Consider the following 102,561-nt stretch of genomic DNA (forward strand, 5'->3'; position numbering starts at 1 on the left):
CTTTATCAGGACCCCCATCGGGGTTTCAACCCCCTTATCCTTCACTCCCCTCACCCCAGACCTCCTTCCTCAGGCTCCATCTCTAACCTACTGCTGAGCCTTCCAGCAGCCTATTGCAGTGTCTCTGTGCTTACCACCCGGATGTCATTCATTTCCACCCCTACCCGTGGCCCAAATTGTCCTTCTGAGCTGAAGCGCTCTTCTTCTCTGGGGTCTGCTCGCTGGTTCAACAAATATATATTGAGAGAACTCCTATATGCCAGGCATTGTTCTAGATGCTGGAGATAGTGAGCAAGTTTCCCTGCTTGCCTTCAGCATCCTAGGGGGTAACAGGCAATAAACACAATGAGTAAATTATACGGTGTGTTGGAGAGTGGCAAGTTCTGCAGGAGAAAAAGCAGAGCAGGCAGCCGGAGAGCATGGGGTGGAGCCCCGGTTGGAAGGTTTGAGGAGGAAAGGCCTTCAAGGAAGTGGGGGTGGAGGGTACAGACAGAGGCACACCTTTGCATAAGTTGTGAACAGTGAACATCAGGAGACCCGTATGACCAGAGGGGGACAAAGTGGGAGGACGGGGAGATGTAGGATTTTGTGTCCACTTTGGTTTTTACTGAGTAAGATGGAAGGTTTGGAGTGGAGCAGTGACCTGATCTCACCCCTGTCTTTATATAATTTGGGGGGTAGGGGCGCAAATATGGGAGCAGTGAGCCCAGACCAAAGATAACAGTAGTGTGGCCTCGGGTGGTGGAGTGGAGTAGTGACATGCGGTTGGATCTATTCTGAAGGTAAAGCCAGCAGGATTTCCTGAAAATTAGATATAAAGTATGAGAAAAAGAGATTCAAAGACAGCTATAAAAGGTAAAAGCTGGAAGGAATGTTTTTGCCATCACTGAGATGGGGAAGACGGCTGGAGTCCCATTTTGAACGTAAATTCATTTTTATTTTTATTAGAGATCCAAGTAGATACATCAGAAGGTTGGATGTGAATATGGAGTCCAGGGAGGAAGGTGCTGAATGGACATTGGGGAGTCACCAATCAGCACAGAGATGGTCTTGAAAGCCTGGGGATAAGATTGATCTCCTCTGTGGTGAGGGAGGGAAGAAGGGGACCAGCATGGGATTCTGGAGCCCCCAACATAGGAAGGCTGGGGAGAAGAGGATCCAGAAGAGACAGAAGAGGGAAGACCACTGAGGTCGGAGGAGAATGGAGGCACGGGAGCTGAGTAGAGAAAGTGAAACAGGAGGAAGGCATGGTCAGCTGGGGCACACGCTGCCTGGAGGTCACGTAAGATGACAGATGACGATTTAGCAGCATGGAAGCCCCTGGGGGCTTCATTCAGCACTGTCCCTCAGCGATCCCAGCCAGTTTCCTGCTCCCTGTTCTCCAGGCGCCTTGGGCTCTGAATCCACATCTACAGACACTTCTCACAGTCCCCTTTCTGCCAGTTCCCGTTTCCATCCCCTAATCCTAGGTACAACACTGCAGCACGGAGCCTGTCCTTTTTTCTTATTCACTAGTTTCCTGTTTAAATAGATTGTATGGTTTTAAATGAGACGATTTGAGGGCAAAATTAATAACAGTATAGGTGGAAATCATCAGCATTGCACTGCTTGAAGCGACTCACGGTGGGACCCTGTCTCTTCCTTGAATTTTCTCTTCTTCCTCTACCGCATCTCCAGCTGTGGCCAGGCTGGACTTCGTAAAGCACGCATTTGAGATCATGTCACTCTGGTGCATTCAAGATAAAGTTCAAACGCCTTAGCAGGGTGTGTAGGTGAATAGCTCAACCTGCCCTTTCGCTCTTCTGCTCCTTCCGGTGTTGCTCAGTACTGAGAACCATTCCTGCCCCAATTCCCTGCTCCTCCACTTCCCACTTGGCCCACTCCACTCAACCTTCCAGACTCAGCCAGGACTCCCCATTACTCCAGGAGGACCTCCCTGACCTCCTAGGCTGGGTCAAGTGTCCTGTGCACACCCATCGTCCCCCACGCATCACCCCATCACCTTTACCACATTCTGTTTGCACTATGCAATTTTCTGTTTGTGTCCAGCTCCATCATGGTGGGGGCTCTTCATGAGAGGGCAGGGATCGTATCGCTTCCATTTGAATGTCCCCAGCCTCATGCGATACACATAGAAAATATCCAGTAAGTGTTCATTGAATGGGTCTGAGTCTGGACCATGTCTGGGGTTGATCTAAATGGCCTTCCTGTTACAAAGACTAACAGCCTCATGCCTCAGTCCCACTGCCTGATACATGGTAGGCACAAAATAAATACGGGACGAATGAATAAATATCAAATCACAAAACCAAAAACAAGAACAGTAAGGGCCCGGGTTGTTAGACCTCAGATGTATTAATAAAAAACACTGGATCTATTTTGTAAATGTTAATACAGGTTTATTGAGCTTGTCTCTAAGAGGTCTCTAAAATAGAAGTTAAAATCCAGATCTATGAGCAATCCATCTATCTGTTGGCAATACCTTTATTTTTTTAAATTATAAAAATTATACATGGTCATAGTTTTTTTAAAAAGCAAAAAAGAAAGAAAGGGAGAAGTAAAGGAACAACAACCAAAAAAGGAAATAAGGGAAATTTAAGTAACGCAGAGGGTTTAGAGCACAGAGTGCCTCCCTCCTCCCTGCCGTCCCTCTCCCCAGAGATAATCACTGGGAACAGTTTTTGTGTCTCTTCCTAGATAATGCCTATGTTTCTACAAGCATACATATGTTTTATTTTCTTACACAAATGGGATTCACACTGTGCACAGCCCTCCTCAGCCTGCTTGCTTCCATCTTTAACGTCTTAAACATTTCCCATGTGAGTGTATCTACTGCCTTTTTAAAAAAATGGCTACATATTATGTCTTTCTATTGATGTGTGACAATGAGGTCCTATGGGTGAGCAATTATGGCTTTTCTCCCCAGTTTTTCACAATTATAAACGTTCTGCGATAAACATCCCTTTAACTATACACTTTGCACACCAGACTGGGTACGGCTATTGGGTAAATCCTAGAACTGGAGCTTCGGTGAAAAAGGCATGCAAAGTGCAGTTGTTATAGGTCTTACCAAACTGTTTTCCAAAAGGTTGCCCCATCTGGTTCCAACCAACAGGACGTCGGACAACCTGAAGGGCCACACACCCCCAACCACGGGCATTATCAAACTTTGCTCTGCCAGCCGGTTGGATAAAAAAAAAATCCCTCATTGTTTTGATTTGCATTTAAAAAAATTATGAGTGAGGTTTAGCATCTTTTTGTTTGTTTGGCAATAATTCTTTTTAGCTCATGGATGGGGTTGTGTGTTTTGTTTTGTTTTGTTTTGTTTTGTTTTGTTTTGTTTTGTTTAAGAGAAGGAAGATCTTTGAGGCACCTTCTTAAGTCATGGGCTTCCAAGTAGGGAATGTGGCAGTAAGGAGCCCGGGTTGAATAGATCGAGTGGGTTCTAGCCCAGGTTCTTCTGCTTTCTGGGCCTCAGAAAAAGGAAGAGGTTGGACTGGCCATCTGGTCCCTTCCAGCTCCAGTGTCTCACGACTCAAAAGAATGATCGTGAGGAGTAGCTCTGATCTTAGCTATCCACCGTTTACAACCCGAGGTCCAGCCTCCTTAGCCTGGCATTTAAGTTCCTTCCCTATCTGGCCCCTATATACATTTCCGAATTTATGTCCCAGTGAAAAGCCCCCAGTGCTCTGGACGCCCTCACAGTGTTCCCTGAATATGTCCTACAATTTCCAGCCCCTGGTTGCCCCTGCTGTTCCTTTCCTTCTCTCCACCCCACCACCCCCTCCCACCTCTGCCTCCGAGGCCACCTGCAAGGCCATCTCCTGCAGACATCCCTCCCCTCCCATCTGAACGACTCCCGCAGCGCCTCAGCTGTCCTGTTATTAAACCGCTCAGCACAAGCTGCTCTGCTTTTCAGTTCATTCAGCTCTGCCTGAGTTCAGGAAAATGACTTTAAGGCCATCGGATCTGGATTCAAATCTCAGACCTGCCTCCTATTTTTACCTCAAGCAGTCTACCTCACTGCCAGTCCTCAGCTTTCCCTTCTGTAAAATGAGGAAAACAATACTGAGTTTTGTGGAGTCACATAAGATCACATGCTTAAAGAAGCTCCCACAATGCCCGGCACAAAGGCACTTGAGCTGTTGGCCTCCAACTTCCGTAGAGATTAGGTGGTCGGGAGGCCAGCCTGGTTCCTCCCCGTGCCTGTCTGCTGGCCGTGTCACCTCACCATCACCTGACCAGCCAATTGCAGGGCTCGTCACATGCAGGGACCTCACTCTGAAGAAACAGTCCGTATCGGGGAGACATCGCAAGTAGTTGCCATGGTAGGGCCTCCATGCCTGCCACCCGAGAGTCAGTCCCGCCCAGCGTCCCACAGCCATCCTGTCTCTCGCTATTGTGACAGGAAAGTCTTCTGCTCTGGAGATACCGGGTGTGGAAGGGAGAGTGTGGAATCCCCACCCTTGCCTCCCAGCTCTGTGACTTAGGAAAGTTACTTAACCCTGAGCCTCAGTTTCCACAACTAGGGGATATGAGGTACTGATTCCTATCACCAGGGGATTTATCTGTTTTGTTTTGTGAAAAGTGTCTCAAACTATGCCAGGCCTATTGGAATTCAATAAATATGAAGCATTCCTCTTTCCCATTTTTCTTCACTGTATTTATTTTAAGCTGCTTAAGGGACAGAAACTATATCTCATATTTAAAACCCCCTCATCATCTAGCATGGCAATAAGCATTTTCTAGAGTATTGGTAGTTGTTATTCAGTTGTTAATGTGATGACATTAGCCTGCTTTGGGCAGTACTCATTGATCAGAGATCACATACCTCAGCCCCTTTGATCCTTAAAACAAGCCTCTGAGGTAGACAGGGTTATGCCCCACCTTGCAGATGAAGAAACGAGGTCCAAAGAGATCAAAACATGTATTCAGAGTCTCATAGTCAGTAAATTTGGGACTTGAATCAGAGTCTTGTTTCCAAATCCTGCACTTTCCCTTCTGGATAGTGGTACGGTCAATATGAGAGCATTTTGCCTGACATTCTGGGTTTAGCCTGTGGCCCCATTTTAAGGCAGCCTGGACACTTTAAATGTGGCAGAGCCATGGCCGGGGCTTCTAGTGACACCATCTGGTGTAGGGAATGGCGTTTGATTATTCTCCAAATTGATTGTCCAACTTAGAGAACATGGCAACCCGCAGAACTCTCGCTCCATCTTCCGACGTCCTTAAGGGCACTGTCCTGAACGTGCTTTTCCACGGAGGCTTCACCCCTTCCCTACCATGTCTGCCTGTCATGCCAGGATGACTGCAGTCTCAGGTGAGTCTTGTTAAATACCTGGGACTTGATCCAGACTCTCTCCCCATTTCTGAATGGAGGCAGAAGAAGCTATGTCAAGTTGGGTGTCACCCTCTTGCTGGCAACTGGAACCCAGATATCTCACATTCTTTTCTTATGGCTTCACACAGATCGATCATTCCAGCGAAGGCTCAACACTTGCAACACGGCTGCCAGAAAGCCCTTGGCTTAGACACACTGGCCTTACCCTTCAGTAAACCTCTCTTGTCTGTGACTAATACTGAGTGGGGAGGAGCCATCATGCTTTGCGGCCATCTCAAGAAAGCGCTCCAGGCTTGGGAGTGGGAGGCCTTGGCTCTGCTTGCTGGCTCACATTTGCATATTTCACCCTTTGAAGAAAAGGTTACTAGTGATAAAACATCTTCATTATAAAATGGATATTTAAAATTGTAGCATCTCACCACTTTTTAATACGAGAAAGAGATTATCCTGCCTTTAGAGGAAGGAAACAAGGGATCAAGTTGTTTGCCCAAAGTTAACATTTCATTAACTCAATTTTTCTAGTAATTCTTCCCCAGGTGAGTTCCTTTTTACTTGAAATTTGAGTATTTTGTGACTCCCCTTTGGTTATCTTTCCTAAACACCCCAAAACTGTCAGTTCCAATATCTGGAATTTTGAGTTACTCCTGTTGGTGATAATTAGAAAAAGGAAGAACTAGGGGTTGGAAAAAGGAAAAGGAAAAAAACATCAGGAGAATTTCACAACAAGCATCAAGAGAGGGAAACGACGGGAAAGCAGGATTTGGAGTTGCAGGACTGCCTTTCACGAAGGGACAGGGCTGCTGTGTGCTTGGTCTGAAACCACCTCGAGCACCGCGCTGGTTCTCTCGCTTCGGAGTTGAGAGGCAGTGGGGCGTCACTTCTCAGGTATCCTTCCATCCTCTGAGTCAGCGCTCCTCAGGGCATCACAAAACTCCAAGTGACTCTACTCTGGGGCCGTCGTGGGGATCAGCAGATGGGGACAGGAACTCTGAGACAGGAAGTCAGAGGGCTTTTAACACAGAGACAGAGTGGGCAAAGCACAGAAAGTGCTTGTTGGGATGCAAAACAATGTACTGGCATCGCACCGAGAACGCACAGAAGAGAGACCCTACGAAGTTTCTGGTGGGTGGCAAGTAGAAATTAATTGTATGGGGCACCTGGGTGGCTCAGTCGGTGAAGCGTCTGCCTTCAGCTCAGGTCATGATCCCAGGGTCCTGGGATTGAGCCCCGAGTCAGGCTCCTTGCTCAGCAGGGAGTCTACTTCTCACTCTGCTGCTCCCCCTGCGTGTGCTCTCTCTCTCTGCCAAATAAATAAATAATAAAAAATTAAAAAAAATATATTTTCTGCCCTCTCCTCCCTCCCTAAATAAATAAATGCTTGCATTTAAAAAAAAGAAATTAATTGTATGAAGTTCATTATTATAAATCAGGCGTGTGAAATCTCCTAAATGATCTTTGGCATGTTACCTATACTTTTTAAATCTTTGTGAGCTCTATTTTTCATATAAGATCTCAGGTTTCTTAGCCGCCAGATCTACGCGGCCCGTGGGTGTGTGTATCCAGGACTAACTCACGGTCTGGTGCCCAAGTTGCTCGACCTGGAGACCTGGGCACATTCATGCAAATGCTGTAAGTGCCCTAATGGGGATGCGTGTTGAACGCTTAGGGAATGATGGATTCTGCCTGGGGGAGCGGAGGGGGCAAAGAGAGGACATGGCATTTGAGCAGGGTCATAAAGGAAGGAAAAGGGGTCACCTGAGATGAGAGAGGATGTTTCTGATAAGGAATATGGCACGAGCAAAGGCCCTGAGGTGGGAGATGTCATGGTCGTTCAGGATTCCCTTGTCTGTGATGGAGGGAGCCGGGGAGGGGGCAGGTGACTGCAGGGGCTATGTGGGGGCCACACTCTGAGGGACCGCCCAGGCCAAGCCATCAGGTTGTGGGCAGCAAGGAGCCATCAAAGGGTGCTGAGCCTCAGAGTGTCATTAGATCTATTTTGGGGACATAACTGGCGGGGGCAGGACAGGGAGAGATGCTTGGAAATTAGAGTGGTTTTGCACACACCAGGAGGGAAATGGTGAGGGCCTGAGCTGGGCAGTGACTATGTTGTCATAGGATTGGAGACTGGCCAGAGAGGCCGTTGGTGATGAAACTGTCAAGGCTGAGTGACAGAGATGTGGGGTGACAGACTGGGAGGGGTTGGCGATTTATGGTGATGAGGTGAATGGTGCCGTAATTGAGAGCCAGGGAGCATGGAGGACGAACAGGTTCAGGGCGGGGGTTTGGAGGAGGGGCTGGTGAGGAAACATGTCAGTCATAAACGCTAATGTTTTCTCCTTCACGGTAACATTTGGGCTCCTTTGATTCCAAACTGACATCACCAGGGCCGGAGCTGAGAGGCAGGGCTGTAAGCCAAAGGCCACGGATTCAGGATCAGAACTTCTCAGTGTCTTTATTTGTCAAATAACATACTGCATCATGGGATCAGTCAGGGGATGAGAGGGGAGGGATTTGTAAGTGCTGAGACCAGTGTCTGGCACATTCCCAGTGCCGCGGAGACATGTGATCTCTGTGGTATTGTCACAGGTGTACCTCGAGCAAAAGTGAGGCCCCTGTTTCCCCGTTCTGTTTTACAAATACTTCCATTTGATTCAAAACCCACATTTGGAAGGCAGACAACCAGGTTCATTCGTCAGGCAGTGACCCTTGCAGTGCCTAGCTGATAAGAATGTAGGAAGGTTTTCATAATCGTTCCCTTTTTATCCCCATTCCGTCCGTCGGACCCCTTTCTTGAGCGTCTGTGGGATGTGGGGTTTTATACGGAGCATGAGAAATGGCCCCCGGTCTCAAAGCCTTCCCGGGTGGCTGGGACAACAGGACGCGTGCAGAAGTAGGCTCCCTTAAATGCCAAACATAGGCTGTGTTCCTTTTTGAGTGCTGAGGAACGGGAAAGAGCTCTCCCCGATGCTGTGGAAAGACTCGGTGCCCTTTCAGACGGGGAGGATGAGATCAGTCAAGGGACAGAGTGAGTTGGGGACCAGGAGGCGGGGACCAAGTAGTGGAACAGACAGCAGAATTATGGTGCGTGGGGGCTAGGGGTGGCTGGGTGATAAAATGCAGACTCTGGGGCCACCCCACCCACTAGGAGCCCCAGGCCGTGCTGAAGAGGAGGCTGGCAGGGGGGTCAGGAAGGGTCTTAACAAGCACCACCTACATGAGACGCCGATCCCTGGGCTGCACTTGGACAAACTCAGCGGATTGACCGGGAGACGTGGAGAGGGGCTGACGTGCACATGGTGTTTTGGCAGAATGGCCAAGTGGGGAGTGGGAGGAGAGGGCCCAAGCAGGGTGACAAGGGACCCCAGGCAGAGGAGACCTTCCCAGGGAGACTTTTATTCTGGTGTGAATTTCTAAGGAGAGAAAGGTAAAAATAAGTAAACACGTTTATAATATTTTTTTATTCTCCAACATGGTAAGGAACACATCTTTCCTACTTAAAACCTTTGAGTTAAAATCAGAGACCACCTCTTTCATTTTAGGTAATGTTTAACTTAATCACTTAATCTGGATTAATGCAGACAACAATGGTGACAAAAGGTAATTACATTTAAGTGGAATTCTAACTTAAAAATTCTTTTGGCAATATCTGTGAGTCACCCAGTTCAACGCAAACATCCATAAAACATGTACTAATTGTTCCAGAGGAAATAATTGTCGCAGAAGGGCAAAAGGCCAAGTGAGCTGAAATACCAGGTTCTTAATTTATAAAGTCACTAAAAGCACTCTTTTGTAAGTTCTTCTCAAGTCGTAGCCTATTATCAGGTAAGTCTGGCACTAAGATCACTTTATGCTTCAATACTTCACGAGGGCACAAAACAAGGGAACACACACTAAGAGCTTCTTGAAAACATTTTGTGAGAGACTTAATACTATGTGAATTTACTCAGCTTTCAAGAATAGAGAGGTATTTAAAATGAAAAAAAAAAAAAAAGTCACTGGCTCTATGCCCAACATGAAAATACACACTTTTAACTATCTGCAATATATGATGATTTATAGAACTTTGGAAATTCTACTCAGTTTTCCTTAAGACTTGGAAATAATGCTCCTTCTCTCCTAATAGCGCTTTCTGTATAAATACAAGGTTGAATTAATACTGCTTTTTTCCCCCCTCGGCTTTGTGCCAATGGAGGGGAAAAGCAAAAACCAAAAAAGAGAGAACAAAGAACTACAGACACTCTACGGGTAAAGGTGCAACCCTTGCTGCCCCAGCCCTGGGCTCTCCTCTCCTCCTTCCTTTGGGCTACAGAAGGTTCCACTGCTGTGTGGCAATGCAAGCCTGTTGTGGCCCCAGAGAAATGCTACCCTTCGGCTCTTCGCCCTGTTAACCAGCATCGCACTCTCATGATGATGTCCATTTGCCCACTGCAAGAGGAGCCAAGGCTGGCAGGTGGAAGGCCCTCCTTCTCCTTTCAAGTCTAACCCAGAATCTCAAACTGCCTGAAGAAATCCACATTCTCTGAAGGATTGTCCCCCACCAAACACAACCCCCAAACACCCAACACCTATGTTCAGAATTTATGAGGTATCTTTGTAGAGTAACAAAATATTTAGGCTAGTGTTCTGTATTCTTATGGGAAAGGATTCTCATCGTACTTCACTGGTTTAATTTCTTAGTTTTAAAAATGTAGAAGTTTTTATGTTCATTTACTATGATCAAACTTTTAATTGCCACAGATGTGGACACAGTAAATGAAAGATTTCGTGTATGAAAAAATAGATTGGTATGTCTGGTAAATAGTATATAGTGATAGTAGATAGAGTAAAGGAAAAAACACGCACAACGTTTGGTAGGTAGATAGGTGCAGAATAAGTGTGTTCACAACTGTTTTTCACGAGGTTCTGATGATCCAAATTTGATAGACAACTAAGAACATGAAATTTTCTCCACTTCAGCACACATATGCTGTACTTGCATGGCTTTGAGCTTAGACGCATCACTGACAGACACACAATTTAAAGACTTTTTCTAGAAGTACCTATTGCATTCTACTCTCACCCCCGCCCCCCGGAAGTATCTGCTTCACACGATTACAATAGTTTTACAATAAAACTTGGTTTTATTTCCCTTTAGGGTGGTCACCTAATCTGTAAAATTATATTTCGTTGCAGTGGTAGAGAATCTAATGGGGGAAAAAAAGGTAAAATAAGTTTTGTTCGTAAAAGAGATTCCACCCAAATCAACAAATATCACACGTCACTCTAGTAGCAAAATAATTTATTGCTTCCCCTGAAAGGAAAAGAAAAATCTGCTTCCTGCCCCGGGCAGGGGCAGCCTGGGAACTGGGCACCCCTCCCTGGGAGCCGAGCTCCGCCGTGCTGCCCCCGCCCGCTCTGCTCTCCCTTCCTCCTCCCTGCTCCTGCGGCTCCATTTGCACCGCCATCATGGCCCTCAGCCTCCTTCTGCCTTATCTCATCATGGTGCACTTCGTAGTTTAGAAATAGCTGAGGCGAGTATTCAGGCAGAGCTAGTTCTTGAGGAGAACCTACAGGGCGCCCTGTGCCGATCCGGGGGTACCACAGCAAAGGAGAAGCGCTGCCCCCTGTGCTAAGGCATCCCTGAGAGTGGAGGTGATCCAGAAGCACCTTCGTTCTCTTGGTTGGAATATGGGGGGCGCCGGGGGAGCTGAGCCAGCATTCCTTGTGGATGACCCGAGCCAGGGGGAGCGGAGCGGAGCCATCCGCACACACGACCACCTGCGTCAGAGCCTGGCTGGGACACATACAGGGTGGGGGCTCCTCCTGCATCTCACCCTTGAACCCAGAGGCCATCTAGGGAAGGAGATGGATGTGAGCAACGGCCTTAATAGGGACTTCAACTTTCACTTTGTCCAATATTTATTCCAAAGTGGCTGTTTTCACCCTGAAGAGGTGAAGATATCTGTAATTGGTAAGATTAAGGATTCAAAGCAGTATCTTGGCTGCCCACCACCCCCACCCAACAGGATGGAGGCTAGGGAAAATTTACAGATAATAAAACTGAGTGGCATTAATTTTGTATATTGAATGTGGTGAAATGAACTTTGACTCTCCTGGGGCGCCAGGCTGGCTCAGTCAGCGGAGCAGGCGACGCTTGATTTTGGAGTTGCGAGTCTGAGTCCCACATTGGGTGCAGAGATTACTTAAAAACAAAACTCTTAAAAAAAACTTTTTTTTTGACTCTTCAAATATCGTAAGTTCCTTGGGAGCGAAGGCTGATTAAGTCTCAGGAGAGACAGCGTAGTGCAGTTTATTCTGGACTAGCTGTGTGACTTTCGGCGAGTTATGCAACCCCACTGTGGCTCAGGTTCCCCATCCGTAAAATGGAATAATAGTACCTACATCATGCGGTTATTGTGAGGATAAATTAATAACTCATTAATTTAACTCCATTGTTAATATACATGAAAAATATATGAAGCACTGAGAAAAAGGTCTGGCACGTAATAGACATTATGCAAGCATTTATTATTAGGTTATTCCGTAAGACTAGAACAAATCCAGATGCTAATACAAAGTTTCTAACAGGATGCCCTGGTGGCAGACGATCAATAGATGTTAAGAATTGTTTTACCCATAATAGCATAGCATCATATTTTGCACATGAGATGTTGAGACTTTGAACTAGAGAAGAAAGACCACATGTACAGACATTGCTCATTGACTATCAACAAAGAGTCCCCCCGCCTTTCCCTGCTAATAGTACCCTAATTTTGCTCAAATATTAGAGAAAGATCCTTAATCCTGGGGAAGGTAGGAATGCATCATGATAATCTAAAGCAGTCATGGCGATCCTATTCCCCTGGTGCAGTTCTGGCCAATGGAATGTAAAGGAAACTCTACCGGGGGGCTTCTAGAAACGGTTTTCTCACCAAAGAGACCCTCGAGGAAGTGGTTAGTCCTAGTTCCCTCCTTCGACCAGGATTTGTGTGGAATTGTAGTATCCATCTTGTGACCAAGAGGTAGTGAGCTGAAGAAGAGACCAACATGCTGAGAACGGCAGAGCAAAACCAGTCTGAGTCCTTGCTAACACTGTTGGGCCACTGAACCAAATCTGGAATGACTTACCTCCAGAACTTGCGTTATGTAAAAAACCAACCAACCAACCAATCTCTGGTTTAATAATTGGAGGGGATTCTGTTAATTGCAGCCTAAAAGCATTCCTTACTTTCCATTCCATGTCATTTATTTTTGAACTTTACTGATATGTGATGGAACCAACGGTGGTTCTCACACTAGTGTGTGTGCATCAGAATCGCCGGGATGGCTCGCGGAAACATACGTGGCTGGGCTCCATGCTGAGTTTCCAAATTGGCAGGTCAGCGATAGGGCCTGGAATTTTGCATTTCTAATAAGTTTCCAGGGAATTTCAATGTTGTTGGCTCAAGGATCACACTTTGAGAACCACTGTGATAGATCATCAAGACATTTTTATTGGATTATATTTACTGAAATGTCCACAAATCTTCCTTCTAGTAATGGAGAAACAACGTATCTTACAAACACGGATGGAAAAATTCTTCATATTTCAACCAATCAAATTCAACAATACGTGAAAAGGATCATAGATTGTGACCAAGTGGGGTTTATCCTAGGAATGCAAGGCTGGTTTAACATTTGAAACTCAATTGAATTTCACATTAACCATACTGAAAGCCATATTGACTAGCTAAAAAAGAAAAAAAAAATACCACCATCTCATAGATGCAAGAAAAGCATCTAAAAAAAAAAAAAAAAAAAAACCCAGAAACAAATCAACCTTAATTCCTGATTAAAAAAAAAAAAAAAAAACCTCTGCAATCCAGGAGCAGAAGGGAACTTGCTGCAGCACAGACAGCGTCCATGGAGACCGCGTCTGTCTATACAAACTCTAGGAGATCCCATCTGGCCTCACAGTTTTTAAATTGTACTTATATTCTGAGGTTTCCTACATTTACATGACCCCAGACCCCTGAACTATAGACGCCTGCCCCTCCAACTTCAGACTTTGATGTCTCTCCAATGTCTAACAGGCATCTCAAACTCAATATGCCCCAAACAACACTCATTTCCCAATAGCCACTCTTCCGAGTTCCCCTGTGGCATATGGCCTAAAATTTAGGCCTGATACCATGTGCTGCCTTAACATCTGGTGAAACTGGGAGGGCCCCAAGGTGGCCTAACTTTGACTTCCCCTCCCCACTCTGCTCCCAAGGATAGGGTCCCCTAACCAAACATGCCTTATTAAGAGGACCAGAGGAGTTCCTGCCTGCCCATGGGATTCTTCAAATAAGCCAATCATACCCTTGTGCAGGAACCAGGGACCACTCCATCCCTCTGATACGACAAAGCCTGCCTCCCTGTCCCTGGTTGTTCTCTGCTCCCGAGCGTGACCCCATTGGCCCTGCCTAGTGTGCTGCATCCTCTCCCAGGTGCTAAGTATATGTGATTAATTGGCTGCTGTCAATCCCATCTATTCAATCTTGGGTACCCTGTGTTTGGCTATTCCCACAGCTCTATAACCAACCCAGTTAACTTCCCTCACAAACAGGGTAAATAGGGGGAAATTAAAGCAGCCCCATCTTGATAAATGGTACAGGGGGAATAAATCGGGGCATTTTCATTTCTCACACCTACAACCAACCCATCACCAAATCCTTATTTATTTCATATGTAAACTGTATCTGGGATCTAATTCCTTCCTCCCACTTCCATTTCCACTACAATCTCTGTAGTCCAAACCACCACCTCTTGCCCAAACCAGAACAGCAGTCTCTGTTGTGGCCTCTACCTCTGCCCATTTCCCCCTGCAATCTATTCACCACAGAGCAACATGGTCCTTTTATGACATAGATCTGATCACACCACTCTTTTTTTTTTTTTTTTTTAAGATTTTATTTCTTTCTTTGACAGAGAGCGCGAGAGAGCACAAGCAGGGGGAGAAGCAGAGGGATAGGGAGAAGCAGGCTCCCTGCTGAGCAGGAAGTCCAATGTGGGGCTCGATTCCAGGACCCCAGGATCATGACCTGAGGCGAAGGCAAACGTCCGACTGAGCCACCCAGGCGTCCCAGATCACACCATTCTTCTGCTCAGAATTGTCTAATGGCTTCCCATGACGCCCTTGGGATAAAAGCCAAAGTCCTTACTGTGGCCCCGAATGCAAACTCTTCCATTTCACATGCTACTAGTCTCCCTACAACCCTAACACTCCAGCTGCCTGAACAACTTGCTATTCCTTGGCTCCATCAAGCACTCTTGCCTCAGAGCCTTTGCCTGTTTCCTTTGCTCGGAATAACCTTCCCCTGGAGAGCAGCATGGCTTGGCCATACCAGTTGATCTCTGCTCAAGGTCACCTCCCAGAGGCCTTCCTCAAACGCCTTTTATAAAAAGGACCCCCTTCTCACCCTTACCTTGCGTTTCCTTTGTTGCACCTCATTAGCCCGACTGCTGCATATCTGCTTCCTCTCTGCCCCCACCCAATTAGCATAGAAGATCCTTAAAGGCAGGGACCTTGTTTACTGCTATAGCTCCAGTGCCTAGAATATGCCTGGAACACAGCTGGCCAGTGTTTGTTGCATGAATAAACTGCGAACGAGAATGCCTCATTTTCCAATACCCTCACCAGGTATTATAAAGCTTTATATATCTTTGGTAATCTATTTTAATTTGTATCATTTTTTGGGGTTGGCCTTTGTATTTCTTTTTTCCAGAAAGCTATCTTTTCATATTCCTTGCTCAGCTTGTCTTTTTCCTATCGCTTTGCAGGATCTATTGATACATTAAAGAAATTATTCCTTTGTCTGTCCTATGCTGCGAATATATTTTCCTACTTGCTATTTGCCTGTGACTTTGCAGTCACATTACCAATTTTTCCCTTTTGGCTTTTCGTTTTGGGCCATGTTTGGAAAGTCCCTCCCTGTTCCAAGATCATCAAAGCAGCCATACTTATTTTCTTCTAATACTATAATATATGCATATGTAAAAGATTATGATGTTTAGATCTTTGACCCATGTGGGATTTCCTCTCGAGCATAAAAAGTAAGGAAGCGATCTAGTTTAAAAGCAAATTTAGCTTTAAAATACAATGAATACAAGTTTCTGGATACCATTTTATAAAATTTACTGTTTAAATCTTCTCAAAGAATATTCATAATTTAGGGGCGCCTGGGTGGCACAGCGGTTAAGCATCTGCCTTCGGCTCAGGGCCTCCCCCTGCTTCCCTCTCTCGCTCGCTGTCTCTCTCTCTCTGTCAAATAAATAAATAAAATCTTAAAAAAAAAAAAAAAGAATATTGATAATTTAAAAAATAAATTCAAACACAATTCACTTATTTTCCAATACACATTTTTATAAACACATTTGATACATATATATGTATCTATGTATGCGTGGATATATGATAAAATTCTATTTCCCATAATTCTCTGGGATATTATAATTTCACATTATTGTCACTATTAAAATACTTTCCCAATAAAGTTTCTATTTCATTTTTCTCAGTATTTTCTCCCTTTCCTGGATCTTGATTTCTTTTTCGTTTTACCATACTTTCTTTTAAAAAGTATCTTTTCAATTAAGCTCACTTCTTCATGGAGAGAAGAGGTCTTTATTCTCAGGAGGAAGGAGAAGAGATTTATTATGAACTGATAACTCAGTGAAAAATTTGATTCTTCATAGGTTGTCACATGTTTACAATAGCTAGAAAGGGAAGAAAAAGGAAGAAGTTATCTTAAAATGACCATTTAAAATGTATGCATCTATCCCTGAAACATCCCCCAAACTAGCAAATATATATGGGTAGGTTTAAAACAGTACTCAGAGTTGGATGGAAACCTGGAAAAATTTGGCAAAACAACTTAATTTTACAGAGGCAAACACGTTAGCACCATCCATGGGGGCTACCACGCCAGGGTAACAGATGGTACTAGAGCCCGGTTTCACAACTCCTCGCCCAGAAGTCCTTCCATTCCAAATGGGCTGCTTCTTTTTACCATGCTCAAAGCAAACAACAGCACACAGGAAGAGATTCTGGGCATAGTTTTAAAATAAAAGAAAATAAATAATCTCTAATCCCCACCCGAAATAAGACACCAGACTTGAAAATGTAGCCTACAATCTGGTACCTACTATAGAAAGAAGAGTTTACAAAGCTATTTCGCTTATCATAAAAGTAGTAGATCAAGTCTCCAACCACCACCAAATCTCTAATCACGAATCTCTAACTCTGACACTCCATCTCTAACTCTACCAAGGTGTAGGCCATCCAGGGCACAGAGGAACATGTTAAATGGTATCACTGGTTGTAATCAGCAAAATGCAGACTATGGGAAATTGTATAGGACACAAGACCTGGATTATTCAACAAGTAATTTTTTCCCTAAAGCAGAAAAAAAAAATGACATAAAAGGGGAATTTACCAGCCAAAACACTTAAGGGATATCTTAGCTACTTGCAACGAATGGGCCTTATTTGGATTGAATTATATTAAAAATTTCATAGCAATTGGGAAAATCTAAACATTGACGGCATGTTTGATAATATTAAGGAATTACCATTAGGTTTTTAATGTCTGATTGACATTTGTTATGGTTTTGTTTTTAAAAATATTATGACATTTGAGATATGCTTCCAAATAATCTGGGGGCGGGGGTGGAGGAGCAGGTTGGCATGGGCGAAGCAAGTCTAGTCATGTTGACAATTGTTAAGGCTGAATGACAGGTACAGGGGGGTTCATTATGCTATTCTATTTTTGAATATACTTGAAATTTTCCATAGTAAAAAGCTTAAAAAAACAGGTAAAAAACATACAGAAGATATAAGCTTCGATATTGGATTTATATAACACAGATGGTCCCAAGTTCCTGAAAGAAAGTTTATGTGTGCACCACAAAACCCCACCCCCACCAGTTGTGACTATGGATAACTAGCCTTGGTTAGTTGTGACTACGGATAACTAGCCTTGGTTCTCTCACCTGTAAAACAGGAAACAACAACAGTGCCTACCTCGTACGGTGAACAGAAGTATCGAATGAGAAGATATATTAAGCACTTAACCCACTGGTCAGTACACAGTACGGGCTCAAAAATGTTCACCTCCGCTATACTTCTTTTAAATTGATTTTTGTTTTCACTTAAAATCTTAAGACTAATTTAATGATCTATAATAAAGCCAAAACCCTACCATATTCAGTAATAGGACATTTAAAAGCCTCAACTACTCATTGGTTTAACAGAAATCAAGTATAAGCCATGTACAGGAATTCTCACAAACTGGTGGCCTCTTGCTCTTATTTTCTTTTCAATTTCAGCTATTTCAAGAGAGATTCTTCCAGACAAATGGTTACAACAAAAAGGGTAAAAAGTATTGTTTCTCTTACCTAGGGAAGCTCTTTTTCTACATCAGAAAGATAAGAAAAGGTATACAAACTATTTGCTCCCATAATAAGGACTTCTATTTTTAAGCTGAATCACTAACAATACCGTATAAGGATTACATTCTTTATCACAAACTCAGAAAACTATCCTAGAGTTATAAGCCATAAAACCGGATATAACATAATTTGTTACTGCCAAGTATTTTGCTGTGAGTAGAACACGTGCTGACGGATGTTCCTTGAGCTCTGACATGGAAAATGAATGTGTGGCAAACGGATGCTGTAAGAATATGTTTATAGAAACAATTTTATGTGAAGGGATAAGCACAGGTTTACATTTAAAAGGGGGTATAAGGTACATCTGAATTTCCTTATGAGAACTTCCTTGTGAGATTTCAATGTATGCAAAAAGAATGGTCTCTCAAGTCTGCATACATACAAAATTAAATAAACCTGCTAACATAAGCTAAAGTTTTGGTGGTCTGAAAGATGTTCACATTTGGCATATGACACACATATTTGAGTACTGTTTTTTTACTCTAGTTTAAGATATTCGTTAAAATAAAATTTTTAAAATTCAAATCAAATTTTTGTGGGACCAAAAAAAAAATTTGTGTGTGTATGGGGGGCAGGGGGGCACCCAAAACCTCTCCATTTCCTGTGGCTGGCAATGCAGTACCTCGGCTGTTCTTCTTGTAGAAGGAGAGAGGAACCACTGCCCCTCTCAGGGAGGCCAGGGATAGACACTGATTAGCCACTGCCTGCAGCGGGTCTTTAGACCTAGCTAATTGTCAGTAACTGGCCTACCTACAGACGGGTACTTCTATAAATGCGAGGAATATTAAGGGCGTTTAAATTCATGAAGACTGTTCATTCTGCCTCAGAAAAAGAAGCATAAACAGCCTCTCATATCTGAAGTGCTCTTACAGCCTTTCTCTGCCTAGTTCTCAAGGCCTGAGTGTTCTCACAAGTATTTTACTGGACGTTTGTCTCTTGAACCCTCAGACATGAGTCCTTCTGTGTACCAAAATTCTCTATACAGCTGAAGATCTGCTCTCTTAAGCATCAAAATACTTCATTTACACCATTTTGTATGGACATCTTTTAAAACTGAGTTATACGTTATTAGTATAAATTACAAATTTAAAGTATAGTATAAATGAGTATAAAATGAGATTAATATAAAAATATAAAGTATATTATTATAAGTTGCTCATTTTTACTGTAAAAATATTAGAAAATACAGCTAAGAAAAACAAACCCAAAGAGAACGCACACAGCATTCTGGGTTACGCTCTGTGTTAAAGCTGAGACCCCATCAGGCTTACTTTGTTAGGGGAGCAATCTAAACAGTGTGTCACGAGTGAACGTCAGACTGCTGTAACTTGAGTTCTTTTGTCTGCTTCCGATTCTGATGCTGGCTCCTCTCTCGTTTGTCAAGTGGATGTCATTTATGTTTGCTGTCAAGATGCCTATCAGCAGAGCACCTCTCAGTCTCCCTCCTACTCTGTTTCTTTTGATGGTTAGGAGTTTGGAAGTCAGACAGCTGAGCCTGACAGAAACACACCTGCAGGCAGAGCGCGCTGGCTCCGAGTGAGGCGCTAAGGGGCTTTCTGAGAAGAGCGCGTTAGCTCCAGTCATGGGCTTTGCGACATTTTTACTGGCTGGCAAAAGCCTTTTTTGCTTACTCTGTGGTTCTAGGCTAAGGTCTAAATAGGCGAAGTTGACAGAATTTTGGTGCTTAAAGTCATGGTATCACTGATGCTTCATCTATAGGTTATAATTTTTAGCCTTATAGTTCATGCAGAGAAAAAAAAAATCTCAGCTGTTTCATCCCTGACTATACAAGGTCCATTTGTAACTAATTGTCTTACATTATGGTATTTAGTCTGTGAAGATTTAGAAAGATCTAGAAATCCACAGACTGCACCATGGGAAAAGCATAAAGGTATAAGCTCCCCCCAACAAACTCGGGACCGATTCTGCAGGCATTAGAGACAGAAGGGCGCCAGAACACCACTTCCTAACTTACTGGTCTCATGCGGGTGCTCTGCACCGGCCAGGACTGCAACCTTTTCTCTTCCTTTTGATGAAATCTTAACATCGGAAAAAGCCATCGCACTGACCACTGCACAGGAATGTAACACCTCAGATGGGGAGCCGACCCTGGGGTTTGGATTCCAGCCTTTCCCTGTTGCTGCTGCTAGGACAGCGCCACTCTGTAATCATTCCAGACTCAGCTAAACTTTTGTTGAGTAGTAAATTTTCATACAGGTAACTTCATTTTGTTATCTCCTATTGTATTTTCTAGATTTTACTTATCTTTGATTGATACTCAACTCAGGAAGAGAAACTCTTTAATAGAAAATTAGTTTTATTTAAAGTAATGATCAGAATTATCATGTATTGAGATTTACTATGTGACGACACTAAATTCTCATTCTCTACTTTTCATACATTCATTCAACAAATAACTGGTGAGCACCTACTATGTGCTAGGCTCTGCTCTAGCCTCTGGGATTTTTTAAGACAGACTGAGTCCCTGCACTCAAGGACCTTACATTTTTTCTAGTGGGGGGAGGCAGACAAAAAAGCAAAACAAAGCTATAATAATCTAGTCAATACGGACAAGAGCTGTAAGAAAGAAAACACAGGCGGGGGGCGGGTGGTAGAGAGTGATGAGGTGTGCCCGTTAGGGTGAGGGGAGAGCTGCTGCTATTTCAGACAGCATGGTGAAGTGTAATGTGAGCAAAAACCGGACAGGAATGAGTCCGAGTGGGTATGTGGGGGAAGAGCATTCCAGGCTGGAGGCACAACATGCGCCAAGGCCTGTGTGGGGCGTGTGCTCGGCAAGTTCAAGGAACAGCTAGGAGGCGGTGTGAACAGGGGCAGTCAATGTGGAGCAAAGGAGGCGAGCAGGGAAGCTCAGAGAACTGCAGGGGCCTGTAAGCTCCTTAGGGTCTTTTAACTTTATTCTGCGTGAGATGGGAGCCACTGGAGGTTTTGAGAAGAGGAAAAAGATCAGTATTACACGCTGTCTGTGCCATGGGGAAGATATAAACACATAAGCTTCCCCCGAACTCACTTGTACACTGTTTTCACAACTGGGACAACAGAGCTGTAAAGATGGTAAATAACTTGCCCACAGGAGCAAGCAGCAGAGCTGGGGTATGAACAGCCTGATTCATTAGCACGTCCTCCTCACTACTGGGAAACTGCCTTAACAGTTTCTAGGTACAAACAGTGAGATTAGTATAAAATGAAATTGGTATGAAAATATAAAGGCACCATGAAAAAAGTCTTTAAAAATCTAAAACCTTTTCCAGCTTTATTGAGATACTATCAACATCACATATGTTAAGTTTAAAGTGTGCAACGTGTGTTGTGAAATGATTATCACGGTAAGGTTAGTTAACACCTCCATCCCTAAAACTCTTAAACAAGACTCAATGTATAATTCCAATTTTCTTGATTATAAGCCCAGTATCTTCTAATTCCAACAAATAACCTATCTGGTTCTTATCATAGTCAACTGTAATTTTATGTGACTTTTTTAAATTAGAAAAGAATACTACTTCATGCCAAACTAGAGGTTTCATGATGTTTTTTTATCCTTTGATTTCTAAGAGCATCCCGTACCTTCTACAGAATTTCTGTGTACTAAGCCAATATAGTGAATTCTTGGTTGTCAGTGACTGGCCTTTCTTCTTCAGGATCCCCTGGAGGCCATGTCCATGGAAACAGGTTCTAGCAGAGTCTCCTTCAGTCCAGTTGAACTGAAAACTTGAAGGACTTTTTTTTTCAACAGTGGGTGCTGAATCAACCAGTGCGCTAAATTGCTTTTGCAGACTCACCACCATTTCTGGAAACAGAGGGAAAAAGGAAAGGAATAAAATAAAAACTAATGTTAAATCACAGATGAGTTTACTTGTTAGCAATACACTAATGTTGGTTTCTTAGTTTTGATAAATGCACCGCGATAATGCAAGACGTAACAATGGAGGGAGCTGAAACTGGATGAGGGGCATTGGGGAACTACTTAGAAAAGGTTAAAATGCTAAATCTTTTGTATTTTTACCACAATTAGGAAAAAAAAGAATGAACAAGACAACTTACAGGCAATTCTCCACAGAAAGAGTTCTGAAAGTCATGGAAACACAGGATGATTTTAGATTTTGGTGGGAACTTAAGTTCTGTTTTAAAGAATGCAATGTTCCTAAAACAGATTCCTCTGGAGACTTCTTACGAAGGACGATACTTCTTTGGATGGGCACTGGACATGGGGCTCGAAACACAACCCCGAGATCAAGAGCTGCGGGCTCTATAGACTGAGCCAGTCAGGTCCCCCTAGGCACTCACATTTCAAGAAGTCAAGATATTTAGCTTTTCTACCACAGTACAGCTACATGGAGTTAAGAGAAAATGCAACTCACCTCTTCTTTTATACACCACTGCTCTGTCAATGGATGAGTGGTAGAGTGGCTTTTCACTTTTCCACAGATACCTGTACAATGTAGAAAAACATTTGGAGCAGGATGGAGAAGAAATGGACCCAAACCCATTTCAGAGAAGTTTCTCTGAAGCAACATCTGAAATTCTAGATACTCAGTGTAACAGCTGTGCCTTAGAATGACCTACTGACACAGGTCGATAGAGTTACGTCACAGATGTAAGCAAGTAGCACCGAAGGAGACGGCAGGCCAACAGAATGGCGTGCTCATCCCTAAAGCCTCCCAGATGTCATAAGGTCCTGCACAAAAATGTAGAAAAGATTTCCTTCACCACAGAATTCTCTTGCTGTCTGTTCTCAGAAAGTGAAACCACCGCCTAAGAAACAACTGTTCTCTTGCCTTTGCCCAACCGCCCTCCTGCTGAGGATTAAATCAGAGGTACTTCTGGTAACTCACACAAAGTGAACAGTAAGTACCAGTCTTCTGATGTAGAGATGCAATCGACGTTAGTAAGTGACAGTTTTCCTGAAAATTAGTGTGAATGAAATTTTAGTGAACATACCACATTTAAAATATATCAGAGAACTTGTCATTGAGCCCTATGGTAAAGGAGTTTGTGATTCTTTCAAATCTTTTTTGTTATTTGTTTGCTTAAGTAATAAATGTAACAATATACTCAAGGTAAAACATAATAAAGAAGTTCCCTAAATAGTCTAATCCCAATCAGTGGATAAACCCACTACTACAAATCCCTTGCAAACACCTCATTTAGACAGATCTTCATCTATAAAGCCTATACAGGTGGCAATTATGCTATAGTCAAGGAGGCATTACTTCCTTGGGGTCATATGCCCAGAAAATGGGGAAAGCAATCTAAAATAACATTCTGTCTAGATATTCCTTTAAAAACGTACTATACTTTGCTTACCTCTTCCCCAATCTACAAAAGCTACAAAAACAGAGGCACGTCCCCTAATGTTTTCTGCAGGAATCCTGCATGCTTCTCTCCAGTTTTCCCACGTGATTTTGTTTCCTATTAAAAATTAAGGTATAATTTACATACAAACTCACCCTGTCAGGGCACAGTTCTGCTGGCTCTGGCAGACACACACGGTCACGTAATGACCACCATGGTGGATACACAGAGCAGGCCCATCAATCCAAAAGTCTCTCATGCCTCTTCAACAATCAGCCCCTCTTCATACTCCCAGATCCCTGGTCTTAGGCAACTACTGATATGTTTTTCCACCCCTATAAGTTAGCCTTTCCCAGAATGTCATAAAAAGGGAATTACACCATATGTAACCTTTTGAGACTTTCATTCAGCATAATGCATTAAATCATTCATATGGCTGGATGTGTCAGAAGTTTTTTCCTTTCATTGCTGAACAGTATTTCATTATACAGACATACTCCACTTGGTTTATCCATTCACCAGCCGAAGGGCATTTGGGTTATTGCCACTTTTTGGCCATTGTGAATGAAGCCACTATGAACATTTGAATAGAGATTTTTACATGAAGCTGTCATTTCATGGGTAAATATGTGAGCGCAAACTACTAGACAGTGTAATAAATTATGTTCAACTTTATGAGAAACTGTCAAATTTCCAAAATGCACCATTTTAAATCCCCACACTAGGTATGGTCACTTTTTGTTCATTTTGCTTTGTTTTTGGCCATTCTAACTAGTGTATAATGATATCTCATCGTGGTCTTAGTTTGCATTTCCCTATTGACTAATGGTGTTCAGCATCATTTCACACATCTTCTTTAGTGAGGTATTGTTCAAATCTTGTCCATTTAAAAAATTGGGTTTTTGTCTGTGCTTTTATTGTATGAGAATTCTTTATATATTCTGGATACAAATCTTTTATCAGATATGTGTTGTACACATATTTTCTCCCACTGTATGGCTTCTCATTCTCTTCACAGTGTTTTTTTTTTTTTTTTTTTTTAAAGGGGAGTGGGAGAGGAAGAAGCAGGCTCATAGCGGAGGAGCCCGACGTGGGGCTCGATCCCCTAACGCCGGGATCACGCCCTGAGCCAAAGGCAGACGCTCAACCGCTGTGCCACCCAGGCGCCCCTTTTAAAGATTTTATTTATTTATTCGACAGAGGGAGACACAGCCAGCGAGAGAGGGAACACAAGCAGGGGGAGTGGGAGAGGAAGAAGCAGGCTCCCAGCAGAGGAGGGAGCCCAACACGGGGCTCTCGATCCCAATGCCCTGGGGCTGAAGGCAGACGCTTAACGACGGAGCCACCCGGTCGCCCCTTAACAGTGTCTTTTGAAGAGCAGATATTCTTTCTTCTGATGAAGTCCGATTTATAACTTTTTTTCTTTTACAGATCATACTTTTGGTATCATATCTACAAAATTTTGCCTAACCCAAAATTTTATTATACTAAAGGCTAAAAAGATTTTCTGCACATGCTGTTAAATTTTCTTCCATGTTCCTCCCAGCATCTTCCATGACAACTGGAAATCATCAAAGCAGCCTCTTAAGCTGTTATTACGTTTCCAACTACTGTTTATTAATGTTTTTCATAATCTCATACAGAGGGACCCACACTTAGCTACAGAAAATGCTTTAATAACTTTCATCTAACAACATGGAAAATGATGTTCAGAATAACAGGAGAAAAAATTACAAATTTATGTCAACAGTGGGGGTGGGGTAAAGTGAAACAGACAGGTAACAGACCACACACACAGGGGCTCTGTGCGCAAGCACTAGTCAGTAGTGATTTACACATGGTATTTCACGCATTTCACTCAGCTCAAAGCAACTACTCCATACAGAAGGATCTTGACACATCTCCAAAGGCAAGAGAAACAAAAGATAAAATGAACTTGTGGGACTTCATCAAGATAAAAGCTTCTGCACAGCCAAGGAAACAGTCAAAAAAACTAAGAGGCAGCCCATGGAATGGGAGAATATATTTGCAAATGATACTACAGATAAAAGACTGGTATCCAAGATCTACAAAGAACTTCTCAAAGTCAATACGCGAGAAACAAATAAACAAATCATAAAATGGGCAGAAGATATGAACAGACACTTTTCCAATGAAGACATACAAATGGCTAACAGACACATGAAAAAAGGTTCAAAATCATCAGCCATCAGGGAAATTCAAATCAAAACCACACTAAGATACCACGTTACGCCAGTCAGAATGGCAAAAATTGACAAGGCAAGAAACAACAATTGTTGGAGAGGATGTGGAGAAAGGGGATCCCTCCTACATTGTTGGTGGGAATGCAGCTGTGCCAGCCACTCTGGAAAACAGTGTGGAGGTCCCTTAAAAGTTAAAAAATTGAGCTACCCTATGATCCAGCCATTGCACTACTGTATTTACCCCAAAGACATACAGTATGTAGTGAAGAGAGGGCCATATGCACCCCAATGTTCATAGCAGCTTGTCCATTCAATAGCTAAATCGTGGAAGCGGTCGAGATGCCCCTTCACAGATGAATGATTAAGAAGTTGTGGTCCATATATACAATGAATATTACTCAGCTATCAAAAAAATGATTTTCAACATTTGCTGCACCATGGACGGCACTGGAGGAGATAATGCTAAGTGAAATAAGTACAAGCATGAGAAACGACAATTATCATATGGTTTCTCTCTATCTATTGGAAATAAGAACTAGGTGAAGATGGTAGATAGAAAGGATAAAGAAAGGGGGGGTAATCTAGAAGGGGGAATGAAGCATGAGAGATTCTTGGACTCTGAGAAACAAACTTAGGGCTTCAGAGGAAAGGGATGGGGGAATGGGATAGGCTTGGTGTGATGTGGAGGGTAAGGAGGCACGATTGCATGGTGCATGGTAAAGTATATGCAATCAATGTGAAATTATGAACTTACATCGGAAACCAGGGATGTACTGCATGGTGACTAACATAATAAAAAACCATTAAAAAAATAAAATAAAATATTACATCTTCATCTTACAAAATAAAACCAAACATCATGGAAATAAAAAAAAATAAAAATAAAAAAGAAGGATCTTGGTAATGTATCCCCTGGACAATTTCTTCCCTGAGCCCTGGTCTCTCTCTGGAAGATGCCATTTTGGAAATAGACATACTCTCTTTGGTCATTAAATTCTGCCCTAAAGTACCTAAAAGTCAGTCAGTCTAAGATGTGTAACTGAGCGCTAAAATATCAATTTGGGCTCTAATAGTTATGTCTGCAGTGTAAGCTAGTGCCTGGCTTGAGCTAATGAATTCCTAGTTGCCACTGAGATGCCTGAGTGGCATGGTCCTTGAATACCAAGCCTTTCAGTATCAGTCAGGACAACCCGTGCCGGCACCATAAAAAGGAAGGCCCAATAGCTGGTACTCCAAAGATAACCCAAGACAACAGAATGAACTTCTGTTCTTCCTGATACTCTTGTAACCACTGAGATCCAATGACCAAAGAGACACTCCTTCTCGGACAAGGAAGAGGAAGGACCCAGTTTCCTGGGTACCCACAGGCTGTCAGAATAAGTCCACACCCCACCTCTTTTCTTTCATCATTGTGTATCAAACCTGAATAGTGAGAAACTACTACACCTCTCCCCTTTCTGGCAAGGATCCTCTTCCCCACAGTGCTTTATTCATCCCCGTAAGTCTGTTTCTCTATTTAAAAGCTCTCGTAAATGTAGAGGAAAAATAATCCAGTTCTACCTGTGAAAACTGAAATTCAGTTCTTAGAGCACAAAGCAGGCATTATTATCCCTATTTCATTGATGAAGAACCTGGAACTGAATGAATTATTTTAACTAATTTGAGGAGCCTTGATTTTTCTCAAAGTATACAAAATTAGTTGATCAACTATTATTATAAATTTACATAAAATACAGAGACATTAACTTTTTCTTCAAAGTCTTGCAAAGACTCAAAGTTCTAAGAATAAATACAAAACTGTTCAAATCAGAGATCAATAGAAATATACTCTATGTTATGTAAGATATAGAGTCTATGAGAATTTATGAGCAAACTAAATTTCAGTGTGCCGAGGCTAAGAAATCAAGTAACTTGCCCATGGTTACACAACTAGTCCACAATACAATCAGGATTCAAACCCAGCACTGTCTGTCTCGACAGCTATGCTCCTGGTAAGCTACCAGAAAGCAGACGGGAAATGATCAACTTTGAGAAATGAGGAGGAGGAATATTAGATAAATGTAGGTGTGACTCATGCAAATTATAAAAAAATTAATAACTAAATACAATATGGTACTCTGGATTGAATCCTGGATTGGAAAGAGGACATTAATGAAAACACTGGTGAAATCCAAATAAAATCTGGGATTTGGTTAATAGTAATTCCAAAAAAAAAAAAAGTCGATTAGAACATACTTCTAGAAAAAATGTCATAATGCTAAGGAGTCTAACTGCTGAAACTTCAGCTTTCAAATATAAGGTAACAGACTTGGAAATCAAGCAGATAAACCTAAAACCAGAAGAGATAACATACTTTGCCCTGGCTTCCTCCCATTTTTGTTTCTTCTCATCAATAGATTTCTTCATAACTTGGTACCATTTTCTGAAGTCAAACCATGGCTTATCTGAAAGAAATGAAATCCATGATTAGTAACCAAATAAGTCACATTATAACCATATACATTATTCATTGGAGTCTTCATTCATTGGTACAACTAAACATTATGGAGTCAACATTGTGGGAATTATGGAGTCACTGTCTCCATACTTCTTTTTTTTTTAATTTTTTTTTAAAGATTTTATTTATTTATTCGACAGAGATAGAAACAGCCAGCGAGAGAGGGAACACAAGCAGGGGGAGTGGGAGAGGAAGAAGCAGGCTCATAGCGTAAGAGCCTGATGTGGGGCTCGATCCCACAACGCCGGGATCACGCCCTGAGCTGAAGGCAGACGCTTAACCGCTGTGCCACTCAGGAGCCCCACTGTCTCCATACTTTAACACGACTCCTAGCAATCCGTCACTGAGTTCCTATCTGTATTGTGGCCCTTTTTTGAGACAGAGGGAGCATCAGAAGAGACATTAGAAGACACCTTGTTCAACCTTTCCCACTGTGTAGAGGCTGACATAAAGCAATGTGTAGAAAGAAGTATTTTGGATATATTCTGGAAAGAACTCACAAATTGATTTCTACCATTAAATCCAGGCTCTTAAAACTAATGAACATGTATGTGAAATCTTGGGGGAGGGGGGAGTCAAACTCTTAGAAACAGTAGTTTCTACTCTAACAGAGTAGAAAAGTAGTTCCCAGGGGCTGAGAGGGAAGAGACAGGGAGAGGCTGGTAAAAGCGTACAAAGTTAAGGTCTGAGAATCTCACGTAAAACATGGTAACTGTAGTTGATCACACTGTATTATATCAAGGAAGTTTGCTAAGCGAATAGGACTTAACTGTTCACACACACACACACACACACGATTAAAATATGAGGTGATAAATGTATAACCAGATGAGAGAATCCTTTCACAGTGTACACATATATCAAATGATCGCAATATGCACTTTAAATATCTTACATTTTTATGTGTCAATTATAAAGCTGATTTAAAAAAAAAAAACAATGAGCATAAATCTGATTTAAAAAAAAAAAACCAATGAACATAAATCCTAATGAAGGACCTAAGAAACTGGAATTGAATTTAAGATCTCATATACCTACCCAACTTCACTGAATTGTTCTTAGGCCAGACACTACGTCAGGCACTAAAGATCCATTAAAAAATAAAAAAAGAAAGAAAGATATGGTTCCTCCCTCTAGAAGCTCACAATCTACCTTATCAATCTATCATTTATGTTGTGCTTTTATTCTATGTCACCTATTCTTAGCACTTTATAGACACTAGCAATGTAACGGGACAGACACACGTAGTCCACCAGGTCTAATTCGCGTGCTAAATCCCTAACAGATGTTTGGATAGGAGCGGCTGTGGCAGGAGTGATTCGTTCTGATTTGGGAAGTGGCAGGGTCGGGAATGGGTATGAAGAGAAGGTAGAATCTTGAAGAATAAAGGCAGATTTGTCAGGGATTGAGGGAGTTGGGGGGTAAGAAGGAAAACATTTCAGGTAGAAGAACCAGCGTGAGCAAAGGCTGAGGCATCACAACAGGTGGTACAGTCACGGAACTGCCAGGGCGTTCACACTCCAGCACGGCTAGGGAGGAGAAGCCGGGAATAACAAAGCAGGCTGTCTTTACACATCAGAGGAAATCACTGAAGTTTAGCAGCCCAGATGCAGAATTAGATAATTATATGAAGAAATAATTCTGGTATAAGGCACGATTTGTACACAAGTGTTTGTATATGTGTACTTGTATATTTTTCAAAGTCTTCCTTACATTTATTGCATCTTTTAATCCATTACTTACAATCACGTTAAATTTGAATGATAAAAAATTAAGTACCTTCTTTGTTCTTTTCATTATATTTCTCAGCAATATTAGACAAAGTCCTGGAAAAACCAAAAAGCAAGTCCATTTATTTGGAAGTCACTTATTTGAAGACAGCTAAATTTTGAATTCTTCTGAAAGTATAGAACAGTACTTGAAACCGATGCTAGCTTTTAATGGAGAAGCAATCACTATACACGCTGCCATTGTTTATTGGCATTTGGGAGAAGTGATGCTTCAAGTTTCATTTACCTTCCAAAATAATCTTTGAAGTCACATAGAGCCTGAAGCCTAAAGGCATACAGATAAACTGCTACAAGATTCTTTAGGATTTGTGTATGACGATTTAAAGTCGGGAAGCAGTGACGCAATGAGAACATGTGTACCTACTTAGGAATACAACATGAGACAAACAACTTACTAAGGTAGAATTAACTCTCTGACAACTAGCTGAGTCAAAATTCATGTAAGAAGTAATTGCTGCTACTAGTCAGTGTTCTACAACTGAGAGGCTCTATTTGCTCTTGAGATAATATAAGGATTCCTTTACTCCAAATAATTAGGTAAAAACAGTATAATTTTTTCCTCATAAAACTGACATACACTTACCATTCTAAATTGTCATCCAATAAAAAGAGCAGTTTCAATACTACTACAATGACAGCGACAGCTTGTACATCATATTTAACAGTTTTTGCCATTTTAGCTATGGGATCGAACGTCAGAAAATCCACTTCTCCTATTCCAGTCATTTTTACCACTTGGCAGGTTAAATCATTCATTTCATCTGTTGAAGTAAAAAACAGCAAAATGTGAATTAAATTCTCTGCCTCACTAGACCATACTAATGTGTACCTCTCTAAGATAAGCTTTATCATCTTAAAACATGGTACGATGCTAGAACTGAGACACTCATTTTATGAATAAAATTAACCAAAAATGGTATCTGTATAGAAACACTAATGGTAGAATCCTGGCAAGGCCTCTCTTTTCCTATTTGGATTTCCTAAAATATCTGCTATGTATAGGACACATTCTGGTATCTAAACACTGTGTTTCTACAGCAATTTGCACTTGCTGGAAACAAAATCCCCGCGAGACCAAAAGCGAGACCAAAAGACCTTCTCTAGGAACGTACACTAACTTGCTGGCTGGCACCCTGGCTAGCACACTAGAGGCTTCGTGTATATTAAATCTGATGTACTGCTTTCCCAAAGAAATTATATGGTCGGCTTAGCCTCCATCTATTATTCAAGGCTGAATAATGGGGCACTTGGAACCAGAAAGCCTAGCTAGGGCCTATATATTTAGGTTTCCAATCATTAGCTTTGTGACTCTGTGTTAGTCACTTAACCTCAGTTTCTTCACTTGTAAAACGGGTTGTGGGAGGATCAACTGAGATTAAATTAGATAAGTGAATATACTCTGAAAACTCTAAATTACTAAGCAAATTTCTTTACCCACTAATCTAAGTACCCAAGATGTACAATATTCTATTTTAATTAATTTTAAGTGAACAGCTAGTATTTATAAAAGCATAATAAATTGTACTGAATTAAGCGGCATTTCCTACATGCATTCAGTCGCCATGTCCGATGGACTCTATTCCCCTTCTCCATCCAACAGCAAGCACAGAACCAGATGCTTGCCATGAGCCAGCCTGTGTCAGTTCCATTTTGGGAATCCCTTGTGTTCCTTCTATTACCTACTATTACATTTGTGTGTGTGTGTGTGTGTGTGTGTGTGTGTGTGTGTGTATTACTACATATTTATATTTATTTTTACCATTGGAATTACACTATACATACACAGTTCTGTATATTGCTTTCTGCATTAACATATGCATTTTCCTCCCCTATTAAAAATATATCCAATCGCATTTTTTATATTGCTTAAGCAACAGGCTAACCACACCATGTTTGTATTTTCTCTTACGAATGTAAGTCCTGAATTTCTCACATTACTCGTTTTGCAAGAAATTCAGGAATGGGTTCCATTGGCAGATTCCATTGCCTGCATCTTGGTATATTGTGAAGGTCTAGGGAGGCTGTCTTCACATTCTGTCTTTCATTGCCTTAAAGAGTTCACTGTGATCCTACAAATGGTGAAACGCTGCCTTTTTTTCAGAAGGGGGGGCATCCAGCTCATTAACACATATTGAAACCTTTGTTACTTTAATTGCACTTAGCAAACTTACTGTAAAAACCAAGCATATCCCTCACATCAAAACAGAATTCTTTATTTCTGAACAATGTCCTTTTAACCTTTTTAAATAGTCTGGAATATTTTAAGAAAGGATTCTGAAATTAAGCTTCATGTTATGATGGCCCCTGTCAGGTGGCTCTAATTGTCTGTGATTTGAGAGGAATTCTATACTTTGTTCATTGTAATTTTACAATTCTATAAAAGCTCCCTCACCACATATACCACACTTACCAGGAAGATTGACTTCCATCAAGTATTTCATACACAAGATGTTTGGATGAAGATACGAGTCTTCAGTTATATCTGGAAAACGTGGCAAATCTAAGAATTTGGCAATTTCGATCACTTTTTTATAGATATCCTCATAGGTAGGCCAAGACTGAAATAAAAAATAATCAAGGTAGCAACTTGAGCAACATAAATTATTTTAAAAAACATTTTCTGATTTTAAAAGTAATATGCATTTACTGAATGCAATTTGGAATGTGGAGAAAAGCATTAAGGAGAAAACACACATAAATCCCTAATATCCCAACTTAGCAGTTTAAAACAGTAGTAACGCTAAATTAAAAAGCCACTAAAATTCCATTGGCTCATAAAACTCCTCCTGGCCTTCCCCACGATAGAGTGAAATCATTACTTCTTGCCAGTCACAGAAGAACCGGGGGGAAGGGACAAAGCTGTGACCCAACCTGGAGTTCAGAGCCTTCACGACTGCTCCATGGCACGACTGCCCTCTCACACTTCCTCACCTCACCCTTTCATTCACCTGCAAGTTCATGGCTAACAAATTTAGTTCCCTGTTTCACAATATTCACAAGCTTCCATGTGAGAGCTAACACCAGGATTTAAGTCTAATAGTTAAAAATACACAATTCAACTTCATATTCTCCCATATAATCACATATAAAATTTTATAGAATCCAGGAAAATCTATGAGCTACTATTAATAAATTTATTCTGTTCACTTTAAGATCATCCCTTTAGTTTATCTGGTATGCTATTTTCATTTTTGCAATTTATAAACATCCTTGAAATTAACACTGCATATAATTTTTCCTCATTTCCTCATCCATTCACATAAAAATATTAAATTTGGAGTCTACGTTATGCAAAGTACTTTGGGAAATGTAAAGATGAATTAAACAATGCCTTCAAGGAGTTTATAACCTAGAAAGGGAGATAAAATATGTGAAAATATAATATAAAATAGAAAGTTATCAAGTACCTCAAGTAAGATTTTTTTTTTATAAGGCTTATGGAATTTCGGAAAAACCAATATTTCTCATACAACAGGACCCTATTAAAATTGGGCCTGAAGACAGACATTTTGGCCACCTGTTTGGCCGTATTAAGTTGAGCATGTGTACATTCTGTGGCAAAGCAATTCTACCCTAGCTACCTATCCTCAACAGAAATGTGTATGATGTCCATGGAAAGACATATACTAGAATATTCTCAACAACACTATTTGCAAAAGCCCCAAGCTGGAAACTACCCCAATGCCATTACGAAAAGTAAATTTTGATATAGTCTCATAATGAAACACTTTATGGCAAGGAAATAAATGCTCTGCCTGCAACGACATGAATGAATCTTCCAAACATCACTTTAAAAGGAAGAAGCCAGATGCAAAAGAGAATGATTCCAGGTATATAAAGTACAAAGCCCAGCAACTCAGCACCAAGCCTCCAAGCTTCTACAGAGTGAGCACTGACTACTCAGGAGTGGGGGAAGTGATGACGCAGTGAGTACCAGGGCGGAGCTTCAGGGCTAGTAATGTTTCCCGCTAGGGACTGGTTCCAGTTGGAAAATTCATCAAGCTATGTACATTTGTGATATGTTCACTTTTCTGTATGTCGAGTGTACCTCAAAAAGTGGCAAGAAGGATAATACCAGTTAAGTAAACCATTTCGTGTAACAGAAATACTTCATACATCACTTTGTAGGAGAAATAACCTAACTGGCATATTCAGAGTTGGAAACACCCTTAGGAAGTTTGTGGTCCAACTTTACAAAATCCCTAGCAGGCAGATGTCTGGCCCTTCTTACAAATCTCCAGGGACAGGAACTCAATACCTTCCCCAGATGTAGTCTGTCCTATTTGTAATGGGTTTAAGTCATTAGGAAGTTCTGTATTCTAAGTAAAAATTTTCCCAATTCTGAGCTAATAGTCAATTAAGATCCCCCCGGTTGCTTGTGAAAGCATTGCTGTTAAATCATGTCTTGCCCATCTTCTAGGTGTGTGAGTGTGTTTGGGAGCCAACTAAAGGAATGACCATTTCTCTGTTAAATTTTACTTTGGTAAATTCAGCTCAGGTGCAATTGTAAAGCACAAGGAAATGCTTCATTAATGGTACGGGGATATGCTTATAGAAGATAACCATACTGTTAATTTCTAGAAATTATAACTGTGCTTGATTTTACTTTGCCTGAAGCTACAATCTCGTTTGTATTATATTTACTCTGAGTTTTATTACCAAAAAAAGGCCTTTGGTTTATGCTGTATTATTAACATATGATTAACCTGTAGCTGAAGACTACAACGTAAATTTCTGTCGATCCAAAGTAGCAGTGTTGCCTTTTAAGTTTTTTAAAATGTTGAGATAGAGTGATTCTACTTGTACACTAAAGTACTACAAATTGCCTTCTAATCTGTGAATTTAAAAGTGAAAAAAGGAAAATATAAATTCTCAGTGGCCTTTGGGAGGAAGTGGTCTTTTCTTTTTTACAAGGTTAATTCATTTAGAATGCTGGGATGGAGTGCTAAGCAAACAGGCTTCATTTTGCACAAGATTTGAAGCATCTCTTCAAGTTAAGATAATCTTAACATTACTGACAAGATTTATGGCAACTCTAATCCTTTCAAATAATGCAGGTAGGAGATGTAATTAAGCACTTTTATCTGCAAACAAAATAAATACCAGAGCAGTGAATATTTCCCTTAGAAAAATAATCATCTCAAAAAAACCCAATTTAATTTATGATAAATTCATGACTAGTGATTGTAAGGTCCTTAATGAAAAGGAGTCTGATAAACTACAAAGATTTAATATATTTTCAAATGTCCACACTAAAAGCTGGTATGTCAAACTACATATTTGGTGACAAATAGGCTACCATTCTATCACGTATGAACTGAGGATAAAATAATTAATTATCAATAATGCAAGCCTATAGATTTATATTATAGTTTACAACAGATTCTAGATTCACCTAGTCTCAAGTCAGTATGGCAGACTTCACTTTTAAAATTTTCATTTATTTTTAAACAGACTTTTCCTTTTTGAATAACACTGAAACCCCCTTTTTAAAAGGTGACTACAGGGTTTTCAAGATCATTCTACTTATTTTTTACCCATCTTCTATAACTGTTATACATATAAGTTGTTTCCAATTTTTATACTACTATAAATAATTCCAAGAGACTGTATTCTAGCAACACTTAAATTTGATTATAAAAATACATGATCATTACAGAAAATTTACAAAATATAAAATACTATAATAAAGACAATAAAAATTGCTCATAACTTACAGCATGTTGGAGGACTTTTCCCTTAGCCCTTTGGGGCATATCCACATTTATAACATTGGGATTTCAATTCAACAGCCTCCTTGACACCTCCACTGGAATATCTTTCCACTATGTCAAACGTACATGTTCCAAACTGAGTTTTTCATCCCCCATACCCCTGAATTTTATCCCTCCATCAGGGCTCCTCATCCCGTCACAAAAACCATTTAGGAACCATCCTTGGCGGCTCCATTTCCTTGCACACCACGTGCACACAGACTGTCTACCTCAAAGCTGGGTCTGGAATGCTGCTATTTCTCATCACGTCTACAACTACTATCTTCGTCTAAGCCTCCATCACCCCAGACTGGACTGCCAACCAAACAGTATCCCCATATCTGCTTTTGCCGCTTTAAAGCTAGCACCAAGAGTGATATTTCAAAATGCAAATCTGATATGTCACTCCTCTACTAAAATCTAATAGTTTACCTTGCTCTTAGGCTAAGCTCCCATCTGTCCGAGAACCGCTGTGCAAACTGAACTGGATGCACACGGCTTGGTCTCCTGCACTTTCACCTAACATTATATTTTGTGAGTATTTTCTAACATCATGAGATCGCCTTTGAAAACATCATTTTGAGTGACTGGAAAATATTCCCCTCTATGAACCCATCGCTTCCTTATTATCGGACATCTATGTTTGATACACATTACATGCATACATACTAAGCAGCTATTAAAAAGCATATTCATAGGCTGTTCTATGACTTAGGAAAATATTCATAGTACAATTCTGAGTTTAAAAAATCAAGGGAGAAATTTGTATATAGTCTTCAAGCCTAATTTTGCAAATATGTTTATGTACATTAGACAATCAAAAGTACTGAATGTTAAATGTTAATGGCATTCATAAGAAATTGGATTGTGGGTGATTTTTACTTCCTTCTCTATACATTTCATTGTTTTCTACATTTCTTTTAATCACTCTGAATATATTTCTTTCATAAGAAAAAATAAGTATTCAAAAACGTATTACAGTGATCTAAAAAATTACACATAGAATTACCATATGATACAGCAACTGTGCTTCTGTGTAGGTGCCCAAAAGAACTGAAAGAAGGGACTCTAACAGGTATTTGTACACTAATGTTCATAGCGGCATTATTCACTACAGCCAAAGGTAAAAACAACCCAAATGTCCATGGATGAATAAACAAAATGTAGTATATACATACAATGGGATATTTAGCCTTAAAAAGAAATTTTCATTTCTGACACATGCTACAACACGGATAAACCTTAAAGACATTATCCTGTGTGAGATAAGTCTGACATAAAAAGACAAATACTGTATTATTTCACTTGGACGGGGTACTAGAATAGGTTCACAGAGACAGGAAATAGAATGGCAGACCTTAGGGGCTGGGGCGTTAGGAGTCAGGGCGCAGTGGGGAGCTGGGGTTTCTTGGGGACAGTTTCAGTTTGTGAAGATGAAAAAGGTCTGGAGAGGGATGGTGGTGGTGGTGTTTGCACAACATTGTGAATGTACTTAATTCCACTGAACTGCGTACTTACAAATGGTTTAAATGCTAAGTTTTATGTTATGTATATTTTGCCACAATTCTTAAGAAGTATAAAAGAGCAACCTAAATAACATCTAAAGGGAAAAAATCAACAACATATAGAGAGGTCATAATTAGAAGTAATAAAAAAGATGAAGATTATAAAAAATCAATATATAAAATCTACTACAAACATTCGACATCTATTACTACATGCTAATATCCACCTTTATCCTCTGTAAAATACCTTAACAAAAGAACCCTACATAGGGGAGATGGAGTTTATGAAATTATAATTTATTAGATATGTGACACTAAAGTATGGGTCTGCCTTTCCCAGAAGACAAAATATACTGAGCAAAAAGAAAATATAATATCTGCAGACTCTCTTGCTCCAGGTCTCTTTATACGGAAATGACTACTTAATGGTTCTAGCACAGTACCAAAAGGGATTGTCTTCCTAGTACCTCAAATGAGGGAAGAGTCAGAACTGAACGTGACCACTGCATGCCATTCCTATCCCAAAGGACATCATCAAAAGGCCAGAATGCTACCCTCTGCCCCCAACAACACTTGTTCCCCAATTGTCCCTACAGGGCTTGGCTATGGACTAACCTCCCTATGCATCTATCTGCTCCTGTCCCAACTAAGACAGGCCAGTTTGCAGGGCAGCAGAGCACGTAACCTCGGGCAGGAGACTGGGAGCACGTTACACACAGCACTGCTGTACAGAGTAAGACCACAGCGGAACATTTTTGGTTCCTGTCCCGTTGTCCTCAGCCCACAGAGGGGAATCAGGCTCTAATTCTGACAGGATTCTGAAACATGGATAACTACGACATAATAATTATAGTAAACATTTATAGTATAGTCTTACTTTGACTTGGAAAAACGCATTCCTTAGAACACACCCAAGGAAAGGGTCTCACAGAAGCTGCTGGTATTCGTACTGTATTTTCATCTGGTGTGTGGAATCTCTGGTGTATTCAAGTGGAATAAGAGGACTACCAGAATCCTGTTTAAAACTTTGCAGGTGTCAGGGCGCCTGGGTAGCGCAGTCGTTAAGCGTCTGCCTTCGGCTCAGGGCATGATCCCGGCGTTCCGGGATCGAGTCCCACATCGGGGTCCTCGGCTAGGAGCCTGCTTCTTCCTCTCCCACTCCCCCTGCTTGTGTTCCCTCTCTCGCTGGCTGTCTCTCTGTCCCATAAATAAATAAAAAATCTTAAAAAAAAAAACCAAAAACTTTGCAGGTGTCATAAAGTATAATGACATTTTGTTTGATACTGGCTCTTTGGTTATCTGACTAGTCTAATTCTACCTGGAGTCTTTTGTGCAACAAGATGGAATAATAACAAAAGAAAGAAAGAGGCAGAGAGATACAGCTAGTCTGTACTGCCCAAAGCACCACCTTTATCAGAATCATTGCAGGACAGCTGTTAAAAATGCATATTCCTAGATCCCACTCCAGACTTAATGAACCAATCCCTGAAGAATCTGTGCTTTAAACAAGCTCTCCAGGATATTCTTATGCACGCACCCAAAAAATAATTTAAAAAAAAAGCAGTGGCTTCCCATCCTCATTTTTCCTGCAGTCTAGAAGACAGCCTCCGATGGCTTAACTCAAAGCTTGAAGAGGGAAGTGTGCCCACAACTCCCAGTGATGGTTAGGATACTGTGGGAGGAGAGGAACAAAAGAAAACATCAGTTGGTTTCTATTCATGCTGTCTGGCAGTGGTGACTCTGGAAGGAGGGGTGGGAGTGAGGGAAACTGAGAACACCTGTTCTTATTACACTCACCTAAATTTCCCTCGGGTAGATTTAAACTCGCCACATTACTCTAGCACAGGTTGCGTAACAATCCGAAGCACGGCACATGGCCTACAGAGTAAGACGGCGAACAAAGCTAGAGTGAAGTTGGAAGACTCGAAGACCTTCACTTGGAGGTGCTCGAGGAGTGACTGACAGCTCTGGGGCAGTCTTTTTCCTCCTTCAACCGACAGGGACCTAGTTTCACAAAGCGTGTAAGATCGCTCCGAGGCAGGATGAATCATCTTGGCAAAGTGCCACTCAGTGGGGTTGGCTGAACCAGCATTACATCTTTTCTTTTTACTCATTCAGAGAGGAGATCAGAATGTTGCTGATCAACATTCAAAATACTGGAGATGTACTTCAAAACGAATTTCCAGTTTCCTTCTTATCCCTTCTTGCTGAGTCTAGTGAGGGATGACGAAATGCGTAATTCTTGAGAGGATTTAGAAACACTGTCAAGGAGCAGAGCAGAATAACATGTATGTGACATATTCTCTGTGTAGAAACTGGTCTGGTGGTTTAACATGTCTAAAAATAAAGAAAATCAATACTGAAAAGATATATGTACCCTACCGTCTGTAAGTCCTCAGCAGTTCAAGCAGTATCTATAATAGAGACACAAGGGTGTCTAGGCCCAGCTTTGGTTCGAGCTGCAATCTGATCATCTGGGACTCTGCACAGAGATGGTCCTTGAAAGAGACTACATTTTTAGCTTATTCCACAGATGAACTGAAAGATTTTTTTGCTAGAAGTTTAAACGATGCTTTCAATCAGCACCATACTCCAGAAACTTCTGTCAAAAATAAAGCAGCAGAAGAGGCAGAGGCAGAAAAAAGAGGAGGTTATTTTTAAATTAAATAAGTAAACAAAATGAAGAGCCTATCCACCCGGAGTTGGGAATCATAACTCAGAAAGAGGAGATGGTGTGAAACACTAAAACTTAACTCGCACTAAAACTTAACCTCTTCTCCTGAGCTTTGCTCTTCAGGGAGGGTAGTGGCAGGAAGACTCAAGTGTTCACGGCCCGCTTGGAAAAAGAAAACAAACCACAGCAATACTCTGTATTCCATTCCCCTCGGTTTTAAGTGAGTTCTGTCAGATTTGTTGTCATTGGGACAGAAGGGCCCACTTAAACACTAACAGAACAACCTAATGGAAAAAAAAGAGGTCGCCCAGGATAAAGGTTTAAGGGTCTTTAAAGCTCTTTTTGGGAGTGGTGGTTTGTTTTTAAGGTGTGCTCAACTTTCTAGAATAACAAAAACAAAACAAAACCAAACACAGAAGAAAAACAGTCCCCAGCAGCCCACACACAAAACACTCCACCAGCATTATCTTCACCGCCATCTCCTAGAACAATTGCACCTTTTGTCGTTTCTGGTGGAGGTACAGCTGCTGAAGAAGCCAAGACTTACTGGAGAAAGCGAAGACATGGACGGAGGGAAGAAAATGCTTCCTTTGTTAACCAAAAGCCATTTCCATTGAAAAGTTTCAACATACTATGGAACAGTGAATGCACTTTTGTGAGCAAAGGCAAAGCATACAATGAAGAAAAGCTGCCTGTCAATTAAATAAACAGTCATTTGAAGAAATCTCAAACCTTCCCCCCTTTTCTTGAAAAAAGGAGGGGAAAGGAGAGGGAATGTGAACTATTACCAGACATGGCCAAAGATGTGTCTAAAAGGTATAGCAAATATGATACATAGGGCTTCTGGAGTGATACAAATTCATTTAATTACAATAAGAAATCACCAGGTTAATATGTTTTTTAAAAGACCACAAAGCTATAATAAATTCTTGTAGCATGCATTAAAAACGAAGTGCTTGGGAAAGCATTTTATTGAATTTCACAAATATTCCAGCGAGTTTATTTTCCTTCATGAAGCAATGCCTTGAGACAGGTAAGGACAAGCTAGAGTTTCTGTTACACAACAGCAGGCTCTGGTGATAAACCTGATTACAATACCCTGTCAGAGGTGAACTTCCTGCTTAGCTATTAAAAAAAAAAAAAAAGTACAGTGCCTCACCCTTACTTATTCTTATGATTGTTTTGAAGCACAGATTCAGCCGAGAAAAAGCTAATGCTACATGCACCTGTTAGTCCAAATTTAAAACAAGACTTTCTATTACAATGGAAAATTAATAAGAAATAAAAGTAATGTCAGGAGCAATGACAAAGCATGTCAAATATTGTTTATGGAGGAAAGATAAAATGATTTCCACATGTATCATGATTCACAAAACAGTCCACTTTGCGTTTTTAGTTTGCTGGAATTATCTTAATGGTTGCAAATCTACCATGTAGTAACATAAAATACTTTTTTATGTTCAGAGTCTAGTCTGAAAGTTTGTGGTGAACACATTATGTGAAATATAGTCTTGGTCCTGGGGATGAGACTATTTTAGAAATACATTGTCAAATTGCACAAAGACAAACCTCATGAACAAACACAAATTTATGAACTGATAACCAATGAGGGCTTGCCAACTAAATAGGGAATCACAGTTTGTTTTGGGCCCAGGATGAGCGCTGGGAAAAACCTACTGGAGTCCTCCTTCTTAAGATTTGTCTGTTCTCCAAATATTCTCCTGATTGTTGCACACCTATGTTCAAACTTCACATATTTGTACTAACAAAGATTAAATGATATCCAGAAAGCAGATGATTCCCAAGTAATTTCTATTTGATTTTGGAAGGGTTATGTGGTTATTTTTGCTGCAGATTGACCTTTGTCATTACCCAGTTTTCTTTCGGCTAGTGTAAAACCTAGGTCCCATCTCTCTTCTCCTGAGAAGCAAAGGTGGGGGAGACCCGGGCTGAGCATGCTGGGTCCTGGGGGTACTGGCCAAGGATCAAACTAAAGCACAGATAATCCACATGAAATCACCAGTTTCACAAAGCAAATATGAAGTACGATTTTCCCAAAAGAAGTATCCTCAGTGTAGCCTCACACATGTATTTTCTAACCAGAGTAATTTATTATTGGTTTTAGTATACTCATGAACAGTACAAATTAACTGATGAGATTATTTATCTCACACACGGGTTTTCACGAGTGATACTGACACACCATAACTCGCATTTTCAATGTCCTTGCTTATACATCGAAGTTATGTCCCTTTATACACTGATTGCTAAAATATTAGGATGCTTTTTTATTTTTTCCATCAAATGCCACTATTTAATGGCCTCCTATTTTATGTAATAAATACATCTGAAAGTTTCCTACTTAGGTGGAAAAAAAACCCCAACATATCAATTTGAATTCTCCTGAAACTGAATTATTTAAACTTACTGTTTTTTAGCTATTTCAAATCATCTAATTGATAAACACAGACTGAATCCTTACCATGTATACGGAATTATGTTAGGTCTTATGGATAAAAAATAGAAACATTAAATATGGTTCAAAGAGTAGTTGGGGATTCAGGACATAGACAAACAAACCCATGCACCACACACTGCCTTTTATTTCCGTTTTAGAAATTCTATTTGGACCACATCCTCTAGTTGCCTTTAAAATCTTGAAAATACAAAAGAATACATGTAACATACCTGTAATCTTGAAGCATGATAATAAAATGAACACCCATGAATCTCCTACCTGACTTAAGACCTAGAGCACTGCCGACACCGCTGCATCTACCACTACACTCCTTCCCTACCCTTCCCTCTGCCTCTCCTCCCTCTAGAGGTACAACTAGTATCCTGAATTTTGCTCATCACAAACTTACTTTTTAAAAAATACTATCATACACTTAAGCACACCTAAATAAATACAGTTTACCTCTTTTTAGGACTGAATACAAATGGCATCATACTATATGTAGTTTCATGAATCTTGCCTTCTACACTCAATAGAATGTCTTTTAGATGCATTCATGTTGCCTGTGGCTGTAGCTGTTTAATACAACAGCGTCTGACTGTCCCATTTTATCCATTTTCCTGTTGACAGACATTTAGATGTTTCTAGTTTTGTTTCCTTTTTTTTTTCATTAGCTAGCTGCCTTCTTTAGCCTTTTATCGCCAAGTACAAAACTCATCAATAAAGAACTAGTTAAGTAAACTGTGGCATATCATATAGTGTAGTTCTTAGAAAAATGAAGAGTTAACTAAATTGTAGTTCTATAAGAGAATATCTCTATTCTTAGAATATATACACCAAAATATTTAGGGGTAATGGGCCATGATAGTTGTAACTTACTCTCAATGATTCCGAAATAGAATTGCACAGACAGATAGACCAATAGACAGTAAGAACAGCACAAATGATAAAACAAATGGGATAAAATGTTAACAGCAGTTGATCTGGGTTAACGATATATGGGTGTCCTTTGTACTATTTTTATTTTTGTAACTTTTCTGTAAATCTAAAATTATTCCAAAATGAAAAGTTTATTTCAAAAAGATACTCTCCAAGATATAAGCAGAAAAGGCAAAGTGCAATGGTTATTATTACCAAGACATAATCTCATATTATTTTTATGTTTATACTTTCTACCAAAATCTGTAGAAGAAATCACTCCCCAGGGGCGCCTGGGTGGTACAGCGGTTAGGTGTCTGCCTTTGGCTCAGGGCGTGATCCCGGCGTTATGGGATCAAGCCCCACATCAGGCTCCTCCGCTGTGAGCCTGCTTCTTCCTCTCCCACTCCCCCTGCTTGTGTTCCCTCTCTCGCTGGCTGTCTCTCTCTGTCGAATAAATAAATAAAATCTTAAAAAAAAAAAAAAAGAAATCACTCCCCTATCTTACCCTTGTCCCCTCACTCAAGATTAACTTAAAATAGTCAACAAAAGATATCATCACTAGGGGAAGTATTTTGTGTAAACAAAAGCCCATAACCAAGACCTTACAATAATATGGTCTAGCTGGGGGAAAATTTTTAAGCAAAGATCAGACTAGTGATAACATTCATTAACAGCGATTATAATTTTTTTTTTGCATTTCATTCTTCCTTTTTTTTAAAAATATTGTTTTATTATATTATGTTAGTCACCATACAGTACAGTACATCCCTGGTTTTTGATGTGAAGTTCGATGATTCATTAGTTGCGTATAACACCCAGTGCACCATGCAATACGTGCCCTCCTTACTACCCATCACCAGCCTATCCCATTCCCCACCCCTCTCCCCTCTGAAGCCCTCAGTTTGTTTCTCAGAGTCCATAGTCTCTCATGCTTCATTCCCCCTTCTGATTACCCCCCTTTCTTTATCCCTTCCTTCTCCTACAGATCTTCCTAGTTCTTATGTTCCAGAGATGAGAGAAACCTTATGATAATTGCCTTTCTCTGCTTGACTTATTTCACTTAGTGATTATAATTTTTAAAAAAAATCCAAGAATGAATGAGCAGTGAGATACTTTAGGCATTCAAGAAAGAATTTTTTTAGGTAACACTTTCCTAAAAAAAAAAAAATCTGAATATTGAATCTACTTCTAAATGTCTAAAAATTAGTATCTGGCATGCTTCCATTTGTGCCCATCAAGGATTAAATACAATGGAAACTGATTTCCCACCAAAAACACAGACTGGAAAAATCCATGAAATAACAGTTTCAAGCAATGGACAACAGGAAGCATAGGAATACAATGCCTGAAAGAAAAGAAATAAATGGCCCAGTTTAGTTCCTGGAGGCAGTTTCCAAGCTGCAGTGCAGGGAGCCAAGGAGTGAAACAGAGCCCTGTGGACTTGTCGAGTTGAGGAGACAGAGGCTGCAGCTCGTGAAAGCTGAGGTGGCTACACTTTGCAGGCAGAGTAACAGCTAGGATGAAATCATACATAGAGAGAACTCTGGAGAACTGCAAAGGGTCCTCTCAAGTCTTTGGCTGAGTACTGATTCATGCTGTGTGAGGAAAAACCTAAGGCCAAGGGAAAAAAAAAATCACTGGATTCTTTCCCAATGAATCCAAACAATTCCCAGAGCTCATACAAGGCACCAGCTGCAGTGCAAAGGCTGCATAACACTGGGGCACTAGATGGAGTCGTCTGAGGGAACATGCCGTAGTAGCAAGGATAAGTTAGTCCCAGAATAAAGGCCCTGGACAAGCAATGAAAAACTTAAAAACAAGCTTCTACAGGATCAAATATTACCTAATCTCCATATTACCTAATTATACACCAGAACTAAAACCCAGTATTCAACAACATAAAATTCACAATGTCTAAGCATGAAAAGCAGGAAAAATCCGACACATAATCAAGAGATAAACCAATCAACAGAAACATACCCAGCAACAACAGAGACAATAGAATATAGTAGACAAGAACCTTAAAACATCTGTTATAAATATGGTCAATATGCTCAAGGATGTAAAAGAAAACAAATATAATGAGGGAAATGGAAAAAAATAAGATTAAAATGAAACCTCTAAAAATGAAAAGCACAGGATCTAAAATAAGAAACACACTTAACAGCAGATTAGACACTCAAAAAGTAAAAATCAGTGAAACTGAAGACATGACTATAGAAACTGTCCCAAACAAAACACACTGAGGAAGATCTAAAAAACAAACAAATAAAAAACCCTGAAGCCTTAGTGAGCTGTGGGCACTATCAAATGGTCTCATTTGTAACTGGTATCCCAGAAAACAAATCAAGGGGAGGACAGAAAAAAATATTTGAAGAAATAATGAATGAAAAATTTCCAAATTTGATGAAAACTATACGCCCACAGATCTGAGGTCAATGAACCCTAAGCAGAAGAAACATAAAGAAAACCATGCCAAGGCACATCGCAATCCAACTGATGAAAAACAGTGATAAAAAGAAAACTTTAAAAGCAGCTGGAGGAAAAAAAGACACGTTACACAGAGAATAGAAAAGATAAGACTGACAGAATAGAAAAGATAAGAATCAGAAATCAGGCAGGCCTATATCGGACAAGCCCACAGCTAACAGCATACTCAATGATGAAAAGCTAAAAACTTTTCTTCTAAGATCAGGAACAAGACAAGGATGCCTACTCTCACCACTTTTATTCCACATAGTATTAGAAGTCCTAGCTAGAACAATTAGGCAGGAAAAAGAAATAAAACGCATCAAATCAGAAAGGAAGTAAAACTGTCTCTTTGCAGATGACATATTATCTAAAAACCCTAAAGACTCCACCAAAAAACTATTAGAACTAGTAAAGAAATTCAGTAAATTGCAGAATATAAAATCAATACATGAAAATCAGTTGGGTTTCTATACACTAACAGAAAACGGTATCAGAAAGAGAAATTAAGAAAACAATCCCATTTACAATGGCATCAAAAAGAATAAGGGGCACCTGGGTGGCTCAGTTAGTTAAGTGTCTGTCTTCAGCTCAGATTGTGATCCTAGGGTCCTGCTCCATGGGGAACCTCTTTCTCCCTCTCTTTCCTGCTTGTGCTCTCTCTCTCAAATAAATTAATAAAATCTTTTAAAAAAAAAAGAATAAAATACCTAGGAATAAATTTAACCAAGGAGGTAAAAGATCTGTAACTGAAAACTATAAGACACTGATGAAAGAAATTGAAGACACGGGTAAATGGAAAGATATTCTGTGCATGTGGATCAGAAGGATTACCAGTGTTAAAATGTCCATATTATCCAAAGCAATCTACAGATTCAATGCAATTCCTATCAAAATTTCAATAGCATTTCTTCACAGAAATAGAAAAAAAGTCCCTAACATTTGTGTGGACTCACACAAGACTCACACAATAGGCAAAACAATCTTGAGAAAAAAGAACAAAGCTGAGGGCATCACACTTTGATTTCAAGCTATGTAACAAAGCTATAGTAATCAAAACAGTATGGTATCGACATAAAAACAGACACATAGATCAAAGGAACAGAATAAAGAGCCCAGCAATAAACCCATGCATATGTGGTGAATTAATTTACAACAAAGAAGCCAGACTATACATGGGAAAGGATAGTGTCTTCAATAAATGGTGCTGGGAAAACTGGATAGCCACAGGCAAAAGTGGGAAATTGGACCACTATTTAACACACACACAAAAATCAACTCAAAATGGATTAAGGACTTAAATGGATGACCTAAAACCCTCAAACTCCTAGAAGAAAACGTAGGGGGTATGTGCGCTTTGACATCAGTCTTGGCACTGAGTTTTTGGATTTGACACCAAAAGTAAAGACAAGAGCAAAAATAAACAAATTTTTACAGGATTACATCAAATGAAGAAGTTTCTTTTTTTTTTTCATGAGATTCCTTTTTTATGTTTTTATAATAATATTTTTTATTATATTATGTTAGTCACCATACAGTACATCCCTAGTTTTTGATGTAAAGTTCCATGATTCATTACTTGCGTATAACTAAGAAGTTTCTGCACAGCAAAGACAGGCATCAACAAAATGAAAAGGCAACCCATGGAATGGGAAAAAATATTTGCAAATCTTGTATCTGATATATCCAAAAAACATAAAGAATTCATACACCCCTCATAGCATAAATAATCCAATTTAAAAAGTAGCAGAGGAACTAAATAGACATTTTTCCAAAGAAGACATACAAAGAAGACACACCAATGAATACCAGGTACACGAATAGGTGTTCAATATCACTAATCATCAGGGAAATACAAATCAAAACATCGCCTCACACCTGTTAGAATGGTTACCATCAAAAAAACAAGATCACAAGTGTTGGTGAGATTGTGCAGGAAAAGGGAACCCTTGTGCACTGTTAGTGGGAATGTAATTTGGTGCAGCCATTATGAAAAACAGTATGGAGATTCCTCAAAAAATTAAAAATATAATTACCATATGATCCATCAATCCCATTTCTTGGTATACATCTAAAGGAAACAAAAACAGGATCTCAAAAAGATACCACACTTTCATGTTCATTGCAGCATTATTCACAATAGCCAAGATATGGAAATAACCTAAGTGTCCACCCACAGATAAATGGAGAAGGTATGAGATACACACACACACATACACACACACAAAGACACACACAATGTAACATTATTCAGCCCCAAGAAAGAAGGAAATCTTGCCATTTGTGACAACATGGATGGACTTTGAGAGCATTAAGCTAAGATGGATAATCAGAGAAAAGACAACTACTTCATGGTATCACTTATATGGCGAATCTCAAAAAACCAAAAACAATAACAACAAAAAACACCCCATCGAACTTATAGAAACAGTGAGTAGAAAAGTGGTTGCCAGGGCCTGGGGGGTAGGGGGAACAGGAAGACGTCAGTAAAAGGGTACAAACTTTCTGCTATGAGTAAGGTCTGAGGATCCAATGTAAAACATGGTGACTATAGTTGATAACACTGTATTATATAATTGAAATTTGCTAGGAAGGTAGAATTTAAATGACTTCATACACACACAAAAAGACAACTGTGTGAGGGATGGATGTGTTAGTTAACTCATGGGGGAATCCCTTCACGAGCTACATACAGAGCAAATCACCATGACGTACACTTCAAATATCTTACTGTTTTGTCCATTATACTTCAATAAAGCTGGGGGGAAAAAGAAAGAAAGAAACCAGGCAGGCCTGTTGAAAATGAAACTTCTTTGAAATGCTGAAAGAAATTAAGTATAAACCCAGAATTCTGTACTAGTGAAAATGTCTTTTCAAAAATGAGGGCAAGGGGTGCCTGGGTGGCTCAGTAGGTTAAGCATCTGCCTTCGGGTCAGGTCGTGATCTCGAGGTCCTGGAATCGAGCCCCATGTCCAGCTCCCTGCTCAGCGGGGAGTCTGCTTCTCCCTCTCCCTCTGCCCCTCACCCCTGCTCATGTGCACGCTCTCACTCTCTCAAATAAATAAAAAAATCTTTTAAAAAAATGAGGGCAAATAAAGACTTTTTTAGAAGAAGAAATGCCAAAAAATAATTCACTGCCAACAGATCTGTACTTAAAGAAATGTTAAAGGACTTTTTTAGACAAGAAGAGTGTCAGAAACAACAAATATGTAGGTAAATATAAAATCATTTTACCCATTCTAATTTCTTAAAAAGATACGTGAATTTTTAAAGCAAAAATAATCCAATGCATTGTGAAAATTATAACCAATAAAAGTAAAATGTTTGAGGGGCACGTGGGTGGCTCAGTTGATTAAGTGTCCAACTCTTGATTTTGGCTCAGGTCATGGTCTCAGGGTTGTGAGACTAAGCCCGGCATCGGCACCACGTTGAGTGGGGAGTCTGCTTGGGATTCTCCCTCTCTCCCTTTCCCTCTGCCCCTTCCCCCTCAAGCTCTCTCTCTTTCTCTCTCAAATAAAAAATAAACCGTAAAACAAAAATTAATAAATAAAATATCTGACACTAGAAGATGGGAGCAGGGAAATGAAAGTATATTGTTGAAAGGGTCCTACATTATACATGTACTGGTTTACTAGTACTTGAGGTAGACTGTGATAAGTTAAAGACGAATGTTATAAACTCCAGAGCAATCTCACACACACAAAAATCCAGAGGTATAGTTAATACATCGATAATGGAGATAAAATAGAATCATTAAAAAAAAAGTCAATTCAAAAGAAGGTAGAAAAAGAAGAAAAACAGAATAAAGACTAGATGGAAGAAATAACAGCAGGATGGTAGATTTAAACCCAATCATATTTATGTTTAATTAAATGTCAGTTGTCAGACATACAATTCTAAGGCAGAGAATATCAGACTGCATAAGTAAAAAAAATCAAGACAATTACAAACTGTCTACCAGGAAGCCACTTTAAATATAAAGACGCAGATAAGTTAAAAATAAAAGATTTCCAAAAGGTTGATTAGGCGAACATTTTTTTTAATTAACACTGAACAAGATAGATATGAAAACAAATATTATTGGGGGGAAGAAAAGGACATTACATAGTGAGAAGAGCCAGTTCATCAAGAAGACAAAATATCCTAATTATTATGCACCTGAGCTCCAAAATACTTGAAGCAAAAACCGATAGAACATGAAAGAAAAAGCTGTAATCCTAGGATATTGGCAATCTCAACACACCTCTCTCGGTAACTGATAGGATGAGTAAAAATTAGTATCTGAACAGTTTCAGAGCAAAAACAAAACATGCCAGTAAATATAAAATAACTGATTTTGACTCTTAATTTACAAAATTTAAGTCTCAAATTACAAAAATTTCAGAGGGGCAGAGAACAGTCTAGATTTGATACCATAGTGAGAACATAGTATTTCAGGCTGAAACCCCGAATCACCACCAGAAATAAATGTGGCTATAATTGCAGGCACCCTTCCCACAATGCCTATCGGAGGGTGAAGCCAATCTCAGCTAAAGGCTTGAGCGAGGCTTCCGGGAAACATAAGCCACACTGGCTATGACTGCAGCAGTCTCTTGGTTCTACGCATTATACGTCACTCTTGCAGTCATTTCAACATTTGGGAATAATGGGATCTATTACTATCTGAAAGGACCAGGTGTATATTTTTTAAAATAATTATTTTTATAGAGTGAAATTTGAGTGTCTATTTGAGTATAAAGTGAAACCAAATTTCTTAATTCAAAAGGAAATTACTGGTTAGCTACCACTCCCAAGCATATAAACTCAGCCCAGGAAGCAATATGCTTTCCAAGAAGCTGAATTTATGGTAACCAAAATTATAAAACACTGTAACGAAAAGCAAGAGTCATATCCATGAACGTCCTGGCACCTCCTTGTAGCAAACTCAGAAATGGGCATATTCAAAGGTTTTTCGTTTTGTTTATAACAGAGCTTTAAAATGAAAACTTTACACCCCAATGTTCATAGCAGCATTGTCCACAATAGCTAAATTGTGGAAGGAGCCGAGATGCCCTTCAACAGATGACTGGATTAAGAAGATGTGGTCTATATATACAATGGAATATTACTCAGCCATCAGAAAGAACGATTACACAAAATTTGCAGCAACATGGACGGGACTGGAGGAGATTATGCTAAGTGAGATAAGTCAAACAGAGAAAGACAATTATCATATGGTTTCACTCATTTATGGAACATAAGAAATAGGAAGATCGGTAGGAGAAGGAAAGGAAGAATGAAGGGGGGCTAAACAGAAGGGGGAATGAACCATGAAAGACTGTGGACTCTGGGAAACAAACTGAGGGCTTCAGAGGGGTGGGGGGTGGGGGGTGGGGGGTTGGGATAGGCCAGTGAGGGGTATTAAGGAGGGCACATATTGCATGGTTGCACTGGGTGTTATACGCAAATAATGAATCATGGAACACTGCATCAAAAACTGGGGATGTATTGTATGGTGACTAATATAACAAAATAAAAATTATTAAAAAATAAAAAAATAAAATGAAAATTTTAATTTCCAAAAATGATACATTTTTTTCTTCTGAGTAGCTTGAGGATAACTCTTAATCTTTTCCTTAGAGGAAAAGCTTTTCCATCCTGGGACCTAGAAGGAATGTCCATTTCAATGTCTGTGACATACCTGCATTTTGAAGATATTATCTCAAATAATCCTCATGAAAACCCTAATGAAGTAGAGGTTTACCTATTCCCAAATCACTTTTTTTCTTAGGCCTGTTTCCTTACTGAAAAACTAAGAAATGTAGACTAAGTGATATCTAAATTTCCTTCCAGCTTTAATAGTTCATAATTCCATATAAAAGATTCTGGTTTTTATTCCTGAGAGTTGAATACAAGTAAGTAATTTTAGGACCAGCACAAAGTACAAATAACCCAAACTAAGCAAAAATGATCAATATAACTTGAGTAGTAAATGGTTCTGAGAAATCAGGCTAAAGCCCAGTCAGTTAGAATGTAAGATAAAGACTGGACTGGAGGCTAAGGGAGAGGAGAAGGAAGGGGGGAAGGGAGGGGAGGGAAAGAAGGGCAGGGGGAGAGTGAAAGAGGGAAAGAGAGGAAAGAGAGAATTTTTTGTTAGCCAAGACCACACTGGAGAGACTTAAGCAAAAACGATTAACTGAGTTCCACTGGTCCCTCTAGAAACACTGAACTGTAAAGATACACACCAAGAATTACTGAACTAAGTGTCTAGCCATCAACAATTTTTTAGCAGCTAAATCTGAAATTACTAATTAGTGAATTATACAGATTTTCAATAATTTAAAAAAAAAAACCTTCCATGTGACAGTTTTAGGGTAGCATCAGTATTGTCTGAGGCATGCCCAGGAAATCCAGATGCATCTCATTGAACACGGGATGCTATTTAAAGATGAAAAACTAATCAACCTTGAATTCAGGCTAGTTCTGAAACTAAAAACTTGTGCTTTTCTTTTCCTAGAAGCAAACAGGGCTCCTGAGGTGGTAGGGGCACCTTATACTTTGTAAATACCTCCCTGACTTTACTATTCCGCCACATCTCTGAAAAATTAGTTGGAGTCTGGAGTGCTGACTGGAAAACGGGATGTGTCCTCTGTGCCCCTAGTCCTTTAAATAAATTATCGCAACCCTCCAGTTACGGAATGAATAAGTCATTGGAATAAGACGTACAGCATAGGTACTATAGTCAGTGATCCTGTAATATGGTGACAGATGGCAGCCACGCTCGTAGTGAGCATAGCGAAAACACACAAACATGCTGAATCACTCTGTTGTACACCTGAAACTAATCTAACACTGTATGTCAACTGTACTCATATTTAAAATTTTAAAAATAAAATTAAAAATTAATTATCACAACCCTGGCCAAGCTAAGAAAATTTTCATAAAGACCCATCTTTCAGGAAGACTATTCGGGCTACCTAACCTGTGCTTCATGCCAGGACACATGTACCCACACTGTCACTTCTAGCCTGGACCATCCTCCAGCTGGATCCTCTAACCCCTGCCTTCCCGTTCTGGTTGCCATGTCTACCACAGGGCTACCTCTTGGTTTTGGTAATCAGTCCGGAGCCCAATGAGGGGCTCAAACTCACGACCCTGAGATCAAGAGCTGAGCTAAGATCAAGAGTTGGACGCTTAGCTGATGGAGCCACTCAGGAGCACCCCAGTCCGGAGCTTCTTTATTGCCTCGATAACCTACTTCCACTTCTTGCCGCTGCTCTCCCTGCCCCACCCCTCACCCTACCCTCACTGCTTCGTATGGTCCCACTTTTTTTGTCTCCCTCCAAACTAAGGCTGCCTTGGCCATGCTGGACTATGTTCAGAGTGAGGGTACCAGGCAAGTTACCTAATCTGTGTCTCAGTTTCCTCATCTGTAGAATAAGCATAATAATAATAATAATAATAATAATAATAATATGTACTTCATAGGGTTGATACGAATAATAAAAGAGTTTATAAAATATGTAAAACAGGGCTTGGTACAGAATAAGAACTACCACTATTACTATTTCTTCTTTGTTTTTTCTAGGTTAAGTGGTAGCTGCAGCCATACCCGCCTTCCCTGTGCTGCCCGTGGACAAGTGCCGCCGCAAGGGCACGTGGAGCTGTCCCATCACCTCTCCTGGCTGTGAGATAAATGGTGACAACGTGGAAGCAGCCCTGGGGACCCGCCTCCAAACTTGCTTCCTCTCTCTAAATCCACAGGAACTGCTCCTGCATGAGATGTTCTCAAAGTAGAGCCATTTCTGCTTTAAAACTCGAATGTTACCTACAAATCATTCGTAGTGGCCAATACTCTAAATTCAATGCAGATGTAAAACGTTATGGAATGTTGAGAGCTTGTTTATCTGGATTTCCAATCATGCATCACTTCTGGCTCAATGCTTAAAAAATAGTACTTTATATAATTATATTTTCACAGCACCTACGTTAAGTGTTTAGAAGAACTAGTGTAAAAAGGAGGGCAGAGCGGCAGGCAAACAGAGCCAAATATGATACAACGAGTAAAAGGCTACAAGTACTTCAGTTCCAAGTCTGGGACCACCGACCGTATGGCCTTGGCATTCATTCTGTCTTCCCGAGGTGTCTGCTTATATGTACAACTAGGATGACGGTGAACCACACTTAGGCAGGCGTTTCGTAAGGATCACAAACATCTCTTGAATTAAACCATGAACAGCATAAGGCTGTGAAGGTTAGGAGGACCTATAAAAATAATTTCTTAAGTGGACAAACAGGATATTATTTAATGTTAATATTTAGTATACTGAAAACCTGATGAAGAACAAAGAGAAGATAATATTCGAGCACTACACATAGTGATAAAGACTTGTAATTAAAGGACAGAAGCTCTTCCATTGGAGACATCTGAAAACAGATCTAGAAAAAGACCAAGAAGCAAAGGACTTAAAATTGCACCTCTTGAAACAACAGAATAACTTTCTTCTCTTTTCTCAAAAGCAATATAATATGCAAATAACAAAACACATTTTTTAAAAATTTGAAATCACCTAAAGGTCTCTATAGAAACCTTCTAAAATTTAGTCTCAACCTAATACCTATTAACAGTGCACACACCTCACACCATGCCTGTATGTTCAGGACAACCTAAAGGATTAGAAGAGACCACATGAGGAAAGTAAAAAATAATCCCACTCCTCATTAAATCATGACTAATGTTCTACACATGAGCTGAACAAAAACTAGATGCCATTTTTTAAAACTCCCAACTCCAAATAATAAGTCAGGAAAAGAATACAAATCACCATACTATTTTTGCGTCTTATTAGTGATTACAGAGTAAAAAAGAAAGTAACTTGCCTCTATAGCAAAGATTCCTTTGTCACGCCCATATAATTTCATCTCTTCTGGAAAATGCTGAAAAGCATTTATGTAAGGAATATGGCCCTCTTCAACAAATCTGTATTTTCAAAAAGAAAGTGTCAATAAGAGATATGTACTGATTTAGCAAAATGGGACAAAAGAGCTGAAGATGTGTTTCAAAGACCAGGTTAGAAGCAGTTGAGCATGCTGCCATCTCCCACATGTTTTTAAGGAGGATAAATCTGAAAAGATCAGTTATTCTCTGTATTCATGTGTGGAGAAAACATTTAGCCAATTGTCTAATGATATCTTAAGTTTCTGACTAACTAGATGAAATATTCCTATGAAGTATGATTCTCACTTGTCAATTCACCACCGGGCTTGCAGACATGGCATCCTTCTATCCCTAGCTCCCCTCACATGACGCGCATCTACTCTTCTAAATCACCCTCTTGAAGAGATCTTCCTGGGTCCATTTTCCTTGTTAGAATACCTCCCTTGTCTACCCGCCTGTCCTCAGTCCCTATGCTAGTGCCCAGTAGATGCTTGCCCCTAGAGATAATTCAGGGAAGGGACCGTGCCCGTTTGCTTACCATTCCATTCCAACGTCCAGCACACAGCAGCTGATCAAATATTTTGAGTAAATTATTGAGTTTGGAGAAAATAGCACATATATATAAATACATACACATACATATTTATTTACAATTCATTCACTAAGTCAACAGACATCGAGTACTAAAACCCAGCACTACTTCAGGCTGTGGGCATATAGCAATGAACAAAATAGGAAAATATGCTTGTTCCCAAGGAGTTTTATGTTCTCATGAAAAGAGATGACAAACAAATGTATGAAATCTGTAGTATGCTAAGTAGGTAAAGATGGTAAGGAGAAAAATAAAGTAGGGAAGAACACGGAGTGAGGAATGGGGGTATTACAACCTAGGCCATATATACATGTCTATTAGATTTTTTTTTAAATTTATTTATTTATTTGACAGAGAGAGAGCGCGAGCAGGGAGGAGGAGCAGAGGGAGAGGGAGAAGCAGGCTCCTTGCTGAGCAGAGAGTCTGACATGGGGCTCAATCCCAGGACCCCGGGATCACCACCTGAGTTGAAGGCAAGTACCCAACTAAGCCACCCAGGCACCCCTATCTATTAGATTTTTAAAATATGAAAATGGTTAAAGAAAATAAGATAAAGACAGGAATAAGTTAGTTTACAAATGTATTGCATTAAAATCTTTGTTGTTATAGCTAAACTGACACCTAGCTTTCAGTTTTCTGTGTGTGAATGAATAATATTGATTCAACTTTAATTTCGAATTAAAAATGTGATTTAATTTTTTAAGCTACTGAAAGTTGAGAATTAAAGTAAATATTATGTAAAAATGGTGTTTTATGAAGTTTAACGATAAAGCAGGCTTCTTTAGAATAGCACTAGAGGGAAAGCCGTCCTCATCCAGGTTTTCATTCATTTCTTTCATTTACATAAAAGTATGTGTGCATAGTAATCAGTATTCACATTATTTTAGAACTACATTCTTGGTTTAATATTATTTCATATACAGGATGTATTGCATGTTTATCATTTTATAATTACGTAGTATTCCATGGTGTTAATATATTCATAATCTAAGTAGTCATCGCCCCCATGTGATAATACACATATGCCAGCCCTGTGTGAGGGTTAGTTCAGAGTCAATAAAACATGAAAAGCCCCCACCATGGCTCTAGCAGGACAGGCAGACAGCCTATGGATGCGTCGGTAAAGACAGTGCCACAGTGCCGCACAGAGTGCCGTAGGAGCAGAGGAAGGAATGAGAAACCTGACCAGGGAAGCAGAGACATCTACACAGAGAAGGTCTTGGCCATCTGGGGTTTTAACAATTTTCACCATTTATAATAGTGCTGCTCGTAATCTCTTTTCAAGTTTGGTGGGTTTTTAAAAAATTTCCTCTTAGAAAAATATATATTTTTCCAAAAAAATAGCTACTGAATCAAAGCTCTGAATAACTGATTTCGTTTTGTTAAGTATTATCAGATGAGTCTCTGAATCAATCCAGAGAAGCTGGCAGAGGAATTGCCATAGATGAAGAGCATCCCATATGCCCCTCCTGGCCATGTCCCCTGAAAACATAGTCTCTATTTATAATTTTGTAATATTTCTCAAGAGTTTCAACCTGTGATTGATTGGAAATTTGATTGGAAATGGTTCTTCATCACAGATAATTTAAGAAGCACTAGTTAGGTCATGTCTACCTGTAACATACCCAGAGCCCATTCACCCTGCTCCATTTCAACTGCCACCAACCTACTCCAAATCACTATCTCTTGCCGGAAATATAGCAAAAGACTACTTGGTCTCTCTGCTTTCACCCTTGCCTCCCTAGAATCCACTTCCTCATAGCTGCCTGAATGGTCAGAGAATGTCTCCCCTGCTAAAACCTTCTAGGGCCTTACTATCACACTCAAAAGCCAAATTGCTAATGCATATGGGGTTTCCTTCCGGAGTGATGATGATGCTCTGGAAGTAGAGGTGATGGTTGTACAACGTTGTAAATATCCTGAAAACCACTGAATTGCACATTTAAAAGGCTGAATTTTACTGTATATGAATTATACCTCAATTAAAAAAAAATCCAAACTCCTAGCCTGGCTCACAAAGACCTGTACCTGGCCCCTGCTTATTATTTCTCTGTCCTCACCCTCCTACTGCTCCTTCAAATTCTTACTCCTGTCGCAAGAGCCTCCTCTGCTCCTTGATCACACAGACCCTACTCTTGCTTGAGGGCTCGACACTAGCAACCTCCCTCTACTTGGAGTGCTAGTACTGCTGACACTCACCTGCTGGCTCTACTTCCACTCAAAGTGCTTCTCAGTGAGGCCTTCCCTAATGACCAGTCTAAAGTAGCCATCATCTGATTTCAATCTTCTGCACAGCACTTCACTGTTTAATCATTATTTATTTAAATGCTTGTCTGGTTCCTCCTTTAGTCCTGAACTTCATGAGAGCAGGAACTTGTTCTCTATAGCTCACAACTGTGACTCAAGGGTCTAGACTCTAGAACAATACCTGCATCTAGTCAGTATTCAATAAATATTTGTGGAATGAATACACGTTGACTATTTTTATTTATTATTGTTGTTATCACTAGGTAGGCAGGGTTCTTTATTTTTATTCTTTTAAAGATTTATTTATTTGAGGGGCACCTGGGTGGCTCAGTTGGTTAAGCATCTGCCTTCAGCTCAGGTCATGATCCCAGGATCCTGGGATCAAGCCCCACATCGGACTCCCTGCTCAGCAGGGAGTCTGCTTCTCCCTCTCCCTCTGCCTCTCCCCCTGCTTGTGCTCTCTCTTTCAAATAAATAAAATCTTTAAAAAGATATTTATTTGAGAGAGAAAGAGACTGATTGAGCAGGAGGAAGGGCAGAGGGAGAGAGAGAATCCCAAGTAGACTCAGCCTGACACGGGGCTTCATCCCACAACCCTGAGATCATGATGTGAACTGAAATTAAGAGCCGGATGCTCAAACAACTGAGCCACCTAGGCACCCAAACAGGGTCAATTAAAGGCTACTTTAAGAATTATGAATTTATCCTAAGGACTACGGATGTTGCTAAAGGACTTAAACTGGGGAATGACATGCAGGATGAGTATAAAATATAGGGGTATTGGGGCCAGATTAATAATGTATTTCCTTCACATCAATGTTTTTTAAATACTTTTTCCCAGTTTGGCAGTAGTTCTCAAACATTAGCATCCTTAAGAATCCCCTAGATGGCTTATTAAAAGAGAGTTACCAGGCCCTACCTCCAGAGCTTCTGATTCAGGTTAGAATGGGTTAGAATCTGTTTAGAATTTACACACTCTTAAGTTCCTAGGTGATGCTGATGCTGCTGGTCAGGGAAGCACACTTTGAGAACCTGTGACTTAGAGTTCCTTTTCTGAGAAAAACAGAGAAAGAAGATCAGTCGTAACAGTCCCCTTTCCTGTTGCTCCAAGAACTTAGGCTCGGTTCCCAAATTTGTATGTCCCACAGAGCAAAATGAAAGCCCTCCAGCTAATTAGATCCAATCTCCTTGAAGGCACTTCAGAATTCTCCTTTAAGGGAGGGGAGGAAAGAGGGAGGAGGGGAAATGGAGAGGGACAGGGAAAGAGACAAATGTGTAGGATCATACTCCCATCCTTCCAACCACATCTAATAGTCTCCCTAAGAAGAATTACGGGTGAATATTATTTTCTCCATCTTGTTAGGTTTCTAGGAGTCTCGTTACTCCGTTATAGATTGCCCTGGGTAGTTGGACAGCCCCTCTATCCAGCTCCAATGACACTGTTGCTTCTGTAAGACCCCTGGGCTCTGGAAAGGAAAATGGCTAGAAGAGGCACAAGACTGTAGGCACAGGGCCCACTTGGGAGGTTGCTAAGTAATCCAGGTGAAGATATGAAGGGAATGGGGAGAAAAATGGTTTCAAGGGTTGTTTTGGAAGTATAGCTGACAGGACATAATGACTGACTGTAGCTCTGGAGAGAGGAAAAGAGTCAAGGATGAATCTTAAGTTTCTGGATAGGAAGAAACGGAGTGTGTGATATTTACAAGAAGGAGAAGGAGCTGGATTGAGGAGAAAGATGATGAAAGATGAACTTCTTTTCATCATGCTGATTATGAGATACCATAAAGAAACCCAAGTAGTGTCCAACAGGCAGTTGTATGTATGAATATATGAGTCTGACCCTCACTAGACAAGTCTGGGCTGCAGATATAAATTTGGGCGTCGTCACCATCATATAGATGGTAATTAAAGCCTTGGGAGAAGATGAGATCACCCAATGAAGGCATATAGAGCAAGGTGAGGTTTTTAACTTAACAGTAAAATTCACTGAATCATGGACTATCTGCACACAGAATTAAATCACTCTGAGAAAAGCCTTGTTATTTGGTTGATGTGGCCAAATTCAAAGGCACTACCATCATTTACTGGAGGCATTTTATTTAATCAAAGGGCCTGGTACTGATGATGATGATGATGATGATGATGATGAAGAAAACAAAACAATAATAACTAGCATTCTTATTATGTGCTAGGCACTGTCCTGAGTGCTTTTCATGCAGTAGTAATTACTGGAAGTAGTTACAACTCTGTGAAGTAGATGTCATTATCAGCTCCATTTCACCAAGGATGAAACAGAGGCAAAGAGAAATTAAATAAGTTACTCAAGGTCACATATAAGTGTCACAGCTAGGATTCAAACCTAGGAGTCTGGTTCCAAATCTGTGCTCTTAAAATCACTCTACACACTGATTAAACCCAAACGTTATTATTTAGAATACATATAAAACGAGAAATATGAACACACTAATGATTTTGGCACATCTATTTAATGAGAAAGTCTTACACACAATGCCCTAATTAACTCATTAACTATAAGACATTGTAAATCACCTTGAAAAACGTAAATACTAACCATCCACTAACAGGTTTTTCTAATAGTTTTGTCTTCATTTTACCCTATAAATACAGAAAACCTATATTCTAGCTCTTACCAACACCAGTGTAAGCTGCTGTGGAGCTACCAACAATCATTTGCCAATATGAAGGTCATTTGTACATCTTCTCTCTTAGAAATGCAAAATTCTTAATACAACCACTAAGGTACTTAAGTGTCATTTTTCATCTTTAGAACATTAGATAATTAATTTTCCAACACCCTGTGTAAAGTAAATACCATTATTTCACTATGTGAAAAAGGAAACCAGGGAGATGAGTTACCAGCCAGAAGATTTCATTTCAGAACTAGAACTCAGGCTACCCCATCTTTCCTGTCTCTCCTTCAATTTAAGCCTCCCTGTAAAATTCAAGATATCCAAAGGTTGTCCCCTAGTTCACACAGATAATCAGCAAAGACATCATTATACGACAGGTCAAGCTTACCTCAAAAGATCTGAAAGAGTAATTGTCTCTCTCTGCCACAGTAATGACAGATAGCAGAAAGCAAGTGTCCTTGGCATCGTCATCTTCACGATTTCCTTCTCCTTTCGTAGCGAATATTCGACTCCATCGAGAGATCCAGAACAGATGGAAGCTGTTTCTTAGGGGATAAACGGAGATTTTTTTTTTTTTTTAAGTGGAAGTAACTACTTGGACAACTAAAGAAGAAAAACAACAACAAAAAAATCCAAAGAAGCATTTTCAATACCTTAAAATCGAGTTATAACTGATACAATCTTTACAAAGAACAATTTGGCAATAAAAAGCAATGATGGCTTAGAGGAAATTGACCACGAAGGTAATTATTGGTTCTTTATGGGAGTGGGATGGGCTGAGATTCTAAAGAGGGATGTGATCTGCTTGAAATTTTTATAGTGAATAGAAACAATTTTTCAAATAAATACAAGAATAAACCATTGCAAAGCAAAGCAAAATGTATGTAACTGCTTCGATGCAGGCCCCAACCCACATGTCCCTTTAAGGGTCTGAGAGGCTCTCCAAAACCCTAGCGAGGGCAGCACCTCCTCCCACTCCCATCCTCCAGGCTCCCTAACCATAGGATATTACTTGTCCTCGTTCATTCATTCAACATCCATTTATCTCACTTTTGTGCCACCCTTCCAGGTCTGGGGAAATGACAGGGAACAGTGTCTCACATCCCTTAGAACCTACATTCTAGTAACGGGAAACAGTCACTAAACAGGAAAAAAATTACAACTGACAGACTGTGGCAAATGCTACACAGATAAATAGCAATGTAGGGGCATATAAAGTGATGGAAAGAGAAAAGACAGGTGCTACTTTATATGGGTGGTCAGTGAAGCTTCTTGGGGAAGATAGCATCTGAGCAGAGACCTGAATGAGTTCAGAGTAAGTCTTGAGAATCTCAGGAAGAACACCAAGTTCATCAGCAGGAGTGAACTTAAAGGAAAAGCAAGGAAGCGGGGTTGGGGGGGAGGGGTGTGCCTGGTTGGCTCATTCGGTTGAGTGTCTGACTCTTGGTTTCAGCTCAGGTCATGGTCTTATGGGCGTGGACTCCAGCTTGCATAGGGCTACAAGCTCAGTGTGGAGTTTGCTTGAGATTCTGTCTCCCTCTGCTCCTGCCCCTGCTCACACTCTCTCTCTCTAAATAAAATCTTAGGGGCGCCTGGGTGGCTCAGTTGTTGAGCATCTGCCTTTGGCTCAGGGCGTGATCCCAGGGTCCTGGGATCGAGCCCCACATCGGGCTCCTCCGCTGGAAGCCTGCTTCTTCCTCTCCCACTCGTGGCCCTTGCTTGTGTTCCCTCTCTCGCTGGCTGTCTCTCTGTCAAAAAAATAAATAAAATCTTAAAAAAAAAAAAGGAACAGCAAGAAAGTCAGTGTGGTGAGAGCATCATGGATGAAAAGAAAGTGATAGGAAATGATATAAGAAAGAGAGTAAGAGGGCACGTGGGTGGCTGAGTTGGTTAAGCACCTGACTCTTGATTTCAGCTCAGGTCATGATCTCAGAGTTGTGAGATCGAGCCCCATGTGGGCTCTGCGCTGGGTATGGAGTCCGCTTAAGATTCTCTCTCTTCCTCTGCCTCTTTCTGTCTATAAATAAATAAATAAATAAAATAAATAAAATCTTAAAAAAAAAAAAGGAACAGCAAGAAAGTCAGTGTGGTGAGAGCATCATGGATGAAAAGAAAGTGATAGGAAATGATATAAGAAAGAGAGTAAGAGGGCACGTGGGTGGCTGAGTTGGTTAAGCACCTGACTCTTGATTTCAGCTCAGGTCATGATCTCAGAGTTGTGAGATCGAGCCCCATGTGGGCTCTGCGCTGGGTATGGAGTCCGCTTAAGATTCTCTCTCTTCCTCTGCCTCTTTCTGTCTATAAATAAATAAATAAATAAAAAAGATATCGAGAAAGGGGACTTTGTAGATCACGTTTTGTACTTTGGATTTTATTCTGGATATCATAAGAAGTTTCTGGACAGTTTTAAACAGAGGAACAACCTGATTTCATTTGTATCTTTAAAAAGTTCTCTCTGGATGCTGTAGGAAGAATGGAGCTATAGGAGGGCAAGAATGGACATCCAGGGCAGTGACGACAAGCACTTGGAATGGAGTGGCGGCAGTGACGGTGGTGAGAAGTGGCTGGAATCTGGACATATTTTGGAGCCAGGGTCAGAAGAATTTGCTGGTGGACTGAATGTGAAGTATGACAAAAAAAGAGAAGACAAGTGTGATCCTGAGAGTTTGGGCCTGAGCAACCAGGAGAATGAAAATACCATTTACTGAGACAAGGGAGATGGCAAAAGAGCAGGACTGATGAAAGCAATCAGGGTTTTAGAACTGCACGTGTCAAGTGTAAGAACCTATTAACTGTACAAATGGAAATGGTTAAGTAGGCAGTTGAATATAAAAATCTGTAGTTGAGAAGAGCACCTAGAGATAGAAATTTCTGAGTCATCAGGATATAGCTGGTATTTAATGCCAGAAGTAGGGTAAGTAAAAAGCAGGACTAAGAATGACCCCAAGAGACTCCACACTTTCTTGGACAAAACTCTTCAAATTGTTTCTCAAAATTCCTCTTTCCAAATCCTATAAATCCTTTCTTCATAGCATTTATCAGTAACTGAACTTTTTAGTAAATGTGTGCACTTACTGTCCAGTTCCTCCTACGAAGATCTAAGCACCTTGAAGGCAGACAACCTTGTTCATCACTGTGTCCCCAGGGCCCCAAGCAGGCTCTAGCACGAAGGAGGAACCCAATAAATATCTGGTGACAAAGAGGCTAGCAGTTCAAGATTTTCACCAGAGTGAAAACATTTTTAAAATGTGCAAAGAGGGACGACTGGGTGGCTCAGTTGGTTAAGCATCTGCCTTCGGCTCAGGTCATGATCCCGGGGTCCTGCGGCTGGGTTCTTTGCTCATCGGGGAGTCTGCTTCTCCTTCTGCCTGCCACTCCCCCTGCCTATGCTCTCCCTCTCTCTCTGACAAAATAAAATCTTTAAAAATCAATCAATCAATCGTGCAAAGATTCAAGGTCAAGGCGTGTTGTGGCAGTACTGTTTATAATATGAAACAAATTTAAAACAACCAAAGTACAGGAGTAGAAATTTAATTAAATAACTCTACACAGCACTGGAGGAGGTAATGCTAAGTGAAATAAGTCAAGCAGAGAAAGACAACTATCATATGATTTCTCTCATCTATGGAACATAAGAACTAGGATGATCAGTAGGGGAAGAAAGGGATAAAGAAAGGGGGGGTAATCAGAAGGGGGAATGAAACATGAGAGACGATGGACTATGAGAAACAAACTGAGGGCCTCAGAGGGGCGGGGGGTGGGGGAATGGGATAGACCGGTGATGGGTAGTAAGGAGGGCACGTATTGCATGGTGCACTGGGTGTTATACGCAACTAATGAATCATCGAGCCTTACATCGGAAACCGGGGATGTACTGTATGGTGACTAACATAATATAATAAAAAATCATTAAAAAAAAAATAACTCTACACAATGGAATACCACATACCAATTCACTCAGTGCTTAAGTCGGTGGTTCTCAAAGTACAGTCCCTAGACCAGGTGTATTAGCACCACCTGAGAATGTATTAGAGATGCAAATCATTGAGCCTACCAATCTGTGGTCTAACAAGGCTTCCAGGTGATTCTGAGAGATGTTAAAGTTTGAGGATGACTGTTCAAAAAGAATTTATAAAGACACAGATTTCAATAAAGTACTATGTTAAAAAATATATATAAAAGCATATATATACACACACATATATATTAGAGAGGCTCTCCAACATATAGAGGCTTCCAGTTTAGATGGCAGACCGAAAATACATAGTAGCCTCTGATCTGTCCCATTACAACAATTATACAGGAATTTTTAAAAGATAGCTATAAACTCAAGAACAAACAATATGGAGGAGGAGACAACAGCAACAAAATTTTAAAAGCTGGAAAGCATATGTACAGGTGATTACTGCCTCAGCAGTGCTGAGAAAGCTGGATTCAAAGCTGGCAGAAGGGAAAACCATAACCCAATGTAACTTTCCCCTGGAGATTTCTAAAGAAAGCTCCAGAATTGGTTATATCGTGGAAATTGGGTGAAGTAGGTCTAATACCGGACAGATTGCCTGTAGGTTGACTGAGAAGCAGTTCGACGCACACACTCCCGCCCCAACTCTGTGCAGCAAATGCCTGCCCCCACCTTGCTAATCTGGGCAGAAAACTGGAAGTTTTTCCTCTGGAGAGAGTAAAACAAAGGGTCTCTGGAATAGGGCATGTCAATCATATACACAGTTGAGAATAGGGTATATTATTAAACACAGGAGGATTAAGTGAAAGTGTACATATTGGTACTGAGACAGCCCCCAACCCCCACACTCCCCTTAGGCCTTCTACCCACCCAGTTCCTAGAACAGCCAGGATTACACCCTCCAAACAGATGACTCAAAGAGATTTCTCTTGAAAATCCTATCAGCTAAGGGGGAAAAGATTTAAAGATGATAATGCTGGAGGCTTGCTAAGAAAATAATCCAGCTAGGTCACGCACAGCACAAATGACAAAACTCACAGTGGGTACAAGGCTTTCACTCAATTTTTTAATCTCCATTCTTAAGAAGACCAGCCATAGTAGGCTCATAAGCAATTGAAGAAACCCTCTAATACAAAAAGCAGAGAACAAAAGAATCAAGTCAAGGGGAAATATTATCAATATCCTATCAATATCCTCAGTAAAATAAGAAAAGATGCACCACAAAAATGAGGGAGTAAACCAGGAAAAGATGAAACACAGTCAAGGAAATAAGGAATTTAACAAAAGAAGGGTAAGAGAATCTTCAGGATGTTGGTAAAGAGATCCCAAAGACAGCCAGGTCATAGGTTTAGAGACACATCATTGTAGATTCGAGTAGGTCAGAAGTTCCACAAAGACTTCTTCCAGAATATGAAACTGGTAGACTATCTAAGAAATCGAGAGATTTTCAGAACTGGGAGGAGATGTGGAGATACACTAGTAATAAATTATAGATTAGTAATAAAATAAATAGAAAACTAAACAAGTAACAAGGCAATTATCAACTCTGGGAAACAAAAATATCTACAGAAAATGTAATCACAGTAAGCTATATGGCTCACACTAAAAATTGGGCTAGTAAAAAAATTTTAATTATATTGGGAAGATAGAGAAAAAGAAATGCAGAATTGTGTGCTGGTGACTACATGGAGAGAGGGGCAGTGAGGAATGTGTGGAAGAGCCAACACTTCATCTTTTACAGTGGGAATTTAACAGCTAATGTCCAAAAGCAGAAATCAAGATGTAGTACTAGAAGCGTATGATATGGAGCCATGGAAGTTGCAGAAGAGCTGAAAATGAATACCTCTCGGGAACAGCACATTTAGGGGAATAAGGGATTATAATCTTTTCATAACAAGGTTTATAAATCTTTTTTAATTACATGCATGTAGGATTTTGATTAAAACATGTAAAGAAGGAAAAAATAGCACACATTTTTGTAAAAACAAATAATAAAACTCTCCCTTTCTCTCTCTGTATACACGAATAAGAAGCTTTCTGGAATGATCTACCACAGCAAAGTGGTTATTTTTGGATGGCACAATAACTGGCGATTTTGTGTGTGTGTGTGACCATTTGTATTTTGGAGTTTTGAAATAAGGGTTATATTCGTAGTTACTTTATATGTAAAAACTAAAATAAAGCTCTAAGGATCATCATTTACTAAAAAACACACAAACAAAAACAAGTCTTAACATAGGTAAACAATCCCGGTGCTCTAAAAGGCTTGGATGATTTGAGAGTCCTAGTTGTCTGGGACAGTCTAAGTTCAGGCCTGCCCGAAAGCATGGAGCCAGAAACTCCAGAGATTCACTGCTGCCCAATTATTCTACGATCCTAACTTCTTTGCTTCTTGGACACAGAAAGTAACTTATCTGATATCTGTGTCACTGTGCAGTCCAGCAAGTAATGCGGATATACTGATAAAAGGAATTTTTACTCTTTGGAGGGCAAGAGGCATGCAAAGCAGCAGTCCATACAAAAAATGTTTTGTTGAAAATTTTATATAACCACACAATCCATATTTCCACAATCCCTAACACCAGACAGTTTGGAAGCTGTTTTCCAAAGAACCCTGTCAGCACACATCAAGAGTCCAGTAATCTATAATAAGAGCCTGGTCTGTTCTTTGAGGTCTGTTTTCCATCATGTTGTTTAAAAAAAAATGTAGTGTGGAAACAATGAAAATCATGAATAAATGCTTTGAGAAGATCTACAGCTGTTACCTTAAATATACTCCTTATCTATTTTAAATTATGGAATTAAGTCAGAAAGTAAAACTCACGCACATACACATGATATGGCAAGTTTTACTTCAGTCTATGCTTCGAAACTGGACACACCGTCTTTGACGTATCTGACCATGTGGCTAAGATCTACCATCTCTCTATTGCAACTTTTTTTTGAAAAATTCTGAGCCCACGCACATATGATCTTTGTTGAGCTAGCTTCCTTCTCTCTGGATCCACGTACTGTTTAAGTTCCTTTAAAAAATCACACAAAAATTCTCATGTGGAAACAATGTACCTTTTCAAAAATTGCACTAAGATTTCATTTAATTTACCTTTCTCCTAGCCAAATGATTAAGCAAATCATTTTTCTTGCTAGGCCAAGTTCCTTTCCTTGGAATAAGAAAAGATTGGACTAAACTATTTTTAAGGTACATTACCAGCTTTAAAATTCTAGAGAGGCTGATTCTCATTTTTACCTGACTGTGATACTTTGCTGATGGGGAAAGGCTTCGGAGTATGGCCATCAGGCTGAGAGTCTGTTCCACTTTCAACAAAAGAAGGGCAGCTGAAGTCACTCAGCAGGTCAGGCTCACTATCCCAGTCTGAATGACTTGGGTTATCTTCTAATACCTATTTGCAAAATAACATACATGAAATTATTACATTGGAATTTAAAATGCAATTAATTTCTACGAGCTTCCAAGTCCTGCCCATCTGAAACACCGTAACCTACTCTAGAGAACTGCAACCATCTGCTACGTTCCTAAAACCAAAATACTTTTACCTCTACGATGTGTTGCCTGGCTGCTCCTGGAACGCTCCTACAGAAAGGCTACACACAGGGTGAGCAAGGAAACAGGTTGCCAACAGACACATCAGGCTTCCTTCTCCACCTAACTAACATCTCTCTTGTAGCCCAGTAGCTACACCAATAAAAACATCAATAATGACTCCTGCGCAATGTTGGCTTCTCTTCACTGAGCCTACCTGGGAATTTCTGCTTTGTATCTTTGCTAATTCCATTTCTCCTGTCTGGACTATACTTTCTTCTCTTTCTCTCCAATTCGTTACTTACTCTATCATGCTGTCTTTCCAACCAACACTTCTTCAATGAGTTCTCGATTCCAGAACTCCTGTGGCACTTTACTATTTGTAATACTTAACTGACAAGGATATACTACCTGATACCATTGTTTAATTTTTCACACATGTATTGTTGAAATGGTGGTCAGAGTGTTCCTAAGAAAGGTCAGCTGACTGGTTACCTAAGGGCCTCATTAGCTGACATAACCTCAGGGAAACTGATCACAGTTAAAAAGCCACACTATCAGCCACGCAGACCAAGAAACTCAATCTTATCAAGAGGAGGTAAGACTCATGTTAAGGAAACTCACAAGAGAATAAAGAAACAAACAAACAAACAAAAAACCCCAAAAAACATCAGGGATGAGATGCATGTGTCATCTGTCAAGTACTTCCCCTCTCTACAGGTAAGCATATGAGACAAGGTACACCATAAAACTGGCAAACAAGCATGGACTCGTTGAGAAAATTGAAGCCAATCACAGAAGAAAATGTCCACAAGCTTATGCAGGCAACCATCTGCCAGGAACTTGACCACGTACTCTACTTTCTGTCTGATTGTTCTGGTGGACAAAGCTGCCATCTAAAAAGCCAGTTTTGGGGCACCTGGGTAGGTCAGTCAGTTAAGCATCTGCCTTTGGCTCAGGTCATGATCCCAGCATCCTGGGATCAAGATCCGCACTGGGCTCCCTGCTCAGTGGAGAGCCTGCTTCTCCCTCTCCCTTTGCCCCTCCCCACCAGTTGTGTGGGCCTTCTCTCTCTCTCAAATAAATAAATAAAATCTTACAAAGAAAAAAAGCCAGTTTCTCCCTCTGGGCACCCAATCCCACCTTTTCTACTTAAAGATTATCCCTCATTTCTATTTTCCCTCTCTCCATTGAGAATTTCTTCTTTCCTGTATCATTCCTATCAATACACAAATATGCTATCATTTATCCCACTTAAAAAAAAAAAAACCCTCCTTGACTCCAGCTACAATATAATTTCTCTGTACTTCTTTGCAGCGAAATGCCGTGGAGGAGTTATCCAGACTTGCAGTCTCCAATTTCTCTCTTCCCGGTCTATACTATACCTCATTCTAACCAAACTTGCGACTCCACTGCTCCGCTCACCCATTTTTAGCTCTTTTCCTTCCTGACTGGGCAGCAGCATTTCCCAGTTGATCACTCCCCTTTTCTCGAAACATTTTGCTCCTTGGATTAGAGAATGCCCCCTCACTCTCTAGGCTTCCTCCTAATTTACCAGGTGCTCCTCAGACTTCTTTGCAGGCTCTGCTCTTACCCCAGACATCTTCATCCTAGAGTGGCACAGAGCTCAGTCCTTGGTCCCCTTCTCTGTCTTCACTCCTCAGTGATGTCATCTGGTCTTGTGGTTTTAAACACTACCTACCTTGCTGTTTTCAACTCTAAAATGCACTGCCTCTTCCCCATATTTTAGTATCCGTGACATCAGGGTGTATCTTACAACCAATGGTATGTCACGCTTTCATCTGCAGCATTATTTTCTTTCTTGGAGATATTTAAAATAATGGTGCATCTTCCAAACAATGGCATTAAGATTTGATGATTATAATGTACATTAACAACATCCAAATTTTTATCTCTAACATAGTCCTCTCCTGAATTGAAGACCTGTAAATCTGAGTACTTGTAAGCTGCTCTTAGATGTCTAACAGCTGTCTCAAATTTAACATGTCCAAAACCGAACTATAGATCTTCACGTTCTACCTGTTGTATCAGGCCCCAAACTTAAGTCATCCTTGATGACTCCTCTCTTTCTCTCACACCCTACTTCCAAACCATCAGGAAATTCTGATGACCCCATCCAAAGTTCATCTAGAATCCTAGCACTTACCATTTCCATTGCTACCACCTTGTCGCAGCCACCACCATGTCTCATCTGGAAGAGGGCTTCTCAAACTTTAGTGTGCACAGGAAACAGCTAGGAAACTGTGTTAAAATGCAGATTCTGATTCAGTTGGTCTGGGTGAGGCCTGAAATTCTGCATTTCTTCCCCTGGATATCCTTATGGCTTACTGTCACCTAAGATTCCTCATCAGGGAGGGGAGGCCTTCCCTGATCACACCACAAATAGTACCCTTTCCTGCCACCCCATTTTCTATCTCCCTTATCCTACCCTGGTTTATAATCATTGCTTGTTCATTTTTTCTGGAAGTTTTAAGTAATTTATCTCACCCAAGATCACACAAGTCACAGTAGTGGAGCCAGGATTCAGATACAGGCGCTTACTATTCTTGCTGCAGTCACATTCAAAGCATGAAGAAATTACTGAATATTTGAGAAGACTAAGCTTCTTTTTTTAAAAATTCTTTTTAAAAAAACATATATTCAATTAACATATAGTGTATTAGTTTCAAAGGTAGAGTTCAGTGATTCATCAGTCTTACATAATACCCAGCACGCATCACATCACGTGCCCTCTTTAATGTCCATCGCCCAGTTACCCCATCCCCCCAGCCCCCTCCCCTCCAGCAACCCTCAGTTTGTTCCCTATAGTTAAGAGTCTCTTATGGTTTGTCTCCCTTTCTGATTTCATATTGTTTTATTTTTCCCTCCCTTCCCCTATGATCCTCCGTTTTATTTCTTAAATTCCACATGAGATCATATGATTATTCTCTTTCTCTGATTGGTTTATTTCACTTAGCATAATACCCTCTAGTTCCATCCATGTCGTTGCAAATTGCAAGATTTCATTTTTTTTGATGGCTGAGTAAACACTCCATTGTATATCTATACCACATCTTCTTTATCCATTCATCTGTCAATGGACATCTGGGCTCTTTCCATAGTTTGGCTATTGTGGACATTGCTGCTATAAACATTGGGGTGCAGGTACCCCTTCAGATCACTACATTTGTGTCTTTGGGGTAAATCCCTAGTAGTGCAATTGCTGGGTCATAGGGTAGCTCTATTTTCAACTTTTTGAGGAAGCTCCACACTGTTTTCCAGAGTGGCTGTACCAGCTTGGATTCCCACCAACAGTGTAAGAGGGTTCCCCTTTCCCTACATCCTCGCCAACATCTGTTGTTTCCTAACTTGTTACTTTTAGCCATTCTGAACAGTGTAAGGTGGTATCTCATTGTGGTTTTGATCTGAATTTCCCTGATGCCAAGTGATGTTGAGCATTTTTTCATGTGTCTTGGTCATTTGTATGTCTTCTTTGGAGAAATGTCTGTTCATGTCTTCTCCCCATTTTTTGATTGGATTATTTATTTTTTGGGTCTTGAGTTTGATAAGTTCTTTATAGATTTTGGATACTAGCCATTTACCTGATAAGACATTTGCAAGTATCTTCTCCCATCCTGTCGGTTGTCTTTTGGTTTTATCGACTGTTTCCTTTGCTGTGCAAAAGTTTTTTTATCTTGCTGAAGTCCTAATAGATCATTTTTGCCTTTGTTTCCCCTGCCTTTGGAGACATGTCTAGCTAGAAGTTGCTGCAACTGAGGTCACAGAGGTTGCTGTGTTCTCCTCTACGATTTTAATGGATTCCTGTCTCACATTTAGGTCTTTCATCCATTTTGAGTCTATTTTTGTGTATGGTGTAAGAAAATGGTCTAGTTTCATTTTTCTGCATGTGGCTGTCCAATTTTCCCAACACCTGTTGAAGAGACTGTCTTTTTTCCATTGAATGTTCTTTCCTGCTTTGTTGAAGATTAGTCGACCATAGAGTTGAGGGTCCATTTCTGGATTCTCTATTCTGTTCCACTGATGTATGTGTCTCTTTTGGTGCCAACAGCATACTGGAGAAGACAGAGCTTCTTCTTCTTCTTCTTTTTTTTTTTAAGATTTATTTATTTATTTGACAGAAAAAAAGAGAGAGAATGGGAGCACAAGCAGGGAGAGTGGCAGGCAGAGGGAGAGGGAGAAGCAGGCTCCCCGCAGAACAGAGAACCTGATGCAGGTCTCGATCTCAGGACCCTGGTATCATGACCCGAGCCAAAAGCATACGCTTAACCAACTGAGCCATCCAGGCACTCCAAAGACTAAACTTCTGACTTAAAAGTACTTGTTACTTGTTCCTTTTTCCTCTCAAAATAGAGTATATTCAACATAGCTGTACTCTTTAATAAACACTATATTACCAATTTGTACATTAGGTTAAAATTTTCTTACTGCTTATTTATTCATCAAGAAGATTTTAGTGTGATGCTAATGCTACTTTAGACAGGTGTTTATTCAAGTAAACAAAACCTTTTTAAATACCTTAAAATGTTAACCTAAAAATGTTAAAATGTCAGAGAGAATTCCAGGTTCTGATTCAAAATTTCTATGTGCTAGGCAAACCCACAGTGTGCAAATATAACCAACTAATACCTTAGCTAAGTAATTCTAAAGATCAGATTTTTTAAAAAGATTTTATTCATTTATTTGAGAGAGAGAGAGAGTGTGTGTGCATGTGTGTGCAAGGGTGGGGGCAGGGGCAGAGGGAGAAGCAGACTCCCTGCTGAGCAGGGAGCCTGACATAGGGCTTAATCCCAGGACCCCGGGATCATGACCTGAGGCAAAGGCAGATGCTTAACCGAAGCCCCCTAGGTGCCCCAAGATCAGATTCTTATTAGCCTGGATGGCTCTTTTCTGTTCTTTTCTTTACTCTTTCAAAGTGTCACCTTAGAACCACATAGCATCTTTTGTTTTTCTTGAGAAGCACCTGCTGCCTGAATCCAGAGAGGACAATGTTTCATAACTCTATCATTATAAAACTGTCTGTTCTAGTAAATTCAAGTTACTCCTCTTGACTTTATTTAAATCCACTGTCCCAGATTCAAAAAGGAAGTTTCCTACACTAATTGCTTAGGCCAGTCCCCCTTCCATCGTTGCCTCTCACACGGCTTAGCGCCTCTAAACTTCTCGTTCTCAGGACCTATTCCTTTCACTCAGACCTGGGCTTCTCAGTCCTGGATCACTCAACTCTCCATGTGGAACCTAGGCAACCCCAACCAAACAAGGAAACACTGGGCCAAGTCTCCAAGCTCTTAAGAAATGTGTGTCAAACAGATTCAGAATCTCTTCCCAGCCCTGGAGAATAAGTACCACACATCAAACATACCACAGTTTATCAAACTTTCTCAGTGGTGGAATCCTCCTCTACCCCAAATAAAATGTCCCATGGTACATTCTTAAAGCAGGTAAAAGCAAACTAAAAATATAAATGCTCTGGGGGATATGAGAGAGGGTGGTGAGGCATCCAGACTATTTTTCTTCACATAAAGACTGCTGAGTAGAGATAACTGAGCTGAATCATGAAATGCCAGGTAAGGTAAGAGGGTATTCCAAGCAAAAGAAAAAACATGCAAAAAAAAAATTTTTTTTTAAATAATACAATTAATAAAAATTCCTTAAGCTTCTATTTAGAAGTTAACTACAAATTGGTTTCAACTACGTACATAAGAAGTCAAAATTGATTCCAATGTCTAGATCAGTAATCCTGTCTTTCTGGACTACAAGAGAAACCTCTTCACTGGCAATTCTCTGACAAACATCATAAATCCAGGTGAGGTTGAACCTGTCTTCATCTTTACCTCACACTAGAAATGGCTTTTCATCCTGCTTCTCAGACTTGTGACTTACCGTAGCTTTTCTTCCACTGGTATAAATTGGGTTTTTACAATATGCCTGCTTGCTCTTCTGAAGGTAGCGCTTCCAAAAATTATGTAAAACTTCATTCTAAGGTAGAAGGGAAATGAGTATTGATTCAGGTTGTGACTAATACACTCGTATATCTATAAACTTGTACTTTATATATTGCCCTCCATCTAAATGTATTCTTACCTTTCTTACCTACTTTTCTTAAGAATTAGCATCACAAAATCAGGTATATGGGAAACACTGAATAAATTCTTCATAATCTTAGATTTTTAAAGAAGAGACTAATTCCATAGAGATCACCTAGTTGAATCCCTTCCTTTTGCAAGTTTAGTATATTAAGAATGAGAGAAAGAAAGCAACTTATATATGACCACACCTCTAGTTAGAGGCAAAGCTGCTACTGGGTCCAAGTAGAAGTAAAATAAGGTAAGAAAACAAAATAACTTTTCTATTTATTCATCACCTACTAGGTATGAGGCATCCATTAGCTCTAATACAATACTGCAAGATAGCTACTATCTCCATTTTACCACTAAGGAAACTCAGTAAATTGGCCAAAATGATCCAGTCAATAAGCAGAACATCCATGAACAGGATTTGGAGTCAGTTTTTATTCCAGAGGCTGTGTTCTTAGTATAATGCCATTTCTGTGCCATTTAAATGGTCAGGTCTAAACAGTTATGTTCATTGGCTAATTTCAGATAAACTGTTTTCATACCCTGATGAAGTGGGTGGAAAACTATATGGGAGTAAACCCTACCATAGTTATTTGGCATAACCATATGAAACTATAAGTTACAAAGCATTTATAACATAGGATGACTTGAAAGAAACCAGATTCACAAACCCCCAGACTACCACCACGGGTGCCATCTGGTCTCTCATGTTTTTGTATTTTTAATTCCTATAATACTTTTCAGGGTAGGCCCAGAGTCCTCTTAGGCCATGCATCAACCTAGAGGGCATTCTTGCTGGCTTGCCCTTAACACTGGTTTGAACAGCAAAGTCTCCTTTACAAATCTTTCCTTGGTGACTTCAGTCCACATTGATCTTTCTACTTTCTCTTTTTGCCCTTAATGTCACTTATAAGCACATCGTCCTATCATTTCATGTTTACTCCTTCCACATCTGCATAAAACCCTCTCTCCAACTAGGCTGGATCCCTTAGCACCTGGTTTCCAATAACGGGCACAAAGCAGGTGTACGAGAACCACTTGCTGCTAAATAACTGGCTTTTTAAAGAAGTCCTGAAATGGCTTCAACCAGATGAAGAAGGATGAGGTTCACACAACAGCAGGGATACTGCGGTGCTCTGGAGGGGCAGCAAAGTCCAAGTGCGGTCCCTGGACCAGCAGCATCAGTGTCACCTGGGAACTTGTTAGAAATGCCCTACTCCAGACCTCCTGAATTAGAAACTCTAGAATGAGGTTGAGTAACCTGTGTTTTAACCAGCCTTTCAGGTGATTCTGGTACACTTTCAAGGTTGAGAACCACTGGTTTAATGTATCACTCCCCAAAGCACATTCTGGAACTCAAGTCCTGATTAATGCTACATACATATACATGCTAAAGGATTTTGTTCTCAAATTGTGAATACTGCAATACCACATCCCCTTGGAAATCAAACAAGCACGTTAACACATAAGACACCAAAAAGTCTGCAAAGTTATTTGTTTTACTTTATTTAATACAATGTTTCCCAAATAGCTGAAGATTAAAAACCTTTTTTATTTTCTTTTGGTTGTATTGCTTATTCATACCCTGTAGAACACACTCTGGGAATTATCAGTCTACCAAAAGAATTAAAGCAAAAACATCAGAAAAAATGATTCTTCCAGGAGCCCTAGTGTCATCACTGATAACCCTACTTTTCTCCTTAGTTTCACTTCAAATCTTAATGTCCTTCAAACAAAAGGCTACCGTCTAGACACAAATGGACTTACCTTTAATTCTGGGCCTACTCCAAGGGTCTTTAAGGCTTCTGCTTGTTGATAAAGTATCTGCTGAAAACCTTCACACACATACCAATCCCAGCCTTTCTCTAAATGACAAATGACATGGTTCAGACATTTGCACTCCTATTTACTACATGCTACTAGAGAGTTACAACTGTGTTTTACACATTACAGCTGGAATTGTTCTGTATTCCTGTATAGGGTTTCCATCCTCATACTCTCCTGCTTCCAATCCAGCAAATATGTACACAAATGCTAAAGCTAAACCCCATTTTTATAATTTTTCAGATTTCAAATACTTTAAATTATCTACAATTTTTTTCTGAAATATCAATGTAAAGGACAGAAAAGTGAATAGTCACCATGTTAAAAAAGGAAGCAACTTTTAAAAGTTATGTACTGAACAATGAAATCTATTGTACTGGACAATACCCAGCAGAATCCTAAAGGAAAGAATACTCAATACTCAGCCTCTGCTTCTCCCCTCCTTTGTTCCAACTCACAAAGAAAGCGAACACTGAGTATATGGAGAATGAATGAACAAAAGCCAAGATGTGATGGTCCAGGAGTGTAGGAAAGAGAAATTAGAACATTCGGAGAAAATAAACTTGCTCGATGGCATTCTGTTTCTCTGGAAATAGTTCCAGGTTACAGGGAGACATTAGAAGCAAGGCAACTAATACTTACTGAGCTCTGCCTAGGCATCAGGTATGTACAAGGTATTTTAAATAGGTTATTTTCTTTAATCCTCAAAATAACCCTAAGAGATTATGAAGAAATGTGCCACCACCACAGACAGAGCTACGTGTTTAAAGAGAACTAGAAGGTAAAGAAAATATTAAAATCTGCTAAGAGCCTAATGTCTTACTCCTCCCTGCTGGATAAATATTACAACTCTTTGAAAAACATGTTATCAGCACCTTTTACACTTAGCTTATGAAGTCTGTTACTAGGACCCAAGCTCCCCCTCCCCTGCAGAATATCACAGGAGTCCTACTCCTCACCCTGCTGACTGACCTCCATTTCTTGGGTTGTATAGGAGTAAAAGAGAAAGCCTCTAATTCTGATGCACTCTGAAGTTGAGCAAGTTTAAACTCTTCAAACTGTACCGTGTGCACCCTTCTTCCAGAACACTGCTCTTACAAACCGGTAAAGTCTTAATTTTAAATTCGGAGTTTCTATTTTACATAACAAATGGTATTACATTCTCATTTTACAGATGAAGAAACTATGCAGGGTCAAAGAAGTTGAATATAAGACACTTGACAGCTAATTTGAAGCACCTAAATTTCCTGCAGCAATTTAAGTCGAAAGTATACATTTTAGTTACTTAAGTCAAAACCAAATTAATCAAGTTTTACTCCAACAAAATTTAGTTAAACAGTAACCAGCTTCTAGCCTAATAAAGATAGTCACTATTAAGGTTAAACAGAAACACAAGTTGGCATTTAGGCATTCTCTCTGTTATTCACCTAAGAATATCAATGTATTTCATAGAGATATTTCACTAACACTTACGTATCTATATTTCATGTGTGTGCGTCCTTAAAGCTACCTCACCTACAAGAATCCACCGCTATCATTAACCTGGTTTCAAACTGGAGAAACTGGCCCTAGGCAGTCACAGAAATAAAAAACATCAGTTCGACTTTACCTCAGATTCTTCTCAATAATGGTTAGTTATATGTACTCACTGGATTAATGAAGTAGATTACCTTTCAGAGCACACCCATGCTGAGATTATTTTAAGGAAAATAATTTTCCTATTTTAAAAGGAAAATAATTTTCCTATTTTAAAGGAAAATAATTTTCCTATTTTAAAGGAAAATAATTTTCCTATTTTAAAGGAAAATAATTTTCCTATTTTAAAGGAAAATAATTTTCCTATTTTAAAGGAAAATAATTTTCCTATTTTAAAAGGAAAATTTTAAAAGTGTGTGTTCAAAATTCATGAGAAAAATAGATGTCTAAAAGTTGAACATCATGTTGAACTTGCCTAACCTGACAATTCCATATTATCATTTCAGAAAGTAAGCATTTTTCTTCAAAAGCACAGAAAATCATATTCTGAATAGATGACATAGAATGGAGAAACATATGCCAACAGATAAGAAGGAATACACTCCATTATGATTTTTTGCATACTAGTTGCTCCACTGAAAAAGCAACTCACAACCATAAGCAGGATAAAAACAGGATATGCTTAAAGACATTTACTTCCAATTTTACTATCAACAATCATCCACTTTAATTCCACTTTGGATGACCTGTTTACAACTCTGGCAACCTCTCGAGAATCTATTTAAAATTCCATTGCATATCCCTAAGCACATATGAAGAAAGGGCTTACCAAGTTTTCTTTTTCTTTTAAGTCCCCGGTTGATGGCTTGTATTTTAGTATTAGGAATAGCCCCAGTGTTTATGACTTCCTTAGATCTCTGCAGGAGACAGAGAGACCATTAAAAAGATAGTTTTACATCTCCCAAAAGGTATTTCTAAGCACACTCTGGGAAGTACAATGACCCAAACTGTGAGTGCCAGGACCAAGGATAGTAACATTTTGGGAAAATTATATCGACTGTAACATTTTGGTTAACCTTTACGTTGCTTTTTCATTTAAAAATTTTCATTACTCAAAACAGTACCTGGAACACAGTAAATACTAAATAAAAGTCTGGCAAATGAATAAACTTTTATTTTAAGTCACTTTCTAATTTTTTCAAATGAAACTTAATGTTAAAATCTAATTTGTTCCCTTTTTCCTCCATCCAAACACACTCTGGAATTAAAAGAACTGTATTTATTGTAACCAGCAATGACTATGCTGCATACAGATTCATTTCATCCTGCTTTTCTATATATTTGAGTAAGTTTTCATTTCTGAAATTATAAAAGTACTACTTTTTATTTTTAATCAAACCTACACAATTTTAGGATGACAAAATAGTATAATTCATCCCATTATCTTCAACTCCAAGTGCTCTCAAGGGCTGGTCCCTAAGATTCTGCCTCTCTCACAACCAAAATAAAAGAATTAAGTCTTAACGAGGGAAGAGAGGTGAAGATTTTTAACCAACAGATAGCATTTATATATTTCTCTAAACTTAGAGATTGGAATGAAGTTTATCTTCAGCCTTCATTAAGAGTAAAAGAAACATCTTTAACAATAGGATTTGGGGAATGTATTTCCTCTAGTCACAGAAACCACATTTGAAGCCATTCTGGTGGACTGGGTTAGCCACACTGAAAACATAAGACACATCAGAATACATACCAAAGCAGTTACCCTACAAAGACAGGTACAATGTATAAAGAGTAGGCAGGGATAAATAAGGCTTAAAATCTGAACTCCATGAAATGAGAAATAACAAAAAGCTAGAAAAAGCTAAATATCTAAAACTGGATCCATAGTTAATTAAGTTACTGAATGGTTACATTGTGGGATATTTATACAGGCAATAAAACTGTCCACAAATGTTTAGAATAACACAGGAAAATATTTAATCAAGACAGAAGATTCAAAAATGCTCATCCACATCCCCTTTCCCTTCAATACATAGAAAAAAAAAGTGTCTAAAAGGAAGTGATTAAAATGCTGTATATTAAGATAACTGGTGACTTTATCTTTATTATTTTTTTAAAGATTTTATTTATTTGACAGAAAGAGAGAGAAAACACAAGCAGGGAAGTGGCAAAGGGAGAGGGAGAAGGAGACTCCCCACTGAGCAGGGAGCTGGACACAGAACTTGATCCCAGGACCCTGGGCTCATGACCTAAGCCGAAGGCAGACACTTAACCAACTGAGCCACCCAGGCACCCCAAGATTCCTGGTGATTTTAGCTTTCACCTTCATAATTTATAGATTTTCTACAATAAATCTGATGTTATAAAAATCTACTGAACTCATGCAATTTTAGCCTACACCTTTATGAAATACCTACAAGAACATCTATTGTCTAAATGGGCCAGATTTAAGACCTGAAAAAAGTTTTCCTGTTTAAAACACACCAACGTAACATTCTCATTCTTTTACTAATTCAGAAGGCTTTTTTCCAGATTATAGTGAGTATCCACAGCTTCAGAATTACAAATAGGGTAAGAGCTGGAGGGCAATGAGGGTGCAGAAATATAGGGAAAGTTGCACCATGACCTCTACTCTTCATAGCTAGACTACGTCTCATTGGCCATCCTCCACCTACTGGATATCAACCCTGCCACACTACAGCACACACTCCAGGCAGCACGGATCACATCGTATCCTACATGAAGAACATGCCTGAGGTACCATAAAGCCAAGAATAACCACTGAAGTTGTACAATACACAGCTCTGCCTATCATATGGAATGCACCGAGTTAGGTTCTTGGCCTATATGCAGATGCTGCCCATCTTCAGGAACGCCACATTCTTGGGGCACCTGGATAGCATAGTCAGTTAAGCGTCGGAGTCCTGGTTTCAGCTCAGGTCACGATCTCGGGATCGTGAGATCAAGCCCAGCACCAGGCTCTGTGCTCAGCTCAGAGTCTACTGGAAATTATCTTCCTCTGCCCCTCCCCCTGCTCTCATTCTCTCTCTCTCTCAAATAGATACATAAATCTTTAAAAAAGGAAAGAATGCCACATTCTTGACAAGTTACTCTATACAGGTTGTCTTTCAAATGTGGAACTAGGTAGTGTAGTGGTATTAGGATCTTTCAAGTTAAAATGACTGCAGATTTTATCAGACAGAATCAAATAGGAACATTACCAAAGACAGAAATAAAAGAGGCAATTAGTTAATGTAGTTTAATTTCCACAAAAATAGCGTGCTGACTTCATCTACTAATGGCAATTAGTCCAATTAGACACATCATCCTTCGCTGTGTTTACATTTGCACTGCTGCTGCGAAAACAATCCTGGGTAAAACTGCTAGTGCCCCACATGCATCAAAGCAGAGAAGGTCAAACTGCACACGTCTAAAGTGCACACGCTGGGGCACCTGGGTGGCTCAGTCGGTTGGGGTCTGGTTCTTGATTTCGGCTCAGGTCGTGATCTCAGGGTCATGTGATTAAGCCACAAGTCAGATCCACGCTCAGCGAGGAGTCTGCCTGAGATTCTCCCCCTCTGCCCCTCCCTCCACCCATGCTCACACAGGCTCTCTCCCTCTCTCCCTAAAATAAATAAGTAAATATTAAAAAAAAAAAAAAAAGTGTAGGGGCGCCTGGGTGGCTCAGTTGCTTAAGCATTTGCCTTTGGCTCAGGTCATGGTTCCAGGGTCCTGGGATCGAGCATCGGGTTCCCTGCTCAGCAGGGAGTCTGCTTCTGCCTCTCCCTCTGCCCCCCGACCATGCTCTCTCACTCTTACGTGTGTGCATTCTCTCTCTCTCTCAAATAAATAAATAAAATCTTTAAAAAAAAATAAAGTGTATGAGTGTATACATATGCATGTGTGTATCTATACATATATACATACATATACACACATCTTTACGAAACCATCACCATAATCAAGATAATGAAACATCCACCACCCACAAAATTTCACTGAGCTAGCATTTTTTTAATATTCTGTGTGACTTAAGTGGGAGGCAGGCATAAGAACTTCGGCTGCGTCCTGAAGAACAAGGATTGTTTCAAGAAAAGCTCTGTGTGAACAACAAGGTAAATTAGCCACTTTCGTCAAAGGAAAGGTTTTTTTTAGTTGTTTTATATATTTTGCCCAAGTTTTTAGTTGTTTAAGGTAGGAGGGTAAATCTGGTTCCTGTTACTCCATCTTGGCCAAAAGCAGAAGTCTACGTGGTTACTTTCATCTGTCCCAAATTTGCCTTTCTTAAGTCTACATGGTAAATGTAATACTTGTACCTTCCTGGCTTTGCAGACTTTGAGCAAATCTTTTTCCAGAGAGGAGTCCTAGCATGTTCAGCCTGTCCAGTAGCAGACTGTCCACAGCCTTGATTATTTTGGTTATATTGTCCTGAATGTGTGGTAACTGGAATAGAACCTAGCACTCCCCATGTGAACGGGGCCTTATTTACCAAGGGTACACATAAGACAATATAACAAGCTCTAGTGTAAGAGGCAGGTGTGATGGGGTAAAATGACCACAGTAGTCAGAAGACTCAGGTTCACGTTCTGGCTCAACACTTTGTACTTGTGTGACTTTGGCAAGCTCTCTCAACTCGTGAGCCCTACTTGCCCCATTGAGGGATAGGCATAATAGTATATCTCACAATGGTTATGAGGAGAAAATGAAATAATGGATAAGAAAACACTTTGTAATCTCTAAGGTACTATACAAAGATAAAATGATAATGAAGCATATTTCCAATATTCCTAATAGTCCTCAATCTTTATAACATTCCATCTTCCAAACCTCTAAGCTACCACAACATATTAAAAACTCTGACATGAGTATTAACTAATAAAAAGAAATGCATCACCTTCTAAGTACAATTTTAATTATTTTCCCTTATACTACACAGTTTGAATCATGAAAGTATTTACAAATAAGGCCCAACATCATTTAAAAAACCCATCCTAAATCTAATTTATTCATTCCTTAGCTCATGTGTAAGCACTTGAGGACCACTTACATTCTCGGAATTTGGGAATTGCAGGAGTGACAAAAATGGATTATTTGGGAACTATGCCACATATCAGGCTAAAACCGTAATTTTTAAAACATTAGTAGATTCATAAGTGATATGTTACTTACCTCTGTAACGTTGTGGCAAGAAGTGCAATAATATTTGCCTTCATCAGTAAGACCCCAAGAGACAGCAGCACACTGAGTGCATCTTTCTCTGAACTCTTTCTATAGAAGATAGAAAAGGTGTTACTATCAAACCATATTCAATACATTGCACCTAAACCTTGCAGTTCCACCTACAGGGTTCCCTGCAATTTTACCCTACAGATAAAAAAAACCCAAAGAACAAAAAACATAGAAAATAAAAAATGTATCAGAGAGACTATAAACAAAGAGAAGAACAGTTCAGTCTTTTGAACAGTTTGAAATGGAATGATTAAAAAAGTTTCTAAAATATGCTGTGAGGGGGGAAAAAAAAGAAGAAAAAGGTGGTAGGGGTAAAGTGGAAAAAAAGGATGAGTTAATAAAACTGGAAAGTGCCGTGAGGAAGAAAGAGGACAAGATTTAAGTAAAGACAAGACTTTAAAAATAGAAATTGCATACCATTTGGAACTTTCTCAATGACACTAAAAACACATACCACAAAAGAACCAGATTTTTATTGGGGTTGTTCCAAGTTTCGACTTATTCATTCAGCAATATAAGGAGAATCACCTATGTATGCACTAGGCACTTAACCAGGTGCCAGGGATTCAGTGGTGAGCAAAACCGACATGATCCCTACTCAGAGCAAATGCAGGTTAACGGTGAGATATAATTACTAATTTCATTCACCTAGATGTACAGACATTAGCCATCCATCATTCGATAAACATTTATTGAGCATTTATAATGAGCAAGGCCTTCTATCACCGTTATGCTTCGGTATGTACACAGAGGGGACTAAACTATTGGTCCCGAACTCTCTGATCTTTGACCTTATCGTTGACATAATTGCCCAATATTCCCTTAACACGGCCGAAGAGTGCCGCATTTTATGCAGTTTGTCAAAAATGAACGCCGAAATTATTTCATCAAGTCCGTAAAGTTTGCAATGGCCCCGTAGCATTACCCTGGCGTGGCCCAAACCCGAATTTGGAATCCCTCGCCAGAGCGTGGCGACGATGCCCGGTGAGACCGGAGTTGGGGAGGAGGGGAGCTCAGGAGCCAGCCCGTTCCAACCCCGGCCCTCCCACGGCCCCCTCCGCATCAAAGGGAACTCGCGGGTGGCCCGGCCGAGAGGGGATGGGCCATGTGGGTGGCCACCCCATAAAACGCACAACTCCATCCCCCTCCTGAAACACACCCACATGGACTGACGCCCCGCCCTCCCTTCACCCACAACCTCACCCGGCCAGAAACTCCAGCCTCACTCCCCAAAATGTGGGCACAACCGGCCCGCCAGCCCCATCCCTTTCCCCGCCCCGCAGCCTTCCGCCCGCCCTCCTCCGACCAGTGGCCACCCCCAAAGCCAGTCGGCGTCCTGCGGCCCCTTCCCTCAGCCTCACTCCCCTCCCGCCCCGCTGTGGGGCCCGCAGGGCGCCCAGCTGCCTCACCGCCTCCTCCAGGTCCATAACGGCACAGCCACCGCCGCCGCCCCCGCCCCCGCCGGGCCCGTTACCCCGGCAGCGAGCGCAGCTTCCGGGAGCTCAGGGAGGAGCCCGCCGGGCGGAAACCGAGACCGCGGCTTTGGATTCCGGGCGCCTGGGTCCGCGGGTTCATGCCTGCTCGCTTGGGGAAGGAAGCTCCGCAACCCCTGCCGCCCCCTCCCAGACTTCATTCCTTCCCCAGTCGAGGTAACTGGAACCGACCTCGGGAAGAAACGGGGCGCGCCTGCTGCTGAGCTGATTCGTTCCCGCTGGGCTTGTTGCAAGACCGTCCTCGTCCTGCACGCTGCTGGGGAGGCGGTGGCGGCCCACCCTCCGCAGCGTGGGGGAAGACAGCTCTCCGTGCTCCTCGCGGTTCTGGCTTTTACTGGCACGGGAGAGGCGTGGGGTTCCGGAGGAAAGAACACGCTTGTTGAGGTAGACCTGGGTGCAGTCACCGTTTTCCGCTCCCTGTGCCTCAGTTTCCTCCTCTGTAAGAATCAGAGACGAAGTACTAGTACTGGGGGAGGATTTTACTTGGAAGCTATTGGAGGAGTTACAAGATCGGCCTTAGGTTCGGCAGACCAGTCTGACCCTTGTGGGGAGAAGAGACTGATGGGGGCAACGGAAGCAGTGGAGACAAGTCAGGAGACTAGTAAAATAATCCAGACAAGATCCAGGGGTAGCTTGAACCAGGTGAAAGCGCAGGAGACAGTGAGAAGTATAGAGATTCTGGAAATACAGATTGTGAAGGTAGAGCCTTACGGATATCCTGATGGACAGGAAGTGGGCGGTAGGAGAAAGAACAGAGTTAAGGGTGACTTCAAGATTTTTGACCTGAGCACTGGAAGGGTGAAGTTACCCTTAACAGAGTAGGAGCAGGCTGTGGGTGGAACAGTTTGGGAGTGGGGTAGAGGAGGAACCAGGAGTTTAATTTTGGAACTGGTAAGTTGGAGATGCTGGTAAAACGTCCAGGTAGGATGAGAGGACAATTTGATATTGGAGTCTAGCATTCTCAGACTGGAGACCTCTCAGACTCCAGAGTTCTGGACTGGAGATAGACACTTGGGTGTTCTCTCTGTCTAGATGGTATTTAAAGTCATGAGACTAGATGAGATTATCAAGAGAACGGCTCTTTATTCACTCATTTACTTGTCAATTCATTTATTTCACAAAGCTATTAAACACCCACTATATGCCAGGCACTGTGCCAGCAATTGGGAAATGAGACATAAAGAGTCCCTGCCTTCAAGAGACCCCCAGTCCAGTAGAGCAGTCAGTCTTGTTATTTTATCATGTGAGACAAATGCTCTGTCCAGTCATTTGCCAGGCTTGGCTTTGTGCAACTTCAGACTCTTTTCTGAAAAAACTTTCCCTATCTTTACAGCATTAGGGACTGTCCTAGGAACAGCTTGGTCATAAGCCTTTTATTTTCTAGATCAGCCCTGATTTCAAATGTTGAAATATTAGAACAGGAAGGGGCAGAACTGAATGTGCAGCTGAAGAGTTAATGTATTGAATGAAAATATGGAATCAGGAATCTTTGTCTTTTTGTTTATTGCTGTCTATCCAGGGCCTGGATAGCTCACAGGATGTGATCAATAAATATTTGTTGGATGAATGAGTTTGTAAGATTTTCATGTATATGCAAAATAGTTGAAACAGATTTCGTACCTTGATTTGAGACTTTGGACGTGTGTGGTTGCGCAGAAATCACAGATTTTTCCAGTCATTCCTTCACAGAAAATTGAGTGTTTGGAGCAAAGTCAGCCCTTTGGAAGAAAATGTTTTCTTAGACTGTAAGACTTATTAGAGGAGGGTTTTAACAGAGAAGGTTTAGTATGCAGTTCTTAAAACTCTGGCGCAGGTGCCGTTTTTGCCTAGCAGATTGGCACACATTTTTTTTTGTCTACTGGAAATGATCAGGAGCATAAGTACTCAGTGAGCTAGATTCTGCCTTATGCTGCAGATGAGTGTGAATGTGGGTATATTTCTTTTTTTTTTTCTTTAAAGACTTTACTTATCCATTTTAGAGAGACAGAAGGAGACAGAGAGCAGGGGGAGAGGGAGAAGCAGACCCCCCACTGGGCCAGGAGCCTGATGTGGGGCTTGATCCCAGGACACACACACACCCCCACCAGATCATGACCTGAGCCAAAGGCAGATGCTTAACAAACTGTGCCATCCAGGAGCCCTGCAGGTAAATTTCTGGAAAATACCTGAGCTACATACAGGTGGTCTGGCAGAGCAACATTGAGGTAACCCCGAGAAGAGGAAACAAGGAAATAAAATTAGAACAGAGATAATAAACCTTTAAAGGGACTGAGGTGTCTGGGCCAAGATTTGATTGACCACCTTGGTTGAACATATTAACATATCTAAAGAAAGAATGTGTACATCAGAAAGAGATATGTTTAGCCCTTCAAGCCTAGTAAAGGTGGACCTAAATCTTTGCCAAAAACATGTAAGATAACCTGATTTACAACAAAGGTGCTACTAAAATTCAGTGGGGAAAATATAGTTTTTCTGTAAGTGATTCTGGATCAGTTGGACGTTCATATGAAAACAATATTGACCCCCTACATTACACCACATACAAAAATGAATTTGAAATGGATCACAGTCCCACATGTACTAAGTAAAGGCGTAGAGCTTCTAGGGGAAAAAAATCAGAAAATGCCTTTCTGACTTGAGATAGGACAGAAATCCGAAAAGCACAGTCCTAAAAGCAGTATTCATGAAAGAAGATTGTTATGTTGAACTTCATTGAAATTAAGAACTTTAGTTCATCAAAAGACATTGTTAAGGCATCCCAAAGCCTGAGAAAAGGTAATTACAATGGATAAATTCAACAAAAGACTTATATCCACTACAAATAAATTCCCACAGATCAATAAAAAAAAACAATTAAAAGATAGGCAAAAGACTGTAACAACTATTTCACAAAAAGAGGATAGTTAAAAGATCAATGAATACATGAAAAGCGGCTCAACATCATGACTCATCAGAAAAATGCAAATTAAAACTGCAATGAGGCTACAACACATTCATGGGGATGACTAAAGTTAAAAAGATGGCATCGAGGTTTGGCAAAAACGTGGATAAACTCGGTCTCTTCTACATTGCTGATGGGAGTAAAAATTGGCAGAAATATTTTAGAAAATTGTTTGGAAGTAATGCTAACTGTATGCTAATTATGACTCAGCAGTTCTACCCTTAGACGTATACCCAAGAGAAATTAGTACATATGATCACCAAAAGATGCAGGTATTTTCATTAAGCTTTCTTTATAATAGCCCAAAATTACAACCAGCCAAGTGTCCATCAGTGGGAGAATCAATAGCAAATTGTGACAGTCATACCATGGAATCCTATGCAGTAATGAGAAGGAATGGATACCTGCTAAGGCAACAACACGGATGAAACTCACAAAATTATAACATGCAAAAGAAGCCTGTGGTAGATTTAAAGTAGGCTTATGTTCTTTGCCTCTCTTCCCATTGAAAGATAAGGTCCATCTCCCTGCCCCTTGAATGGGCCGTGGTCTCGTGGCCAGCTTTGAGCAACAGAACGCTGAGTCAGTGGTGTTTATAACTTCCAAGCAGCGTCTTTGCAGCTTTTGCTTTTCCTCAAATGTGCTGTCCTGAAAGCCAGCAGCAAGAAGTCCAACTCCCTTGAGACAGCCATGCTGTGAGGAAGCCCAGTCTCGCCATGTGTACTAGCAAGGCGACACAGAGGACTGAGGTGTCAGACACATGAGTGAAGCCTTCTGGGATCTCCCAGCCTAGCCCAGTCACTAGCTACATGCAGCCCCCGCCCCATGCTAGGTGGAACAGAAAACCACCCAGCCAAGTCCGGCCCACACTCCTGACTGACAGAATTCCAAGTCAACAAAATGGTTATTGTTTTTAAGCCACTAAATTCTGACATACTTTGCTATTATAAGAATAGTTAGTTAGAAAATAATAGATAAGCCACAGAAATTGGTCATCAGGGGTGCCTGGGTGGCTCAGCCATTAAGCGTCTGCCTTCGGCTTGGGTCATGATCCCAGGGTCCTGGGATCGAGCCCCGCATTGGGCTCCCTGCTCGGCAGGAAGCCTGCTTCTCCCTCTCACACTCTCCTTGCTTGTGTTCCCTCTCTCGCTGTCTGTCTCTGTCAAATAAATAAATAAAATCTTAAAAAAAAAAAAGAAATTGGTTATCAAAGTACAATGTTATGTAACAAAACCCTAAACTACGTCGCCAGAGCTAAGCCTACCCAACACCTCCTTCTCTGGACAGCAGCCTCTCAGAAAAGAATTCTGAGCATAAATCCCCGTTATACAGATACGTATTTTTGTATAAATTATACATATTCAGGACTGTTATAGGGATGTATATTATAGGACATTCATAAATATCAAAATAAGCTAACAATATAAATTATTTATTAATGTAAGTAACCTCCCTTTCAATGAAAATATTAGTAATATTGTAATTAGAGTCATCCTGTCTTAACACTATGTGATACAGAGATTTGTAGTTCTCGTCCTAAATTTGGTTTACTTTAGTACATCTTTTTAATGACGATCATAACAGAAGAAAATATACGTCACAAAGATACAGAAAACCAAATATTTTCATACCAATGAAAACATTTGCAAACATTCATTCTCAAAATGTGGTCTCCATAGCACATAGGTCATCCAAAAAAGTGATTACTTTTTCATTCCTTAGACAAAGGAGTGCCCAGCATGTGCCAGTCACTGTTTTAGGCACAGGGAATAAAGCAATGAACAGGGGCGCCTGGGTGGCACAGCGGTTAAGCGTCTGCCTTTGGCTCAGGGCGTGATCCTGGCGTTATGGGATCGAGCCCCACGTCAGGCTCTTCCACCGGGAGCCTGCTTCTTCCTCTCCCACTCCCCCTGCCTGTGTTCCCTCTCTCGCTGGCTGTCTCTATCTCTGTCAAATAAATAAATAAATAAATAAATAAATAAAATCTTTAAAAAAAAAAAGCAATGAACAAAAACAATCCCCACCTTGTGAAGTTTACGATCTAGCCAGCAGAGTCACATAATAAATACCTAAGGAAGTCACTATAAAATAGGTCAGGTGGCAAAAACCTTCCATGAGGAAAAAGAAAGCAGAATATGAAAATAGAATAGATAGGAGGAAAGGTTGGAGGTGGGAGTTGCTATTTTATTTTAAGATTTATTTATTTGTTTTAGAGAGAGGGGAGGGGCAGAGGGAGCTGGAGAGAGAAATCCCCAAGCAGACTCCCTGCTGAGTGTGGAGCCCGACACGGGGCTCGATCCCAGCACCCTGGGATCACGACCTGAGCCAAAATCAAGAGTCAGACACCCAACTACCTGAGCCACGCAGGCACACTGGAAGTTGCTATTTTAGACAGAGTGGTCTGGGAAGGCCTGTCAAATCCAAGTGGCATTTGAGAGGAGATTTAAAAGAAGGAGGGGACTGAGCCGTGCGGATAGGCGGGGGATCAGCACTTCAGGTGCAAAGACCCTGAGACAGCGAGGTGGCCCTGAGTAAGCAAGGAGGTGTGTGGTAGAGGCCATGAGGTCGGAGAGGCGGCCCGGCCAGATCAGGGATAAGGTCTTGGGGATTATAGGAAGGACATCAGGTTTTATTCTCAGTGAGATGGAAAGCAGAAGAGTGACAGCAGCTGACTCATATTTTAGAAGGGTCCCTCTGGGATGTGGAGAGTAGGGGGCAGCAGGAGGAGCAGGGAGATCACTTAAGAGGCCACTGAAGTGGCCCACGTGTGGGCGGAGGGCAGGGCTAGGGTGCAGACGCTGAGGAGAAACAGTCAGCCTCTGGATAGATTTCAAAGGCGCAGACAGTCTTCCTGATGGATCGGATGCAGGGGTGAGGGAGAGGAGCGTGAAGGTGACAGCAAAGTTCTGGGTCTGAACCCACACGAGAATGCAGTTGCCATTTGTGGAGACCGGGGAGACACGTGTGGGCTTATGATAGAGTGTGGAGGAAAGAATCAAGAGTTTGCTGGGATCTTTAAGTTTGTGATGCCTACTCAGTACCCAGGTAGGGATGCTGACTGTTGAGTAGGTGAGTTTGATGTTCGGGGGAAAGCTAACAACTGGAAGTAGGCATCTGGGAATCAGGAGGCTGGATAAAATCATCAAGGGCGTGTGGATAGAAAGGTCCGAGGACTGAGACCCAGCCACTCCAACATACTGACGTAGGGAGCAAGTAGGGGGCTGAGAATGAATGCCCGAGAAGCAGAAGAGAGCCAGGAGAATGTGGTGTCCTGGAAGCCAAGCGAAGAAAGTGTGTCCAAAGGTGGGAGCTATCAGCCTCCTCAACGTCTCCTCTGAGAACTACAGCAAGATGAAGACCAGGATGTGAGCATCAGATTTGGACATGGGGTCATCAGTGCCCTTGACAAGAGTGATTTCGGTGTTGGGGATGAAACAGAATGGGTTCAGGGAGAAGGGCAGAAGAGTGTAGAGCACTCTGGTGAGGGTTTTCGTCATAGACAGAAGCAGGGGTGCCATCACTGGGAGGCAACGTAAAGCCAAGGCAGATTTTTGTTTGTCTTGTTTTGCTTCTTTGCTTGCTTAAGATGTGGGAAGACAGGGAATGATTTCAGGGGTTATCACTGAGCTGGGGAGAGGGGATGGGGCCACAGCTCAGGCAGAGGGATTGGCCGGAGCATAGACAATTTGCCTGTGACAGGACCAGGAAGGGAGGGCCTGTGGCACAGGCATGGTGGGGACGTGGAGAAAGGGCTCTTCTGACTGTTTCGGTGCAATGGGAAGGAGGTCATGAGCTGAGTGTGAGAGTTGGTCCAAGGAGAGGTCAGAGGTGTAATACCTCTGGGGAAAGGGAGAGCTAAATCAGAAATCTACTAAATTGTCAGGCACCTTTAGGGGCCCCCCTGGATATCTGAGATCGTAAATACGAAGATAAGGCCAGTCAACACACCCAGCCATTCAGCTGCTCACCTTGGTGAAATAACCCCTTTACCCCGAAGGGACAAATTAAGTGTATTCACAATTTCAAAAAGACCTCCCAGGCGGTAATACTACTGACAGCCACTTGTCATTGCAGGAATACTTGCCTTTTTGTTTCACGAGAAAAAAGATAAGTCTGACAGGTCTTTTAAGTATTTTGCCACGAGATAGGCAACAGCCTTCTGTGTGGAACAAAGGACATTTATGGATGTTTGGCTCATTACAGGTTACGGTAAGGATCCCATGACACCTGAAAGGTCCATGTTTATAAAATCAACTACGTCCAGGGCATTCCACAGCCACACGTGCCCCTCCGCCTGTAGCCTCCGCTGCCATTTGCTGCTGGTTCTGAAGGAGGCGGCAGGCAAATCTCCCGCGGCCCCGTCTGCAGCCCCATCCCAGAGCTCTTCCGCCATTCTACTCGAAGTGGTTCTAGTCAGTGGTTCCATGGACATGGTATCTCCAAGTAGCTCTTGTATGAAAGATATGATTTACTGTGGAGAACATACGTTCTCTGATGCATCTTCCCACGAACGGCCCCTCAGAAGCTGTCCTTCCCGTGTCCCATGACTGAAATGGAATCCAGTGACTACCGCGAGCAGGAACCTGTTAGAAATATCTCTATTTTATCCTGCCAGATAGCAAACCTTCACATTGCAAACCTGTGACTTTCTAACACTCGTTTTCTTCCAATTTTTCAGCAGTTTCTGCATCTTTCAACAGTATTTGTCATCTGCTCTTTCAGCCATATCTATCATGGCAGAATGATAGAAAACAGATAAATATAAAACTTTAGGGAGTGATTCATGCTTTAAAGCCAGGTAAGCATATAGGGTGATTGGGGTGGAGTGAAGTGAACAGAATTTTTATAGGGTCATGAGGAAGACTTCTCTGAAGAAAGGCCAGTTGAGCAAAGTTGGGAATGTGGTGAGAGCCTTCAGGAATGTGGGGAAATGTATCCCAGGGAGAGTGAAAAGGCCCTGAGGCTGGACTAGGCTTGGTGTGTTTGAGAAACAAAAGGAAGCCAGTGTGGCCAGGATAATGGGTAAGAGGTAGAGCTGTGGGCCTCAGGGTGAGAGCTCTGGGCAGGGCCCTGACTGCCCAGAGGTCTCCTGGCCCCACAGGACAGATATCAGCCAGTACATCCACAGTCCGTCATGCATTATACCAGATGTCCCCAGTAGATCCCACCTCCTGGCTACCATCATTGGCTCCCAGCAAGGAAGAGAGAAGGGGGAAGGGGCACCTCATGGATCATGGGGCAGGGGGAGGGGGCAGTCAGCAGGCCATGGCTGGCTTCTACTTCCCACTTAACCCGTGCCAGCCTGTAGGGATGATAGCCTTCGTGAATTTTGGCTCAGAGAGAGCTGGGAAGAGCCTGGGGGAGCAGATAAGTGGGGGGTCCACACAGGTACTAGCCAGGCATTTGGGGCTTTGTTGGAATAGCAGTACTCCCTCCATAGGAGGGAGGCTGCGAGGAAGGAAGGGCCTGAGGAGTCCAGAGTGTACCTCCCACTTTTCACTATTCATACTGAATTTCATTTCCATCGAAGGGCATATGTTTGTCAAAACCCACCACAGGCCTTCTTGTCAAGGGCATTAACAACAGAGTTTTCTTAGTAAAGAGAGAACGAATGCATATCTAGCATTTTCTGAGCCAGGCACCATTCTAAACTTGTTAACTCACCATGAGCCCCATTTTCCAGACAAGAAAACTAAAGCAAAGAGAGGTTATCTAAAATTTGTGTAAGCACCTGAGCCAGGAGTCAAAACTGAGTAGCCTCGTAGAGTATGCAGTTTTGGCCGCCATGCTCTGAAACTCTCAGTAAGGATTGGGCTCAATATCATTAGACATTGCACTCCGCACAAGGTTTTCGTGACTTAGCCAATAATTAGATGTTGAATATGAAAGAGTCTCAGATGATACTGTAAGGATCAGAAAATATTTTAATATAATTGCTCTTGGTTAGGGGTGCCTGGGTGGTGCAGTCATTAAGCGTCTGCCTTCAGCTCAGGGCGTGATCCCGGCGTTATGGGATCGAGCCCCACATCAGGCTCCTCTGCTATGAGCCTGCTTCTTCCTCTCCCACTCCCCCTGCTTGTGTTCCCTCTCTCGCTGGCTGTCTCTATCTCTGTCAAATAAATAAATAAAATCTTTAAAAAAAAATAATTGCTCTTGGTTGAATAGCAGCTGAGAGACAATTCATTACCACAAACAATATTGTTATTGAGAGAAATTCCCTATTTTGAGACTATAAGTTAACCTAGTGGCTTCTGACTTATTGAGGAGGTTATTGGAAAAGTTGGGTGCATTTCCCTCTGTCTAACTATAGCTCCAATAGGGGCATTATTTAATTTGTGAGAACATATCAAAAGATCACACCAATAATTTCTGAAAACCAACAAATGACTTAGAAATTATTAGACTGATTTGGTGAATGCTCTAATTTACATCATTTTGTTGGCAGTTTTATTCTTTTTTTTTTTTTAAGATTTATTTATTTATTTCAGAGATGGTGGGGAAGGGGCAGAGGGAGAGGAAGAGATAGATTCTCAGGCAAACTCCACAGCCAGCACAGAGCCCCACACGGGGCTTGATCTCATAACCCTGAGATCATGACCTGAGCCGAAATCAAGAGTTGATCACTTAACCGACGGAGCCACTCAGGTGCCCTGCAGTTTTATTCTATAAACAGATTTATTTTCGTTTATTTAGAAAATAAAAGGGAATACATTTTTAAATTTCTATTTATATAGACTCTTATACATGACTATATTATTGAATGTGGGTGTTTTGAATATTCCTTCTGAGGCCATGATTAGGCATTTCAATTTAATGCTAAGTGTGCTAAGAAGTTGTTGAAGGATTTTGAACAGAAGAGTGGCGTGGTCTAATTCACACTTTGAAGTATTGGTCAGGTCTCTGTGGGGAATGGACCACAGAGGAGAAGAAGGAATGAAGATGACTCACTGGGAGGACCAGTACTTGGTTTTGGGTGACATAGTGGGCAAGAAGAAAGAGATATACTCTGAAGGTGGAACCAACAATGGATTGGGTGTGGTCGTGAGAAAAAGAGAGGAATCGGGGATGGCATAGTGAGGTCCTGGTGGAGCCCTTCACTGGGATGGTTATCGACAGTTTGGTGGGGGGGAGGAATCTAGATTTGGGACATGTCAAGTTTGATATGACTGTAAGAAATACAAGAGGAGATACCGAATAGAAAGTTGCACAAATGAGACTGAAATTCAGGGGCGGTGTTCTGGCTGGAGATGTGAATTTGGGAGCCATGGTGTAAACATGAGTTTGAAAGCCCAGAACTAAATGCAGGCACCTAGGGAGTGAGAATAGATCGTAGATGAGGGGAAAGGGAGCAGGGCTGAGACGAGGCCACTGTAACAGGTAGAAGTCAGGCAGAACAGAACAATCCAGCAAAGATGGTGGAAGGAGAGAACCAGTGGAGGGCAGTGACCAGAGCCACATGAATAGAGTTTCAAGAAAGAAGAAATGGCAAATGCTATTAAGAGTTGGGTGAGCTTAGCCCAGGGCACAGCAAGATAGTCATCATGGACAAGATGATTTCAGTCGAGTAGGAAGGGTAGAAGTTTGATTGGCATGGGTTCAAGGCAGAAGGGCGGGAAAGAGTAGACAGTGAAGACAAGGCCTGTGGGAATTTCGCTGAAAGGAAGAGTAAAGAATTGGTCAGCCGCGCAGGGAGACACAGTGGGGTTAAACAGGGAAGGTTGCAGCATGCTTGTGTGCTCATGGAAAAGAAATATTGGCTAGTAGGAGAGAGAGGGGCGATTACAGGCAAAGTCCAAGCAAAGCCCTTGAGTGGATGAGAGGGACAGATCTGGCCCCTGATGAGCCTGAGGGGCTGTATTATTCTGTCCTGACCAGGCCATGGGAATTCCAGGAATGTGACCACCACTCCGCCAGTCAGGGGCCCTGGTCGGGGGCCCTGGTGGCCACATTAGAGCTGGTCCCACTGCCTCTTCCTGACTTCCTAATGCTGCCAGCATCCCAAGGCTTGGAACCCAGCACACCTCAGCTAACAGTTTAGTTAAGGAGACAACAGAACAGAGACTCTGCAATAAGGAGAGTAGATTTGAATCCTGGCTCTGATACATATGGTGTAGCTACGTGACCTGGACAGGTCACTTCTCCAGGGCTCAGTTTTCTTATCTGCAATGTGGGGATAGTAACTGCAAAAAACACCTGCTGAGGCTGGAAGGATAAATGAGGTGATGGATGTGCAAAGGCTGTGCCAGAGCTCTGGAAACTGGAAAGTGAGAACAAATGCCATGAAATGTCATGAGGCTAAATGTGCTAGATCATTCCCCCATTTATCTCACTGAACAGGGACGGCTTGTGGAAGAGGTATTTCTAAGGACACATTCCTGTGCCATGCCTCTCTGTGGGCTTAATTTTCATAACTAGACTTTTAAGGGTTTTTTTTTCAATAAAGATAAGAGCAAGTCTTGGCTCCTTGCAAGAGCGTCCAAATTTCATTTCAGACATAAATGTATCACTTGAAGATCATCAGTTGAAAGATCATCATGGGTTGAAAGGGAGGGGAGACATATTATTAACTTCAAAGCTTTCTTGGAACCTATTAAATGTTAATCACAAAGCACAGGGATGTTCCTGAAAGCAGACACCATCCGGACACTTCTCAGATGCATGAGCCTTCCTCCTTGGGCTCCCATCAACATTTCTGCTGAAGGGAAGAGAGAGTCTAGTACATCCCCCAATGAATGGACCTTTGGGGTATTCCAAGGCCTGCTGGTGGCCTTGTCTGTCCACAACTGAAGCTGAAATCTTTTGTGGTTTGCCTAGTGCTGGGAAGAAGCCTGGAGAAATGAGTACTTGCTGGGCAAGTTGTGTGTCAGGCACCGCACTAGGCCCATTACACAAATCATCTCATCATTGACCTGGGAGGTAATTATTCTCTTCTCATCAAACAGGAAGAGAAACTGAGACTCAGGACGTCAAGTCAGGTCATGCAGCCAGCAGGAGATAGAGGGGGAATCTTAACTCAGTTCTGCCTGCTCCAAAGAGCCTGCGCTCCCTGCTAACGAGAGTAGGTGCTTCGTAAAGGTTTCTTTAGTGATTGAGTAGACGGATGAATAAAGTCCTTTGGATCCAAAATTGCCTTGTCAAAGGACATCAACCGCCAGAAGGCACAGCCCCAATTAAACAGAAGCAAAACAACCTTCTAAGATTGTGTGAGGTACTCAGAGTTTGCCTTAAATAACTCAGGAGTTTCCCAGACTCTTGAGTGATAAGATCTCAGGCAAGTTGCAGAACCTGTTGTGGGCTGCTTTATCCATCTCTAGTCATGGGGCCCTCCTCTGCGTGCTCCTCCCTCCCTTTCAGGAAGCAGACTCAACAGAGACCCAGGGCTTGTAGCTCTGGCTACGGGCTCTAAAATCCTTGAAAGAGGAGTCCTGGCTGGTGACCATCCTGTGGCCAGAACTATCTACATAATTCGTGGGGCCCTGCACAAAATGAAAGTGGCACCCCTTGTTCAAAAATTAATAAAAATTTTCAGGAACAGCAGATCATGAAATAAAGCTCGGGACCCTTCTGAGTATAGGGTCCTGCGAGACTGTATAGGCTACACACCCATGAAGCCAGGCTTTGCCTGTAGCCCTTGATTTGGGAGAAGGGGAGAAGAAATCTTAGAAGGGGGTTGGTGGGGAGGTGCCTGCGTGGCTCAATCGGTTCAGCGTCAGACTCCTGATTTCGACTCAGGTCATAATCTCTGGGTCGTGAGATCGAGCACCGTGTCTGGGCTCTGCAATGAGTGTGGAGCCTGCTTAAGATCCTCTCTCTCCCTCTGCCCCTCCCCACCCCCCAAAAAAGAAGGGGATTGGTGGGACATCATGAAAGCACCAAAAATAGAACAAATAAAATAGCCATGGAGGGACATCTGGGTGGCTCAGTCAGTTAAGCATCTGACTCATGGTTTCAGTTCAGGTCATGCATGACCTCAGGGTCCGGAGATCAAGCCCCACATTGGGCTCCCTGCTCAATGGTGAGTCTGCTTCCCCTCTCTCTCTCCCTCTGCCCCTCCCCCCACTCCTGTGCGCACACACTCTCTCTAAAAATGAATAAATAAATCTTTAAAAAAATAGCCATGGAGATCATGTTCTGATTTCTTGAAACATACAATTCCAGAATATAAATTTTTTTGAAATTCATCTAGAACTACTCTTCCATTTTATGGATGAGGAAGTTGAGATCCAGACAGAAGCAGTGACCTGGGGAGTCATGGGGTCCCACAAAGAAGGCAACCCCTCTATGAATCTCAGTCTCCTTATCACTGAAATACCACAGGGCAGGCTGAATAATGCATCATTTCCTATTTCCACTAAAATGACAACCACATAAAAGGGCCAAGTCCCCAAGGACCAAGGAAATGGAAGGAGGAGGTGATGGCAGTTGAAGAGGAATTGAAAAGTGGATGGGTGGGGCAGGAGGAAGCACAGACTGGAAACTGGGGAACTGAGTGAAAATTGAGTGGAAACTTAACTTCCTTTCTAGAATGTCGGTAGCAAGTTTTACATCTCCCCATGTAGGAGATGAGAGTCTTCTCTGGTGTAAATTCCAGAAAATACCATTTGGGATTCTTCATAGTGAGCAGGTTTGAATTCTGTCCTATTAGGTGGAAGTCCTAGGGCCCACATCTGGCTTATGTACAAATAGCTTTCTAGGCTCCTGAGAGCTGATGGCCAAGCACTTTCAGATGTGGGGAAAGGCTTCTAACTTGAAAGACAGAAAACAAGTGGAAAAAAGAATTTGGAGAAATCAGACAGCTTAAAAAAATTAATATAAAAAATAAATTCAGAGAGCATTCCAGAACAAAAAGATGAAAAAGATGTAAAATAGCAGAGAAAAGATAAAGCAAGAAAATAAGTCTACAGGGTTGAAAACCATCTGCTAGAAATGCCAGATAGAGAGTCAAGGGAATAAAATTATCAAGGAAATAATACAAGGAAATTTCTCAGAACTAAAGCATACATTTCCAACTCAAAAGGGCTAGCACAAGGAATGAAAAAGACCCAGAGTCAAGTACTTTTTGAACATCCGGGATACAGAGGAGATGCTGTAAACTTCTAGGGAGAAAAAGAAAAGAATCAGAATCTACTGACTTCTCCACAACACACTGGAATCTAGTGGGCAAGGGACCAATGACTTCAGTGTTCTAATCTGCACCCTACACCCATATATTCACCCAAACCATCCATCAGATAAGGGTAAAATATTTCAGGCATGCAAGAATTAATATCATTTCCTTCCCTTGTATCCTTTCCTTGTACCTTTAGCGGACTACTAGAGGTGATGATCCAATAAAGAAGGGAGTAAACCAAGAAAGGAACCCATAGAATCGAGGAAGCAAGGGATCTAAAGCATAAGAGGCAATGTGAGTCCCCTTGATGATGATGAATGGGAATTTCCAAGCGACATCTGTATAATGTCCAGTCTAAATTGAAGAACATGGAAGGAAGGCTTCGAAAGGACGGTCTCTAGGAGTAAGATGCATATAACATATTGGAGATTATGGAAAACATTATTGATAGAATTGAGGTAGACTTTGTTAGAACATTAGGGAAAATTAATGATGTACAGAAAATCAGGCACATGGGAAGAAAAGGAGGAAATGAGTAACTCCAGTAAAAGTGAAGGACTGAATAAGAAATTTGGTATGAACATAGTTTAATGTGGTTCTGTAGTAAATGCCATTTGTACAGTCATGATCAAGAATATATACTGACTATCTTTTATAACTGTGTTGGGGGGTAGGGAAGGAGAAGTAGGGAGATCCAGGGGATCTCAGTCCTTATTTATCATTGTAGGAACTTAATATAATATCTCAAAATGTAAAGTAATGCATTAAGAAATATGGATAGCTCCAGTCCATGGTTTTACAAGTTTAAGATGGTGAGGAGAAGACATTCCTACTTCTTTTTCTCTCAAAAATTACCTCAAAACAACAAGGAAAATAACAAACAGAAATACAAACTCTATCCTTGACATTAGAAGACACTGCAATTCTGAACCATTCATTACATGTGAAGCTAAGTGGCTAGAAGAATGAAAAATGACAAAAAAAAAAAGTGAACAAAGTTGAATCCAAATGCCAGTAGAAGTGTAATTTATTTACAATAAAATTCGACAATTTAAAGTGTACATGATGAGTTTTGGCATATATATACATACATACATATATGTATGTATGTATATATATGCCACCACTACCAAAAAATGATTTAGAACATTACAGTCAGTTCCCATTTCCAAGCCCCAAACCCCTAGCAACCACTGATCTGCTATCATCACCATAAACTTGCTTCTTCTAGAACTTTTCTAGAACTTAATATAAATACATATACAGTGTAGGGGCACCTAGGGGGCTCAGTTGGTTAAGCATCCAACTCTTGGTTTCAGCTCAGGTCATGATCTCAGGGTCATGGGATCCAGCCCTGCATCAGGCTCTGTGCTCAGTGCAGAGTCTGCTTGTCCCTCTCGCTCTTCTCCTCTTCCACCCCCCACCGTTCACTCTCTCTCAAATAAATAAATAAAATCTTTAAAAAAAACACATACGGTGTCTATTCATTTGGATCTGCCTTTTTTCACTTAGTAATGCTTTTGTGATTCATCCATGGCGTTGGGTGTATCAGTAGTTCATACCTATTAATTGCTAAGTATTCCGTGTAGATATAGATTTTTCTTTACCTACTTACCAACGGATGGACATTTGGATTGCTTCCAGTTTTGGGCTACTCTGAGCAAAGCTGTTATGAGTCTTCATGTACAAATATTTGTTTGGACATAAGGTTTTCATTTTACTTGAAAAATACCCAAGATTGGAATTTCTGAGTCATATGGTAAGTGAATGTTTAACTTTGAAAGCAAATGCTAAACTGTTGCTTCACATTGTAGCCAAACCTTGGCGTTGTCAATCTTCTAAGCTTTCACTTCAATGGGTATATAGTGGTATCTCCTTTTGGTTTAAATTAACATTTTCCTAATGACCAATGATGTTGAACATCATTTCATGTGCTTATTTGGCATCTGTATTTTTACAATAAAATGTCCGCTCAAATCTTTTGCCTAATTTTAATTATTTTGTCTCATTATTGAGTTGTGAGAATTCTTTATATCTTGTGATCACAAATACTTTATTTTATGTATGTTTTGCTAACATAGTCTCCCAGTCTGTGGCTTGCTTTTTCATTTTCCTAATTGTGCTTTCAAAAAGCACACATTTTTAATTTTGATGGTCCAAAGTATTGATTTTTTTATGTATCCTATTTAAAATTTTTTTGCCTAATTCAAGGTCATTAAGATTTTCTGCTATTTTTTCAAAATAAGGTTTATAGTTTTAGTTCATTTTTGTGCATGCAGCCAATCAATTATTCCAGCACCTTTTATTGAAAAGATCATCCTTTCCCCCATTTAATTGTCTTGGCATCTTGCTAGAAAATCAATTGACCATATTTTTGTGGGGGTCTCTTTCTGGACTCTCTATTCTATTCCATTGGTCTATGTTATATGCCACCTTTAGTTCAGTACCATACTATCTTGATTACTGTTAGCTTTATAGTAGATCTGGAACCTAGGTAGTTTAAGTCCTCCAATTCTGCTCTTTTTCAGTATTATTTTGGATTTCCACATACATTTTAAATTTTGCTTACTGAACTTCAAAATAACCCTGCTAATATTTGAATGTCATCGTGTTTAATCTATAGATGAGTTTGTGGGAGAACTGGCATTTGGCGGGGGTGGGGGGAGTAAGAATTCATATTTTAACAATAATGAATCTTCCAGTCCATGAATATGGTATATGTCACCATTTATACTTATCTTTCTCTCAGTAATGTTTTGTAATTTTCAGAGTACATTTATTGCACATGTTTGTTCAATTTATTCCTTTTTCATAATTTTCTTTCTCTCTTTCCCTCTTCTGTGTGTGTGTGTGTGTGTGTGTGTGTGCATGTGTTTGAGAGAGAGAGAAAAAGAGGGAGGGAGGAAGAGCGGGAGTTTCCTCTATGTTTTCCAAAGTTAAGTAAAAGAAAATTGGTTAATTAAGGATTGTGGTTAACTGAATTCCAGTTAAGTCAGATTTTACTGTATTTGGCCTTCACACTAATCGCTTTGGTTATGTCATGCCCATGTTCAAAAACCTTCATTGGGAAATAATTATGGGATGTGCTCAAAGAATGTAGTATCAATTTACAAAGGAGAAAATTGGAAACAACCGAGCAGACTTACAGGGTCAGGCAGGCGTCAGAGCCTCCACTCATGCTCTGATCACAGTAGCCTTATTTTTATCCTTTTTGGCATTTGCAGTTCCTGGTAGGATTTTGTTTAAACACAGAGTTCCAGTGCATCAAATGTTTAAAAACCATTATTGCAAAAGAATTTTTAATGACCAAGAAAGACATCCACGGAATGATAATCAGATTAGAACAGAATCAGTGTGTTGTGTCTTTGGGGAAAAAAAGAAGATATGTGTACAGAAAGACATTGGACGGTTATACATGTATCAAACATTAATAGAAATTCTATTTGTGCAGATTGTGAATTATTTTTAAATGCTCTTGCTTGTATGTTTCTAAATGTGTGCAATGTATAGTGTAATATTCTTTAATGAGAATACAAATTCCTTGAGGGGCCATTCAAAGCTCTCCACCGTCAGACACAGAATGTCTTTCCAGACTCCCTGCTACATTGCAAATCCTCACTGAACCACAAGGTTAGCCTCAAAGAATTACTCACCATTTCCTGAGTATGCCCTGCCTTTCCCTGTCCCCACCTTTTCTCCAGCTAAGTTCTTAGCACAGCATTCCCTAATCACACACCATCAGTTCCTACTGGAGTTCAACCCATTCAAAATGTATATGATAAAATATAAGGTAAAGAGAGAAACAGTTCAAAACTATATCAAAAGTGTGATGGGTGGTAAGGAGGACACGTATTGCATGGTGCACTGGGTGTGATATGCAAGTAATGAATCATGGAACTTTGCATCAAAAACTAGGGATGTACTGTATGGTGACTAACATAATATAATAAAAAATATTATTTAAAAAAAAGTGTGATTTCAACTAGTTAAAGAAAAAAAAGCAAAGAAAACACCTGGAAGGAACGATATAAATCATTTACAGTGGCAGCACCTGTGTATTAGGATTATAAGTCTTAATTTTGTTTGTTAGCTTGGTTTTTGCATTTTATTATGCTTTCCAAATCTATGATAACCTATTCAAATAGTAAAAAAGGAAAAAAATTCATACTCATCTTAAGACCTATATCAAATCTTAACACCTCCAAGAGCCTTTCATAAAGAACAATAACAATACATTTCTTGAGCTCTCCAGGCTGTGTCTCCAAACAATTTAACTGTATCTGTGTCACGTGATACAGTCTGAACCGCCCTGACATGAGAGGCTGAAGCCCTCCTGTTTAACACTGGCCTTTCCGTATTGAAATCCCCTCACCTCTCTGAGTCTCTGATTCCTCCCAAGGTTGTAGTAAGGATGAACTGAGACCCCGTGAATATGCTATTCAAATGCAGCCACGTCTGATTCCCATACGAGGCTGAGGCTCAGTCACCCCAAACCATCTATTACAGGTGACACTCAACAAATGGCCGTTGATTTTAATCTCCCTGTGGTTCCAGAAATAAAGCAAAAACCTCTCTGTATCCTGAAATGATACCAGTAGACTGGGATTTGGTAAAGGTCTCCTCTCCACAGAGCCCACGATTTTTATCGAGATTTGATTTTCCTTTGCTGTCCCCAGCACTTGGGGCCTTAATAAGCAGGCTAGCACTGGGTGAGCCATCACCTTGCTCCGGCACAACCCCGGGGGGTGGGGAAGTGTTGCTCTTCAGTGTTCATTAAAAATAGGACCCAAGGCCACACTTACCCTGAAGATGCCTCTGCTACCCCGGGCAAAGTCTATTCCTTGTCTGCTTCTGGAAAAGAGATGACCCGGAACAGAGCCAGACTGTGGGCTGGCCCGGCCATGGCCTTTATTAACTGGACGGACTTCGGGAGAGACGGAGGCGCAGCCCCCTGCCTTGTCCAGTCCAGCTTCTCATTCCTCAGAGGGTTCTTGAAGCCCCAAGAGGGGAAGTGGCTTGCCAAGGGCGCATGCTAGTTAGTAACAACTAGCTATCCCTGGAACTAGAGCTTACACGTGTGTAATTTGGGTCAGCTGGGATCGCTCTGAGG

The 102,561-nt window shown here is 40.8% G+C and overlaps 1 protein-coding gene across 5 annotated transcripts; it reads right to left on the reverse strand.

Annotated features, from left to right (window-relative positions):
* Nucleotides 1–15,686: 15,686 nt before the first annotated feature.
* Nucleotides 15,687–83,685, reverse strand: TAF1B (TATA-box binding protein associated factor, RNA polymerase I subunit B). 5 transcript variants are annotated; one of them, XM_040622813.1, is made up of 15 exons: nucleotides 83,572–83,685; nucleotides 81,848–81,946; nucleotides 77,505–77,592; nucleotides 75,143–75,240; nucleotides 73,182–73,277; nucleotides 66,987–67,140; nucleotides 60,167–60,323; nucleotides 54,231–54,330; nucleotides 32,002–32,149; nucleotides 30,175–30,352; nucleotides 29,581–29,627; nucleotides 27,658–27,748; nucleotides 22,167–22,237; nucleotides 21,373–21,595; nucleotides 15,687–16,057 (listed from the first exon to the last, which is right to left on the reverse strand). In XM_040622813.1, exons 7-15 carry the CDS (start codon nucleotides 60,247–60,249, stop codon nucleotides 15,856–15,858), a joined length of 1,143 nt encoding a protein of 380 aa, XP_040478747.1. In that variant the 5' UTR covers nucleotides 60,250–60,323; nucleotides 66,987–67,140; nucleotides 73,182–73,277; nucleotides 75,143–75,240; nucleotides 77,505–77,592; nucleotides 81,848–81,946; nucleotides 83,572–83,685; the 3' UTR covers nucleotides 15,687–15,855. The 5 variants fall into 5 exon arrangements, with proteins under 5 accessions (XP_040478747.1, XP_040478746.1, XP_008700984.2 ...); XM_040622812.1 differs by lacking the exon at nucleotides 83,572–83,685 and adding an exon at nucleotides 83,317–83,388; XM_008702762.2 differs by lacking the exon at nucleotides 83,572–83,685 and adding an exon at nucleotides 82,833–83,067.
* Nucleotides 83,686–102,561: the final 18,876 nt, after the last annotated feature.

Source organism: Ursus maritimus, unplaced genomic scaffold (genome assembly GCF_017311325.1).
Source record: "Ursus maritimus isolate PB19 unplaced genomic scaffold, ASM1731132v1 scaffold_6, whole genome shotgun sequence".
Classification (NCBI taxonomy): domain Eukaryota; kingdom Metazoa; phylum Chordata; class Mammalia; order Carnivora; family Ursidae; genus Ursus; species Ursus maritimus.

Bases quoted from the DNA above. Each gene is read 5' to 3' on its own strand.
- TAF1B (XM_008702762.2), bottom strand. From the start codon at position 83,048: ATGGAGTTGTGCGTTTTATGGGGTGGCCACCCACATGGCCCATCCCCT. The intron at 81,947-82,832 runs GTAATGCTACGG...TATCTTCTATAG, and splicing joins CGGGTTTGGGCCACGCCAGG to AAAGAGTTCAGAGAAAGATG. The intron at 29,628-30,174 runs GTAAGTGTATGT...TGGTTTTTCCAG, and splicing joins TTGGATGACAATTTAGAATG to GACTTTGTCTAATATTGCTG.